The following is a 144,179-nucleotide window of genomic DNA, read 5'->3' on the forward strand; positions in this document are numbered from 1 at the left end:
GTAACTTTATTCATGAAAGCAAAGAGGGGAATGTATGAGAGTATAGTTATACCAATGCTCTTATATGGGTGTGAAGCATGGGTGGTGAATGTTGCAACAAGGAGAAGGCTGGAGGCAGTGGAGATGTCATGTCTGAGGGCAGTGTGTGGTGTGAATATAATGCAGAGAATCCATAGTTTGGAAATTAGGAGGAGGTGCCGTCTGGCTGACGAACCATCAGACCAGTTGAATATTGGAATTTTGAAAAACCAGAGGATGTAATAAGTGACAAGATTATTTATAAGCTGATTGATCTAACCAGGTACTCCATTTATGATGAAATGTCCACAAAATACTGCCATGAAGTGAGCAGTGCACCATCACAAAGTAGCAAAAAAAAAACTACAGTAAGTAGGATAAGCAAATCTGCACAGATTACTAATAGTCATGGATGTGTTAGACATAGAGGTAAATTGAAAGCTTCTTCCATCAGTGCCCTTTCAAAAAGTCAGAGCACAATCCCAAAGAAAACCACCCATAAAGCAGGTTCAAATTTGAACGAAAAAGATATTCATCACCCAGTGGTACAGGAGCACGTATCCTCAAAAAGTGAAAAAGAAAAAAAACAGGTTCATGAGTTACAAGAGGAAGCAAATAACAAGAATTTTTCATCTGAGATTTCCACACTTGAGTCAGGTGAGCTCCCCTGGTTAATAATTAAAAAGTATACAGTATACTATATGACAGATACTGCATTTAAGCTTTGTGTAATTGTACCTAGCAACACTAGAGAGGACAATACAATCATAAAAGTTATTGTCATGATGTACCAGATTCTCATGAGTACAAGCAGGTACTGCTTGTACAGCAGGTTAGGTTCTGGGCTACTGCTGTAAAGCAAAAATCACTGTAAAGTGAATCATAGACATATAAAAGCCTTATAACATGTTTACACTGTCATTTATTAAGTGAGCATTAGAGTTAGGCCTAAAAAATGCACATACAGTACATACATTACTTTCAAATATTTTTCTCCTTAGCTTACAGTGAGTGATGAATATATTTTTTTGTAGTAAGTCTGAATAAATGAAGAATGGGTATAATTAAAAAATGCTGTATTAGTGATACTCCATAAAGCAAAGCACTGTAAAGCAGTGCTTGCCTGTAATGCCGAGGTCACAGCCAGGTGTCATCATGGTAGCGACCAGAATGTTAAGATTTGGGTGGACTCCAATTGCTCAGATAAGACTAATGGTATGTTAGGAAAACAGTATGCAGTTTATAGCATTTTATTGAGATGTTTTGTCTACCAGGGATGAAATGGGATATACCCATAGGTATTGACATGTTTCTATGTAATACAAGCACTGGACAGGCACCTAAAATCAGTAGCTGACCAGTTGGGCTGTTGTTTGTATGTTGGATTATGTGTGGCCAGCAGTAACAGCTTGGTTGATCAAGCCCTGATCCACCATGAGGCCCAGTCACAGACCGGGCCGCTGGGACGTTAACCCCCGGAACTCTCTCCAGGTATACAAACCTAATGAGAGTAAAATAATGGAAGTAGACTCCATACTGTAAATGGTTTCAGCATTAGGTATGATAAAAATGCAAGAATAAATAAAGGTTAAGAATAAGTAAGTAAGCATGTAAGTAAGTTTATTCAGATATACACAAATACAGTTATATAGAATTATCATACATAGCAGCATATGTGTAGAGAACCTAGGATAACCCAAAAAAGTCAGACAGAGTGACTTATTTCCATTGGGGTTGCAGCTGAGTACCTGGAACTCAGAACCTGCAAATGCATTTTTTTTTATTTATTAACACATCGGCCATTTCCCACCAAGGCAGGGTGGCCCGAGAAAGAAAAACTTTCATCAAATACAAATGCAAATAGGAAACAATGTAGTGAATGAGGGAGATCAATGTTTCTCAAGATGTTTTGTATGTGGGTAGGTAGATGGACACATGCAACTAATGTGTTAGTTTGTGGCAATGTTTCGCTCTCCATGAGCTTTGTTAAGCCGTTAAAAACATCACAAGGATTCACAAGGTGTGTAACAGCTTGACAAAGCTCCTGGAGAGAAAAACGTTGCCACAATAAAATGTCACATTACTTGCATTTGTGGCCATTTACCCAACAATTTGTCTTTAATTCTACCATTATTACTAATATTTGTGTATAATACTTTGCAGATTGGTTACCCTACAACCCAAGAGGACAGAGGGATATACCCAGGTTGGATTTACTTACTCTGAAAAACAGCAGTATTAATGGAACTCAGGATCAGACAACATTTGAACAACCCAGCTTCCAAAACATCATCTCCAGTACATTCATCAATACTCACTCCATATCACATCAAGGGAAACACGCAGCAGTGACAGTGCCTGTGCAGCACATGAGTGAAAATATAAACAGTGGCATTTTTAAAGTACCAAGGCTTCTGTCTAACACACTTGCTGTGAAAAATAGCACAATCAACCTGCTAAGCATGACTTCAATTCCAGAGGAATCTTCTTTACTGGAAGCAACTGAAAGTGAAGTTCCATCACAAGTTTGCCCATCTAAAGAGAACCCACTGACAAATACACCTACCATCCGACTTACGACCGAGTTCGGTTCCGAGAAACCGGTCGTAAGTCGAAATGGTCGTAAGTCGAACTTTACTACTGAATATCAACAAAACATTTTTGTAATGACTTTATTTTATTGTTTTATTTTGGTATTTCATGTTTTACTTTACTTTTTATGTTGTTAGTACTGCATTTTATACTGTAAGGTTTAGGCTAAACACTGTGTACAACACAAATAGTTGTTTATTTCCCAGAAATTTGGCATAAAAAATAGTCGTAAGTCGAGTGGTCGTAAGTCGAGCAGGTTGTAAGTCGGATGGTAGGTGTACATTGAACCAAACTATTTTAAACCCTCCAAGATCATCATCTGTTCATAGTCAAACACATTGTAATGCACAGATTGAAAAGGCCATTCAAGCTGCTCATAGTGGTCCTTCAAATACCAGAAAAGAAATAGACAATCAAGTTCATTGCAAGAGAGACATCAAGGAAACTCTAGAAGATAATCACAGTACTATTGCAGTGACTGCCACACAGGATCCATCTATTAATAAGACTACAAACAATAATGGTTAGTATAATGTTTCATAAATAATTTTGTGTACCTTTATGATTATTATTATTATTATAATCAAGGGGGAAGCGCTAAACCCGGAGGATTATACAGCATGTACCTTTATGAGTAATTCAATTTTACTTATACATCCCCACATTTTCTTTGTACTATTGGAGTAATGCAATAGTTATTTACTGTATAAGATAGATATGGTCAAATGTGCAAACATAGGTACAACACTGATCTTGGCTTCCTAAGCCCCCTCCCTTTTTTTTTTTCTTTTTAAAGTCGGTGCCGGATCAGTCGGGGTGTGCTTCGTACATTGGACTACGTGTGGCCAGCAGTAACAGCCTGGTTGATTAGGCCCTGATCCACCCGGAGGCCTGGTCGTGGATCAGGGCGGGGGGGCGTTGATTCCCGGAATGCTCTCCGGGTAGACTCCAGGTAGGGTATACAATGTGAAATGGTTTTGAAAACTGACAAGTTGAAGATTGAGACACTTATGCAACATATGGGACTCTTTATTAAGGTAACGTTTTGCCACATAGTGGCTTTTTCAGTCCAATACAAAGCAGAAAGGGGTAAGGAGAGGAGTTTGAAGTAATCAGTCCCTCAACCTGAGGGACTGATTACTTCATCTTTGTACAAGGATGGTATACAATACCGACAAAATGAAAACTGAGACACATGTGCAACATCTGGGTATCTTTCTTGTGGACTTTTCGCCATCCAGTGAATTTCAATAAGATTCTAGGACATAATTTGAAGACAGAACTACATTATATACAAAAGATGAGGTAATCAGTCCCTCAGCCTTGGAGTTGGTGTGAAGAGCACCCTAGTCATGAAGATTCCAGAATCTTCATGACTACGGTGCTCTTCACACCAACTCCAAGGCTGAGGGACTGATTACCTGGAGTTTACCTGGAGAGAGTTCCGGGGGTCAACTCCCTCGTGGCCTGGTCTGTGACCAGGCCTCCTGGTGGATCAGCCTGATCAACCAGGCTGTTACTGTTGGTATATAGTTCTACTACCTTCCAATTATGTCCTTGAATTTGTATTGATAAAGCCCCTGGATGGCAAAACATCTACAATAAAGATACCCAGATCCTGCACGTGTCTAATTCTTCATCTTGCCGGTATTGTATACCATACAGAGCCTCATTCACATACTTGTCAGTATTACCGATGTGTTGTGAACTGCTTTATTGATCAGGTAGTTAACCAGGATGTCAGGTCAGAAAGCAAGCCATATGGGGGATGATAATCTCCCAAGGTACTCAAGACAATTTTAAGTTCCACATTGAGTTGTTAATTAGGTTAACATCTTTCCGCCTTAATACTATGGCTACACAGACAAGTAGGTCCCACTGGTGAGCCAACGATCACTGAGGCATGCCACTGGCTACCTTAGTTTTAGCTATGTTAGTAGACCTTATTATCTAAGGCAGTGCATGCAAGCGGATGCTACATTATGTGCTTACCATAGGGGTAATGACATCACTGAGTGGGTCGCCATATGACAGTCCAGTGTCGGGTAGTTTCATATATCATGAGATGCAATATTAATGAAGGCTAACTTCAAACAACTTGAAATGATACAAAGGATTCACCAGCTGGTGCCATCACTAGGTAGCTGTGGGATTGGGGAGGACAGCATCACTTGGCACCCCACCTATTGTAACTTTAACTCTTCAGCACTTCTACCCCCTCCCCCATTTCCTAAACCCCATCCCTCCCATCTTCAGTCCTTCACTCCCCCCCTATAGTTACCCCTCTGGTCAGCCTCTCTTCTATGTATAGGGTGTACTTTTTTTTTTTTAAGCAGCCTCTTGACTTATAAAGTATAGATCAATTTAACAGAATGTAAGTTTTGTTGTTGCAACAACTCCAAAAATCAGCCAGAACAACAAGGATAACCCTTGACTAGGTTTAAGGGTTATGTGCTACTAGGTCTGATTCTGTGCTCCTTCCTTAAGTGGAAGTGACCTGACTAAGTGGGTCATTGGGCTAATCCGGGGGGGGGACACATGGACCTGCTTTACGTGGGTCAGTAGGCCTGCTGCGGTGTTCCTTCTTTCTTGCGTTCTTATGTTCTTATGAGTGGGTGTGAAATGGACCTGACTAGCTACTAGGTCGGACGCAGTAATGTGTCTGACCTCGCTAGGTCAAGGCATTGGCTTAAGCCAGTGGGGAGAATTGGAGCTGCCTCGCATGGACCAGTGGACCTGTTGCACTGTTCCTTAGTTCTTATGAGGGCAAATATTCTATTAGTGGGATGGATCTGTGAAGGACCTGCGTAGTATGGGCCAACAGGCCTCCTGCAGTGTTCCTCCTTTCTTATGTTATCCTTGACCAGGTTCAAGGGTTATCCTTCCAGCCTGCCTTAAGGACAGATTTCCTCGTTGAGTGCCTTGTAAATCAGGCTGTTGCTACCAGTGGTCCGAGGTCTGCATAGCCATCTCGGTACAATTACAGTACTGTACTATAATTTTCTTCATGATTTAGGTTGAGATAGGTACTGTACACTCAATTTAACTCCTACCTATTCTGTTGATTATAGGGTAATATACTTCATAGTAACTAGTTATATTTTAGATTTAATAATTCTGGTACAACAATCATTTGACCTAAAACCAAAAAATAAAAGTGTAGATTACATTCAAAGGTTAGAATTTAAACTTCTTTTTATCATTTCAGGTTGAAAAAAACCAACAGCGCGCTGTTATGATCCTTGAAAGTAAGAACATCCCATTCATCGCCATAGATATCACCGACCCTGGTCAAGAAGATGCAAAAGATTACATGAACGAGAATGCAAAGCCAAAAGGAAACAACAGGGTTCCCATGACACCGCAGATTTTCAATGAGGCTGAGTACTGTGGAGTAAGTTTGTGACGTGTATAATTAATGTGAAATCTATACATGTGTGTATAAAAAAATTGATTCAGTTATTTTGATAATGTATATTTGCTGTTTCTTTACTATATAAATATAATTAATATCATAAATGCTGATATTTACCAATACTATTCAGTTTTCTGCAGTTGGTCTCAGGATAACATTTCTTCAATGTAATTTTATATAAGAGTATTGTGCTGTGATCCTTACCATTTGTTTAAATCAACCCTATTAATAGGAAAATTGTATTTACCATCAATTTTATTACTGTATAAAACTGTATACTATATTAATGTAAAAGAACTAATGTATTTACTATAAAACTGAAGCTAGCATGTTGACTATAGATATCAGTTCTTACAGAAAAAATATTCCCTTTATCAAAACAGTTATGCAAACTGGGGAAAATGAACCATACCACGGGCGGGATTTGAACCCGCGGTCAGAGAGTCTCAAAACTCCAGACCGTCGCATTAGCCACTGGACCAGCTAGCCACAATAAGATTCGTCCAACTAGGTATATTTCTACACCATAGGAAGGTTAGCACAGGCACCACTGTGACCACAATTGCAAGTTTTTACAGACGAATCTCCAGCTAGCATGGCCATGATGAACTCTAGCTCAAGTCCCCTCACTGCCGTCAAAATGACTCACGAAATCGTAATGACACGATTGCAATCGTGTCATTACGATTTTGTGAGTCATGTTGGGGAAAATGATTGGCAAACACTTACTACATAGTGTAATATTTAGCTTAGCTTTTTGTTTATTTTTTTTTACAAGAGTTGAGCATTATCCTACATTATTCTGTCATTTTTACCCTGGGACTAATGATGAATCCTTAGCAACTCTGAGATGCATTTTATTCATTAACCTTGAAGCAGTTGTACAGTAAGTATTCATATTTAATGGATGGAATGTGTAACATTACAGTATTACTTTATTTCTCAAATTTTTTTTCAGGACTTTGATGATTTGGATATGGCTAATGAAACGGATTCACTTGGAGAGTTCTTAAAATTGACCGAGGAAGAAAAGAAGGGCATAAAGATTGGCATTACTGGTATCCTTCCTGAAGACAGAGCGAAGGCAGTGTGACAGAGTGAGACATCACAGTTGACCAATGGTGTTTCAGCCAGGTAGGGGTGCACTAACCTAGCTTGCAGTAAGCCTCAGATGTGCAACATTCAGCCTTCCATTCATCCTATTGGGGCTGTAGTAGTGCTACTGCACATGATTGTCTGTGTAGTTTTGCTTGGTGAACAGTAATTGTTACCAGTCTTATGAATGTGGGATTTTGAAACTGCATGTACGGTAAGAATAAATGAAACTATAAACTACAATACTGTCTTGAAAAATACCCAAATAGTATAGTTGCTTGTAATGTTACGTGTATTTGTTTGCTTAACACCATAAGGTTGATCTTCTTAAACAATTTTAGGACTAGTGTGTAAAATCTTGTCATCTCTTATAGTTTTAAGTACTGTATCTGAACTATACTATATATGTATTTGGCTTTTCATAGTTACAGGAAAATATGCTAAAAATAATTTGCTGTTTGAGTAGAATATTTTAACTGTATTACAGGAGAGTATTTTCTTAAGGCATCAATGTATCTTTAGTACAATACAGTATGTAACTCTCCCACTGAGTTTAAACCAAGACCATACAAGATTATGTTGAATGGAATGGTTCAGGTTGTAATGTGAACAATATTGATTTATTATAACTATCAATGGTGTTCATTTTGTATCCTGAGAGCTGATTCATACTATATCAAACAGTAACTAGTGATTGAAATTGATGTCCTGGCATGATAATTTTATCAGTAGATTTAACATTTTAAGATTACTATAGTATCAAATATGAAGCTACAGTAACTCATTTTATGACTGTGCATCATAGTATAGATTTACAATGAAGCATATACAGTCCATGAACATAGGTGACAAACTTCTACAAAATATGTTAATCCATATTGTATTATCCTCTAGTCTCAGAAAATTTTCACTCGCTTATAAATAAAAATAAGTTATGTGCATTCTATTTCAATTGTAGCTACTTCTGGTTACTGCTTATAAATGACATCTTTGGAGATACTGTAAAATGAAGGACTTGTCAACTAAATTTAGAAGCTTTCATACCTGAAACTTTGAATAGCTCAATTTAAAGCATCTTTTGGGTGGGGGACCTACTAATGTGAAAAAGATAAGAGGACTGCAAGTTACTCTTGTATTCACTACTAAGTTCTAATTTACAGATTAATATTAGGAAACAACCATAATACAAAAGTCATGTGCTTAACGGAATCCTTCTTCTGTAAACCACGTGTGTTGTAAGAGGCAACTAAAATGCCGGGAACAAGGGGCTAGCAACCTTCTCCTATATAATTTGTTGTACAATTCCTACAGGTTTAGAGCTCCCCCATAATAATCTTATATAAATTACTAAATGTAAAAAGAAAAACTTGTGAATGTTTCTTTTATGGGCCATCTTGCCTTGGTGAGGGATGGCCAGTGTGTTTAAAAAAAAAAAATACTTTTGTTAACACTTGAGTTATTTCCCACCAAGGTAATGTTACTTAAAGGAGGAGACTCCTTCACCATCACTAATTCAATAGCCATTTTTGCATAAGTGTGCAGGCATCACAATTCAAATGACCCTTTGAACTCCAAGATCCCCACTTATTGGTGGGGAAAATTATTACCATGGGATTAAATACTTGAAGTTTGTAGATTTTTCAGATTTCTTTATCTTAATTAGCCATATTATATTGAAACTTGTTTAAACATTTCCAGATTATTTTTTTCTTTTTCGACACACCAATTGTATCCCATGAAGGTAGGGTGACCCCCCCCCCCCAAAAAAAAAAATACAGGTTTTTCTTTTTTGGGTCACCCAAATTTTTCTTTTTAAAGTTAGTAAATTATACAGGAGAAGGGGGTTACTAGCCCCTTGCTCCCGGCATTTCAGTCGCCTCTTATGGCACGCACGGCTTCCTGATTATTACTGCTGATATAATCCAAGTTCTATTACTGTAATGTATTACTACAGTTATGTTACGTTTAGTGACTTTTGTATTGTCAAAATTGCTGAAAGTATTCTGCTTCTACAATGATTTACACTAATTATATCTAAAGTTATCACTTTTAAGAATAATAAAAATTTAATACACATTGAAATATTCTCAGTTTAATCAAGAGCATTTCAATGTTAATTTTCCAGTATGTATTGCACATTTACATGTGTGACAACACTGATTAGTTGCATTTTTTCACTGCAACCAGCAGTTTCTCATCAAAGTGGGGTGATCCAAAGAAGAAACACTCACTCACTTGATCACTGTCTTGGTAGAGACTTACCAGCATTACAGTTCAGATACCCCTCCAAACTGCAATATTCCCACCCCTCAGAGTGCAAGCACTGTACTTCCCATCTCCAGGACTCGGTCCAGCTAACCAGTTTTCCTGAAATCCTTCATAAATATTACCTTGCTCACACTCAAACAAACAGCACTTAGTCATAAAAATCAATTGCCTCCACTTCCTTCTATCTAACATGCTCACACATGCCTGTTGGATGTCCAAGCTTTTTGGACAGCCTCTTTTCCTCCACTTCAGATTTATAAACCCTTTGTCATTGTATTTTGTTCTGTCCTCTCTAAGTGTCCAAATGCCAGAATTAAACTGCAGAAACTGAAGTTAATCAAACAAAAAAATAATGTTTTCTAATGAACATCTGCTTTAAGTTTTTATTTGCCTAAGTGAAATCTCATTTCCATTTTTGCAAACAGATGTGACTGAGCCTTGTATCACACTAACTAGTGCAACCTGACTGCAATGGGTTCGAGCCCCACCTGTTCTGTGATTTGTTTACAGTTGTGTTATGATTTCACGAGTCATTGCACACACATCCTTCACAATCAGTCTGTTTAAAAAATTACAAATTATATGATCCAACACTTTTGTTAACACACACTCCTTCATTATGTGAAAGCAGCACAAATTCCAGTACTTTGGGTCTTTCAGTGGATTACAGTCAAGCACTGTCAATATAGACAAGCTGAAACTTAACATATTAAACTGTAGATGGGGAAAAGAATTTGCTGTAACGTTCATCAGTTACTCTTAATTGCTCTTTAATCCAATTAGTCAGCAGGTGGAGTAGTAGTAATTATAAACCAGTAGCAAAAGCTTGCAGTTGTAGGGAGCCTGGTTGTTCTGCAATGTTCCTCAATAACACAATATTTTATAAACCATTGAAGGTTGGCTCTTGAAAAATCCAAGTTGCCTTGTATGCTTAGTAATGCCCTGGCAACATTTTTACACTTGAGTGTTTGTGGAGATTATTACTTTTGCCATTTCCAAGAATGTGTTGTATTGTAGCTGCATTAGTACACATTCAAACTGTTAATATTTCCATAGATTCTTTCACCCCCAGCCACTGATTCTTATTGCTACAAGCAAGAGAATATCTCTCTCTTTAGACTATAGTACAGTAGTACATATTTATTCAAGAGATAATTTACTCTTTCAGTAAAAGTCTAAATTTATTTATCTACAAAAAAAATATTTATTAGCAGCAATATAATTTTCAGATGCCTTTTTACCAGTAGATTTCACTTGATGACTACAGTGGCATTTTCTATTTCTGTTAAAGCTTTATTTCAAGTTAGAGGAGTTTGTGAAAACACTTGGCTTGGTCCATTTATATAACTGGCAAAACCATTTATATAAAAAATTGTGAACATCATAGTTTGCAGGCCTACATAAATTCCTAAAGGCATCAAAAGCTTCAGTATAATTTATTTTTCCTTTAAATTATATACAGTTTTTCCAATATCATACACGAGTATAATGGGAGTTATACTAACTCATTTCTTACAACAGCTTACTGCTCTTATTTCATGGCTTATATATGTACAGTGCTATACGTACTTCATATTGTTAATAGTATGAGCTACACTTGTTGATTTTCTCTTCTCGGAAAACGTAGTCACAAGTGACCTCCTCACATGTAAACAAAACCTAGGTCAGCAAAATGTATGAGGAAGAGGTAAGAGCAGGAACTCCAGCTGAAGCATCTTCTAGTTATTTTTACTGTATTCAGTAAATCAAAATTAGTATCAACACTGATTGAAAAGTGATAGAAATGAATATGGTAAATGGAGGCCAATGCTCATACATAGATTGCAAGAACAATTTTATTGATTGTAGAGCATAAATTGTTAAAATTTCTCAACCTTTTACCAGTCTGGCTGAGAAAATTAGATGCTGATACCCAGTTATTAGGAAAACTGCTGTCACTTAAATGAATGATTGAAAGATGTTTGTATAATAACTTTTCTCTCCCTTAAAGTTAAATCTTTGCTTGTGCATTAAATATTTTCAGGCCCAACTCATACCCTACATTAATTACATATACTTTCTTGGTTTTCCTGCTTCCTTCGTGATAGTGTGGAGATGTTGATAATCCAAACTAGAGTGAGTGATGGTAAAAGTGTTTCTTCTTTTTTGGGGCAGCCTACATCAGTGGGAGACAGTTGGTATGTGGGGAGAAAAAAATTCAAACTTAAGAACCATCACTCCTTTCCTATGAATTGCTTTGTCTTGCTTACACAGGAAGTGAAATGGATGAGTTTGGCAAGATTATAATATTTTGGTAGTGTATAAATGAGGGGGTTTAAGACCATACTGCACTTGCTTGTATCATTTTTGATGGCCATTCCCACTGTGTAGCACAAAGACAAACAGGACAACACTGTATAGAAAGACTTATTTATTCATGGGTTTGTGGTAATAAAAATAAAGGTTGATTCATTGTATTAGGTAAACTAGTTGCTACATTAAAGAAAATGTCATACTGCAAGCAGGTTTGTTCGCATCGCTATTCAGTGTTCGCATCGCTATTGGGCCGTGCGGACGTGCTGCGCAGTAGCTCCTGATTGAGTTGGCTTTTGCGCAGTGTTGACGTGTACTTGGCTCTGTGAAGACCTGTTTGCGCGCTCTCTAGAATTGAAGCAAGATGCCCTCCATCGAGCAACTTTACCAACAGCTTAAGGAAGAATTGAGGTTGGCGAATATGGAAATTCGGCGACTGACTGAGGAAAACAAAAAGATTTGGAGTAGTCCTCCTGTTTTGAGTCCTCAGGTCAAGAAGGGAAACTGGTCAGTGGCTGGACAGCAGGGAAAGAAGTTGACGATCAAGAAAACGAATGGAAAGGTAGAAACGATGAAGAAGAAAGAGACTGCCGTGGAAACTGTTATGGAAACATCCAATACATTCTCAGTGCTACCCGACGAATGTGAGTCGACTACTGGGAACGTCACGACAAAAGACATTAAGGAAGGTACGAATATTGTTGCTGTTGGGGATAACCAAGTTAGGTATATGGATAGGGCGTTCTGCTTGAAGGACAGGAGTAGGAGACAGAGAGTTTGCTTTCCTGGGGCTGGGATGGAGGATATTGTTAGCCGTCTGGATGACATCATGAGAGGTAATGGGAGCAATCCTATTATCTGTCTCAGTGCTGGAGGCAACGATGTTGGCAGACGTAGGAGTGAGGACCTGATTAGCAGGTATAGGTCATCAATAGAAATAATTAGAAGTAAGGGTGGGAACCCTCTCATATGTGGTATTTTGCCAAGGAGGGGAGTTGGAAATGAATGGTTGTCCAGGGCAATTGGTGTCAATTGCTGGCTGGACAAATGCTGTAAGGAAAATGCGGTAACATTCATTGACAACTGGGACCTCTTCTATGGCAGAAATGACATGTATGCTAGGGATGGGGTTCACTTATCTAGGTGTGGGGTGGGAGCACTGGCAACTGCAGTGGAGGGAGCAGTTAGGACTTTAAACTAGGAATAGTTAGTGGTATGGGTTTTGGCAGGAAAACAGTGAAGTCCCAGTGTAGTAATATTACGAGTTCTGGGGGAACTAGTAATAATAAGAACGAGATAGATATTGAAAAGCCAGGGACCTTGGGTGATAAGGACAGTAATAGGTTTAGTAGAAAAATAGAAATGAGCAGGAAGGGTAAAGAGAAAGGAGAGTCTTTCAATGTTTATTATGCTAATTGCCGTAGTGCTAGGAATAAGATGGACGAGTTGAGATTAGTTGCTAGTGTAGGTAACATTGATGTATTTGCCTTAACTGAGACGTGGTTTAATTCAAAAAGTCGGGACATGCCTGCGGAATGTCATATTCAGGGTTTTAAATTGTTCCAAGAAGATAGAAGTATTGGGAGGGGGGGTGGGGTGGCATTGTATGTCCGAGATCGCTTGAACTGTTGCATAAAAACGGGTATTAAGTCTGAAGTAACACATACAGAGTCTGTTTGGATAGAATTTTCAGAGGGGCATGAAAAACTGATTTTAGGAGTGATATACCGTCCCCCAAACTTAGATAGGAACCAAGGGAAACTACTATGGGAGGAAATTGTTAAGGCCACAAGGCACGATAATGTAGTAATTCTAGGAGACTTTAACTTTAGTCATGTTGATTGGAATTTCTTGACTGGGAATTTAGAATCATACGACTTCTTAGAAGTATTTCAGGATTGTTTTTTGAAGCAGTTTCTGACAGAACCTACAAGGGGAAATAACCTGCTTGACTTAGTTATGGCAAACAATGAATCCCTTGTTAATAATTTAGAAATTTCAGAGGAACTGGGTGCTAGCGACCACAAATCAATTACATTTAGCATTGAATGAAAGTACGATAGTAGCGATAACTCAGTAACTGTCCCAGATTTTCGCTTAGCAGATTACGATGGGCTTAGAGAACACTTATCATCTGTTGACTGGGGTAACGAAGAGAGCTATCAATATGACAGTTTTCTGAACACTATACATGCTGCTCAAAGAGCGTTTATCCCATATAAAGAAATTAGATCAAATAGAAATGACCCAAAATGGATGAATAATAGGCTCAAATATCTACTAGGGCATAAGAAAGGAATTTATAGGCATATCAAAAGAGGTGAGGGTCATCTTATGAATCAGTATATTGACATTAAGAGGGACATTAAAAAGGGGATAAGAAAAGCTAAAAGGGACTATGAAATTAAAGTTGCTAGGGATTCTAAAACTAACCCAAAAAGTTTTTTCCAGGTCTATAGAACAAAAGTTAGAGATAAGATAGGTCCCCTTAAAAATAACTATGGGCACCTTACTGACAAAGAGAATGAAATGTGCTTGATTTTAAATAATTATTTTCTCTCAGTTTTTACACAGGAAGCACTAACAATATTCCAGTAATTAATTTTTACAGTGCGCTAGAAGAAGATAAATTATGTAACATCACAGTCACTAGTGAGATGGTTGTGAAGCAGACAGACAGACTGAAGCAAAATAAGTTGCCAGGTCCTGATGAGGTTTTTTCAAGGGTTCTTAAGGAATGCAAAATGGAACTCTGTGAACCATCAACTAATATTTTTAATTCATCTCTTCAAACAGGTGTAGTGTCTGATATGTGGAAGATGGCTAATGTAACTCCTATTTTTAAAACAGGGGACAAGTCGTTACCGTCAAATTACCACCCAATAAGCCTGACCTCAATTGTAGGCAAATTACTGAGATTATAAGAAGCCATCTCGATAAGCATAGCTTGATTAATGATACTCAGCATGGATTCACAAGAGGCCGGTCTTGTCTAACTAATTTATTAACTTTCTTCAGTAAAGCTTTTGAGGCTGTTGACCACAATAAAGAATTTGATATTACAGTGGACCCCCGCATAGCGAACTTAATCCGTGCAAGAGGGCTGGTCGTTATGCGAAATGTTCGCTATGCGAATTAATTTTCCCCATAAGAAATAATGGAAATAAAATTAATCCGTGCAAGACACCCAAAAGTATGAAAAAAAAATTTTTTTACCACAAAAAAATGTTAATTTTAGTACACACAAACTGAAAAAGGCATGCACAATTACATGACACTTACTTTTATTGAAGATCTGGTGATGATTGATGGGATGGGAGGAGGGGAGAGCATTATCTTCTTACTGTTTAGAAGGGGAATCCCCTTCCATTAGGACTTGAGGTAGCAAGTCCTTTTCTGGGGTTACTTCCCTTCTTCTTTTAATGCCACTAGGACCAGCTTGAGAGTCACTGGACCTCTGTCGCACAACAAATCTGTCCATAGAGCTCTGTACCTCCCGTTCCTTCAAGACTTTCCTAAAATGGGCCATAACATTGTCATTGAAATAGTCACCAGCACGGCTTGCAACAGCTGTGTCAGGGTGATTTTCATCCATAAAGGTTTGCAGTTCAACCCACTGTGCACACATTTCCTTAATTTTTGAAGTAGGCACAATGGATTCCACAACTGGCATAGGCTTCTCAGGGTTAGCCCCAAACCCTTCAAAATCTTTCTTAATTTCCATACTAATTCTCACCCTTTTTACCACAGGGTTGGCACTAGAAGCTTTCTTGGGGCCCATGGTCACTTATTTTCCAGAAACAGCACCGAAAACACTGTAATAATACGAAATATTCCGAGTGTATGCTTGAATGTTACCGCGGAGGCTAGCTGGTAAACAATGGGACGGCCGGCACATGTGAGGCTGGCTGAGGGCCCACATTGGACGCGTCTCGGACGAAGTTCGCTGAGCGGGTTTTTGTCTACTATGCGGGGCAAAATTTCAGCGAACAAAGCGTTCGCTATGCGGATTGTTCGCTATGCAAGGTGTTCGCTATGCGGGGGTCCACTGTATTTACTTAGATTTTAGTAAGGCTTTTGATAGAGTTCCGCACCATAGACTGTTAAAGAAAGTGGCAGCTCATGGCATTGGGGGAAAAGTGCTCTCGTGGATCGAGTCATGGCTCACTGACAGGAAGCAGAGAGTGTCCATAAATGGGGTTAAATCCGAGTGGGGATCTGTAACAAGTGGCGTTCCACAGGGATCAGTCTTGGGCCCGTTGTTGTTTATAATATACAGTGGACCCCCGCATAACGATCACCTCCCAATGCGACCAATTATGTAAGTGCATTTGTATGTGTATGTTTGGGGGTCTGAAATGGACTAATCTACTTCTCAATATTCCTTATGGGAACAAATTCGGTCAGTACTGGCACCTGAACATACTTCTGGAATGAAAAAATATCGTTAACTGGGGGTCCACTGTATATCAATGATCTTGATGAGGGAATTACTAGTGATATAAGCAAATTCGCCGATGACACAAAGATAGGTAGGATAATTGATTCAAACGTAGATGTTAGGGAACTTCAGGAGGATTTAAACAAACTCTATTCTTGGTCAGAAAAGTGGCAGATGCAGTTCAATGTAGATAAATGCAAGGTTCTGAAGCTTGGGAGTGCCCATAACCCTAGTACTTATAAGTTAAATGATTTAGAACTTAGCCATACAGATTGCAAAAAGGACTTGGGGGTTATGGTGAGCAGCAACCTTAAACCAAGACAGCAATGCCTAAGCGTACGTAATAAGGCAAATAGATTACTGGGATTTATATCAAGAAGTGTAAGCAACAGAAGTCCAGAGGTCATACTGCAGCTTTATACATCATTAGTAAGGCCTCACCTAGATTATGCAGCTCAGTTCTGGTCTCCGTATTACAAAATGGACATAAATTCGTTAGAAAACATTCAGCGTAGGATGACTAAATTAATACATAGCATTAGAAATCTTCCTTATGAAGAAAGATTGAAGACTCTTAAGTTACATTCACTTGTTAGATGAAGAATGAGGGGAGACCTGATCGAAGTGTATAAGTGGAAGATAGGTATTAATAAAGGGGATATTAATAAGGTCTTGAGGATGTCTGTCCAAGAGAGAACCCGCAGTAATGGATTTAAATTAGATAAGTTTAGATTTAGAAAGGACATAGGAAAGTATTGGTTTGGAAATAGGGTAGTTGATGAGTGGAACAGTCTACCTAGTTGGGTTATTGAGGCTGGGACTTTGGGTAGTTTCAAATCTAGGTTGGATAAGTACATGAGTGGGAGGGGTTGGATTTGAGTGGGACTTTCACATCAGAGCTTATTTCTTGGGTGGCATTGAAAATTGGGTTGGGCAAATGTTTTGTTAGTGGGATGAATTGTAAAGGACCTGCCTAGTATGGGCCAGCAGGCCTCCTGCAGTGTTCCTCCTTTCTTATGTTCTCATGAATTTATAGTGTATTAGAAGTATGTTGTGCATCATTACAAGGGAGTTTCAAGAAGCATGTAGCAAATCCTTATTTATTTAATGTGGATCTTGTCTTATCTTGTTTGATCATGGCAGCATTTGGCTGTAGCCTTTTTAAATAGTGTTCAACTAATATGGCCTTATGTCTTAACAATTGGTAGATTAAGAAATAACCTGTATCCATAATTTTTGTGTTTCTAAAAATATATTATGCATGTACTGCATTGTTTTTTATTGTACTTCCATTAATATGATAGAATCTATACATTTGATTAACACCTCTTACGAAGTACTGTAATGCATTATCACTACAGTTTATCACTGCTGCCATCAGCTTTCATAAAAGTACAGTAACATTATTTACAGTACTCGATTAACATTTTAACATATAGATTACAGTTCTGTTCTGGGTATAAACTTTAATTTTGAGCCAAATGGAGCAGTATTTTGTTATGAAGTGTGTAATAGGATATGTCACAATGCTTTATTGCTTCTGTTGTTGATAAAACATTGCTTACCAATATTTGGCTTTCTCTTGCTTGCTTGGTTGCTTCAGTATCTAATGAAGGATGACTAACATATGCCTAAGAAAAGTTCTATAAAACATTTAATTTCCAGGGATATGATTGCTCTGAGTGGTATCAGCATTTTATTGTGGGTAACATAAAATTACTGTCAGATCTTTCAACAAACTGGCCATATCCCACCAAGGCAAGGTGGCCCAAAAGGAAAAATGAAAGTTTCTCCTTTTAAATTTAGTAATTTGTACAGGAGAAGGGGTTACTAGGCCCTTGCTCCCGGCATTTTAGTCGCTTATCACCATGGAGATAAGTGGAAATGAACAAGAACTAGTAAGGAAATAGAAGAAAACCTAGAGGGGTGTGTATATATATGCTTGTACATTCATGTGTAGTGTGACCTAAGTGTAAGTAGAAGTAGCAAGACGTACCTGAAATCTTGCAATTTTTTTTTTCAACAAACTGGCCGTATCCCACCAAGGCAGGGTGGCCCAAAAAGAAAAATGAAAGTTTCTCTTTTTAAATTTAGTAATTTGTACAGGAGAAGGGGTTACTAGGCCCTTGTTCCCAGCATTTTAGTTGCCTCTTACAACACGCATGGCTTACGGAGGAAGAATTCTGTTCCACTTCCCCGTGGAGATAAGAGGAAATAAACAAGAACAAGAACTAGAAAGAAAATAGTAGAAAACCCAGAGGAGTGTATATATATATGCTTATACATTCATTTGTAGTGTGACCTAAGTGTAAGTAGAAGTAACAAGACGTACCTGAAATCTTGCATGTTTATGGGAGAAAAAAAAAAAAAAGACACCAGCAATCCTACCATCATGTAAAACAATTACAGGCTTCTGTTTTATGCTCACTTGGCAGGACAGTAGTACCTCCCTGGGCAGTTGCTGTATACCCACTTACTACCTAGAACCTATCAGATACTTAGTGAAAAAGAATAGTGTTATGATATTTAATTTTTGCTCTTAATTCAATTGAGGGAAGAAACTGTGACAGCTACCATTTTGCAATACAGCACCAAGAATTGTCATTTTTAAGATTCTTTAAAGAACTCAAACAACATTAACTGCTAATGATCTGTAAGAAACTTGGAGAATCTGTTATGAAAATTTCCTTCAGGTCAGTGATGCTGAATTTAGGATAACTAACTTATCCAATTGTTTAATTATGTGACATAGACTACCATATACAGGTATTCTAACTTTCTGAACATTTGCTTTTCCAACCCCAATCTCCCAGATTGCCTATTATGAGCTTCAGGATTAATCTGGTTCATTTTATTTAAAGAAAATGATGAAGTTATTAATGTGTGCTACTCAACTTTTTATTTCTTGCTTCCTCAGCCTTGTGGCAGTCATTGCTTGTTCCTCTCTGACTTAATCATCTTTGCTTATCAATGCCCAGATTATTATTATTATTGTTGTGATCAAGGAGGAAGCGCTAAACCCGTAGGATTATACAATTCCCTAGATCAAGAGCCCCTCACCAGCATCAAGGAACCTTCCTTGAGGGAACCAGTACCCAGAGGTGTACATAAAGGAGGAGACCACACAGACTTGAATAACTACAGGCCAATATCCAACTTACACCCTCTCTCTAAAATCTTTCAAAAATTAATCCATAAGCATATCTATTCCTACCTCATCTCCCACAACATACTCAACCCCTGTCAATTTGGGTTCAGGCCTAATAAAAATACTAATGATGCTATTATCCACATTATTTTTTATTTTTTCAACAAGTCGGCCGTCTCCCACCGAGGCAGGGTGACCCAAAAAAAGAAAGAAAATCCCCAAAAAGAAAATACTTTCATCATTCAACACTTTCACCTCACTCACACATTATCACTGTTTTTGCAGAGATGCTAAGAATACAACAGTTTAGAAGCATATATGTATAAAGATACACAACATATCCCTCCAAACTGCCAATATCCCAAACCCCTCCTTTAAAGTGCAGGCACTGTACTTCCCATTTCCAGGACTCAAGTCCGACTATATGAAAATAACCGGTTTCCCTGAATCCCTTCACTAAATATTACCCTGCTCACACTCCAACAGATCATTAGGTCCCAAGTATCATTCGTCTCCATTCACTCCTATCTAACACGCTCATGCACGCTTGCTGGAAGTCCAAGCCCCTTGCCCACAAAACCTCCTTTACCCCCTCTTTCCAACCCTTTCGAGGATGACCCCTACCCCTCCTTCCTTTCCCTATAGATTTATATGCTTTCCATGTCATTCTACTTTGATCCATTCTCTCGAAATGACCAAACCACCTCAACAACCCCTCTTCTGCCCTCTGATTAATGCTTTTATTAACTCCACACCTTCTCCTAATTTCCACACTCCGAATTTTCTGCATAATATTTACACCCCACACTGCCCTTAGACAGGACATCTCCACTGCCTCCAACCGTCTCCTCGCTGCTGCACTTACCACCCAAGCTTCACATCCATATAAGAGTGTTGGTACTACTATACTTTCATACATTCCCTTCTTTGCCTCCATAGATAACGTTTTTTGACTCCACATATACGTCAACGCACCACTCACCTTTTTTCCCTCATCAATTCAGAGAAAAAAGAAGTCCCACTGAGGATCTTCATTGATTTACGTAAAGCTTTCGATACAGCTGACCACGACTTGCTCCACATGAAATTGTCGCACTATGGTATAAGAGGGCACTCCCTCAACTACCTAAAGTCATACCTCAGCAATAGAAGCCAATATGTGTACACAAATGGGGCAAACTCTTCCGCACAGCCAATTACAGTTGGTGCCCCACAGGGAAGTGTCCTAGGCCCTCTTCTCTTTCTCATATACATAAATGACCTAGCAAATGCATCGCAACTACTCAAACCCACACTATTTGCAGATGACACTACATACGTCTACTCCCACCCGAGCCCAGTCATGCTAGCCAATACTGTAAATACCGAATTACAGAAAATATCAACCTGGATGAGGACCAACAAACTTACTCTAAACATTGACAAAACCTACTACATTCAGTTTGGTAACAGAGCCACAGATGTGTCTCTAAACATAATGATAAATGGATCACCTATCACAAAACTCACAGGGAAAATTCTTAGGAATCCACCTCGATAATAGACTCAAATTTCAAACACATATACAACAAATTTCCAAAAAAATTTCCAAGACCGTAGGCATACTATCGAAGATACAGTACTATGTTCCACAGTCAGCCCTCCTGGCCCTATATCACTCACTTATTTACCCCTATCTCACCTATGGAATTTGTGCATGGGGCTCAACAACAATAAACCATCTCAGACCACTAATCACCCAACAAAAGGCTGCAGTCAGAATGATAACAAATTCCCACAACAGACAACACACTCCACCAATATTCAAAACTCTAAACCTACTCACAATTCAAAACATCCATACTTATTACTGCACCTACTACATACATAGAACACTTAACTCTGACATAACCCCTCCCCTCAAACATCTCCTTACCAACCTTAACAGAACACATGACCATAACACAAGGCACAGATCACTCTTTGATGTTCCTTGTGACCATCTCACACTATGCAAAAACTCAATGCACATAAAAGGCCCTAAAATCTGGAATTCATTACCTGTGAATATAAAAGAAACTGTCTGTTTATAAATTCAAGTCTCTTCTCAAAAATCACTTACTCACTCACAACTAAATAAATACTGAATAATTGTATCTCATAAATTGTATCTCATACAGGAATCTCATTATTGTATCTCATAAATGTCAACCTGTGACCCAGTCAAACTTTGCTACTATTTAACTTCATTACCTAACAGAATACTCCATTCTGCTGATTACACAGCAACACAGTAAATGACCATATGACCTGTCTTTGTAATACTCATTTGTACTAAATTGTTATCTGTTTTACAATAATTTTTGTACCACTGAATATATCATTGCTTAGTTAATCTTAAGTTAATTTTAAGCCTGCCCGTAAATAAATAAATAAATACTGACTGTACAGCAATGCAAGCAACCACATGACCTGTTTTTGTAATACTCATTTGTGCTTAATTGTTATCTGTCTAAAATAATGTTTTACCACTGAATACTTCATTGCTTAGTTAATCTTAAGTTAATTTTAAATGCATGCTGAATTTAACTGTATTCTTTTGTACTTCTCTGTATCATGTTCAAATTAATAAATAAATAAATAAATAAAAAATACTTTGCATCCCATAAATTTCAACTTGGTATCATGTGATATGTTTAATGAGGACATGCTTATTCTGCATACTAGTGACTGATTGTAGATATGTACAAAAGTGCATTTATTCCAGGGAGTAGCACTGTATCTGGTCTTCCTATGCATCAGTGAATAGGAAGAATAATTTGCTAATATTGTTAGATATTTGGGAGTGGACGTGTCAGCGGATGGGTCTATGAAAGATGAGGTGAATCATAGAATTGATGAGGGGAAAAGGGTGAGTGGTGCACTTAGGAGTCTGTGGAGACAAAGAACTTTGTCCTTGGAGGCAAAGAGGGGAATGTATGAGAGTATAGTTTTACCAACGCTCTTATATGGGTGTGAAGCATGGGTGATGAATGTTGCAGTGAGGAGAAGGCTGGAGGCAGTGGAGATGTCATGTCTGAGGGCAATGTGTGGTGTGAATATAATGCAGAGAATTCGTAGTTTGGAAGTTAGGAGGAGGTGCGGGATTACCAAAACTGTTGTCCAGAGGGCTGAGGAGGGGTTGTTGAGGTGGTTCGGACATGTGGAGAGAATGGAGCGAAACAGAATAACTTCAAGAGTGTATCAGTCTGTAGTGGAAGGAAGGCGGGGTAGGGGTCGGCCTAGGAAAGGTTGGAGGGAGGGGGTAAAGGAGGTTTTGTGTGCGAGGGGCTTGGACTTCCAGCAGGCATGCGTGAGCGTGTTTGATAGGAGTGAATGGAGACAAATGGTTTTTAATACTTGCCGTGCTGTTGGAGTGTGAGCAAAGTAACATTTATGAAGGGGTTCAGGGAAACTGGCAGGCTGGACTTGAGTCCTGGAGATGGGAAGTACAGTGCCTGCACTCTGAAGGAGGGGTGTTAATGTTGCAGTTTAAAAACTGTAGTGTAAAGCACCCTTCTGGCAAGACAGTGATGGAGTGAATGATGGTGAAAGTTTTTCTTTTTCGGGCCACCCTGCCTTGGTGGGAATCGGCCAGTGTGATAATAATAAAAAAAAAAATAATTGTTAGATAACAAGATTCCTACAGAAATTGGAACAAGTTCTAAGCTCATGGTACAGTAAAATGTTATATAAAAAAAGTGATTTGTAGATTCTAAAAGACCAGTATATCAGATATGAAAATTGTGTTATCAGTCAGTATAACATACTTAGTGTGGTAATATTTGCAAGGGTGTTTTATGAACAGTTTTCCAGTGTTGTAGAGGAAGTGTGCCTCTTCTTGGTAAGGGTAAAGTCAGGCAGTTGCACAAGGACTGCAATACTGAATGATAGTCGGCTATTCATTTGGCTGGCAGCATCATTGTATTAGTCTTGCTAATAAAAATGAAATTTGTACGTGTTCATGCTAGTTTAGCGTAAGACCAAGACTACCACTTGAGTGTAATGCAAGTGAGACACGACTATTTTAGAGAGGCATTGTATGAAATTCTCTGACTTTTAGAAATGAAAAATTGGGCGCCCCCAGCAAGATGAAGTTGCTTTTACAAATACGTAAAATATTATAATTATCAGGTATGGAATACAATATCTTCTAACTTAATTTTTTTTTTTTCAAAATGCTTTTTTTATTTTTAGAATGAAAAAGAGGCAAGTATTGAAGCCACAACTGATGAAACAATAGCACCAGCAGAGCCAGCAGCAGAAGGTAAAAAGTTATTTTGATTATACTGTAGTAGTTTACTGGCAAGGGCTAAATGTTTTTTTTTATTTTATCTCTTAAAAAAAGCAATCATAAAGAAAAAGAATTAGTAGAAGTGAATTTTTAATAAGTAACTGTAATTTTATTTATAACTGGCGGTTCCATGTATTCCTGGACAATTATTCTTTACACATTTGATTCTAAAATGCCCTTCAGTCACAGACGAAGGACTGACAGATGCTGTAGAAGATACAGTAGAGACAGAAGCATATGGCGAAATGGAAACAGTGGTAGCAGAGGGTAAGGATGCAGTAGATGAAGAGATAGGAGCAAGAGAAACAGCAACTGAAAATGAAGATGGAGTGCCAGTAAACAGGGATGAGAAGGAGACAGAAGTTGAGGTTGATGATACAGTAGCATATAATGAAGTCAACTCGGAAGGTGGCAAAGAAAATTTGACTAAAGCACAAACCGAAGATGAAGAGGCAGAAGGTAGTTAAGAATAGTGTGTAACAATGTGTGGAAGGATACTGCATCTTCAGCTTCTGTAGTCTTGCATATTTCATCATTAACTGACTAGTTTGCATGTATTTTTCAGATGTATAGACACAATAAGTGTATTTCTTATTGCTTTAAACTTTTGCCAGTACAGTGGACCCCCACTTAACGATCACCTCCCAATGCAACCAATTATGTAAGTGTATTTATGTAAGTGCATTTGTACGTGTATGTTTGGGGGTCTGAAATGGACTAATCTACTTCACAATATTCCTTATGGGAACAAATTCGGTCAGTACTGGCACCTGAACATACTTCTGGAATGAAAAAATATCGTTAACCGGGGGTCCACTGTACTTGTAATATCTTAACAGTGTAGTAATATTGTACTGTATTTGTATACAGGGATCCCTGATTTACAGACGCCCCAATTATATTGGTCCCACTTGTGACCAAGGTCCGAAAGACAGGATCGAGAAAATAGTTTTATGAAGGCTAATCTGCAGTTACAAACTTCAGTGATGCATAGTTACATTTTTACTTCCATTTTATATAGGATATTACATTCTGTGTTACAAATGACTTGGTTAAGTTGGAACGCCAGAATGCAAATCGTTCATAAATTGGGAAGCCACTGTACAGTAATTTCTTCCAGGTATTAGTGGAAGCTTGAAACTATGACTAATCTCATGCATTATAACATTGATCATCACTATTATAAAATATTGTAAAAGTATATGAAAATATAAAATTTTGTTAGATATCTTCTATAGGTGTCCAGTAACTAATATTTGCTACTTTTGCAGCAGATTTTCCAGCTCACTGATATTATTCTAATATGCTGTATATTAGACTGGCTTAACTTTTTTTTTAAGGGTATAAGAGTGGTTATCATGCTTGTTTTGTTCCTATCAACCAACAATGATACTTATATTTTTTCAGGCTTTGTGAATATGGTAAAAAAAAAAAAAATTTTTTTTTAACCTTGGACCTATTTTGTAGCTTCTCTCAACTTTTCTCTTGTCCATTTTTTTAGGTGCAGATGCCACATCTTTGCTATATATACCAATCCTGGTCAAACCTACATTGTGAAAAATGTTCATAGCATTTACCTCTTTTTCCTTATCTAGATACTGTTCACCTATGTTTCACTGTAAACACTTGGTCTACACACCTACTTTCCTAAAGCCTCCTTGTTCATCTGCTATCCCAATCTCAGTCATACTCTTAATTCTTTCAATAATAACTATACCATACACTTTACCAGGTATACTCAACAGACTTTTTTTTTTTTTTAAAAAGTCGGCCATCTCCCACTGAGGCAGGGTGACCCAAAAAGAAAGAAAATCCCCAAAAAGAAAATACTTTCATCATCATTCAACACTTTCACCTTGCTCACACATAATCACTGTTTTTGCAGAGGTGCTCAGAATACAACAGTTTAGAAGCATATACGTATAAAGATACACAACATATCTCTCCAAACTGCCAATATCCCAAACCCCTCCTTTAAAGTGCAGGCATTGGTACTTCCCATTTCCAGGACTCAAGTCCGGCTATATAAAAATAACCGGTTTCCCTGAATCCCTTCACTAAATATTACCCTGCTCACACTCCAACAGCTCGTCAGGTCCCAAATACCATTTGTCTCCATTCATTCCTATCTAACATGCTCATGCACGCTTTCTGGAAATCCAAGCCCCTTGCCCACAAAACCTCCTTTACCCCCTCCCTCCAACCTATAATTTTTGTAATTTTTTTTTTTGTCCCCTTTGTTTTTATACAAAGGAACTGTGCATGCTCTCTGCCAATCCCTAGGTGCCTTACCCTCTTCCATACATTTATTAATAAAAGCACCAACCACTCCAAAACTAATCCCCACCTGCTTTTAACATTTCTATCTTTATCCCATCACTCCCAGCTGCTTTACCCCCTTTCATTCTACCCACTGCCTCATGAACTTTCCCCACACTCACAACTGGTTCTTCCTCACTCCTACAAGATGTTATTCCTCCTTGTCCTATACACAAAATCACAGCTTCCCTGTCTTCATCAACATTTAACAATTCCTCAAAATATTCCCTCCATCTTCCTGATACCTCTTAACTCTCCATTTAATAACTCTCCTCTCCTACTTTTAACTATCAAATCCATTCGTTCCCTAGGCTTCTCAACTTATTTTCAACAAAATTTGTTGATAACATCTCACCCACTCTCTCATTTGCTCTCTTTTTACATTGCTTCACCACTCTCTTAACCTCTTTTTCACTCCATGTACTCCTCCCTCACATCACTTCTACTTTATAAAAACCTCTCATATGCTAACTTTTTCTCTCACTACTCTCTCAACATCATCATTCCACCAATCACTCTTTTTTCCTCCCACACCCACTTTCCTGTAACCACAAACTTCTGCTGAGCACTCTTAACACTACATTCTTAAACCTACCCCATACATCTTCAACCCCATTGCCTATATTCACTAGCCCATCTATCTTCCAATATTTGTTTGTATCTTACTGTTGTGCAGACTTCAAGATGTACATGTTTATAGGGAGGCCACAGATATATCAGATAACTTTTTAGTTGTAGCTACAGTGAGAGTAAAAGACTGATGAAATATAAGGAAAATGGAAGCAGCAAGTAAGAAAGGTGAAAGTTCATGAACTAGAGGAGGAGGAGGCAGTTAGGGTCTTCTCATATACTATTAGCTAGAAAGAAAAAAAAAATCTCGAGTCACCAGTGCCCTGGCTAAACTTTCATTAGCCAGACTCACAAAATTGTAATGACACGATTGCAAACAAACCATACCACGGGCGGGGATAGAACCTGCGATCAGAATCTCAAAACTCCAGACCATTGCGTTAGCCACTGGACCAGTGGCTAACGCGAAAGTCTGGAGTTTTGAGACTCTCTGATCGCGGGTTCTATCCCCGCCCATGATATGGTTTCATTAGCCAGAACTTGTTTAAGTTAATCTTGATATTATGAAATTATGTACTAGCAATTTTTTTTTTATTTTTTTTTTTTTACTTGGCTTAATAGTGACCAGACACCCTTTCCTGTGCATTCTGAACCTGTTACAGGTACCTCATCTCAAGGTAATCTTTTTAACCCTTTCAGGGTTTCAGCCGTACTAGTACGGCTTACGCACCAGGGTTTTTGACATACGTACATGTACTAGTACGCCTAAATTCTAGCGCCCTCAAATCTAGTGAGAGAAAGCTGGTAGGCCTACATATGAAAGAATGGGTCTATGTGGTCAGTGTGTGCAGTATAAAAAAAAATCCTGCAGCACACAGTGTGTAATGAGAAAAAAACTTTCACCGTGTTTTTGGATTAAAACAGCGACTTTGCACTGTATTTTCGTATGGTATTTATTGTTGTATTCTAGTTTTCTTGATCTCATTCTATATAATGGAAGACATGTTACAGAAATTGAGATGATTTTGACTGATTTTACAATGAAAAGTACCCTGAAATTGAGCTCAAAGTAGCAGAAATGTTCGATTTTTACCAAAGTTCAAAAGTAAACAAATCATGCTAAGCGTGCAATACACGTCAACTGGTGAGTCTAATATTCTTTCACAAGTGCGCCAATATTATTTATACCATTTTTTACACTAATACAGTAGTCTGCATAACAGTAAGTCTTCTATTTTTTGTGAGAATAAAAATTCAAAGTGGAAAGCAAAAGAATGTAAGAGCGGCATTGGGACATGACTAATGAACAGAGGAAATGTCATTTTAGTGCCAGGAATGCCTTTCTTGTTTATTCTGGACCCTATTTGGAAATTGGCATCTTTTGAAATTTGTGTGAAATTGGCAAAATTGCTAAATTCTGACCACTGTATTGGATAGTTGAAATCAGTAAATGGGTGGTTTCTTGCACTCATTCAATAGAACAAATGGAGTTCTAGCGAAATATTCATGATTTTTGTCGACTATTACAGTGGAATTGGCCGAAAATAGCGCTCAAAGTGGGCAAAATCGCCGATGCGTAAACATCGTTGAGACCGCTAACTTCGCGAGAGCATAATTCCGTAAGTTTTCCATCAAATTTCATACTTTTGGTGTCATTATGATCGGAAAAAGATTCTCTATCTTTTCATAAGAAAAAATATATACAGTGGGGGTGACCCCCGCTTAACGATCACCTCCCAATGCGACCAATTATGTAAGTGCGTTTGTACGTGTATGTTTGGGGGTCTGAAATGGACTAATCTACTTCACAATATTCCTTATGGGAACAAATTCGGTCAGTACTGGCACCTGAACATACTTCTGGAATGAAAAAATATCGTTAGCTGGGGGTCCACTGTATATATATTTTTTTTTAAATTTGGGCGACCCTGAGAACAAGTCTCTGAGAGGGCCTGTTGACCCTGAAAGGGTTAACAATGCTTTAGTACTAGGAACCCCTTGGTTCACAGAAATAACCTATAGGGCATGTACAGGGTGCTTTTCTACACATGGAGCTTAGTGGCCCACAGATATCTTTCTCCTCCCAGATGTTTTCTTAGTTTGTAGCTAATCTTCACCAAGACGAGTTGTAAGAGGCCTGCTAGCTTGCACAGCAGAGGCATTGGCATCTATTACACTAGTCAAAATAAGAAGAGGGGGTTTATAAGGGTACTTTGTGCAGGTGTACAGACTATTTTCCAGGTGGGCTATGGCACAGAAAAATCTTTAACGTCTTAAACATGATTTATATTACATGTCTTTATTACTAAATAACACTAAATTTTATTAGAAATATTGGTCATCTTAAATGCTGCAAACTCATAGCACTACCAATTCCAATTGGATAAAAAATTATGGTAATTATTTCTATTTCAGCATAAGGACTGATTGGATATGGGATCCTTCAAGAAGCCTAACATTAAGGAGAACCAACAGCCATGTGAACATACAGAGATTCTTTGCAGTTCAGTGGTATTTAGATGCTTGGAAGTTCAGCTAATGATACAACCTCAGATTCAACATTTCAATGCCTGAATTTCCCTATATAAAAGTCTGTGGTGCCTAGATAAACCACTAAAATTAATTTACTCTACTGATTAGTTGGTGGCTTGACTTAGGTTTAACTTCTTGCTCTATTCTTGAATTATATTTTAGCCTTGCTCAAGGGGCTTATCAAGATAGTACCACTGCCTGTTATTGCTCACAACCTATTAATTCAATGAGGCAAATTCCACAGCCTCAGTGTTAAGGAAAAACCTATTTACATTTTTTCATTCACTTTGTCTTTAAGTACCTTGCATAACATGAGATTCATTGTTATTTTGCCCCAAGGCTACATACAGCACATTAGTCTGTGAAGCAAGTGCACAAGATAATCAACTACTCCTGTTTTGAGTGTCAATGAAAGTATAGTGTAAGTTGTATATTTCACAGGTAATTTAAAGGATCTTTTACTACTGGATGTATTTTATGAGATTCACTCTGTATCATTGTGTATTAAGCATTACAATTGATATAATCTTCTCATTAACTGGATCTCAGTAGTTACATTAAAAACACTGTCTTGATTTAACTGTTTTACTATTTTACAATGTTGTACTGTGTGAAAAGCCACCATTAGTACAAGTAAAATCTGGCAAAGAACTATTTATTCAATTAACACACTTAAGGGATTACTAATTTGGATCAAATACTTGTACACAATGTTTTATCAATCATTTAAATATAACTATTTTATGAAGCTACACAAATAACCCGCACATAAGAGAGAGAAGCTTACGACAACGTTTCGGTTGTGATGGTTTTGTTTTGTTAACCCTTTGACTGTCGCGGCCGTATATATACGTCTTACGAGGTACCGTGTTTGATGTATATTTTATTACTATTATTATTATCACACTGGCCGATTCCCACCAAGGCAGGGTGACCCGAAAAAGAAAAACTTTCACCATCATTCACTCCATCACTGTCTTGCCAGAAGGGTGCTTTACACTACAGTTTTTAAACTGCAACATTAACACCCCTCCTTAAGAGTGCAGGCACTGTACTTCCCATCTCCAGGACTCAAGTCTGGCCTGCCGGTTTCCCTGAACCCCTTCATAAATGTTACTTTGCTCACACTCCAATAGCACGTCAAGTATTAAAAACCATTTGTCTCCATTCACTCCTATCAAACACGCTCACGCATGCCTGCTGGAAGTCCAAGCCCCTCGCACACAAAACCTCCTTTACCCCCTCCCTCCAACCTTTCCTAGGCCGAACCCTACCCCGCCTTCCTTCCACTACAGGCTGATACACTCTTGAAGTCACTCTGTTTCGCTCCATTCTCTCTACATGTCCGAACCACCTCAACAACCCTTCCTCAGCCCTCTGGACAACAGTTTTGGTAATCCCGCACCTCCTCCTAACTTCCAAACTACGAATTCTCTGCATTATATTCACACCACACATTGCCCTCAGACATGACATCTCCACTGCCTCCAGCCTTCTCCTCGCTGCAACATTCATCACCCATGCTTCACACCCATATAAGAGCGTTGGTAAAACTATACTCTCATACATTCCCCTCATTGCCTCCAAGGACAAAGTTCTTTGTCTCCACAGACTCCTAAGTGCACCACTCACCCTTTTCCCCTCATCAATTCTATGATTCACCTCATCTTTCATAGACCCATCCGCTGACACGTCCACTCCCAAATATCTGAATACATTCACCTTCTCCATACTCTCTCCCTCCAATCTGATATCCAATCTTTCATCACCTAATCTTTTTGTTATCCTCATAACCTTACTCTTTCCTGTATTCACTTTTAATTTTCTTCTTTTGCACACCCTACCAAATTCATCCACCAATCTCTGCAACTTCTCTTCAGAATCTCCCAAGAGCACGGTGTCATCAGCAAAGAGCAAATGTGACAACTCCCACTTTATGTGTGATTCTTTATCTTTTAACTCCACGCCTCTTGCCAAGACCCTCGCATTTACTTCTCTTACAACCCCATCTATAAATATATTAAACAACCACGGTGACATCACACATCCTTGTCTAAGGCCTATTTTTACTGGGAAATAATTTCCCTCTTTCCTACATACTCTAACTTGAGCCTCACTATCCTCGTAAAAACTCTTCACTGCTTTCAGTAACCTACCTTCTACACCATACACCTGCAACATCCGCCACGTATATATACTCATAAATTCTAGCGGCTTCAAATCAAGCAGGAGAAAGCTGGTAGGCCCACATGTGAGAGAATGGGTCTGTGTGGTCAGTGTGCACCATATAAAAAAAAATCCTGGAGCACGTAGTGCATGAGAAAAAAAAAACTTTGACCGTTTTTTTAATGAAAATGCCGACTTTGTGGTCTATTTTCGTATAGTATTTATGGTTGTATTCTCGTTTTCTTGGTCTCATTTGATAGAATGGAAAACATATTATAGAAATAGAGGTGATTTTGATTGATTTTACTATAAAAAGAACCTGGAAATGGAGCTCAAAGTAGGGGAAATGTTTGATTTTTGCCAATGTTCAAAAGTAAACAAATGATGTCATTGTCCAATAAATGTCCAACTAGCCATTTTACTATGCAGTCATGAATTGGTTGATGTTATTTATACAATTATTACAGTATTACAGTAGTCTGCATAATAGTAAGTCTTCTATTTTTTGTTTGAATAAAAATTCAAAATAGAAAGCAAGAGTAATATCAGAGGGGCCTGAAGACATGACTGATGAACAAAGAAAATGTTATTTTAGAGTCAGGAATGTCTGCATTGTTCATTCTGGACCTTATTTTGAAATTGTCATATTTTTTAATTTTCCTGAAATTGGCCAAATTGCAAATTTCTGACCATATTATTGGGTAGTTGAAATCGGTAAATGAGCAGTTTCTTGTACTCAATCGATAGACAAAATAGAGTTCTAAAGAAATAGCTATGAGTTTGGTCGACTGGAACAACGGAATTAGCTGAAAATAGGGCTCAAAGTGGGCGAAATCGCCGATTTGTAAATATCACCGAGGTCGCTAACTTCGCGAAAGCATAATTCCGTCAGTTTTCCATCAAATTTTGTTTTTTTTTTGGTGTCATTACAATCGGGAAAAGATTCTCTATCATTTCATGAGAAAAAATATATTTTTTTTTTTTTAAATTTTGCGACACCAGGAGACCCCTCAGGATTGGGGGTTGCGACAGTCAAGGGGTTAAAAACCAACCTGTTATCTTCAACTGCTTTATATTTGTTTTTCATGGTCATCTACTCAAGCAAAAAATCATACAAATCATGAAAGCAAATTTAATTCAGGTATAGAATTACTGTATGTAACAAATTATTTAATTATTTTGTAAGCTGGAGAAAGTTTCTCATTTTAGTGCACAGGAAACTTTAGTTCATTCTTGGACAATGTTAAGTTTTTTCTGTTCTCTACTCCTATGTGATAATACATAGCAGGTAAATGCTCGTTATTGGACATAATTTTTTTTTTTACTACTAGCTTATGGGAAAGAAGATAAACCGTATTGTATGCAAGTGACTGCAGATGATTTGTCCATAGTTAAGTGCTTCCTAAGCTTTTATAATTAAAGCTGGGAATCTTGCCAATTGTAGGTGAAAATGTGAATGTACCTGTTTTACTTTATAATAAAACTGAAAATTTAATTTAGCTGCTAATTTTACTTTTAGTTGTATTTATACTCTGTGACGACTAGTTGAATGTTGGGAAAAATGTTGCTTTTTTTTATCATTTCAAATTATAAAAATAACAAAAAGAACCTTCTCATTTACAGTACTTAAGTACTTCAATTATTATAAATGTTTTTAAATATTACAGTTTAATTGAAGAGGAAATGCTAAACCTGCATCATACAACTAAGGAATAGGAAGAAATCAGGTGCAATCCAAGGATACTGAGGCCAGGTCAGTTTTCTTAGATCACAAACCTCTCACCAACATAAAGGGACCTCTATTGTTAATCATGGTATCATCTGATTATGTAAAATTCTTATTACTGTTGATCTTCAAGGAGGTTATATTCGATGATGAATGCTACTTCAGGGTGGGGTACTGTTATCACCATCAATTTAAGTGGAACCTAAACCATACCCCCGGCCGGGATTGAACCCGCGGTCATAGAGTCTCAAAACTCCAGCCCGTCGCGTTAGCCACTAGACCAGCTAGCCACATAAGATTCATCCAACTAGGTATATTTCTACACCATAGGAAGGTTAGCACAGGCACCTCTGTGACCACAAATGCAAGTTTTTACAGACGAATCTCCAGCTAGCGTGGCCGTGACGAACTCTAGCTCAAGTCCCTTCACTGCTGTCAACATGACTTAAGAAATCGTAATGACACGATTGCAAATAAACCATACCCCCGGCCGGGATTGAACCCGCGGTCATAGAGTCTCAAAACTCCAGCCCGTCGCGTTAGCCACTAGACCAGCTAGCCGCATTTGTGGTCACAGAGGTGCCTGTGCTAACCTTCCTATGGTGTAGAAATATACCTAGTTGGATGAATCTTATGTGGCTAGCTGGTCTAGTGGCTAACGCGACAGGCTGGAGTTTTGAGACTCTATGACCGTGGGTTCAATCCCGGCCGGGGGTATGGTTTATTTGCAATCGTGTCATTACGATTTCTTAAGTCAAGTTAAGTGGAACCTAAAAGGGCTGTACAGCACTGCTTGAGGTGGGGTAGTGGTAATAGTGACACTTTTGGATCATTCTGGCAAATTAAGTCATTCAGTGCTTGCAGGTATAAAAAATATAAAAAAGTAAATCAACAAAGAATGAAACACTTGACATAAATAATATAATACCAAGTTAAATCACCATTAAATTCAAGATGAGGTGCTTTAGTGCTAGTGAAGTGTCTTTGGCAGTACCCTACCTACCCTTCAGATCAAACCTGACTGCATCCTATATCCCAGATACTGTGTGACACTATGTTTAGTGGTTACCCATAAAAATATTACTGGTGAACTTGTGTTGATAAAATATCTTTGACATTAAATTGTGGATTTTTTATTTTTATTATTAACACACTGGCCGATTCCCACCAAGGCAGGGTGGCCCGAAAAAGAAAAACTTTCACCATCATTCACTCCATCATTGTCTTGCCAGAAGGGTGCTTTACACTACACTTTTTAAACTGCAACATTAACACCCCTCCTTCAGAGTGCAGGCACTGTACTTCCCATCTCCAGGACTCAAGTCCGGCCTGCCGGTTTCCCTGAACCCCTTCATAAATGTTACTTTGCTCACACTCCAACAGCACGTCAAGTATTAAAAACCATTTGTCTCCATTCACTCCTATCAAACACGCTCACTCATGCCTGCTGGAAGTCCAAGCCCCTCGCACACAAAACCTCCTTTACCCCCTCCCTCCAACCTTTCCTAGGCCGACCCCTACCCCGCCTTCCTTCCACTACAGACTGATACACACCTTGAAGTCATTCTGTTTCGCTCCATTCACTCTACATTGTGGATGCCTACTTTAAATTAGGTTTGCATAAGTGTAAACCACATCTGCCACATGTAACTATTATATTCACATTATTAAAGTGCACAACCTGTATAGGAGATATAGCACTGTGGTGTAATGTAATGGTTGTGGTTAGTTGCAGATGAAGAATTAATATCAAAGTTGGTTTCTTGACACTGGTGAAGGCTTTTGATCAATGGAATTGGAGCTACCCTCAACTTCTAATCAAATCTGATTGCTTCCTATTCTGAATTCATAAGGTGTTTTAGGACCCCCAGGGGTTAAGTATTTCCCTATTAATATGCATAATAATACATGGGAAAGACATAGCAGATGACTTGAAAGTTCATACACAGGCTTTATGCTGAGATCTACCTACTCTTATCTGTGTGTATCAGACAAGGACAATTAGAAAGAACAGAAAGGCACAATACCATGACTAGAAAAATACACAGTTAACCAGCACAGAGAGAAAAAGCTTACAACTATGTTTTGGTCCGACTTGGACCATTTGAGGAGGAAATAGTAGTGGAATAATGGGAAAAGTTGGTAGATGGATCTACAACTTCCTGACAAATAGAACACAAAGAGTAATAGTAAACACAGTAAAGCCCCAGGCAGCCATGGTAAAAATCTCTGTTCCACAAGACACAGTACTTGCTCCAATTCTATTCCTCATCCTCATTTCTGACATACAGAGATGTAAGCCATAGCTACGTGTCTTCCTTTGCGGATGACACCCGAATTACCATGGCAGTGACCTCCATCGATTCACTGCGAGACTCCAAGCAAACATCAACCAAATCTTCGAATGGGCCACTCAAAACAACATGAAGTTCAACGAGGAGAAATTTCAACTACTCAGATATGGGAAACTTGAAGAAATTAAAAATGTGTCAGGGTATACAACAAATTCTAACCATACAATAGAGTGGAAAAGTAATGTGAAGGACCTGGGAGTGATAATGTCAGAGGATCTTGCCTTCAAAGACCACAACAATGTATCTACCTCATCTGCTAGGAAAATGATAGGATGGATAATGAGAACCTTCAAAACTGGGGACGCCAAGCCTATGATTCTCTTCAAATCGCTTGTGCTCTCTAGGCTGGAATACTGCTGTACACTAACGCCCCCCTTCAAGGCTGGCAACATTGCAGACCTGGGGAGTGTACAAAGAACTTTCACGGCACACAGAAGTACGATAAGGCACCTAAACTACTGGGAACGGTTGAAGGTCCTTGATCCATATTCCCGCGAATGCAGGTGAGAGAGATACATGATAATATACACTTGGAAGGTCCTGGAGGGATTGGTACCAAACCTGCACACGAAAATCACTCCCTATGAAAGCAAAAGACTCAGCAAGGTGCAACATTCCCCCGATGAAAAGCAGGGGTGCCATGAGTACACAGAGACAACACATTAAGTGTCCGGGGCCCAAGACTGTTCAATTGCCTTCCAGCATACATAAGGGGGATTACCAATAGACCCTTGGCTGTCTTCAAGAAGGCACTAGACAGGCACCTAAAGTCAGTACCTGATCAACCGGGCTGTGGTTCGTATGTCAGCTTGTGTGCGGCCAGCCTGGTTGATCAGACCCTGATCCACCATGAGGCCTGGTCTCAGACTGGGCCGCGGGGGCGTTGACCCCCAAAACCCTATCCAGGTAAACTCCAGTAGTGGTAAGGCTGGTAGTAGAAGTAATAGTGATAGCAGAAAGTAGGGATAGTATTTTAGCAGCACAAGAGAAAGGAGGGTGAAGGGTGAAGGGAGGAAATAGTAATGGTAGTAGCAATAGTATTAGAAATGGAATGGTAGTCACAGAAGTGGGGTTAGTCTAAGGACAAGAAAAAGGAGCACTGTAGGAGAGCTAAGGGCCCACAAGGAGTAGGACCAAAAACATGGAGGAAAAAAACTGAAGGACAGAACATACTTTTAGGCAGAAGAAAGGAAAAGACAGAAAAAGGAAAAAAAAATAGGAAAGGTGAAGAGGTAGGGAAAGTAGAAAGGATCATGTCAGGTTACAAGTGCTCTGAAGTTTGGAGCAATTAACAATGTAATGAGAAAGGAAGGCAAAAGAGGCAAAGACAGGACTAAGATTCATACAAGAAAAGTTGTGTATAAGGGATGCTTCAACAAGAGACAACTGTGAAGGCTAGAGGTAGGGTAGACAGTTTTAGCAGAGGACCAATCAATAGGATGATTGTGATCTCTAGCATGACAAAAGAGCATTACGTACTGGTGTTGGCAAGCCTAATACTTTTTTTTGTGTTCTTCAAATCTGTCAGAAAGAGAGCGGCCACTCTCACCAAAGTATTGGAAAGGAGAAGAGGAGATTTGAATAGACTGATGCAATGGTCGGAGAAGTGGCAGATGCAGTTTAATATTGACAAATGCAAATTATTATTATTATAATAAAAAAGAAGCGCTAAGCCACAAGAGCTATACAGTGCTGCAGGGTAGGGAAGGAAGCGAGGGTATCGGGCAGCAGAAGGTGGGAGGGATGATTAGTAGGTTACAGAAAACAGCGGGGCAGGGGATAGTACGGGGGTAGGGGGTAGCAAGAGATTGAGGTAGAAAGGGCTGAAGGTATCATCATAGTTTGTGGAGTAAGTCAGCTGTTGTCAAAAAGTCAATGAGAGAGTCCGGATGAAAGGTGGGTCCATCAGCGAGAAGGGAAGGTAAAGAGAGAGTAGTAGAGCGGAGATGACGTTGGAAGTAAATTCTGCGTGCTCGTTGATAAATTGGGCAGTCTAACAGAATGTGGCTGACCGATAATGGAACCTGACAATTCTCACAGAAAGGAGCAGGGCGCCTCTCCATGAGATGTCCATGATTAAGACGAGTATGGCTAATGCGAAGGCGGGAGAGAGTAGTCTCCCAACCTCAACACTGGTGACAAGAAGACGGCCAGTAACCTATACAGTGGAACCTCAAAAATCGAACTTAATCCATTCCAGGAGCTAGTTCTAAATTCGAAAAGTCTGAAATTCGAAGCAATATTTCCCATAAGAAATAATGGAAATACAATTAATCCGTTTCAGAAACCCAAAAATATTCACAAAAAAAAAAAAACATTTTATAGAGATCAATTACAGTTTTACATACACACAACAAATGATATAGTCTTTAATTATGTATAGTAATATAAAATAACATTTTTACTTACCTTTATTGAAGATTGGTGATGACATCTGGAAGATAGGGAGGAGGAGAGAGGGAGTTGGGGTTAGTGTTTGGAAGGAGAATCCCCCTCCATGAGGACTTCCGGTATCAAAGCCCTCTCTGGGGTTGCTTCCCTTCTCTGTATTGTAATGCCACTAGGACCAGCTTGAGAGTCACTGGACCCCAGTCTCACAAAATAACTGTCCACAGTCATCTGTTTCTGTCTCACAAAATAACCGTCCACAATCGTCTGTTTGTCTCACAAAATAACTGTCCACAGTCGTCTGTTTCTGTCTCACAAAATAACTGTCCACAGTCGTCTGTTTCTGTCTCACAAAATAACTCTCCACAATCGTCTGTTTGTCTCACAAAATAACTCCACAGTCATCTGTTTCTGTCTCACAAAATAACTGTCCACAATCGTCTGTTTATCTCACAAAATAACTCCACAGTCATCTGTTTCTGTCTCACAAAATAACTCCACAGTCATCTGTTTCTGTCTCACAAAATAACCGTCCACAATCGTCTGTTCGTCTCACAAAATAACCGTCCACAATCGTCTGTTCGTCTCACAAAATAACTCCACAGTCGTCTGTTTCTGTCTCACAAAATAACCGTCCACAATCGTCTGTTCGTCTCACAAAATAACTCCACAGTCGTCTGTTTCTGTCTCACAAAATAACTCCACAGTCGTCTGTTTCTCTCTTACAAAATAACTGTCCACAATCGTCTGTTTGTCTCACAAAATAACTCCACAGTCGTCTGTTTCTGTCTCACAAAATAACTCCACAGTCGTCTGTTTCTCTCTCACAAAATAACTGTCCACAGTCGTCTGTTTCTGTCTCACAAAATAACTGTCCACAGTCCTCTGTACATCCTGGCAAGCTCAACAAGTCTCACTTCAATCTCATACTTCTGTATTATTTCCTTCTTCACATCTATGGTGTTTCTCACTTTCTTTACCACAGGGGTACCTCTAGCAAGTTTCTTTGGGCCCATGGCAGCTTATTTCACAGTCCCACAAGCACTAAACACAACGAAATAATCGTAAAATGTGTGAATGAGAGCGCAGGTTAGTGTTCACTCAAGCATAAACAAAGCTAGACTGCTCACAGCGCCTGCACGGGGACACGGACAGAGCGGGCCAGCGGACAGGTCCCGTACCTGGCGGTCCGAAATTAGAGGCGCGTTCGATAATTGGGACACAGTTTGTCCGAAAAAATGGTCTTATTTTCGAAACGTTCGATATTTGATATGTTCGATTTTTGAGGTTCCACTGTACTCGGTTTAATAGAACAAAGTTTGTTATTGAGCAGAGCAGACCAACGTTGTTGCCAACGGGTGCAAAGGTGGGTAGCTATTACAGCAAAATAGTCCAGAAATGGAACACCTCTATATGAAATTGGTAGGTCAAGTACTGCTGACCGCACAGCAGTGTCTGCCTGTTCATTGCCCTGTACGTCAACATGACCAGGGACCCGACAAAAAACAATATCTTCATGCTTGGTAGAGATACGGCATAGCCAAAGTTGGATACGGAGAACTAGGGGGTGAGGTGTATCAAATTTCCATATAACCTGTAGAGCACTGAGGGAGTCTGAGACAACCACAAATGATGACACAGGCATAATAGATGCGATACGAATAAGTGCTGCAAGAATGGCATACAATTCAGCAGTAAAAATGCTAGCCGAAGATAGGAAATGTCCTCGCACAATGCTGTCCGGAAATGCTGCTGCGAATCCAACGCCATGAGAAGATTTAAAGCCATCTGTGTACACTGTGATGGCATGAAAATGAGAGTGGAAGTGGTCAAGAAAAAGAGAGCGGGAAGCCACCGTAGGCAGTTGGGCTTTCGAACAAGGGAGTGAGAAAGAACAGACCTGAACAGCTGGAACTTCCCAGGGGGTAGGGAAAAGTGAGATGCTACATGAACATATAAAGGCGGTAACTGAAGGGAAGACAAGAGCGAATGTAGGCGAAGAGAGAAGGGACGGAGCAAACAGGGGCGGCGAACAAATAAAGAATGTCTACTTATATCAGTGACCATTCTATAAATGGAAGGATTGCGGAGATCGTGAGAGCGCACATAGTAGCGAAGGCAATGGGCATCACGGCGATCAGACAAGGATGGAACATTTGCTTCTGCATAGAGGCTCTCAACAGGGGAAGAGCGAAAAGCACCAAGGCACAAACGTAATCCTTGGTGATGGATGGGGTTAAGGCTAGAGACAGTAGCAGGAGAGTCCGCTGAATAGATCTGGTCACCATAATCGAGTTTCGATAAAATGAGGGCTGAATGTAGGTGAAGGAGAGTTCGACGATCAGCTCCCCATGAGAGATGAGCAAGGGTCTTAAGAAGGTTTAGCCGGCTGTGACAAGTTGCCTTTAGAGAGGCAATGTGGGGTTTCCAGGATAACCTACGGTCAAAGAGAAGGCCTAGAAACCTGACTGTATCACGTTCAGGGATACGGGAGCCATAGAGGTACAAAGGATGATCGGAGATGACAGAGCGTCTAGTGAAAGTAATTTGGCGAGTTTTGGTACTGGAAAATTTAAACCCATGCGTGGTGGCCCAATTAGAAACATGGTCGACCGCATGTTGGAGAGAAACTGTAATGAGGTGACAGTCAGAGCTTGCACAAGCAATAGCGAAGTCATCTACATAGAGTGATGACCAAATATTGGATGGAAGAACAGAGGCCAAATCACTTATAGCAAGGAGAAAAAGTGTTGTGCTCAGAACACATCCCTGAGGGACACCTTCAGCTTGGATAAAGTCCGGGGAGAGCACATTACTGACTCGAACACGGAAATGTCTGTCAGTTAAAAAGTTCTTAAGGAAAGATGGTAGATTGCCTCGGAGGCCTAAGGAGTGGGCTTGGGCCAAAATATTATACCTCCTTCTCAAGGTCAAAAAATATGGCAATAACCAAGTGGTTATTCGCAAAGGCATTACGAACATACGTATCCAAACGTAGTAAGGGGTTTATGGTAGAACGGCCCTTACGAAAGCCATATTGACGAGTGGAGAGACTGTTGTGTGTCTCTAAATACCACATTAAACGTTTATTTACCAGACGTTCCATCACTTTGCAAACTGCACTGGTAAGAGCGATGGGACGATAGTGGGAGGCTTCATGTCCCGTAGTACCCGGTTTGCGGAAAGGGAGAACAATGGCAGATTTTCACAGCTGTGGAAGAACTCCTTGTGACCAAATAAGATTGAAAAGGCATAAGAGGACTGCAAGGGCTGACTGATGTAAATGTTGTAACATACAAATATGAATGTCGTCAGGCCCAGCTGCCGATGATCGGCAAGCTAAGTGTGTTGCCTCGGGTTCCTGAAGTGTAAAAGGCACATTACACTGTTCTTCTCTGAGAGAAGAAACGTCCAAGGTGCTAACTCTCTGGCAGACTTTGAGGAAATAAATGAGGGGCAGAGATGGAGCCCCGGAGAAATACGGACCAGATAATTGCCAATTTCAATGGCAATGACAAATGCAAAGTTCTAAATGTTGGACAGGTAAATAACCATGCCATATATAAACTAAATAATGTAGATCTTAATACTACTGATTGCAAAAAGGATTTAGGAGTTCTGGTTAGTAGTAATCTAAAACCAAGTGTTTGCAATAAAGCTAACAGAATTCCTGGCTTCATATCTAGAAGTATAAATAATAGAACTCCTCAGGTTGTTCTTCAACTCTATATATCCTTGGTTAGGCCTCATTTAGACTATGCTGCTCAGTTCTGGTCACCGTATTACAGAATGGATATAAATGCTCTGGAAAACGTATCGAGGAGGATGACAAAGATGATCCCATGTATCAGAAATCTTCCCTATGAGGATAGACTGAGGGCCCTGAATCTGCACTCTCTCAAAAGGCGTAGAATTAGGGGGGATATGATCGAGGTGTATAAATGGAAAACAGGAATAAATACAGGGGATGTAAATAGCGTGCTGAAAATTTCCAGCCAAGACAGGACTCGCAGCAATGGTTTCAAATTGGAAAAATTCAGATTCAGGAAGGATATAGAAAAGCACTGGTTTGGTAATAGAGTTGTGGATGAGTGAAACAAACTCTCGAATACAGCTATTCACGCTAAAATGTTGTGTAGTTTTAAAAATAGGTTAGATAAAGAGTGGGTGTGGATGGGTGTGAGTTGGACCTGACTAGCTTGTGTTGCTGGGTCTGGTGCCGTGCTCCTTCCTTGAGTGGAGGTGACCAGACTGGGTGGGTCATTGGGCTAATCTGGGGGGGGGGGTGTCATGGACCTGCTCTGCATGGATCAGTAGGCCTGTTGCAGTGTTCCTTCTTTCTTATGTTCTTAAATACAGTAGATGCCAGGGGCATCTATAGCAGGGGGAGAAGTATGAACTTGATTTCTGCAATGGGTGTTAGTTTGGCAAAAAGAAAGTTTGATGTCTAAAAAACAGAATTAAGATTAGAAAGATTGGAAATATAAGGGTCTGGGAGAAGAAAGTCTGTTCAGCACATGAGAACGCAGTTTATGAAATCAGAAGGGTAGCCAAGACAATAGAACGAATTACGAAGAGTGGAAATATCTGATTCAAGGACCTGAGGGTCACAAATGCAAAAGGCACGGGGACAGAGAGAAATAAGAACACTTTTCTTGACAGAGGGAATATGGTAAGAAAACTAGTGAATGTACATGCCACTGTGCACAGGCTTGCGATAAGCGGAAAAAGAAAAACCTGAAGCCGAGCGGTGGACATGTACATCTAGGAAAGGAAGAATCTTTTTCTGAAGGTAATGAAACAAAAAGTACGAAATTTGATGAAAAACTTGTGGGATTACGCTCTTGCAAAGTTAGCAGTCTCAGCAATATTTACGCATCGGCAATTTTGCCCACTTAAGAGCCCTACTTTCGGCCAATTCCATTGTTCCAGTTGACCAAACTCATAGCTACTTCAATAGTATTCCTTCTATTCTATTGACCGAGTACAAGAAACTGCCTACTTACCTATTTCAACTACCCAATAAAGTGATCAGAAACTGGTAATTTGGTAAATTTCACACAAAATTAAAAAAATGCCAATTTAAAAATAGGGTTCAGAATAAACAATGTCAACATTCCTGGCACTAAAAAAATATTTCATTAGTTATGTCCTCAGGCCTTATATTACGCTTTCCATTTTGAATTTTTATTTGCACAAAATAGATTTACTGTTATGCAGACTACTGCATTATTGTAACAATTGTGTAAATAATGTCGGTGCATTCCTAAATGCATATTAGACTGGTCAGTTGGAAGAGTGACATTTGTGTTCAATTTTTGCCAATAATCCATTATTGGCAAAAATTGAACATTTCTCCTACTTTGAGCTCAATTGCAAACTACTTTCAGTCCTGAAAGTAATGAAAATCATTCTATTTCTGTAATATATCTTCCATTCTATTAAGTAAGACCAATTGAGAGTATAACCATAAAAACCATACAAAAATACACCGCAAAGTTGCCGTTTTAAATGACTCATATCAAGGAAGTGCTAAACCTGTAGGGATCATAAGTGCCTGGGGGAATGGGAGGTATTCAGGTTTGATCCAAGGGAGGGAAGCACAGGTCCCATTCCTTGGATCAAATGCCCCTCCCTGCCTTCAAGGATGCTCCATGGAGGGGACTTAGGAGAGGAACCTTGACATTTCCATCAGTCCTGGACCAACATCAAGTCTGCACTGTCGAGTCACAACTGTGACTTAACAATGCAGGTTTCTGTTGACATACACTGCTTTCAGCAGAGAATGTCAACACTGTAGTCCAATAGTAGAATAATTTTCTTTAATTGTGTAAAAGCTAAATGAACGAAGTAAATAAATCACAAAAAAAAATGAATACAAAAAGGTTTGCCATTTTTTATTATGAAAACTTTCATAAAACTTACTTGATAATTTAATTATACCTCATATAAGGTTTTATAACACTAAGAAAATTAGATAAGATGGTTACTGCCAATGGCTATGTCTTCCGTTGCTTAGGCCACTGGTATATAGGTGCTGACGTATTAGTGCCAGGTTTTACTAGTTTTGGCTTCTCTCCATTTTTAGCTTTATTCTCCTGAAATAATGAAAAAAATCAAAGAGAAATAAATAGAGATTTTTCTAAAATATTAAAACGTGATAGTGTGATAATTGAGTGAATTAAATAGTAGTAATGAATGGAAAAAACTATAATTACAGAGGAACAGGAAGGCAATGGGAAGTGTAGACCACTGTTTACTTTAAAGTATGTATGTATGCATACAAGCAAAAAATACTTAGAAAAAGGTAAGTAATGTTTTGTTACATGAATTTAGAAAATGTACATGATAGTGCTATAACTTATATTGCCAGGCACACCATCTAAAGGGGACAAAAAGATACAAAACATTCCGACCATCGGAAAACCTGGGAAGCCACAGCCACTCAAGAGAGAGTTTTTAGTGCCAGGAAGGAAAAAAAAAGAAGGCAGGAAATGGCAGAAATCATACACCAAATCCCATCCTTCCTGGAGTGGAACCACAGTCGCTGGCTTCCACTCCAAACCAACAGATACAGATATTAGTGCCGGGAAAAAAAATACCCCCCCAGTACCACCAATCTGATGACATTCTTCTTTGCAAATATACAGGGTCTAAAGCCAGCAACAAACAACAAAATACCTTTTATCCGTGGACTGCTTGAAGAGGCAAATGCAATGTTCATGGCTTTCACAGAGACCTACATAAAGGATCACTTGGACAACGAAATATGGATCCAAGGTTACAACCTATACAGATGCGAGAGAGTGAACAGGCAAAAAGATGGGGGGGGTTGGCCTGTATATCGCAGTCACTTATTTGCTCAGAACTGTTAAATGCCTCAAATGATGTAGTTGAAGTTTTAGCAGTAAAGAGCGAGAAGCAAAATCTGGTCATTGTAGTAGTTTACAAGCCTCCGGATGCAATGTCCCAACAATTCCAGGAACAGCTGTTGAAAATTGACCACTGTCTGGAAAATCTTCCAGCTCCTGCCCCCAACATCTTGCTCCTGGGGGATTTCAACTTAAGGCACCTAAAATGGAGGAATATAGCAAATAATGTTGTTGCAGTGATAACACCAAGAGGCAGCTCAGATGAGAACTCACACACACACGAGCTTTTAAATCTCTGCATAAAATTCACCTTAAACCAACAAATAATAGAGCTTACTAGATTGGAGAATACACTGGACCTCATCTTCACTAACACTGATGATCTGATATGAAATGTCACCATATCAAAAAACAATATACTCAGATCACAACATATTCGAGGTTCAGACATGTATGCGCGGAGCCCCAGACCGACGAAATGGGATCAGTTAAGAGGGAGCCTTCACCAAATTCAACTTCAATAACAAGAACATAAAGTGGGACCAAGTAAACCAAGTCCTAAATGATATAAGCTGGGAAGATAGCCTAAGCAACACAGACCCCAACTTATGCCTAGAACAGATTAACTCTGTGGCACTCGATGTATGCTCAAGGCATATTCCTTTAAGAAAAAGGAATAGTAGATATAAAACAGAAAGAGACAGGCACTCCCTTTACAGGCGAAGGAAAAGAATAAGAGCGGCTAAAAGAGGCCAATATATCTGCAATGCGTAGGGAGATACTGGTCAGAGAAATAGCAAACATCGAACTAAAGCTAAAGGAATCTTATAGGAGTCAGGAATCGCGGGAGAACTAAAAGCCATAAATGAAATCAAAAGAAACCCAAAGTATTTCTTTTCTTATGCTAAATCAAAGTCGAGAACAACATCCAGCATTGGGCCCCTACTCAAACAAGATGGGTCCTACACAGATGACAGCAAGGAAATGAGTGAGCTACTCAAGTCCCAATATGACTCAGTTTTTAGCAAGCCGCTAACCAGACTGAGAGTCGAAGATCTAAATGAATTTTTTATGAGAGAGTCACAGAATTAGGTAAACACAAGCCTAGCTGATGTTATCCTGATGCCAAATGACTTTGAACAGGTGATAAATGACATGCCCATGCACACTGCCCCAGGGTCAGACTCATAGAACTCCATGTTCATCAAGAACTGCAAGAAGCCCCTATCACGTACTTTTAACATCCTATGAAGAGGGAACATGGACACTGGGGGTTGTCCTACAGTTACTAAAAACAACAGACATAGCTCCTCTCCACAAAGGGGGCAGTAAAGCAATAGCAAAGAACTACAGACCAATAGCACTAACATTTTTTTTTTATTAACACATTGGCCGATTCCCACCAAGGCAGGGTGCCCCAAAAAAGAAAAACTTTCATCACTATTCACTCCATCACTGTCTTGCTAGAGGGGTGCTTTACACTACAGTTATAAAACAGCAACATTAACACCCCTCCTTCAGAGTGTAGAAACTGTACTTCCCATCTCCAGGACTCACGTCCAGCCTGCCGGTTTCCCTGAATCCCTTCATTAATGTTACTTTGCTCAACTCCAACAGCACGTCAAGTATTAAAAACCATGTCTCCATTCACTCCTATCAAATACGCTCATACATGCTTGCTGGAAGCCCAAGCCCCTCGCACACCAAACTTCCTTCACCCCCTCCCTCCAACCCTTCCTAGGATGACCTCTACCCTGCCTTCCCTCCACTACAGATTTATACACTCAGTCATTTTGTTTTGTTCCATTCTCTCTACATGTCCGAACCACCTCAACAACCCCTCCTCAGCCCTCTAGATAATAGTTTTGGTAATCCCACACCTTCTCCTAATTTCCGAATTACGAATTCTCTGCATTATATTCACACCACACATTGCCCTCAGACATGACATCTCCAATGCCTCTACCCTTCTCCTCATTACATCATTCATCACCCATGCTTCACATCCATACAAGAGTGTTGGTACAACTATACTCTCATACATTCCCCTGTTTGCTTGCACAGCCAAAGTTCTTTGTCTCCACAGACTCCTAAGTGCACCACTCATCCTTTTCCCCTCATCAATTCTGTGATTCACCTCATCCTTCATAGACCCATCTGCTGACACATCCACTCCTAAATATCAGAATACATTCACCTTTTCCATACTCTCTCTCTCTCCAATCTGATATCCAATCTTTCATCACCTAATCTTTTTATCCTCAAAACCTTACTCTTTCCTATATTTACTTTTAATTTTCTTCTTATACATTTTTTTTTTTCAACAAGTCGGCCGCCTCCCACCGAGGCAGGGTGACCCAAAAAAAAAAAAAAGAAAATTCCCAAAAAGAAAATACTTTCATCATCATTCAACACTTTCACCACACTCACACATTATCACTGTTTTTGCAGAGGTGCTCAGAATACAACAGTTTAGAAGCATATATGTATAAAGATACACAACATATCCCTCCAAACTGCCAATATCCCAAACCCCTCCTTTAAAGTGCAGGCATTGTACTTCCCATTTCCAGGACTCAAGTCTGACTATATGAAAATAACCGGTTTCCCTGAATCCCTTCACTAAATATTACCCTGCTCACACTCCAACAGATCGTCAGGTCCCAAGTACCATTCGTCTCCATTCACTCCTAACACGCTCACGCATGCTTGCTCGAAGTCCAAACCCCTCGCCCACAAAACCTCCTTTACCCCCTCTCTCCAACCCTTTCGAGGATGACCCCTACCCCGCCTTCCTTCCCCTATAGATTTATATGCTTTCCATGTCATTCTACTTTGATCCATTCTCTCTAAATGACCAAACCACCTCAACAACCCCTCTTCTGCCCTCTGACTAATGCTTTTATTAACTCCACACCTTTTCTTAATTTCCACACTCCAAATTTTCTGCATAATATTTACACCACACATTGCCCTTAGACAGGACATCTCCACTGCCTCCAACCATCTCCTCGCTGCTGCATTTACCACCCAAGCTTCACATCCATATAAGAGTGTTGGTACTACTATACTTTCATACATTCCCTTCTTTGCCTCCATAGATAGCGTTTTTTGACTCCACATATACCTCAATGCACCACTCACCTTTTTTTCCCTCATCAATTCTGATTAACCTCATCCTTCATCCTTCATAAATCCATCCGCCGACACGTCAACTCCCAAGTACAGTGGACCCCCGCATAGCGAACGCCTTGCATAGCGAACAATCCGCATAGCGAACGCTTTGTTCGCTAAAATTTTGCCCCGCATAGTGGACAAAAACCCGCTCAGCGAACTTCGTCCGAGACGCGTCCAATCTGCGCCCTCAGCCAGCCTCACATGTGCCGCCCGTCCCATTGTTTACCAGCCAGCCTCCGCGGTAACATTCAAGCATACACTCGGAATATTTCGTATTATTACAGTGTTTTCGGTGCTGTTTGTGGAAAATAAGTGACCATGGGCCCCAAGAAAGCTTCTAGTGCCAACCCTACACCTCAAAGGGTAAGAATACCCATTGAAATGAAGAAAGAGATCATTGATAAGTATGAAAGTGGAGTACGTATCACCGACCTGGTCAGGTTGTACAAGAAACCCAAATCAACCATCGCTTCTATTGTGGACAAGAAAACGGCAATCAAGGAAGCTGTTGTTGCCAAAGGTTTAACTGTGTTTTCGAAACAAAGATCGCAAGTGATGGAAGATGTTGAGAGACTCTTTATTGGTGTGGATAAATGAAAAACAGCTAGCAGGAGATAGCGTCTCTCAAGCGATCATATGTGAAAAGGCTAGGAAGTTGCATGACGATTTAATTAAAAAAATGCCTGCAACTAGTGATGATGTGAGTGAATTTAAGGCCAGCAAAGGTTGGTTTGAGAGATTTAAGAAGCGTAGTGGCATCCATAGTGTGATACGGCATGGTGAGGCTGCCAGTTCGGACCACAAAGCGGCTGAAAAATATGTGCAGGAATTCAAGGAGTACATAGAAACTGAAGGACTGGAACCTGAACAAGTGTTTAATTGTGATGAAACAGGCCTGTTCTGGAAGAAAATGCCAAGCAGGACCTACATTACTCAGGAGGAAAAGGCACTCCCAGGACATAAGCCTATGAAAGACAGGCTTACTTTGTTGATGTGTGCCAATGCTAGTGGTGATCGCAAAGCTAAGCCTTTATTAGTGTATCACTCTGAAACTCCCAGAGCGTTCAGGCAAAAGAATGTCCTCAAGGATAATTTGTGTGTGCTGTGGAGGGCAAACAGTAAGGCATGGGTCACTAGGGAATTTTTCTATAACTGGTTACACCATGCATTTGCCCCCAATGTGAAAGATTACCTAACTGAAAAGAAATTAGACCTTAAGTGCCTCCTGGTGTTAGACAATGCCCCTGGTCATCCTACAGACGTGGCAGAGCGACTTTATGGGGACATGAGCTTCATTAAGGTGAAGTTTTTGCCTCCTAATACCACTCCTCTCCTGCAGCCCATGGACCAGCAGGTCATTTCCAACTTCAAGAAACTGTACACAAAAGCTCTGTTTCAAAAGTGCTTTGAAGTGACCACAGACACTCGATTGACTCTAAAAGAGTTTTGGAAGGATCACTTTAATATCCTCAATTGTGTAAACCTTATAGGTAAGGCTTGGGAGGGAGTGACTAAGAGAACCTTGAACTCTGCTTGGAAGAAACTGTGGCCAGAATGTGTAGACAAAAGGGATTTTGAAGGGTTTGAGGCTAACCCTGAGAGGAGTAGTATACCAGTTGAGGAATCAATTGTGGAATTGGGGAAGTCCTTGGGGTTGGAGGTTAGTGGGGAGGATGTGGAAGAGTTGGTGGAGGAGGACAATGAAGAACTAACCACTGATGAGCTGATAGATCAACTTCAAGAGCAAGAGGCCAGACCTGGGGAAACTGGTTCAAAGGAGGGGAGAGAGAAATTGAAGGAATTGCCTACTTCAAAGATTAAGGAAATGTGTACAAAATGGCTTGAAGTGCAAACCTTTTTTGATGAAAATCACCCTCACACAGCTATTGCAAGCCGTGCTGGTGACTTGTTACAATGACACTGTTGTGAACCACTTTAGACAAATCATAAAGGAACGAGAGGTACAGGCCACTATGGACAGATATGTTGTGCGAAAGAAGTCCAGTGACTCTGAAGCTGGTCCTAGTGGCATTAAAAGAAGAAGGGAAGTAACCCCAGAAAAGGACTTGCTACCTCAAGTCCTAATGGAAGGGGATTCCCCTTCTAAACACTAACACTCTCTCTCCCCTCCTCCCATCCCATCAATCATCACCAGATCTTCAATAAAAGTAAGTGTCATGTAATTGTGCATGCCTTTTTCAGTTTGTGTGTACTAAAATTAACATTTTTTTGTGGTAAAAAAATTTTTTTTTCATACTTTTGGGTGTCTTGCACGGATTAATTTTATTTCCATTATTTCTTATGGGGAAAATTAATTCGCATAGCGAACATTTCGCATAACGACCAGCCCTCTTGCACGGATTAAGTTCGCTATGCGGGGGTCCACTGTATCTGAAAACATTCACTTCTTCCATACTCCTCCTCCCCAATTTGATATCCAATTTTTCTTTATCTAAATCATTTGATACCCTCATCACCTTACTCTTTTCTATGTTCACTTTCAACTTTCTACTTTTACACACATTCCCAAACTCATCCACTAACCTTCGCAATTTTTCTTTAGAATCTCCCATAAGCACAGTATCATCAGCAAAAAGTAACTGTGTCAATTCCCATTTTGAATTTGATTCCCCATAATTTAATCCCACCCCTCTCCCAAACACCCTAGCATTTGCTTCTTTTACAACCCCATCTATAAATATATTAAACAACCATGGTGACATTACACATCCCTGTCTAAGACCTACTTTTACGGGGAAGTAGTCTCCCTCTCTTCTACACACCCTAACCTGAGCCTCACTATCCTCATAAAAACTCTTTACAGCATTTAGTAACTTACCACCTATTCCATATACTTGCAACATCTTCCACATTGCTCCTCTATCCACTCTATCATATGCCTTTTCTAAATCCATAAATGCAATAAAAACTTCCCTACCTTTATCTAAATACTGTTCACATATATGCTTCAATGTAAACACTTGATCTACACATCCCCTACCCACTCTGAAACCTCCTTGCTCATCCGCAATCCTACATTCTGTCTTACCTCTAATTCTTTCAATTATAACCCTACCGTACACTTCTCCTGGTATACTCAGTAAACTTATTCCTCTATAATTTTTACAATCTCTTTTGTCCCCTTTCCCTTTATATAAAGGGACTATACATGCTCTATGCCAATCCCTAGGTACCTTCCCCTCTTTCATGCATTTATTAAACAAAAGTACCAACCACTCCAACACTATATCCCCCCCTGCTTTTAACATTTCTGTCATGATCCCATCAGTTCCAGCTGCTTTACCCCCTTTCATTCTACGTAATGCCTCACGTACCTCCCCCACACTTACATTCTGCTCTTCTTCACTCCTAAAAGATGGTATACCTCCCTGGCCAGTGCATGAAATTACCGCCTCCCTTTCTTCTTCAACATTTAACCCTTTGACTGTTTTGGATGTATATATACGTCTTACGAGCCAGTGTTTCGGACGTATATATACTCAATAATTCTAGCGGCTTCAAATCAAGCGGAAGAAAGCTGGTAGGCCCACATGTTAGAGAATGGGTCTGTGTGGTCAGTGTGCACCACATAAAAAAAATCCTGCAGCACACAGTGTGTAATGAGAAAAAAAAAACTTATCGTTTTTTTGGATTAAAACGCCGAATTTGAGGTGTATTTTCGTATAGTATTTATCGATGTATTTGCGTTTTCATGGTCTTAGGTGATAAAATGGAAAACATATTACAGAAATAGAGATGATGTTCATTACTCTGACGATGAAAACACCCTTGAAACTGAGCTCAAAGTAGCGAAAATGTTCGATTTTTACCAATGTTCAGGAGTAAACAAATCACACCACACGTCCAATACACGTCAACTGGGGAGTCTAATATTCTTTCACTAGTGCACTGATATTATTTATACCATTTTTACAATAATGCAGTAGTCTGCATAACAGTAAATTTTGTATTTTTTTGTATGAATAAAAAATCAAAATAGAAAGCAATAATAATATAAGATGGGCCTAGAGATGTGACTAATGAACAGAGGATATGTTATTTTAGTGCCAAGAATGTCTACATTGTTTATTCTGGACCCTATTTTGAAATTGGCATCTTTTTTAGTTTGCGTGAAATTGGCCAAATTGCCAATTTCTGACCACCATATTGGGTAGTCCAAATTAGTAAATAGGAGGTTTCTTGTACTCATCTGATAGATAAAATGGAGTTCTAAAGAAATAGCTATGAGTTTGGTCAACTGGAACAACGGAATTGGCTGAAAATAGGGCTCAAAGTCGGCGAAATCGCCGATACGCATATGTCACCGAGACCGCTAACTTCGCGGGAGCGTAAATCCACGAGTTTTCGACCAAATTTCGAACTTTTGGTGTCATTACCATCGGGAAAAGATTCTCTAACATTTCATAAGAAAATTTTTTTTTTTTCAAATATTTAGCGACATAGAATGACAGTTTCAGAAAGGGGCCTGAAACAGTCAAAGGGTTAAAAGTTCCTCAAAATATTCTCGCCATCTACCTAATACCTCCATCTCCCCATCTACTAACTCCCCTACTCTGTTTTTAACTGACAAATCCATACTTTCCCTAGGCTTTCTTAACTTGTTTAACTCACTCCAAAATTTTTTCTTATTTTCATTAAAATTTCTTGACAGTGCCTCTCCCACTCTATCATCTGCTCTCCTTTTGCACTCTCTCACTACTCTCTTCACCTTTCTTTTACTCTCCATATACTCTGCTCTTCTTATAACACTTCTGCTTTGTAAAAACCTCCCATAAGCTAACTTTTTCTCTTTTATCACACCCTTTACTTCATCATTCTACCAATCACTCCTTTTTCCTCCTGCCCCCACCCTCCTATAACCACAAACTTCTGCCCCACATTCTAATACTGCATTTTTAAAACTACTCCAACCTTCTTCAACCCCCCCACTACTCATCTTTGCACTAGCCCACCTTTCTGCCAATAGTCGCTTATATCTCACCCGAACTTCCTCCTCCCTTAGTTTATACACTTTCACCTCTTACTTGTTGTTGCCACCTTCCTCTTTTCCCATCTACCTCTTACTCTAACTGTAGCTACAACTAAATAATGATCCAATATATCAGTTGCCCCTCTATAAACATGTACATCCTGGAGCCTACCTATCAACCTTTTATCCACCAATACATAATCTAACAAACTACTTCCATTACGTGCTGCATCATAACTTGTATATTTATTTATTATCTTTTTCATAAAATATGTATTACTTATTACCAAATCTCTTTCTACACATAGCTCAATTAAAGGCTCCCCATTTACATTTACCCCTGGCACCCCAAATTTACCTACTACTCCCTCCATAACATTTTTACCCACTTTAGCATTGAAATCCCCAACCACCATTACTCTCACACTTGATTCAAAACTCCCCACGCATTCACTCAACATTTCCCAAAATCTCTTTCTTTCCTCTACACTTCTCTCTTCTCCAGGTGCATACACACTTACTATAACCCACTTTTCACATTCAATCTTTATTTTACTCCACATAATCCTTGAATTAATACATTTATAGTCCCTCTTTTCCTGCCATAGCTTATCCTTCAATATTATTGCTACTCCTTCTTTAGCTCTAACTCTATTTGAAACCCCTGACCCAATTCCATTTATTCCTCTCCATTGAAACTCTCCCACCCACTTCAGCTTTGTTTCACTTAAAGCCAGGACATCCAGCTTCTTCTCATTCATAACATCCACAATCATCTCTTTCTTATCATTTGCACAACATCCACACACATTCAGACTTCCCACTTTTTACATACCCTACCAAATTCATCCACCAAACTCTGCAACTTCTCTTCAGAATCTCCCAAAAGCACCGTGTCATCAGCAAAGAGCAACTGTGACAACTCCCACTTTGTGTGTGATTCTTTATCTTTTAACTCCACACCTCTTGCCAAGACCCTAGCATTCACTTCTCTTACAACCCCATCTATAAATATAATGAACAATCTCGGTGACATCACGCATCCTTGTCTAAGACCTACTTATACTGGGAAATAATCTCCCTCTCTCCTACATACTCTAACCTGAGCCTCACTATCCTTGTAAAAACTCTTCACTGCTTTCAGTAACCTACCTCCTATACCATACACCTGCAACATCTGGCACATTGCCTCCCTATCCACCCTGTCATATGCCTTTTCTAAATCCATAAATGCCACAAAAACCTCTTTACCCTTATCTAAATACTGTTCACCTATGTTTCACTGTAAACACTTGGTCTACACACCCCCTACCTTTCCTAAAGCCTCCTTGTTCATCTGCTATCCCACTCTCTGTCTTGCTCTTAATTCTTTCAATAATAACTCTACCATACACTTCACCAGGTATGCACTCTCTTCCCATATCATAAAAATCTTTGAAAGGGTTCTAAGAAGCAAGACTGCCACCCATCTAGATATCCATCAATTACACAACCTAGGGCAACATGGGTTCAGAACAGGTTGGTCCTGTCTGTCCCAACTACTGGATCACTACAACAAGGTCCTGGATGCACTAGAAGAAAAAAAGAATGCAGATGTAATATACACAGACTTTGCAAAAGCCTTCGACAAGTGTGACCATGTTGTAATAGTGCACAAAATGCATTCTAAAGGACTAATAGGAAAAGTTGGTAGATGGATCTATAATTTCTTGACAAACAGAACACAAAGAGTAGTAGTCAACGGAGTAAAGTCTGAGGTGGCTACAGTGAAAAGCTCTGTTCCGCAAGGCACAGTACTTGCTCCCATCTTGTTCCTCATCCTCATATCAGACATATACAGGGATATAAGCCACAGTGCCGTGTCTTCCTTTGCAGATGACACCCATATTTGCATGAGTGTCTTCCAATGAAGACACTGCAAGGCTCCAGGTGGACATCAACCAAATCTTTCACTGGGCTGCAGAAAACAACATGAAGTTCAACGATGAGAAATTTCAATTACTCCAATATGGTAAACGTGAGGAAATTAAAACTTCATCAGAGAATAAAACAAATTCCAACCACACAATAGAGCAAAAAACTAACATCAAAGACCTGGGAGTGATCATGTTGGAGGATCTCACCTTCAAGGACCATAGCATTGTATCAATCGCATCTGCTAGAAAAATGACAGGATGGATAATGAGAACCTTCACAACTAGGGATGCCAAGCCTATGATGACACTCTTAGGTTGCTTGTTCTATCTAGGCTGGAATATTGCTGCACACTAACAGCACCTTTCAAGGCAGGTGAAATTGCTGACCTAGAAAATGTACAGAGAACCTTCATGGCACGCATAACTGAGATAAAACACCTCAATTACTGGGAATGCTTGAAGTTTCTGAACTTGTACTCCCTGGAATGCAGGCGGGAGATTTTTTTTTTTTTTTATTATCACACTGGCCGATTCCCACCAAGGCAGGGTGGCCCGAAAAAGAAAAACTTTCACCATCATTCACTCCATCACTGTCTTGCCAGAAGGGTGCTTTACACTACAGTTTTTAAACTGCAACATTAACACCCCTCCTTCAGAGTGCAGGCACTGTACTTCCCATCTCCAGGACTCAAGTCCGGCCTGCCGGTTTCCCTGAATCCCTTCATAAATGTTACTTTGCTCACACTCCAACAGCACGTCAAGTATTAAAAACCATTTGTCTCCATTCACTCCTATCAAACACGCTCACGCATGCCTGCTGGAAGTCCAAGCCCCTCGCACACAAAACCTCCTTTACCCCCTCCCTCCAACCTTTCCTAGGCCGACCCCTACCCCGCCTTCCTTCCACTACAGACTGATACACTCTTGAAGTCATTCTGTTTCGCTCCATTCTCTCTACATGTCCGAACCACCTCAACAACCCTTCCTCAGCCCTCTGGACAACAGTTTTGGTAATCCCGCACCTCCTCCTAACTTCCAAACTACGAATTCTCTGCATTATATTCACACCACACATTGCCCTCAGACATGACATCTCCACTGCCTCCAGCCTTCTCCTCGCTGCAACATTCATCACCCACGCTTCACACCCATATAAGAGCGTTGGTAAAACTATACTCTCATACATTCCCCTCTTTGCCTCCAAGGACAAAGTTCTTTGTCTCCACAGACTCCTAAGTGCACCACTCACTCTTTTTCCCTCATCAATTCTATGATTCACCTCATCTTTCATAGACCCATCCGCTGACACGTCCACTCCCAAATATCTGAATACGTTCACCTCCTCCATACTCTCTCCCTCCAATCTGATATTCAATCTTTCATCACCTAATCTTTTTGTTATCCTCATAACCTTACTCTTTCCTGTATTCACCTTTAATTTTCTTCTTTTGCACACCCTACCAAATTCATCCACCAATCTCTGCAACTTCTCTTCAGAATCTCCCAAGAGCACAGTGTCATCAGCAAAGAGCAGCTGTGACAACTCCCATTTTGTGTGTGATTCTTTATCTTTTAACTCCACGCCTCTTGCCAAGACCCTCGCATTTACTTCTCTTACAACCCCATCTATAAATATATTAAACAACCACGGTGACATCACACATCCTTGTCTAAGGCCTACCTTTACTGGGAAAAAATTTCCCTCTTTCCTACATACTCTAACTTGAGCCTCACTATCCTCGTAAAAACTCTTCACTGCTTTCAGTAACCTACCTCCTACACCATACACTTGCAACATCTGCCACATTGCCCCCCTATCCACCCTGTCATACGCCTTTTCCAAATCCATAAATGCCACAAAGACCTCTTTAGCCTTATCTAAATACTGTTCACTTATATGTTTCACTGTAAACACCTGGTCCACACACCCCCTACCTTTCCTAAAGCCTCCTTGTTCATCTGCTATCCTATTCTCCGTCTTACTCTTAATTCTTTCAATTATAACTCTACCATACACCTTACCAGGTACACTCAACAGACTTATCCCCCTATAATTTTTGCACTCTCTTTTATCCCCTTTGCCTTTATACAAAGGAACTATGCATGCTCTCTGCCAATCCCTAGGTACCTTACCCTCTTCCATACATTTATTAAATAATTGCACCAACCACTCCAAAACTATATCCCCACCTGCTTTTAACATTTCTATCTATTATATACACCTGGAAAATCCTAGAGGGACTAGTACCAAACTTGCACACGAAAATCACTCCTTATGAAAGTAAAACACTCGGCAGATGATGCAACATCCCCCCAATGAAAAGCAGGGGTGCCACTAGCATGTTAAGAGACAACACAATAAGTGTTAGGGGCCCAAGACTGTTCAACTGCCTCCCAGCATACATAAGGGGGATTACCAACAGACCTCTGGCTGTCTTCAAGCAGGCACTGGACAAGCTCCTAAAGTCAATACCTGACCAGCCGGGCTCTGGTTTGTACAGTAGATTGCGTGCAGCCAGCAGTAACAGCCTGGTTGATCAGGCCCTGATCCACCATTAGGACTGGTCACAGACCAGGCCACAGGAGCATTGACCCTCAGAACTCTCTCCAGGTAAACTCAGGTAGGATGAATAGAAAAGCAATATGGCAGATGTTACTAATATATGGAATAGATACCAGGTTGCTAAAAGAAGTAGAGTTTTTATGAGAATTGGCTCAATTTAGGGTATGTAGGGGAAAGGGGGATTATTTTCCAGTAAAAGTAGATCTTAGAGATGTGTTATACCACCATAGTTGGTTAACATGGACCCATCCTGGATATATCTGTCATTTCAGCAGAGCCTTCAACACAGGAGGGATATGGGTGGCCTTACTGTTATGTACAAGGCCAACATTGTCAAAGTACCACACTTGGATCCACTTCGAGGACAGCAAGAAGCAAGGTTCTATACCACAAGACGGGCAGAAAGCAGCAACTTCACTCTGGCTGTACCCTTCTCCAGAACATCACCTCATCTGAGATCATTTATCCCCAGGATGACTCAAGTCTGGAACACATTCGTACAGCATTATGATGTCAACGAGATAAAGTCAGTTGATCAAATGAAAATCCTGGCCCACAGATGGCTCCAACTTCATCCTGTTCCCTACTTGTATGTTTCATAACAATAAAAATGCTTTCATATGAGCTGATGTAGGTAACAGCTCATAGCATGTCAATAAAGTTAGGAATCCTTAACTTGTAAACAGCTTGTCAATAAAGCTAGGGATTGTTAAGCTAACCTTGTCAAACCCTGTGAAAAAAAAGTGGGGTTGTAAAAGAAGTGAACCCTAGGGTGCTGTTGAGAGGTGTGGAATAATTAACCCTTAAATGGTCCAAACGTATATATACGTTTTTTCAACATCTGAAAGTATGTAAAAAAAATGTAGATCTTCTTTTTTGTTTTACATTTGAAAACGTGTAAAAAACTTTTATCTGCATTTTTTGTTGTTACATTTGAAAATATGTAAAAAAAAGTAGATCTACTTTTGTAGCACTACGAATTTGAACGTTGATCTGTTTGGACCGTTTAAGGGTTACTCCTTGCACTATCGTGACCCCTGAAATTAAAAATGTTAAGTGTTGTGATTTTACAGAAAAAAAAAAAATCTGAAATGATTGAGAATCTTCTTTCTAAAGGTAATGACACCAAAAATTACAAACTGATGTAAAACTTTGGGAATTACTCAGGGGCAAAGTTGGCAGTCTGAGTGCGATTTATGCATTGGTGATTTTACCCAATGAGTCCTATTTTAAGCCAATTTCAACATCAATTCAAGTCAGTTCCTAGCAATTTTGCTTTTATGTCACCATTCTATCAACTGAGCACAGGAAACTATCAGAACTACTTTCTAGTGTGCACAGAAGCTGGTAATTTGGCTACTTTTGCAGAAAATTAAAATATTTCCCATTTTAAAAGAACAAAATAAACACTAAGTATTGCAGCCACTAAAGCAACCTTTCCTTTGTTCATTAATCATGTCCTCAGCCTCTCCTATATTACACTTGCTCTCTGTTTTTAATCCATCATCACACAAAAACATCAGTTTTACCCTATTTCTCTGATATTAAATTATAACAAAGAATGATTAGTCGTAGCTTAGACAGTCCCAATAATTGAAGCAGACCTAGTAAAAACCCACAAAAACAGACTGGGGATAGGGCAAAAGTCTAGGGAAAAAGCAATTCTTCCTCAGGAAAATCCCCAAAACTTAAATATTTCTGCCACTTTGAGCTCTCTTTCAAGCTACTGCTTATTGGAAACCAACCAAAATCATCTTTAATTTGCTAGTAGGTCTTCTATTCTATCAAATGATACCAAAAAAACAGCCAATAAAACCATAACTACTAAAAAACACCTCAAATTTGCTACTTTAGACCATACATAATGTGTTTAAGTGTAGATCTACATGAATGACAATGGCATCAATGGCAGATCTATGTATGAGACAGTGAAAGAGTTAATGGATAATGATCTTAATACAAAGTGGGAATTGTCACAGATGCTTTTTTTTTTGCCATTTACATGGGGGGGGGGGAGATTTTGAAGAAAAGTTGTTTGTTGATGACTATGGATGGGTATGTTAAGGGGGCTACAGGGCAAATTTCGTAACTCGTTTATTTACCGTCCGATTTTCTCCAGTTTTGGTGCACAAGACAAAGTGTTCTCACTCTTTCTTGAAAATATTTATAAAAAATATACCTCAAACAACAACTGAGAAAAGACTGATTTACTGAAAATGCCCTTGATGTTGATGTAACTCTTATATGCGGCTACGTAAGGTGGTTTGGACACTTGGTGCCGAGAGAACAATGCTAATACTAATTCGGACCGTAAGATTTCCCTCTAAATACCTTATCGTTATTTCACAAAAAAATAAAGTTTGTTAGTATCTGGAATATGGCAAAAAAATCTGCCCTTTACTCCCACATAACTCCCGAAGTATTTGGAATATTTCCAAAAATTCTACGGTCAAAATAAGAGAAATCATTATTCTACAATATCTGTGAATATTATTCCATTTAATTAAGTAATAAAGGACCCACATCAAATTATAGGTGAATAAGTTACTTCCGAGATATCGGCCGGGAACGCCGGCCGGCCCCCGTCTCAAAAAAAAAAAAAAATTTTTTTCGCGAAAATCGCGTTTGTTTGGGTGTATTTCTTAGTAAACTGATGTTCTAGTGCAGTTAGCCTCTAAACACCGTTTTCTCTTACTCAGAGACGACAGGGTGACCAGTTACACTTTTATATCGAAATATTCCCGATAATCTCTGGGCCATATTATGGCCTATTTTATTCAGTCTAGAGTATATAACATGTTTGTATGTTATTTAGAGTGTTTATTATATCATATTAGATCAATTCTGATAGACAAATAAGCCGTAGAGTTGATATATAAGCTGATATAAGCGAAATAATGGGTGATTCCTGGCTGGCACCTCGGGAGCAGGAACACTGCTGAGCGTTCCCGTCTGGTTCCCGGTAGTCACTAAGTCTGCCGATAAGCTCCACCTACTGTTTTATGATGCCAAATAGTCAGTTATTATATTAGAAAGAATAATGCAAGAAAAGGCGATAAAAAACAAGAAAATAACTCCAAAAAATATATAGGCCGTGAGCAGACTCGGTACCAACATCGCCGTCACCATACCTGATATAAATGACTATAATTTCTTGTAGAAACGTCGTAGAACATTCATTCTGGTACCATTGTGTTGCCAAAGAGTTGAGCTATTTTTCAGTATATATAACTCAATTTCCATATTTTTTCGATTTTTCGGTGAGCGCGCGCGGAAAATTGCCCGCCTGCCCCCTTAAAAAAGGAAATTAAAAGTAAATATAGGAAAGAGCAAGATAATGCATAACAAAAAAAACCTAGGCAATGAAAAATTGGATATTAGACTGGAGAGGGTATGGAGGAAATACTAGAAATGTATTCAGGTATTTGGGAGTGAACTTGTCAAAAGATGGGTCAATGAAAGGTGAAGAGAATCACAGAGCAGATGAAGGGAAAAAAGACGAGTGTGCACTGATACACATGTGGAGACAACTTTTATCCATGGAGGAAAAATAGGGCATGTGCCAATACTGGTACAGTATATGAGTGTGAAGGCTGAGCTTGAAACATTGAATATTATCTGAATATTATGCCAACAATTTGGCATAACCAATGGGCAATTACCAGGCGTATAATTCAGAAAACTGAGGAGGGGTTGTTGAGGTGGTTTGGGCATTTGGAAAGGATGGAGCAGAATAAGATGACTGAAATGGTATATAAATCTGGGAAGAAAGAATGGAGAGGTAGGGGTCCAAATGTCCCAAGAAACTTGAAGAGAAGGGGTAAAGGAGGTTTGAGTACTAGAGGCTTAAACATAAAACATAACTCTGCTTTGGTGGGAGATGGCTGACATGTGAATAAAAAAAAAGAATAATAACAGAAATTACAACGTGATGTGGGGGTCACCAACGAAATAAGTGGATATGTAGTGAGGATGAAGAAGGATAAGATGATGAGGAGGAAGAAATCTGGTGTTTTAGGGGCTTGAGCATCCAGTAGATGTGTTAGAGTGAGAGCAAAGTAACTTGAATGAAGGAATTCAGGGAAAACTGATTAGCCAGACTTGAGCCCTGGAAGTGGGAAGGGCAATACCTACACTCTGAAGGAGGGTGGGCATGTTCAGTTGGCGGGTACTCTGAATTGTAATGTCACCACACCCCTGGCAAAACTGTGATTGAATGAAAGATGATGAACATGTTTTCTTCTTTGGGTCACCTTGTCTTGGTTGATGGCTACTGAGATAAAAAAAAAAAAAAAAAAACACCACCTGGCCTGGGACTGGGTCACATGGGCAGTGACCCCTGAAGCCGTCTTCAGGGAACCCCATTGAAGATTCCTGTATGAGCATGAATATGGAATGAAGAACGATAGACAACTTCAGCTACATTGACAAGGACTGCTATATTTGTGCAAGCACTGCTAAACATAGGAAGTCAGGTCAGGTGAAAACTTCCCCAGAGGCTTCCACTCTCTCTTAACATGCTCATAGGAGTAACAGTCCAGGTAATTCAAAATCAGCACTGTGTCTTGAAAGCCACAAAGCAAGACAAATTTTCATATGCCAGTACTGTATTGGTAATGACCTGTAACAGCAAATTTAAGGCAGACTATCCAAGCACCACTAGGGATTTTTAGAAGCAACAGCCATTCAAAGGTGTAAGGCCAAACAGCATAACAAAAGATTTCTCCAGGTTGCACTACCTCTAACCTTGCTTGTGTATTAAGAAAATTTAACAATGCCTGTACATGGGAGTTAACCACACATGGACCTATCACTCACAAGATACTACAATCCTCCTCCCTGCTTTTGTTACCCAGTACATACAGAGATAAGAAACCACTTGGACCCAAAAAATAAAACATGGGAAAAAAAAAAATCTGTATATTTTGTCCTGTTAGAGTCTCTTTAGCAAATATTCTATGCTGAAGAAGGTCCCTGACTAAAGACAAAATATACAGATCTCTCTCTTATCTGCATTTTATTTTTCAACCCAAGTGGTTTCTTGCTCTTCACTGATCAGTGTTCATGTAGCTTTTATCCAAGTATTTGTTTTTGTCTACAGACATGATAAAGACTATGGTATAGTGAAATGCCCTATGTGTTATTTATATACTAGCTGGTACTTGTTGATACAGAAGGGTACAATACTTGCCATCAGTTTCTTCCGCACTTCCAGTTTCTCTTTCATAATCCGTAACTTGTTTCCTCTCTCAATCCTCTGAGCCAACTCCTTGTATGCCTTTCTCTTGCAATTTGAAACTGTCTACAAATAAAGAAAAAAATCATAATGTATACACAGTACCCCACTGTAATAATTTGTTTAAAAAGTAAGTTCAATTAAGAACACTGTTTCTTATATATTTTTTTCAACATGTCGGCCATCTCCCACCAAGGTAGGGTGACAAAAAAAAAAAAAAAAAAAAAAAAAAAAAAGAACATCATTTAACATTTTCACAATCACTCATACATAATCATTGTCTTTGCAGAGGCATTCAGATACTACAGCTTAGATGTCCTTCCAAACTGCCAATATCCAAAACCCCTCCTTTAAAGTGCAGCATTGTACTTACCACTTCCAGGACTCAAGTCCGGCTAACCAGTTTCCCTGAATTCCTTCACAAAATATTACCCTACTCACACTCCAACAGCTCGCCAGGTCCCAAAAACCATTTGCCTCCATGCATTCCTATCTAACCCGCTCATGAACGCTTGCTGAAAGTCCGAGCCCCTCGCCCACAAAACCTCCTTTACCCACTCCCTCCAACCTTCTTGAGGACGACTCCTACCCTGCCTACCTTCTCCTACAAATTTATATGTTTTCTAAGTCATTCTAGTTTGTTCCATTCTCTCTAAATGACCAAACCACTTCAACAACCCCTCTTCAGCCCTCTGACTAATACTTTTAGTAACTCCACACCTCCTACTAATTTCCACACCACGAATTCTCTGCATAATATTTACACCACACATTGCCCTTAGACACGACATCTCCACTGCCTTCAGCCTCCTCCTCGCTGCAGCATTTACAACCCATGCTTCGCACTCATATAAATGTTGTACCACTATACTCTCGTACATTCCCTTCTTTGCCTGCATAGATAACGCTTTTTGTCTACACAGATACCTCAACACACCACTCACCTTTCTTCCTTCATAAACCCATCTGCTGACAAGTCAACTTCCAAATATCTGAAAACATTCACATCTTCCATACTCCCTCCTTCCATTGTGATATCCAATTTTTCTTGATCTAAATTGTTTAATACCCTCATCACCTTACTCTTATCTATGTTCTCTTTCAACTTTCTATTTTTACACCACCTCCCAAACTTGTCCACTAACCTTTGCAACTTTTCTTTAGAATCTCCTCAAAGCATAATAACATCAGCAAAAAGTAACTGTGTGAACTCCCATTTTGTATTTGATGCCCCATAATTTAATCCTGCACCTCTCCCCAACACCCTAGCACTTATTTCTTTTACAACCCCATCTATAAATATGTTAAACAACCATGGTGACATTACACATCCCTGTCTAAGACCTACTTTTAACGGGAAGTAATCTCCCTCTCTCTCTCCTACACACCCTAACCTGAGCCTCACTATCCTCATAAAAACTCTTTACAGCATTTAGTAACTTACTTCCTATTCCATACATTTGCAACATCTGCCACACTGCTCCCCTATCCATTCTATCATATGCCTTTTCTAAATCCATAAATGCAATATAAACTTCCTTACCTTTATCTAAATACTATTCACATATATGCTTCAATGTAAACACTTGATCTATGCATCCCCTACCCATTCTAAAGCCTCCTTGTTCATCTACACTCCTGCTCTGTTTTACTTCTAATTCTTTCAATAATAACCCTACCATACATCTTACGTGGTATACTCAGTAAACTTTTTTTTTTAACAAGTCGGCCGTCTCCCACCGAAGTAGGGTGACCCAAAAAGAAAGAAAATCCCCAACACTTTCACCTCACTCACACAATCACTGTTTTTGCAGAGGTGCTCAGAATACAACAGTTTAGAAGCATATACCTATAAAGATACATAACATATCCCTCCAAACTACCAATATCCCAAACCCCTCCTTTAAAGTGCAGGCATTGTACTTCCCATTTCCAGGACTCAAGTCCAGCTATATAAAAATAACCAGTTTCCCTGAATGTCTTCACTAAATATTACCCTGCTCACATTCCAACAGCTCATCAGGTTCCAAATACCATTAGTCTCCATTCACTCCTATCTAACACACTCATGCACACTTGCCAAAGCCCAAGCCCCTCACCCACAAAATCTCCTTTACCCCCTCCTTCCAACCTTTTCGAGGATGACCCCTACCCCGCATTCCTTTGCCTACAGATTTATACACTCTTCATGTCATTCTTTGATCCATTCTCTCTAAATGACCAAACCACCTCAACAACCCCTCTTCAGCCCTCTACTAATACTTTTATTAACTCAACACCTTCTCCTAATTTCCACACTCCGAATTTTCTGCATAATATTTACACCACACATTGCCCAAAGACAGAACATCTCCACTGCCTCCAACCATCTCCTCGCTACAGCATTTACAACCCAAGCTTCACATCCATATAAGAGTGTTGATACCACTATACTTTCATACATTCCCTTCTTTGCCTCCATAGATAACGTTTTTTTGTCTCCACATATACCTCATATACCACATATACCATATAGGTAGTAGGTTGGTAGACAGCAACCACCCAGGGAAGTACTACCGTCCTGCCAGATGACTGTGAAACAGAAACCTGTAACTGTTTTGCATGATGGTAGGATTGCTGGTTTCTTTTTCTGTCTCATAAACACGCTAGATAACAGGGATATCTTGCTACTCCTACTAACACTTTGGTCACACTTCACAGACGCGCACATGCATATATATATACATACATCTAGGTTTTTCTCCTTTTTCTAAATAGTTCTTGTTCTTCTTTATTTCTTCTATTGTCCATGGGGAAGTGGAAAAGAATCTTTCCTCCGTAAGCCATGCGTGTCGTAGGAGGCGACTAAAATGCCGGGAGCAATGGGCTAGTAACCCCTTCTCCTGTAGACACTTACTAAAAAAGAGAAGAAGAAAAACTTTATAAAACTGGGATGCTTAAATGTGCGTGGATGTAGTGCGGATGACAAGAAACAGATGATTGCTGATGTTATGAATGAAAAGAAGTTGGATGTCCTGGCCCTAAGCGAAACAAAGCTGAAGGGGGTAGGAGAGTTTCAGTGGGGGGAAATAAATGGGATTAAATCTGGAGTATCTGAGAGAGTTAGAGCAAAGGAAGGGGTAGCAGTAATGTTAAATGATCAGTTATGGAAGGAGAAAAGAGAATATGAATGTGTAAATTCAAGAATTATGTGGATTAAAGTAAAGGTTGGATGTGAGAAGTGGGTCATAATAAGCGTGTATGCACCTGGAGAAGAGAGGAATGCAGAAGAGAGAGAGAGATTTTGGGAGATGTTAAGTGAATGTATAGGAGCCTTTGAACCAAGTGAGAGAGTAATTGTGGTAGGGGACCTGAATGCTAAAGTAGGAGAAACTTTTAGAGAGGGTGTGGTAGGTAAGTTTGGGGTGCCAGGTGTAAATGATAATGGGAGCCCTTTGATTGAACTTTGTATAGAAAGGGGTTTAGTTATAGGTAATACATATTTTAAGAAAAAGAGGATAAATAAGTATACAAGATATCATGTAGGGCGAAATGAGAGTAGTTTGTTGGATTATGTATTGGTAGATAAAAGACTGTTGAGTAGACTTCAGGATGTACATGTTTATAGAGGGGCCACAGATATATCAGATCACTTTCTAGTTGTAGCTACACTGAGAGTAAAAGGTAGATGGGATACAAGGAGAATAGAAGCATCAGGGAAGAGAGAGGTGAAGGTTTATAAACTAAAAGAGGAGGCAGTTAGGGTAAGATATAAACAGCTATTGGAGGATAGATGGGCTAATGAGAGCATAGGCAATGGGGTCGAAGAGGTATGGGGTAGGTTTAAAAATGTAGTGTTGGAGTGTTCAGCAGAAGTTTGTGGTTACAGGAAAGTGGGTGCGGGAGGGAAGAGGAGCGATTGGTGGAATGATGATGTAAAGAGAGTAGTAAGGGAGAAAAAGTTAGCATATGAGAAGTTTTTACAAAGTAGAAGTGATGCAAGGAGGGAAGAGTATATGGAGAAAAAGAGAGAGGTTAAGAGAGTGGTGAAGCAATGTAAAAAGAGAGCAAATGAGAGAGTGGGTGAGATGTTATCAACAAATTTTGTTGAAAATAAGAAAAAGTTTTGGAGTGAGATTAACAAGTTAAGAAAGCCTAGACAACAAATGGATTTGTCAGTTAAAAATAGGAGAGGAGAGTTATTAAATGGAGAGTTAGAGGTATTGGGAAGATGGAGGGAATATTTTGAGGAATTGTTAAATGTTGATGAAGATAGGGAAGCTGTGATTTCGTGTATAGGGCAAGGAGGAATAACATCTTGTAGGAGTGAGGAAGAGCCAGTTGTGAGTGTGGGGGAAGTTCGTGAGGCAGTAGGTAAAATGAAAGGGGTTAAGGCAGCCGGGATTGATGGGATAAAGATAGAAATGTTAAAAGCAGGTGGGGATATAGTTTTGGAGTGGTTGGTGCAATTATTTAATAAATGTATGGAAGAGGGTAAGGTACCTAGGGATTGGCAGAGAGCATGCATAGTTCCTTTGTATAAAGGCAAAGGGGATAAAAGAGAGTGCAAAAATTATAGGGGGATAAGTCTGCTGAGTATACCTGGTAAAGTGTACGGTAGAGTTATTATTGAAAGAATTAAGAGTAAGACGGAGAATAGGATAGCAGATGAACAAGGAGGCTTTAGGAAAGGTAGGGGATGTGTGGACCAGGTGTTTACAGTGAAACATATAAGTGAACAGTATTTAGATAAGGCTAAAGAGGTCTTTGTGGCATTTATGGATTTGGAAAAGGCGTATGACAGGGTGGATAGGGGGGCAATGTGGCAGATGTTGCAAGTGTATGGTGTAGGAGGTAGGTTACTGAAAGCAGTGAAGAGTTTTTACGAGGATAGTGAGGCTCAAGTTAGAGTATGTAGGAAAGAGGGAAATTATTTCCCAGTAAAAGTAGGCCTTAGACAAGGATGTGTGATGTCACCGTGGTTGTTTAATATATTTATAGATGGGGTTGTAAGAGAAGTAAATGCGAGGGTCTTGACAAGAGGTGTGGAGTTAAAAGATAAAGAATCACACACAAAGTGGGAGTTGTCACAGCTGCTCTTTGCTGATGACACTGTGCTCTTGGGAGATTCTGAAGAGAAGTTGCAGAGATTGGTGGATGAATTTGGTAGGGTGTGCAAAAGAAGAAAATTAAAGGTGAATACAGGAAAGAGTAAGGTTATGAGGATAACAAAAAGATTAGGTGATGAAAGATTGAATATCAGATTGGAGGGAGAGAGTATGGAGGAGGTGAATGTATTCAGATATTTGGGAGTGGACGTGTCAGCGGATGGGTCTATGAAAGATGAGGTGAATCATAGAATTGATGAGGGAAAAAGAGTGAGTGGTGCACTTAGGAGTCTGTGGAGACAAAGAACTTTGTCCTTGGAGGCAAAGAGGGGAATGTATGAGAGTATAGTTTTACCAACGCTCTTATATGGGTGTGAAGCATGGGTGATGAATGTTGCAGCGAGGAGAAGGCTGGAGGCAGTGGAGATGTCATGTCTGAGGGCAATGTGTGGTGTGAATATAATGCAGAGAATTCGTAGTTTGGAAGTTAGGAGGAGGTGCGGGATTACCAAAACTGTTGTCCAGAGGGCTGAGGAAGGGTTGTTGAGGTGGTTCGGACATGTAGAGAGAATGGAGCGAAACAGAATGACTTCAAGAGTGTATCAGTCTGTAGTGGAAGGAAGGCGGGGTAGGGGTCGGCCTAGGAAAGGTTGGAGAGAGGGGGTAAAGGAGGTTTTGTGTGCGAGGGGCTTGGACTTCCAGCAGGTATGCATGAGCGTGTTTGATAGGAGTGAATGGAGACAAATGGTTTTTAATACTTGACGTGCTGTTGGAGTGTGAGCAAAGTAACATTTATGAAGGGGTTCAGGGAAACCGGCAGGCCGGACTTGAGTCCTGGAGATGGGAAGTACAGTGCCTGCACTCTGAAGGACGGGTGTTAATGTTGCAGTTTAAAAACTGTAGTGTAAAGCACCCTTCTGGCAAGACAGTGATGGAGTGAATGATGGTGAAAGTTTTTCTTTTTCGGGCCACCCTGCCTTGGTGGGAATCGGCCAGTGTGATAATAATAAAAAATAATATACCTCAACGCACCACTCACCTTTTTTCCTTCATCAATTCTATGATTAACTTCATCCTTCATAAATCCATCCGCTGACACATCAACTCCCAAATATCCGAAAACATTCACTTCTTCCATGCTCTCCAATTTGATATCTAATTTTTCCTTATAATTTTTACAATCTTTTTGTCCCCCTTCCCTTTATATAAAGAAACTATACACGCTCTTGTCAATCCCTAGGTACCTTCCCCTCTTTCATGCATTTTTTTTTTTTTTCAACAAGTCGGCCGTCTCCCACCGAGGCAGGGTGACCCAAAAAAGAAAGAAAATCCCCAAAAAGAAAATACTTTCATCATCATTCAACACTTTCACCACACTCGCACATTATCACTGTTTTTGCAGAGGTGCTCAGAATACAACAGTTTAGAAGCATATACGTATAAAGATACACAACATATCCCTCCAAACTGCCAATATCCCAAACCCCTCCTTTAACCCTTTGACTGTTTCCGACGTATAAATACGTCTCACGAGCCAATGTTTCTGATGTATTTATACGCACAAATTCTAGTGGCTTCAAATCGAGCGCCAAAGGCCTGGTAGGCCTACACGGGAGAGAATGGGTCTCAGTGGTCGGTGTGCACCCTGTGAAAAAAATCTGAGACCCAGCGGTGCATTGTGGGAACGCCATGTTGTCAGTCCATTTTCACCATGCCTCTCGGTAAGAAGTTCCTCACTCCTCGGCGGATTGGAGGTCTTTTGTTCCCAAGTGATAGCTCTAACAGCGATGAAAATGTCAGTGACAGTGAATTCAAGGGTTTTCAAGTGAGTGTTACCGAAAAAAGTGCCCAGGATAACGTAAATAGTGACGAAAACCCAGATGACCCACAACCTTCGACCTCTGGTGCTGTGCCGGCTTGTTCACGTTCACGTTCGCCTGTACCAGGACGAAAGAGGAAACTATTTGGTCGTGTACAACACCCTGATGATAGCAGTGATAGTGATAGCGATAGTGATTTCAAGGTCATTGAAAGCAGTTCTAGTGACAGTGAGAGTGAATATTCCCCAGTGAAGCGCCAGTATGTATGACGTAGCATGCGGTCTGGTAGTGTTTCATATGTTGTTCCAAGGGGAAGGAGAAACTCTGGGAGCACATCCCGTGGCCCTACACCACGACCTGATAGTGAAGATGACGATATTGTAACGATGGGTATGAATGGTGACAGTGAGGGAGGAGGCAGTGGTGGTGATAGTGAGGGTGGCACGGCCCATGTGGCACCATCACCGGGCCATGCTACTACCCACGCGGCTGACTCAGCAGAACAACCAGCCTCACCCTACCCCACACTGCCACAACCTGCACCACCACAACCTGCACAACCACAACCACAGTACAATATCCAGACCCCACCAGCAGACCGCATCTGGGATTGGCAGGACGGTGACGAGTTTGTTCCCAGTCCCCATGACTTTGATGAAACACAAAGTGGAATAAAGCCATCTTGTCCACTTGGGAACAATGCCAGTGAACTGGACTGCTTTGAGTTATTTTTCGATGAACCCCTGATGGACATCATTGTCAGGGAAACAAATACATACTGTGATTACACCATGGCAAATACAATTCTCTCACCAAAATCACGGCTACACAAGTGGAAGGAGACAACTGTGGCAGAGATGTACCTGTTTTTTGCCACAATAATGCTTATGCCACATGTGTATAAGCACACTGTCACCACATACTGGACAACAGATCGCCTGATTTCAACTCCAGGTTTTAGTGACATTATAGGTGTCAATCGTTTCCTGATACTGTTACGTATGTTACACTTTTCAGACAAAACCAGGCCTGACAGAAGCGACAGGTTATATAAGATAAGAAATGTGTTTATGTACCTGAAACAAAAGTGCTGCATGTATTTTTATCCCTTCAGGAAGCTTGTTATTGATGAGTCCTTGATTTTATTCAAAGGAAGACTCTCATTCAAGCAATATATACCAAGCAAGAGGAAACGCTTTGGTATAAAGCTATTTGTACTGTGTGATTGCAGAAGTGGTCTTGTTTTAGATATTATTGTGTACACTGGCAGTAATACTTTGAGAGATACCATGAAGTTATTGGGTATCTCTGGTGATGTGGTTCGAACAATGATGGAACCATATCTTGGTAAGGGGCATATGTTATTTACTGATAACTGGTACACAAGCCCCTTACTCAGTGATTTCTTGCGAGTGAACTTGACAGACGTGTGTGGCACAGTGCGTGGTAATCGCAAACATATGCCAAGATTCGACGCTGGCACTCGCAGAGATGAGGTGCAAGCCTTTGCTGCCAATGACATCATGGCATTTCGGTGGCATGACAAACGTGATGTCACATTGTTGACATCAGTTCACACAAACGAAATGGTACCCAGTGGCAGGGACAACAGAGAGACCAATGAACCCATTCTAAAGCCTGCATCTGTCATGGACTACAACCTCAATATGCGCTTAGTGGACAAATGTGACATGCAGATTGGGTTTGCAGACTGTGTACGCAAGAGTTATAAGTGGTATATCAAACTTTTTTTCCATCTTGTTGATATCTCTATGCTAAATGCTTATAACATATACAAGTTGAAGACCAACAAAACACCAAAATATGGTGAATTTTCCCTGTCAGTAATCAGACAAATAACTGCAAAGTACCAAGGAGCAACTCCTGCAATAGACCAGCGCCCACAGACGTCATCTCGTATGAGGCCTGGTGATCACTACCCCATACAACTGCCTCCTACTACTGCCAAGAAAAATGCTCAAAAGAGGTGTTATGTATGTATGCATACCACAAAACGCCCACAAACACGCAGAGACACTCGTTTTATGTGTGAGGAGTGTGAAGTGCCCCTCTGCATATACCCATGTTTCAAAGAGTTCCACAAGCTGCAGCAGTTCTAGGAACGTGTTTAGTGACTGTACATATGTATATATATTATGGAATAATAGTAATAAACATTGTTTTGTATTGTTTGTTTGTGTAAACAAAGTGTATACACAAACTAATAGTGATAAAGTTTGTTCTGTTATTGTGTTGTAAATAATGAGTGTATATTTGAACAATGCACCTTACATTGGTCTCACAGGCCACATAAGTTACCTGGAAAAGAAAAATATTGAAAAATGCAAGAAACCTTTGAATTAGAGTAAATAAAAGAATACCGGGTGGGCGGCAGTCGCCGCTCTTGCCATACGCACGTCAATTTCTGCAAACTTTGCGGCTCTATATCTCGGTAAGTACTGATGGCAAAAATTTTTTTTAGGCTTAAAACACTAGTAAAAATATTCCTAACATTTTCATAAGAAAAAATAATTTTTTTTTTTCGAATATTTGGCGACATTGAATGACAGTTTCAGAGAGGGGCCTGAAACAGTCAAAGGGTTAAAGTGCAGGCATTGTACTTCCCATTTCCAGGACTCAAGTCCGACTATATGAAAATAACCGGTTTCCCTGAATCCCTTCACTAAATATTACCCTGCTCACACTCCAACAGATTGTCAGGTCCCAAGTATCATTCGTCTCCATTCACTCCTATCTAACACGCTCATGCACGCTTGCTGGAAGTCCAAGCCCCTTGCCCACAAAACCTCCTTTACCCCCTTCTTTCCAACCCTTTCGAGGACGACCCCTACCCCTCCTTCCTTCCCCTATAGATTTATATGCTTTCCATGTCATTCTACTTTGATCCATTCTCTCTAAATGACCAAACCACCTCAACAACCCCTCTTCTGTCCTCTGACTAATACTTTTATTAACTCCACACCTTCTTCTAATATCCACACTCCGAATTTTCTGCATAATATTTACACCACACATTGCCCTTAGACAGGACATCTCCACTGCCTCCAACCGTCTCCTCGCTGCATGCATTTATTAAACAAAAATACTAACCACTCCAACACTATATATCCCCCTGCTTTTAACATTTCTGTCACGATCCCATCAGTTCCAGCTGCTTTCATTCTACGTAATGCCTCATGCACCTCTCCCACATTTACATCCTGCTCTTCACTCCTAAAAGATGTTATACCTCCTTGGCCAGTACATGAAATTACTGCTTCCCTTTCTTTATAAACATTTAAAAGTTCCTCAAAATAATCCTGCCATCTACCCAATACCTCCAGCTCCCCCATCTAATAACTCCCCTATTATATTAGCCAAACAAAATAGATTTTCATGAAGAACCAATCTGTCTTTATAGTATGTAGTACATCATGAAAGCATCATAACCTCCCAGTACATTAGGAAATGTACTGGGAGGCACACACATGCCCACACACACACATGAATGCATAGGTGCACCCACACAAAAAAATGCACACACACTCTTAAAACATAAAAGCCATACATAGAATTTTAATTAAAAGTGCTGAAGAGAGTAAACAAATCTGGAAACAAACATACTTCGGGCAATACATCAACAAGTTAAATGAAGATGAGGACAGATATCATGAAGACATAAATCAAACAGCAACAAATGTATGAGAACCTACCGTTAACAGTGCTTGATCATGCAGATTATTATCAAGTGATGATAACTGAGATGAGTGCAGCCGATTGAAACTTCTGTTGAGCAGAGATGGATGTGTGTCCAATAACTTAGCTGGGTCTGCTTTTTTGGCTGTAATAGTAGATTATGTTGAATATGCAGAACTTATCACAAGAGAAACTTACAATACACAAACAAATATTTTGCTTGGGATGAACTCTTGCTTTCTATTTTGAATTTTTATTCAAACAAAAAATAGAAGACTTACTATTATGCAGACTACTGCAATACTGTAATAATTGTATAAATAACATCAACCCATTCATGACTGCATATTAGAATGGCTAGTTGGACATTTGTTTACTTTTGAACATTGGCAAAAATCAAACATTTCCCCTACTTTGAGCTCCATTTCTAGGTTATTTTTATAGTAAAATCAATCAACATCACCTCTATTTCTATAATATGTTTTCCATTCTATCAAATGAGACCAAGAAAACGAGAATACAACCATAAATACTATACGAAAATAGACCACAAAGTCGGCACTTTAATTAAAAAAATGGTCAGAGTTTTTTTTTTCTCATTATGCAGTGCGTGCTCCAGGATTTTTTTTATATGGTGCACACTGACCACACAGACCCATTCTCTCACATGTGGGCCTACCAGCTTTCTCCTGCTTGATTTGAAGCCGCTAGAATTTATGAGTATATATACGTCAAACACGGTACCTCGTAAGACGTATATATACGGCCGCGACAGTCAAAGGGTTAAGATCCCTAGAGCGATAAAATGCATATACGTACATGTATAGTACACTCATTAATTACCTTAAAATATTTGTAGTCTTAATGTAGGGTGAGAGGTGAGTTTTATTTTTATTAAGTCAGTTTGGAAAGTATGGGTAGCCAGGAAGGGCAGCCTTCACCACCCCACCCACACATAACGTAAACAAACCAGATGAACACATCTGGTTTTCGTCACATTACATTGTGTACAAGTTGTCTCCATGTTGATACAGTAGAATAAATAAAGAGAAACACTCTCATTCTTATGTAACACCATTTTTAGAAGAAATGACACCCTGAGTGAAGGCATACGAAAGGAATAATTTTCTAGTTACCCCCAGTAATATTATAGTGACACATTTTCTCTGATGTTGGACTACAAGTTGCCTGGCTACCACAAGTTGCCTGGCTACCACAAGTTGCCTGGCTACCACAAGTTGCCTGGCTACCACAAGTCCTACAAGTTGCCTGGCTACCACAAGTCCTACAAGTTGCCTGGCTACCACAAGTCCTACAAGTTGCCTGGCTACCACAAGTCCTACAAGTTGCCTGGCTACCACAAGTCCTACAAGTCACCTGGCTACCATAAGTCCTACAAGTCACCTGGCTACCACATCTCATTTTTTTTTTTTTTTTTTTCAACAAGTCGGTCGTCTCCCACCGAGGCAGGGTGACCCAAAAAAGAAAGAAAATCCCCAAAAAGAAAATACTTTCATCATCATTCAACACTTTCACCACACTCACACATTATCACTGCTTTTGCAGAGGTGCTCAGAATATAACAGTTTAGAAGCATTTACGTATAGAGATACACAACATATCCCTCCAAACTGCCAATATCTCATATTTATCTCATATTTATGTTAATTTATAATTTTTGGAAAAAAAGAATTATTTTTTCTGATGAAATGATAGAGAATCTTTTCCCAATGGTAATGACACCAAAAGTATGAAATTTGGATGAAAACTCACAGAATTACGCTCCCGCGAAGTTAGCAGTCTCGGTGACATATATGCATTAGCGATTTCGCCAACTTTGAGCCCTGTTTTTGGCCAATTCCATTGTTCCAGTTGACCAAACGTGTAGCTATTTCTTTAGAACTCTATTTTTTCTATCAGTTGAGTACAAGAAACCGCCCATTTACCGATTTGAACTACCCAATAAAGTGGTCAGAAATTGGCAATTTGGCCAATTTCATGCAAATTAAAAAAGATGCCAATTTCAAAATAGAGTCCAGAATAAACAATGTAGACATTCTTGGCACTAAAATAACATATTCTCTGTTCATTAGTCACATCTCTAGACCCCTCTTATATTACTATTGCTTTCTATTTTGATTTTTTATTCATACAAAAAATACAAAATTTGCTGTATGCAGACTACTGCATTATTGTAAAAATGGTATAAATAATATCAGTGCACTAGTGAAAGAATATTAGACTCCGCAGTTGACGTGTATTGGACGTGTGGTGTGATTTGCTTACTCCTGAACATAGGTAAAAATCGAACATTTCTGCTACTTTGAGCTCAATTTCAAGGTCATTTTCTTCGTGAAACTAATCAAAATCATCTCTATTTCTGTAACATGTTTTCCATTTTATCGCATGAGACCATGAAAACGAGAATACAATGATAAATACTATACGAAAATACACCTCAAAGTCAGCATTTTAATCCCAAAAAACGGACATTTTTTTTCTCATTGTGCACTGCGTGCTGCAGGATTTTTTTATGTGGTGCACAGTGACCACACAGACCCATTCTCTCATATGTGGGCCTACCAGCTTTCTCCTGCTTGATTTGAAGCCTCTAGAATTTCTGCGTATTAATACCTCCGAAACACTGGCTCGTAAGACATACATGTATATATACGACCAAAACAGTCAAAGGGTTAATATGGCATCTTCAAGACTATTAAGACACTCTTAGTGATTTTAATGTGTACCTGCATGCCAGCACAGTGTGTAAGTTTACTTAGGTACAGGTACACATAAGTATAATTATCAGTTATAATAATAATGTAGGTATGTAGTCCACCTGGGCTACATACCTATACCTACCTACATAGCTACACGATATTTAATGTGGCCCAGACCTATATTATTACCATCAACATACCATGGTCACTGAGTTTAATTGTTTCTAACAACTACCTTTAGATGCCATCATAAACAAATGGAGAAGTAATGAAAAATTCAAGCCAAGAATTGTAAACAAAAGCATTATGTATTAAGGGGAGTGACATAATGTTTTCCCTCCGCCCGGATACCACACCTTCGTAGTTATTATATTATTTTTATTATCACACTGGCCGATTCCCACCAAGGCAGGGTGGCCCGAAAAAGAAAAACTTTCACCATCATTCACTCCATCACTGTCTTGCCAGAAGGGTGCTTTACACTACAGTTTTTAAACTGCAACATTAACACCCCTCCTTCAGAGTGCAGGCACTGTACTTCCCATCTCCAGGACTCAAGTCCGGCCTGCCGGTTTCCCTGAATCCCTTCATAAATGTTACTTTGCTCACACTCCAACAGCACGTCAAGTATTAAAAACCATTTGTCTCCATTCACTCCTATCAAACACGCTCACGCATGCCTGCTGGAAGTCCAAGCCCCTCGCACACAAAACCTCCTTTACCCCCTCCCTCCAACCCTTCCTAGGCCGACCCCTACCCCGCCTTCCTTCCACTACAGACTGATACACTCTTGAAGTTATTCTGTTTCGCTCCATTCTCTCTACATGTCCGAACCACCTCAACAACCCTTCCTCAGCCCTCTGGACAACCTTCGTAGTATATAAACATAAAATGTTTATATGTTATGTAACGTGTTTCTTATATAATTTTGAAGAAAATATCATAGATGGATTAATGAAAATGTCTATAATGACATAAAATTAGACATTTAATGTGCCCAAGAGTGATTATTATTACATAATAGAGAGATGTGCTCATGGAGAATGTAAACAGAGTGGCTCGCGCCGTATTTGAAAGACAACTTCATGTACAGAAAGTTTTGGTCATAATTTGAGATCACCGTATTAGTGGAACGCCATAAGGCGAAATGCCGAAAAGCGGTGCCCTACTGTATATGTTAGTGTAAACTTGTTATCTGGCATTTGTATGCATTTATAAGTGGGAAAAAATGGCGTTCTGCTTTCTGGCGGTAGCCTTGAACCTAACCTGCCATATAAATGGGGCCCTAATGAATACATAAAACATGCAATAACTTTAAAATACACAATAACTTTAACCCTTTGAGGGTCGACAGGCCCTCTCCAAAACTCGTTCTCAGGGTCGGCCAAATTTAAAAAAAAAAAAAAATTATTTTCTCTTATGAAAAGATAGAGAATCTTTTCCCGATCATAAAGACACCAAAAGTTTGAAATTTGATAGAAAACTTACGGAATTATGCTCTCGCAAAGTTAGCGGTCTCGGCGATGTTTACGCATCGGCGTTTTTGCCCACTTTGAGCCCCATTTTCGGCCAATTTCACTGTACTAGTCGACAAAAAACATGAATATTTCGCTAGAACTCCATTTTTTCTATCGAATGGGTGCAAGAAACCACCCATTCATGAAATTCAACTATCCAGTACAGTGGTCAGAATTTAGCAATTTTGCCAATTTCACACAAATTTCAAAAGATGCCAATTTCCGAATAGGGTCCAGAATAAACAAGAAAGACATTCCTGGCACTAAAATGACATTTCCTCTAGTCATTAGTCACGTCTCAAGGCCCCTCTTATATTCTTTTGCTTTCCACTTTGAATTTTTATTTTCACAAAAAATATAAGATTTACTGTTATGCAGACTACTGCATTAGTGTAAAAAATGGTATAAATATTATTGGTGCACTTGTGAAAGAATATTAGACTCACCAGTTGACGTGTATTGCACGCTTGGCACGATTTGTTTACTTTTGAAGTTTGGTAAAAATCGAACATTTCTGCTACTTTGAGCTCAATTTCAAGGCACCTTTCATTGTAAAACCAGTCAAAATCATCTCAATTTCTGTAATATGTCTTCCATTCTATAAAATGAGACCAAGAAAACTAGAATACAACAATAAATACCATACGAAAATACACTGCAAAGTCGCTGATTTATTAAAAAAAAAAGATCAAAGTTTTTTTTTTCTCATTATGCACTTTGTGCTGCAGGATTTTTTTTAGACTGTGCACACTGACCACATAGACCCATTCTTTCATATGAAGGCCTACCAGCTTTCTCCCACTAGATTTGAGGCCGCTAGAATTTATGAGTACTAGTACGTCAAAAACCCCTACGTGTAAGAAGTACTAGTACGACCAAAACCCTCAAAGGGTTAAAATGCAATTATCAATTATGTCTGGAAATTTTACAAAAGAGAATGCAAAAATTATAGGGGGATAAGTCTGTTGAGTATACCTGGTAAAGTGTATGGTAGAGTTATTATTGAAAGAATTAAGAGTAAGACGGAGAATAGGATAGCAGATGAACAAGGAGGCTTTAGGAAAGGTAGGGGGTGTGTGGACCAGGTGTTTACAGTGAAACATATAAGTGAAAAGTATTTAGATAAGGCTAAAGAGGTCTTTGTGGCATTTATGGATTTGGAAAAGGCGTATGACAGGGTGGATAGGGGGGCAATGTGGCAGATGTTGCAGGTGTATGGTGTAGGAGGTAGGTTACTGAAAGCAGTAAAGAGTTTTTACGAGGATAGTGAGGCTCAAGTTAGAGTATGTAGGAAAGAGGGAAATTATTTCCCAGTAAAAGTAGGCCTTAGACAAGGATGTGTGATGTCACCGTGGTTGTTTAATATATTTATAGATGGGGTTGTAAGAGAAGTAAATGCGAGGGTCTTGACAAGAGGCGTGGAGTTAAAAGATAAAGAATCAAACAAAGTGGGAGTTGTCACAGTTGCTCTTTGCTGATGACACTGTGCTCTTGGGAGATTCTGAAGAGAAGTTGCAGAGATTGGTGGATGAATTTGGTAGGGTGTGCAAAAGAAGAAAATTAAAAGTGAGTACAGGAAAGAGTAAGGTTATGAGGATAACAAAAATATTAGGTGATAAAAGATTGGATATCAGATTGGAGGGAGAGAGTATGGAGGAGGTGAATGTATTCAGATATTTGGGAGTGGACGTGTCAGTGGATGGGTCTATGAAGGATGAGGTGAATCATAGAATTGATGAGGGGAAAAGGGTGAGTGGTGCACTTAGGAGTCTGTGGAGACAAAGAACTTTGTCCTTGGAGGCAAAGAGGGGAATGTATGAGAGTATAGTTTTACCAACGCTCTTATATGGGTGTGAAGCATGGGTGATGAATGTTGCAGCGAGGAGAAGGCTGGAGGCAGTGGAGATGTCATGTCTGAGGGCAATGTGTGGTGTGAATATAATGCAGAGAATTCGTAGTTTGGAAGTTAGGAGGAGGTGTGGGATTACCAAAACTGTTGTCCAGAGGGCTGAGGAAGGGTTGTTGAGGTGGTTCGGACATGTAGAGAGAATGGAGTGAAACAGAATGACTTCAAGAGTGTATCAGTCTGTAGTGGAAGGAAGGCGGGGTAGGGGTCGGCCTAGGAAAGGTTGGAGGGAGGGGGCAAATTAGGTTGTGTGTGCGAGGGGCTTGGACTTCCAGCAGGTGTGCGTGAGCGTGTTTGATAGGAGTGAATGGAGACGAATGGTTTTCAATACTTGACGTGCTGTTGGAGTGTGAGCAAAGTAACATTTATGAAGGGGTTCAGGGAAACCGGCAGGCCAGACTTGAGTCCTGGAGATGGGAAGTACAGTGCCTGCACTCTGAAGGAGGGGTGTTAATGTTGCAGTTTAAAAACTGTAGTGTAAAGCACCCTTCTGGCAAGACAGTGATGGAGTGAATGATGGTGAAAGTTTTTCTTTTTCGGGCCACCCTGCCTTGGTGGGAATCGGCCAGTGTGATAATAATAATAATAAAAAATAATTGATAGACATGGAGCTCACGGAGGGTGTACAGTGGAACCTCGGTACTCGAACAGCTCCCTACTCGAACAAAGCTCAGTACTTGGCCAAAGAAACATGACCTGACAGACCTTTGCTGTAAACTATTTCATGTTTCTTTGCATTTTCTGGGGCCTACGAAGATTAGTGATGACAGCCAACCAAAAAGAAAACTGGCTGGGAAGAATCTGCTTGATACTCGAATGGATCGGCACTCGAACAGCCTTCTGGAATGAATTAAGTTCAAGTACCGAGGTTCCACTGTACATAGAGTAGTGTGCAGACGCTGTAATAGCGAATCAGGGAGCTGTATAAACGAATTTTTGGTTGTAATTTGAAGTGTCCATATTAGCAAAGTGCCGTAAAGTAGGGCCCCCTCTGCACTTTCCCTGGTAAAACTACTTATAATCTTCTTACAAAACATAAAAAGAAATTTTAAATTATTGTATAACATACCTTCTTTTTCGTCATCTACAAAAATTATGTGTGTATTTTTTGGTTCATCATCTTCCATATCAAGTACATGTAACTGTGCTTTTAACTTTTCAATCTTCTTCTTCTCAATAGTCAGACGATGAGTGATATATACTAAGTCCTGCATAACGTCACCCACAGCAAGCTCCTCATTTTCAACCTTTTCAAAATGTATGCCATCCTATGAAAGATGAAAAAGAATTAATATATATGTAATCCCATATTTACAATAACAGTTACTTGGTTGGAAAGAAATAAAGTGTAAATAGGAGTAATATAATATTTTGTCTCCCACTTTTTAAATCATATAAAGAAATCAATTACAATGAATGGAGTAAAAGTGGGTAACCCATTCTCTCTTATTTAGTAACTAAAAATCACACACAAAAAATTCTGACTTATACATGTGTGGATTTAATACAGATAAAAAGTAATGATCTAGGTAGTAGGTTGGTAGACAGCAACCGCCCAGGGAGGTACTACCGTCCTGCCAAGTGAGTGTAAAACGGAAGCCTGTAATTGTTTTACAGGCTTTGACAGAATTCTTCCTCCGTAAGCCATGCGTGTTGTAAGAGGCGACTAAAATGTCGGGAGCAAGGGGTTAGTAACTTCTTCTCCTGTATATATTACTAAATGTAAAAGGAGAAACTCGTTTTTCCTTTTGGGCCACCCCGCCTCGGTGTGATACGGCCGGTGTGTTGAAAGAAAGAAAAAAGTAATGATCTAGGTAATTATCCAAGAGTAATAGCAATACTTTCCTATTGAATGAACAACAGTGCAAAAAAATAAATTTTGGAATACATGGAAAAGATAGATAACAGAGGACTTTTAAAGTACACCAAGACTATTTACTGAGGGCTACTACTATCTAGAATCTAGATTAAGGACTACCATATATTTATTATCTAGAAGTTGAGGCTATGTAAATGCTCAGAGACTTCTGAGGCAAGATATAACAGCTTTTAAAAGATACAAAAGGAAAATTGGGAGATATTTGTCATAGATGGAATAATAAAAAAGCTTGCATTGCCTCGTGACAAAATGTGAAGATATTAAGTTTTGTTCAGATTGTTTTAAGATTTTTTTTTTGTTATAAAAAAGTACTACTGTACATACCAGTGCAGACTGCTGAACTACCATAGATGTTAGTGAATAAAACAAGAAGAGGATAGATTTTTTGCAGCGACTGATATGTTTGAGTGCAGACACATGGGAAGACTACAACAACACAAGTATGCCTACAGAATGGACAACAATGCATGTGCATAACACTGCAACACCCACTCCCACATTATGGTATGGGACAGAGCCAGGCAACTCTTCAAAACAAAAAGAGTCATCTTTATCAAACTAACACCATAACACAAAATTCTGGTATATTCACAATGATGACTCCTAACACACACATCTTGGAACAAGAAACTTAGAGTGGGACTACAGCAGACCTCTTAATAGTGTCCATAACTACTCTGCTTATTTACATCTGACTGTCCTCCCCAAATGACCTATGTAAACAATTTTTTTTTTCAATGGCCTAGGAACTTAATAAAACCTACCTCTAGGTAAAATACTGTACCAATAAAGACTTCACTGCATTAAGTGTATACACCATTTGTCAGTATTATACCTTTATTTAGCAAATTTGATTATGTAAGTGTTGCAATTCCTGTTTACAAGAGACAATGTTACTGAGAGTTGCAAAGAAACAACAAAAGTTAGAAGAGGAATTTGACATGTAGAAAAAAAAAGTATGATGATAAGAATGAAGTAGATGCAAAGAATAAGTAATAATACAGTGGCTGGAATAATTCACAACTACCCCACAATCTGGACAGGAAACTTTAAACAATATTTTGGATTGTCTTGGACCATTCACTTGTGACCTGATAAATGATACAGGATGAACCTAATCATCTAAAGTTTCCTCTAAAAATTAGGAGAGGTAGAAGAATGGAGAATGATACTGTATTAGTCAGAATGAAGGAGTATGGAGAAAGTGAATGCTTCTAAATACATGAGGGTATATGTCCAGAGAGATGGTTTTATAAAATGAGGAATATCAATGAATATATACATGATGGAAGGTATATATACATGATGGAAGCACTTATGAATGCTCTTTGAGTGTTGCACCAAGAAAGAGATTAGAGGGTTTGGAAACAATTTGCACATAATAAATATGTGATATGCATGTTATGTAGAGAATACTGTATGAAAAGCATAATTCAAGGAATGAAAGAAATGGTGCTGAGAAAAAGTGAAACTAGGCAGTTTAGTTAAGAGGATATATTTATTTTTTCATTGGAGTTGCGACAGTCAAGGGGTTAAAGTATATATTCCTTAAATCTACAGTGAAGATAAGGGAGATTTTGAACATCTGAGGAATAGTCTAATTGGAAGGAAAGAGTTGAAATGTAAGGGAGTGGAAATTCAGCAGACATATGTGAAGGCATAAACCACGGGTGGGCAAACTTTTCAGTGCCATCAACTGGGAACTGTATTTGTCTGATAATGCTTGTGTAACAGCTCATGTTTTCAACAGAGGAAAATGAACAAAGTTTTGGTCATTCAGCTACATATATGTGAGTACATGATCTTGGTGGGCCGCATGAAAACCTTTGGCGGGCCACAGTTTGCCCACCCCTGGTATAAACACTGGTAAGTGATACTAACAAGCAGTTTAATAAGACATGTGAACAAATATCAGGATATATTTAGAGTTAAACTAGAGTGAGATTAGAGTGAAGGTACAGTGGAACCTCAGTTTTCGTGATTAATCCATTCAAAAAAGTCTGACAAAAACCGAATCATACGAAAACTGAAGCAATATTTCCCATAAATAATGTAAATCCAATTAATTCGTTTCAAACACCCAAAAATATTAACAAAAAAATACATTTTATTGAGAATAACTATAGTTTTACATACAGAAAATAATGAGAATTAAATATAAATGACTAATGAAATGGATAAATGAACATCTAACATCACTTTTACCTTTATTGAAGACTCTTGTTGGCATATGGAAGACGGTGAGAGGTTATTGTTTGGAAGGGGAATCCCCGTCTGTAAGAAATTCGGGTATCAAGGCCCTATCCGGGGTTACTTCCCTTCTTTGTCTTTTACTGGCACTAGGACCAGCTTGCGAGTCACTGGACCCCTGTCACACAACAAATCTGTTTAGAGAGGTCTGTTTCTGGCATCTCTTTAAGATTTGTCATTGAACATGTTGCAGACAGCTTGCAACAGCTTTGTTAGGGTGATATTTCTCCACAAAACTTTGCAACTCATTCCACTTTGCACAGATATCCTTAATCACCGAAGAAGGCACATTCTCCCCTCTCTCTTCCTCCTCCTCTGAAGCAATTTCCTCAGCTGCAGTCTGTTGCTGTTCCAGTTGAGGTCTTGCAGCTCTTCAGTGGTTAGCTCTTCCCTGTGATCATCCACCAACTCTTCCACATCTTGGCCACTCACATCCAACCCCATGGACTTCCCCAAAGACACAACAGATTCCACAACAGGCATAGGGTCATCAGGGTCAGCCTCAAACCCTTCAAAATCCTTCTTGAGGACACATTCTGGCCACAATTTTCTCCAAGCAGAGTTCATCGTTTTGGAAGTCACTCCCTGCCAAGCCTTATCTATAAGGCTTATGCAATTGAAGATACTGAAGCAATTCCTCCAGAACTCTCTTGGGGTCAATTCAGTGTCCGAAGTCACTTCAAAGCACCTTTGAAACAGTGCTTTGGTGTAGAGTTTTTTGAAGTTTGAAATGACCTGCTGGTCCATGGGCGGGAAATCAGTGGGCAAGTTACGTGGGCAGGTGGACAAGTTTGGTACAGACCATTTTCAACTGTACAAAAACTGGGACAAAATTTTGATGAAAAAAGTCGTTGAAAACTGAATCTTACAAAAACTAGGGCATACGAAAATCAAGGTTTGACTGCATATACTCAATGAAATCTGATATGCTGATGGATTATGAACACAGTGATATCTAAAGACTGTGAAAATCCAGCTACCTAAGACTCAAATTTTACAAGCTGGGAAATTTAGTGCTTTCCACACTGCAAGTGGGTAGACAGGTTCAGATGTGAAGGGTCAGAAAATGTGAAATATATTGACTTGCACACTGCAAGTGAAGTAGGCAGGCTGTGGTTTGGTGGGTCAACATTTCACTGTGTTAATGCCCTAATTAAAGGGCTGCTAAAAAGTGATAGTGAATGTGTTTTTCTTTTTGCTCTCCACTGTTAGGAAATAATTTATATATAAAAAAAAAACCTTACCTTCAGTCCACTATTAATCATGTGATAATGGAATTCATCAGGATTCTTGTTGAGAGCTCGCTTACGTAGTGTTTTTAATGCTTTCCGTTTTGCATTCTGGTCTCTGAAATACAACAGTGCTAAAAGAACAACTGAGACATGTGGGCAGCTTTATTAGAATGCACATATTCTAAGAGGGATTATAAGGTAATTACGTCCTTCAGAGATCTGTAAGTTAAAGTGCTCATTTTTGCATGTATCATGCTGAGTCTTACAGATAAATCCTAATTTATTTAACTGAAACTCAGAAGATATCAAAGTTAAGATATACAAAAACAATAAATATACACCTTACAAACATAAGGAGCCATGGTAATTTATGACAAATCTGAGATATTCCTTAAGTGCTGCAGGAAATATATAGTGGAACCTCAAAAATCGAACTTAATCCGTTCCAGGAGCTAGTTCTAAATTCGAAAAGTCTGAAATTCGAAGCAATATTTCCCATAAGAAATAATGGAAATACAATTAATCCATATCAGAAACCCAAAAAAATTCACACAAAAAATACATTTTATAGAGATTAATTACATTTTACATACAACAAATACTATAGTTTTTTAATTATGTATAGTAATACATATAAAATAACATTTTTACTTACCTTTATTGAAGATTGGTGATGGCATCTGGAAGATAGGGAGGAGGAGAGAGGGAGTTGGGGTTAGTGTTTGGAAGGAGAATTCCCCTCCATGAGGACTTCAGGTAAAGCCCTCTCTGGGGTTACTTCCCTTCTCTGTCTTTTAATGCCACTAGGACTAGCTTGAGAGTCACTGGACCCCTGTCTCACAAAATAACTGTCCACAGTCCTCTGTTTCTGGCACCTCTTTAACATTTCCCTAAAATGGGACATGGTTCTGTCACTGAACTTGTTGCAAAGATGGCTTGTTTCAGCTTGCTCAGGGTGGTACTTCTGCACAAACATTTGGACATCATTCCACTTGGCACAAATCTCCTTAATCTTTGAAGAAGGCACCTCATCCACTCCCTATATTAACACCTTTCACAACATCAGCTTCCTTGATTTGTTCTTTCTTTGACAGGACAGAACCGATGGTCGACTTGTTTTTTCCCATACATCCTGGCAAGCTCAACAAGTCTCACACCTCTCTCATACTTCTGTATTATTTCCTTCTTCACATCTATGGTGTTTCTCACTTTCTTTACCACAGGGGTACCACTAGCAAGTTTCTTTGGGCCCATGGCAGCTTATTTCACAGTCCAACAAGCACTAAACACAACGAAACAATCGTAAAATGCGTGAATGAGAGCGCAGGTTTGTGTTCACTCAAGCATAAACAAAGCTAGACTGCTCACGGTGCCTACGCGGGGACACGGACAGAGCGGGCGGCAGACAGGTCACGTACCCGGCGGTCCGAAAATAGGGGCGCGTTCGATAATAGGGACACAGTTTGTCCAAAAAAATGGTCCTATTTTCGAAACGTTCGATGTGTGATACGTTCGATTTTTGAGGTTTCACTGTACTTTAACAAAAATTAATCATTCAAAATTAAAAAAAAAATCTATAATTCAAATTGCAATTTTAGAATGAGCAACTGAAATGTGGAACTTTTAAATAATAAATCTGAATTTCCATTATAGTTTTGATAAGGCAGCACAAGGCTATCTATTTGTTAGAGATGCTCTTCCTTAATTATCAACAGATTTACAGAAAAATATGATACTGTACCCTGAAATGTTTAGACACCACAAAAATATTGTACAGTAGGAAACTCCCAAAGAAAAAATTAGGAGGGCAAACAGAATAAATGGAAAAAAAATTAGGAACACAAAATATCAGGAAGATGAATGTGACCAGTATCCAAAAATATACAGCACAGGCTAAAACTTATTTACACACTGAAATATACAGAAATATAATTACTAAATGGTTCATGATAGAAAGCTTTTAGAAATATACAGGGACAAATTAATGCACAAGTATTAATGATAAAGAATACAAATCACAATACCACGACTGCAACAATTGACAAACATCCTCCGCTTCATTCAGATCCAATAACAATTAGAATTATCTTATTATACAACTATAAAAAAGCAAATCACAGATGACTTAGTTTACCAAAATATTCAGGCATGGCAAATGTAACATTAATATTAAAATAGAGAATTTTTTGATAAAAGCACATATGATTAATCTCATCAAATATGGCCAGCCTGGTGACTGATGTAATCAATATTGAAAATTGGAGATTTCTAAATCTATGTAGATACCTAAACATAACATAACATAACACAGAAAAATGACAGTACAGTACTAACTTAGCTCTTATCTTGTAATCTTTTTTTTTCTCTAAGGCACCTAGATGCTGACGGGCGATAGGTTAGTGTCGCTCCTAGTGCACATGCTGGGTTTTCATGGCATTCCTAAGTGAAGCCATTTTGACTCGATTATTACTTGAATATTACTTCTCTTCAGATCTGAAAATATGAAATAATTCAATAATATTCAAGTCAGAGTCTGTGGGCACAAAGAAATATAAGTCTCAAAGGAAAGAAGAAAAAAATAAAGAAAAAGGAGTCACTCTATGTATTGCATATCAATGATAGGATATATCAAGTATGTGAACAACCCACAATATACTAATTATGGCATTTTATTAAGAACTTGTTTCATCCACCAAGGATTTCATCAGGACCCCAATGGAAATAAATCAGTCACTCTGACTTTTTTTTGGGTTATCCTAGGTAATTGACACTAGTTATAATAATTATACTTATGTGTACTTGTACCTAAATAAACTTATTAATCAGTTCAAATACAGATAAGTAAACAGAACATTACCACTGAAGAAATAACAAGAGGGCTTTTCTGAGTGTCATAATCTGCAGAGATAAAGTTAAGATAGATTTTAAGGTATAATACAAACCCACTAAAAAAAAATGATCTACCTGAACAAATCCTGATCTACAGGATTTGTTCCTCGCCCACATTCCTCGAAGAATAATGAGACATCAATAAAGCCTTACTTGAACATCACTATCTAAAACAGTTCATTACTGAATGCAGGACAAAGGTAGAGAAAATATTACTCAATGCAAGATAAGTCTCCAATGCTAGCTGATAAGCAGTTATACCTGTCTGCAATAACTTCTCCATATCTGCCAAAGCCAACATTAGGATTACCAGTATATCTTTGACACAATAATAATTTAGCTATAAAAGAAAACAGTAACCATGGGCATACTGTCAGTATCCACATTATACCATGCAAAAGTTGCAATAAGTTTTATCAATGTGAAGTGAACGCAAAAATACCTGCCAAAGAGACAACACTCACGATGCTATATAATATTCACCATAACATGAAAAATCATCTGATGAACTTCGTGGATACCAAACTAGTTATCAAGGAAACAGACAGGTGCAGTACTCTATGCTTGGAATTTGCTCTGATTGCCATAACTAACACCATCATAGAAATCAAATTCATTTTTAATTTCAGAAACATTGGCCAAACTTAGTCTCACCAGGTACAGTACTAGTACATAAAACTATATAGAAGAGCAGGGCAATTGACATATTTACCCACTCAATTTTAGCACACAGATGATTCCACTTGGCTAAGTTATAATGGAACAAGTGACATTACCTGCCCAGCTCCATGTCTCCCCTCACACCTCAGTATACTATATGAAATAAGATATTGTTTGGATTATTAACCCAGAGGGATAGTAACCCAGAGGGTTAGTAACCCAGAGTGTTAGTAAACCAGAGGGTTAGTAACCCAGAGGGTTAGTAACCCAGAAGGTTAGTAACCCAGAGGGTTAGTAACCCAGAGTGTTAGTAACCCAGAGGGTTAGTAATCCAGAGGGTTAGTAACCCAGAGGGTTATTAACCCAGAGGGTTAGTAACCCAGAGTGTTAGTAACCCAGAGTGTTAGTAACCCAGAGTGTTAGTAACCCAGAGTGTTAGTAACCCAGTGTTAGTAACCCAGAGTGTTAGTAACCCAGAGTGTTAGTAACCCAGAGGGTTAGTAACCCAGTGTTAGTAACCCAGAGTGTTAGTAACCCAGAGTGTTAGTAACCCAGAGTGTTAGTAACCCAGAGTGTTAGTAACCCATCATAACCTGACAGTCATGAGGTGTTCAAACTGTCTTATTTTCATTGGGTTCTTTAATACTCTTCCCAGTAAATATATATTTCATTTTCAGTTTTTTTTTTTAATATAACTTAATGTTATGCAAGCTAACATAGGCAAGAATTTTACAACTGGTTTAGGTTAGGTTACTTACTTAACTTATCAAAATGAAGCTTTTTTCCTATTTCTTTAAACAATAATTGACTCCACTGACTATTATCACCTAAATATACAATTTATATAACAAATAACTTTTAACCATGCAAAAGATAACATAATTATTTATAGTATAAAATGTTAACAGGTTTCTGTCTGGTGAAAAATGTACATAATGACCTCTCCCTCAGTCACCTAACACCCAGATACCTACTTGCTGCTGTAATACTACTATTACTATTACTAATATAACAATAATCTTTATTTTTACATGTACAACATATACAGACATAGGTGACAGGCAACAGGTGCCAGGAGAAAATGCTATATGGTAAGTATAGAATTTCCTTTCTGTAGGTACATAATTATTATATTCATGGGAAATGCTAAACTCATAGGGGTCATACAGTACCTTGGCAATGGGAGGGAATTTGGTTTGATCCAAGAAAAAAGAGAACAGCTCCAATCCTTGAAGTACCTCCTTAAAATACAGCTGAGATTTTACAAAGGACAGCTGTCCCAAAATGGGGCTGGGGGGGGGGGGGAGAATTATATTATTATAATAAACACAGGGACGCACTAAACCCGTAGGGTTATACAGTGCATGTGGGGGGGATGGAAGGTATTCAGGTTCAATTCAGGGAACTGGAGCACAGATCCAATTCCCTAGATCAAGAGCCCCTCACAAGCATCAAGGAACCTCTCTTGAGGGGGGGAGGGGGAGGATTATAAAAGCACTTAAATAATAGTAATTAAAATATGCTTCTTCCCCATATATACAATTTCGTCAAGTTTCTTCTCTTGATGGCTACATTTTTGAGTCCTCAACGAAAATAAGTCACACTTTTTATTTTCCTGGGTTCATTTCTAAATAATTTACTATATAAAACCATTGTAAAGTTTTTAAGCTATACACGAGGTCTCAATATTTTAGTTATGTATGAGGCCTGAATAAAGACAATAATATTTTAGTTATGTATGAGGCCTGGATAAAGACAAAAATACCTTGTGGTTGTTGAAGAGGTTATTCAGAGCCACCACAGTTGACACTTTACTGAGCCCAACATCTGGGAGTCAGAGCACAAGAGATGGCACAAATATGAGTGGGAATGAGAGAGGCAACAAAATTTCCTCAGGAAAGAAAGACAGGAATATTAAATTCCCAAGTCAATTCAGTGGAGCCCAGAACTAAATACGGGAAGAGGCAGGTGTCTTACTGCTCGAGTAAGTATGTGTATACTAACACTGTTTTCTTCTTCTTGTTGGCATGTTAAGAGCCACTGAACTGATGATAGCTTACAATAATAACATTAATATAATATCTTTTATTTCTAAAAGTACATGTACAAGGTATGTGAAAATTTGTCTGGACTGCCTCCATGTGAGTTGTCTACCCTGGCAAACTCTGTTGACACCGAGCCCTGAGGTGGGTACCTCAGCCTCACAAGTGGCTTAAAGGACAGATTTTCATAAATGACTGATGTTGCAAGAAATCTTGCCTGCACGCACGTATGAAGGACTAACTTACTTGGTGTTGGAGAATCTATTCTGGTCTTCAACCTCCCTAAGCTTTAGCCCCTCTGGACTTCCCCTCAGAACCACGTGCAACCAGGAGCCTTAATTCCTGCAATATTCAGTCAATATTAGTGACCTGCCTGCACCTCAGAAATTCCTATTTCCAAGGGGGTGAATCCCCTAGACTACTATGCAGAAAGTGACACTAGCTTCTAGGCTGACAAGAGACACTGGTACGTACTGGTCATGAACTGCCGGCTGACACAAAGCTCACACCACGACTCACCCACAATTTTCCCCAGACACTGGCCAGGATCCTAAGAAAAAGTGGAGGTTTTGTCTTACTGTATGTGCCAGACGGAGGAGGACATCTACGGTACGTCGAGGTGTCTCCACCAGATTACCCCAGGTCTAGTATGTGAAGACACGTGGGGGCGCCGCCTGCTGGTCACGGCACTTGCTGCTCAGACGGTGCCTGGTCTTAGAAGAAAGGGCACTGTGGTCTCAGACCCGCGTACCCCAGTATTCAAACTTGGTCTGCCAGTTCTCCCTGGTTAACATAACCTAGTGTTTGCCTACATTATCGGCCTACTACTACCTACGTTAAGGTCTTAGGTCTACATTATTATTATCTACAGTTGCCTCAATAATCCTAATATTAGTGTATTAACAGTATAAACTACCTACTTCTTCCCTGAAGGGTAAATCTATCAATTAAGAAGTACCTTCCGACCACCTTCTTCTTTGTTGGGTTTATCAGGACCACTGACAACATAAGCCGTATTCCAACCACCTTCACCAACCCGGGTGAGTGTGTGTGTGTGTGTGTTTTTTTTGGTTGGGTGTAAGGTCCACCCTATCCAGCCGTTCCTTACACGGCCATGCTGGGATCTTTGTACGCCGTATCTGTCCTGTGGAACTTTAGGGACCGAATAAATTTCTACATGGTATACAGTCCTAGCTGACAACAATGACATACTACGATATAGAAAGCCGCTTGTTGTGCATAGCATTTCCCGGAAATTAGGTCAGTTTTGTCTCCAGGATTCGACCCACACCAGTCAACTAATACCCAGGTACCTATTTTACTCATAAATGAACATGGACAGCAGGTGTCTTACGGAAACACGTCCTAATATTTCCACCCTTACTGAGGATCGAACTACGTGTGAGCTGAGTGTGCTAACAACAGAGCTACGGGACACAATATTTATTTATTTATTTATTTATTTGAACATACATACAGAGGTACAAAAAAAATACAGGTAATAGCAGCATGCCAAAGCCACTTGTATGCATAGCATTACGGGCTGGCTTAAAATTAACTAAGCAATGATGTAATCAGTGATAAAACATTATTGTAAACAGATAACAATAAAGCACAAATGTGTATTACAAAGACAGGTCATATGGTTGCATGCATTGCTGTACATTCAGTAGAATGGAGTATTCTGTTAGGTAGTGTATTTAAAAGATAACAAAGTTAGATTGGGTCTTAGGTTTAACATTTATGTGATATAATTGTGAGAAACATTTAAGATATACAATTTATAAGGTTCAGTTATTCAGTATTTATTTGGTTTTGGGTGAGTAAGTGATCTTTGAGAAGAGACTTGAATTTATAAACAGGTAGTGTTTCTTTTATATTTACAGGTAATGAATTCCAGATTTTAGGGCCTTTTATGTGCATTGAGTTTTTGCATAGTGTGAGATGGACACGAGGAACATCAAAGAGTGATCTGTGCCTTGTGTTATGGTCATGTGTTCTGTTGAGGTTGGCAAGGAGATGTTTGAGGGGAGGGTTTATGTCAGAGTTAAGTGTTCTATGTATGTAATAGGTGCAGTAATAAGTATGGATGTTTTGTATGGTGTGTAGGTTTAGTGTTTTGAATATTAGTGGAGTGTGCTGCCTGTAGTGGGAATTTGTTATCATTCTGACTGCAGCCTTTTGTTGGGTAATTAGTGGTCTGAGATGGTTAATTGTTGTTGAGCCCCATGCACAAATTCCATAGGTGAGATAGGGGTAAATAAGTGAATGACACTGGGTGACACTTGGGTACATGTTTAAAGCCCATGGTTATGTAGAGCATTTCGGGCAAGCTTAAGCTGTATCCAGCCAAACTTCCTGATGTATAGGGAGAAATATATTTGCAAATATAAACTGGAACAAAAAAGTTCTGAACTAGGTCAGATGGATCCCTTGTCTCAGTCTCAGCAGAGCGGGACTTCTACACCAGTCAATATCTGCACAACAGGAAAATGGTGCCCCTACTTTGCAGTACCCAGTGGGCAAAATAAGATGAGGACAGGTGTCCCAGTGAGGTTCTAGTTAGTTTAAGATCTTTATTATGCACCACATACCCATCATGTGGGTGGTAGTCAAAAGATTACAGAGGTACATAATGGGTCCAGGAACTGGACTCCAAAGTTTTGATAGATGAACAAGTTACAAAGGTAATGAACTAGATCTGGTCACAATCATGACTAAGTCACAAAGGTAATGAGCACTAAGTGCAGCTGGTCACAATCATGACAAGTTACAAAGGTAATGCGGGGACAATATGTCACTGGTGCTCAGGAGAACAAGACCACCGCACATTACCAGGCCTGAAATAGAAGTTTAGTTAAATCGTAGAACTGGTGGGGGTTTGAACCCGTGGCAAGTGAATCCTAGAATCACTGACCTGTAAGTTTTAGGACTCATTTGCCATGGGTTCAAACCCCATCCGTAGGATTTGATATATCAACTTGCTTAGTGCCAATTTAACTTTTGTAATCCTGAAACAATGCAGCAGAGATTTTCTTAGTGAGATAACCAAGAATCCACTATAAAAACTGACTACTAATGTCCAGTTAAGCTAGGCGAACTAATTCGCCAAAATAACTTCCCTGACAAGGTATACAGACCCTAGCTGACATCAATGACATATTACTATATAAAAAGGCCGCTTGTTATACAGAGCATTTCCCGCAAATTAGGTCAGTTTTGTCCCAGGATGTGACCCACACCAGTCCACTAATACCCAGGTACCTATTTTACTGATGGGTGAACATATACAACCGGTGTAAAATAACGCCCCAATGTCCCGTAGCTGGATCGTTAGCGCACTCAGCTCACAGTCTGAGGTCCGGAGTTCGAATCTCCTCCGGTACGAACGGAAAACATTATAATAATAACATCTTTATTTACTACAAGTACATGTACATAGCATACAGGCCTAGTTGACACCAATGACATACTACTATATAGAAAGCCGCTTGTTATGCTGAGCATATCGGTCAAATTAGGGACGTGTTTCCATAAGACACCTGCTGTCCCTGTCCCTGTTCACCCATCAGTTTAAAATGGGTACCTGGGTGTTAGTGGACTAGTGTGGGTCGCATCCTGGGGTGACAAGATTTGAGATCCTCAATGGAAATAAGACAGACAGTCCTTGATGACGCACTGACATTCTTGAATTATCCTGGGTGGTTAAACTAGGATAACGAAATGTTCTCTTAATTTAACCCGGGAGGCAGGGTTCAATACGGTGTAAGCTGTAAGCGGCCCTACAACCCAACAACAACAAGACGCTGTCAACACTCTTGTGTGTCTCGTACTATTTAAGGGACTTAATTCAAAGTTTATTCTCTATAAGGATTACAATGCTGAGTTTACAGAAATTTGGTTATTGTGTGGTTTACATGTAGTAAAATAATGATTACAGAGTGTACCACTATTATTATTATTATAATCAAGGGGGAAGTGCTAAACCCGGAGGATTATACAGCGCCTGGGGGGGGATGTGGAAGGCATTCAGGCTTAATTCGGGGAACTGGAGCACAGATCCAATTCCCTAAATCAAGAGCCCCTCACCAACATCAAGGAACCTTCCTTGAGGGGAGTGTACCACTAGAACACCTAGCATGGCTAGGCATTACAGTGTACCACTAGAACACCTAGCATGGCTAGGCATTACAGAGTGTACCACTAGAACACCTAGCATGGCTAGGCATTACAGTGTACCACTAGAACACCTAGCATGGCTAGGCATTACAGAGTGTACCACTAGAACACCTAGCATGGCTAGGCATTACAGTGTACCACTAGAACACCTAGCATGGCTAGGCATTACAGAGTGTACCACTAGAACACCTAGCATGGCTAGGCATTTCGGGCAGACTTAGTTTTATTCTTAATTGTAAAATATTACAAATTATGAGGTAAGTTGGTATTATGGCTAAGTGACTAAATACTAGTTTGTGAGTTTAGCAATGTGAATGCTTTTGTTTTGGCACAGTACATAGTTTCAGTATTGGAGTATCATAGGATTCATTATTTTAAGATTGAGGTTAATATTTCTGTTTATGGTCAAATGGGTGAGTGAGTGCGCCAGCCTTCGTCGGGTGTATGTCATCCATGTTGTCTCCTCCACCCCTACAGCTGGTGCAAACAAGCATAGGAGAGCAATCGAGAAAATGAATGAAGAACTAAACAGAACTGCCAGGTGGGAGAAGAAATGGAGAATCACAACCAACCCTGACAAAGTCCTCATCAGCACTATCGGGTGCTTACCATCAACCATAGAAGAAAAAGGGGGCATTTCCATCAGAGGTACCCGTATTGCTATAAGGAATCCAAACAAGATCCTAGGATACGAGATCGGCAGATTACTCAACTCTACAACCCACATAACCAAAAAAGTAAACCTAGCGAAAGCCCGCCTTGGCCAACTTTATCGATTCAAAGCAGCTCCTCCCCACATCAAACTACACCTGTACAAGATGATGATCAGACCTCTGCTGGAATACCCCTGTGTACCCATGTCGCTCACAACCAAAACCAACATGCTAAAACTCCAAAGAGTCCAAAACAAAGCCCTCCGCTTCATCACGAACACCAGACTCGGAGACAGAATCAGATTAGAGGACCTACACATACAACAGAGAATCCCTGCAATCAATGTCCGATTAGACAAACTTACTAAGAGACAACTATATGACATGCAGGAACTCTACGTGCCTGACAGAGAGAATCCCCCCCAACCAGTGAACACAACCGACTGTACCATCACCACCCCTCCCCACAGATCCCAAAGAATGACCCTCCAACAAAGAGTTCAACGCTTTATCCACAAGGAGAACTTCCCTCGACCCAAAATCTTAAGCGACCTCCCCGCAGACGAAGAATGGATACTACTGGAACCATTTTATGTCCAGTAACATGGACTAGTGCTCCCCATCTCCGGGTGACCCACTTCTAACAACCAACACCTCACCTACTACTACAATACACCTACTACTACAATACATGCACCTACTACTACAATACATGCACCAACTACTACAATACATGCACCTACTACTACAATACATGCACCTACTACTACAATACATGCACCTACTACTACAATACATGCACCTACTACTACAATACATGCACCTACTACTACAATACATGCACCTACTACTACAATACATGCACCTACTACTACAATACATGCACCTACTACTACATGCACCTACTACTACAATACATGCACCTACTACTACAATACATGCACCTACTACTACATGCACCTACTACTACAATACATGCACCTACTACAATACACCAACTACTACAATACATGCACCTACTACTACAATACATGCACCTACTACTACAATACACCAACTACTACAATACATGCACCTACTACTACAATACATGCACCTACTACTACATGCACCTACTACTACAATACATGCACCTACTACTACAATACATGCACCTACTACTACAATACATGCACCTACTACTACAATACATGCACCTACTACAACAATACATGCACCTACTACTACAATACATGCACCAACTACTACAATACATGCACCTACTACTACAATACATGCACCTACTACTACCTACTACTACAATACATGCACCTACTACTACAATACATGCACCTACTACTACAATACATGCACCTACTACTAAAATACATGCTACTACATGCACCTACTACAACAATACATGCACCTACTACTACATGCACCTACTACTACAATACATGCACCTACTACAACAATACATGCACCTACTACTACAATACATGCACCTACTACTACAATACATGCACCAACTACTACAATACATACAATACTACTAACAATACATGCACCTACTACACAATACATGCACCTACACAATACTGCACCAACTACTACAATACATGCACCTACTACAATACATGCACCTACTACTACAATACATGCACCTACTACTACAATACATGCACCTACTACTACAATACATGCACCTACTACAATACATGCACCTACTACTACATGCACCTACTACTACAATACATGCACCTACTACTACATGCACCTACTACTACAATACATGCACCTACTACTACAATACATGCACCTACTACTACAATACATGCACCTACTACTACAATACATGCACCTACTACTACAATACATGCACCTACTACTACAATACATGCACCAACTACTACAATACATGCACCTACTACTACAATACATGCACCTACTACTACAATACATGCACCTACTACTACAATACATGCACCTACTACTACAATACATGCACCTACTACTACAATACATGCACCTACTACTACAATACATGCACCTACTACTACAATAAAACCAATCATGCACCTACTACTACAATACATGCACCTACTACTACAATACATGCACCTACTACTACAATACATGCACCTACTACTACAATACATGCACCTACTACTACAATACATGCACCTACTACTACAATACATGCACCTACTACTACAATACATGCACCTACTACTACAATACATGCACCTACTACTACAATACATGCACCTACTACTACAATACATGCACCTACTACTACAATACATGCACCTACTACTACAATACATGCACCTACTACTACAATACATGCACCAACTACAACAATACATGCACCAACTACTACAATACAACAATACATGCACCTACTACTACAATACATGCACCTACTACTACAATACATGCACCTACTACTACAATACATGCACCTACTACTACAATACATGCACCTACTACTACAATACATGCACCTACTACTACAATACATGCACCTACTACTACAATACATGCACCTACTACTACAATACATGCACCTACTACTACAATACATGCACCTACTACTACAATACATGCACCTACTACTACAATACATGCACCTACTACTACAATACATGCACCTACTACTACAATACATGCACCTACTACTACAATACATGCACCTACTACTACATGCACCTACTACTACATGCACCTACTACTACAATACATGCACCTACTACTACATGAAAAAACTAATACAATACATGCACCTACTACTACAATACATGCACCTACTACTACAATACATGCACCTACTACTACAATACATGCACCTACTACTACAATACATGCACCTACTACTACAATACATGCACCTACTACAACAATACATGCACCTACTACTACAATACATGCACCTACTACTACAATACATGCACCTACTACTACAATACATGCACCTACTACTACAATACATGCACCTACTACTACAATACATGCACCTACTACTACAATACATGCACCTACTACTACAATACATGCACCTACTACTACAATACATGCACCTACTACTACATGCACCTACTACTACAATACATGCACCTACTACTACAATACATGCACCTACTACTACAATACATGCACCTACTACTACAATACATGCACCTACTACTACAATACATGCACCTACTACTACAATACATGCACCTACTACTACAATACATGCACCTACTACTACAATACAGCAGGACACCACCACAGTCACTGCCTTGCCGGCCGACTCCAGGTGAGCTACCAACCTCCATCGAATGCCCGGCAACCGTCGCCTGCATCTGCGCCCTTCTGACCAACCACTTGCGAAAAAAAAGCAAACAATTGTACGCAGTATGCATCCTTCCAATTCAATGACGCACTGGTATAATAACAATATAGCATTGTGAAATTGATGGGCAGGAGGTATAACCTACTCCTAAAACCAACCTCTTTATAAATTACTCAATATGCACACACATTCAAATTACACCAAAGTGGATAGGCCACTACCCTATTATAACCCCACCTACCCCTCCTCCCTCCCCAACCCTTCCCAAATTCCATCCTTACCCATCATTCTTCCCCCCTCCCCTCTTACCAAAGCTCTGGTCAGAACCTCAAACCTCTTCGTCGGGTGTGGACGTCTCTCTTGCCTGAGTATCAGTGACAAATTTCCCCCGTTCTTACTGGGACGCTTGTCCTCATCTCTTTTGCCCGCCTGGCACTCTACAGGAGGGGCACCTGGCACTCTACAGGAGGGGCACCTGGCACTCTACAGGAGGGGCACCTGGCACTCTACAGGAGGGGCACCTAGCACTCTACAGGAGGGGCACCTGGCACTCTACAGGAGGGGCACCTGGCACTCTACAGGAGGGGCACCTGGCACTCTACAGGAGGGGCACCTGGCACTCTACAGGATGGGCACCTGGCACTCTACAGGAGGGGCACCTGGCACTCTACAGGAGGGGCACCTGGCACTCTACAAGAGGGGCACCTGGCACTACAGGAGGGGCACCTGGCACTCTACAGGAGGGGCACCTGGCACCCTACACGAGGGGCACCTGGCACTCTACAGGAGGGGCACCTGGCACTCTACAGGAGGGGCACCTGGCACTCTACAGGAGGGGCACCTGGCACTCTACAGGAGGGGCACCTGGCACCCTACAGGAGGGGCACCTGGCACTCTACAGGAGGGGCACCTGGCACTACAGGAGGGGCACCTGGCACTACAGGAGGGGCACCTGGCACTATAGGAGGGGCACCTGGCACTCTACAGGAGGGGCACCTGGCACTCTACAGGAGGGGCACCTGTACATCGGCTTACTTTTAGCCAGCTCCATTTTTTTCCGCTCTGTGGATAATACTTTAACGGTCTTTGGTGGGAAGCTGGTTACTGAACTCAGGTGGGAGTGTAGGCGTCCCTCTGTTGGGGCTTGGCAAGGGCGTCCCTCTGTTGGGGCTTGGCAAGGGCGTCCCTCTGTTGGGGCTTGGCAAGGGCGTCCCTCTCTGTTGGGGCTTGGCAAGGGCGTCCCTCTGCTGGGGCTTGGCAAGGGCGTCCCTCTGTTGGGGCTTGGCAAGGGCGTCCCTCTATTGGGGGTTGGCAAGGGCATCCCTCTCTGTTGGGGCTTGGCAAGGGCGTCCACCGGATGTAATTGGAAACTTCAAGTTTCTATCTCAAAGGAACTTTTGTTCCTTTTCTTTCATGGTGGCCCGGTGGCCTGGTGGCTAAAGCTCCCACTTAAGATAAGATAAGATAAGATTTCGTTCGGATTTTTAACCCTGGAGGGTTAGCCACCCAGGATAACCCAAGAAAGTCAGTGCGTCATCGAGGACTGTCTAACTTATTTCCATTGGGGTCCTTAATCTTGTCCCCCAGGATGCGACCCACACCAGTCGACTAACACCCAGGTCTCTATTTGCTGCTAGGTGAACAGGACAACAGGTGTAAAGAAACGTGTCAAAATGTTTCCACCCACCGGGAATCAAACCCGGGCTTCACACACGGAGGGCCCGGGTTCGATTCCCGGCGGGTGGAAACATTTTGACACGTTTCCTTACACCTGTTGTCCTGTTCACCTAGCAGCAAATAGGTACCTGGGTGTTAGTCGACTGGTGTGGGTCTCATCCTGGGGGACAAGATTAAGGACCCCAATGGAAATAAGTTAGACAGTCCTCGATGACGCACTGACTTTCTTGGGTTATCCTGGGTGGCTAACCCTCAGGGGTTAAAAATCCGAACGAAATCTTATCTTCTCTCTTATCACCCAGCCTTGGGCAACAAATCTTCCTGGTACTTGGTCATGATTATGACCAGATCTAGTTCATTACCTTTGTAACTTGCTCAGCTATCAAAACTTTGGAGTCCAGTCCCTGGACCAATTATGTACCTCTGTAATCTTTTGACTACCGCCCACAGGATGGGTATGGGGTGTATAATAAACATATTAAACTAAAACTACCATCGAGAAGTCAGGCTCGGTACGGCGTATGCTGTCAGTGGCCCTGATAACCTCAACCCCAACAAGAAAATAACATTCATCACTGAACCAACACAGCAAGATATCTCTTGCACTCATCAGGAGAATAAACTGCCTGTATCATGCAAGTATCCAGAAGTACCAAAAATAGTGTCAGGGGATACTCTCTGTATTAGGGTTGTGGTAGGTAAAGCTCTCGCTTCACACGGTGAGTGTATGGGTTCGATTCCCAGCCAGGGTAGAAACATTGAGCGGTTTCTTTACACCTGTTGTCTTTGTTCACCCATAAGTACAGTGGGTACCTAGGAGTTAGTCGATTGGTGTGGGTCGCATTCAGGGACACTGACCTAATTTGCGGGAAATGCTGTGCATAACAAGCGGCTTTCTATATACTAGTAGCATGTCACTGATGTCAGCTAGGCCTGTATACCTTGTACATGTACTTGTAGTAAATAAAGATATTATTATTACCTAAAATCTTAGCAATAGAAACCAGTATGTATACACAAATGGAGCTAACTCCACTACATAACCTGTTCTTGTTGGAGTCCCACAGAGGAGTGTGCTGGGCCCATTTCTCTTTCTCATTTACATCAGTGACCTACCAAACGAATCTAAACTCCTTAAACCCATTTTATGTCTTTTCTCACCCAAATCCAATCATACTAACAGACACTGTAAATGCCATCCTACTAAAAATATCTACTTGGATGGCAGCCAACAAACTTACTCTCAGTAAAGACAAAACCTACTTCATACTATTTGGAAACAGAGCTTCAAATGTACAGCTGAACATATTGATAAATGGTTCACCCATTTCTAGACTCACAGAGGGCAAATTTCTACAACTTCACCTTGACTGCAGTGTCAAATTTCAGACACACATACAGCAAATATCCAAAGAAGTCTCAAAAACAGTAGGCATCCTTTCAAAGATAAGGTTCTATGTACCCTAATCAGCTCTTCTTGTTCTGTACCTCTCTCTCATTTACCCTTACCTCACCTATGGTATTTGTGCATGGGGCTCAACCGCAGGAAGTCACCTCAGATGTTTAATAACTCAAGAAAAAACTGCAGTATGATTGATTACTAACTCCTGGAGTTTACCTGGAGAGAGTTCCGGGGGTCAACGCCCCAGCGGCCCGGTCTGTGACCAGGCCTCCTGGTGGATCAGAGCCTGATCAACCAGGCTGTTACTGTTGGCTGCACGCAAACCAACGTACGAGCCACAGCCCGGCTGATCAGGAACCGACTTTAGGTGCTTGTCCAGTGCCAGCTTGAAGACTGCCAGGGGTCTGTTGGTAATCCCCCTTATGTATGCTGGGAGGCAGTTGAACAGTCTCGGGCCCCTGACACTTATTGTATGGTCTCTTAACGTGCTAGTGACACCCCTGCTTTTCATTGGGGGGATGTTGCATCGTCTGCCAAGTCTTTTGCTTTCGTAGTGAGTGATTTTCGTGTGCAAGTTCGGTACTAGTCCCTCTAGGATTTTCCAGGTGTATATAAGTAAGTAAGTAAGTAAGTTTATTCAGGTATACACAAATACAGTTACATAGAATTATCATACATAGTAGCATATGTATAGAGAACCTAGGATAACCCAAAAAAGTCAGACAGAATGACTTATTTCCCGCCTGCATTCCAGGGAATACAGGTTCAGGAACCTCAAGCGCTCCCAGTAATTGAGGTGTTTTATCTCCGTTATGCACGCCGTGAAGGTTCTCTGTACATTTTCTAGGTCAGCAATTTCACCTGCCTTGAAAGGTGCTGTTAGTGTGCAGCAATATTCCAGCCTAGATAGAACAAGTGACCTGAAGAGTGTCATCATGGGCTTGGCATCCCTCGTTTTGAAGGTTCTCATTATCCATCCTGTCATTTTTCTAGCAGATGCGATTGATACAATGTTATGGTCCTTGAAGGTGAGATCCTCCGACATGATCACTCCCAGGTCTTTGACGTTGGTGTTTCGCTCTATTTTGTGGCCAGAATTTGTTTTGTACTCTGATGAAGATTTAATTTCCTCGTGTTTACCATATCTGAGTAATTGAAATTTCTCATCGTTGAACTTCATATTGTTTTCTGCAGCCCACTGAAAGATTTGGTTGATGTCCGCCTGGAGTCTTGCAGTGTCTGCAATGGAAGACACTGTCATGCAGATTCGGGTGTCATCTGCAAAGGAAGACACGGTGCTGTGGCTGACATCCTTGTCTATGTCAGATATGAGGATGAGGAACAAGATGGGAGCGAGTACTGTGCCTTGTGGAACAGAGCTTTTCACAGTGCCTGCCTCGGACTTTACTCTGTTGACTACTACTCTCTGTGTTCTGTTAGTGAGGAAATTATAGATCCATCGACCGACTTTTCCTGTTATTCCTTTAGCACGCATTTTGTGCGCTATTACGCCATGGTCACACTTGTCGAAGGCTTTTGCAAAGTCTGTATATATTACATCTGCATTCTTTTTGTCTTCTAGTGCATCTAGGACCTTGTCGTAGTGATCCAATAGTTGAGACAGACAGGAGCGACCTGTTCTAAACCCATGTTGCCCTGGGTTGTGTAACTGATGGGTTTCTAGATGGGTGGTGATCTTGCTTCTTAGGACCCTTTCAAAGATTTTTATGATATGGGATGTTAGTGCTATCGGTCTGTAGTTCTTTGCTGTTGCTTTACTGCCCCCTTTGTGGAGTGGGGCTATGTTTGTTGTTTTTAGTAACTGTGGGACGACCCCCGTGTCCATGCTCCCTCTCCATAGGATGGTAAAGTCTCGTGATAGGGGCTTCTTGCAGTTCTTGATGAACACAGAGTTCCATGAGTCTGGCCCTGGGGCAGAGTGCATGGGCATGTCATTTATCGCCTGTTCGAAGTCATTTGGCATCAGGATAACATCAGATAGGCTTGTGTTAACCAAATTCTGTGGCTCTCATAAAAAATTCATTTTGATCTTCGACTCTCAGTCTGGTTAGTGGCTTGCTAAAAACTGAGTCATATTGGGACTTGAGTAGCTCACTCATTTCCTTGCTGTCATCTGTGTAGGACCCATCTTGTTTAAGTAAGGACCCAATACTGGACATTGTTCTTGACTTTGATTTGGCATAGGAGAAGAAATACTTTGGGTTTCTTTCGATTTCATTTATGGCTTTTAGTTCTTCCCGCGATTCCTGACTCCTATAAGATTCCTTTAGCTTAAGTTCGATGTTTGCTATTTCTCTGACCAGTGTCTCCCTATGCATTTCAGATAGATTGACCTCTTTTAGCCGCTCTGTTATTCTTTTCCGTCGCCTGTAAAGGGAGCGCCTGTCTCTTTCTATTTTACATCTACTCCTCCTTTTTCTTAGACGAATAAGTCTTGTGCATACATCGAGTGCCACCAAGTTAATCTGTTCTAGGCATAAGTTGGGGTCTGTGTTGCTTAGTATATCTTCCCAGCTTATATTGGTTAGGACTTGGTTTACTTGGTCCCACTTTATGTTTTTGTTATTGAAGTTGAATTTGGTGAATGCTCCCACGTGACTAATCTCATTTTGTCGGTCTGGGGCTCCGGGCATACATGTCTGAACCTCAATTATGTTGTGATCTGAGTATATTGTTTTTGATGTGGTGACATTTCTTATCAGATCATCATTGTTAGTGAAGATGAGGTCTAGTGTATTCTCCATTCTAGTAGGCTCTATTATTTGCTGGTTTAAATTGAATTTTGTGCAGAGATTTAAAAGCTCGTGTGAGTGTGAGTGCTTTACCCAAATTGGGCCTGATCTTCCCTTCCTTTGATTGAACTTGATTGCCTCCCATTTCCCTAAGTACTGTATAATTCCAACGGGCTTACCGCTCTTCCCATGACTATAGTAATGTACATGGCTGTCTTTCCTAATAACATGATTTAGAGTCATCTCTTGGATTTAGTTAGTATCTTCACAGCATAGTTGTATGCTAATCTTGCTGTTGGTATCCAGACTATTACTATGCCTCCCACGGTGTTTGTCACAGACTTGCTCTCAAAATTCAGATCTTTGATTCATCCTCATGGCATTCATAATCAATGTTGACTATTTTGTATCTTAGTTTAGCACTTTCCCTAATGATAATTTATGACTGTTATAGAGAATTGTATTATTGTGTATTGTTATTGTGTGTGTAAAAACACAAAACTCAGACAATTTTTTATTACAGTATTAAATTATAAAATATTTAAAAATGTTACACAGGACTAGATCATTTTACTACATACAACTAATAAACAATAGAACTTTGGTATTGTGAGCCACCAGAAGTAAAAAAAAAAAAATTATTATTCAGCTTTGAAAGGTACATATACAGTACAATATGGCAAAATATTGCTTCTATTAGTAATAAATATACAATTGTATTTTTTTTTAAACGCATGGCCATCTCTCACTATTCACTTATTCAAAACCTGTCTTGCCAGAAGTGTGCTGACATCACAATTCAAATGAGCCTATAAACTGCAATGTCCTGACCTCTCCAGAGTGTAGGTGCCTGGATAACCTGGTTCCCTGAATCCCTTCATATTACCTTGCTCACACAACTGAATAATGGATTTCTAAAATGTTTTCTATAGGTACAAAATGGACATAGTAAGGAAGGTCCTTACATTGAGCAAAATGATAAATGTTCTATTTTTAAACTAGTTCATGGCACTCCTTTGTGTACATTATGAAGAGACTTTAAGTAATTCTTAAATATTATATTTTCTGCCAAAACTATCATTTTTCATGAACCAAACATCAGCCATCATCAGGTTACGATTGAAGATTATCAAATTTTTGCGGAGTCTGCAAATGGAAAACTCAATAGCCCTGCAGGTAGCAATAACCTGGCTAATCACAGTTACTAGGGAAGAAAATCTCTCAAAGCCCATCGCAAGACACTTATTTTTTTTCCCCCATATTTAAAACCCAGCTTAATTGAAATCTTCTAAAACACAGCCTATATATGCATACTACACTCTAAAAAACACTCATATATTTTGGTCTTCAATTTTCACTAATAGCAAGTATTTTATATCAATACAGGTACAATTGTAGAGTCAATACTGTACCTAATAGTCACTGTTGACTTCCATGAAAATACACTATCTTCAGACAATGGCAAACTTCCTCTCATGCACAAAATTTGTAAGCTAAATATTGTGTTATACATCCTAAGCCGAAACATTTTTACATGTATTACACTAATAAATTTTGTTTCAATCCAGTTTAGAACATTCACTGTATACCTAATATTTTTTTTTCAACAAACCGGCCATATCCCACCAAAGCAGGGTGGCCCAAAAAGAAAAACAAAAATTTTTCTTTTTACATTTAGTATTTTATACAGGTGAATGGGTTACTAGCCCCTTGCTATGCCTAATATATCAGGTGTAAATCAATCCATTTGGATTTATATGAAATTTTTACTTGATTTTAAAATTTCCGTGCACACAAATATTAAATATTTATAACTTAATAAATTAATGCACATTGTGTGTATGTTATAACCCCATTGCTAAAAAATTATTATTATTATTATTATAATCAAAAAGAAGCGCTAAGCCACAAGGGCTATGCAGTGCTGCAGGGTAGGGAAGGAAGCGAGAGTATTGGGCGGTAGAAGGGGGGAGGGATGATCAGTAAGTTACAGAAAACAGAGGGGCAGGGGATAGTGCAGGGGTAGAGGGCAGCAAGAGATTGAGGTAGAAAGGGCTGAAGGTATCAGAATTTGTGAAGTCAGTCAGTTGTTGTCAAAAAGTCAATGAGAGAGTTCGGATGAAAGGTGGGTCCATCAGCGAGAAGGGAAGGTAAAGAGAGAGCAGCGGAGCGAAGATGACGTTGGAGGTATATTCTATGTGCTCGTTGATAAAGTGGGCAGTCTAATAGAATGTGGCTAACCGTTAATGGAACCTGACAATTCTCACAGAGAGAAGCAGGGCGCCTCTCCATGAGATAACCATGAGTAAGACGAGTATGGCCAATGCGAAGACGGGAGAGAGTAGTCTCCCAACCTCAACACTGGTGACAAGAAGACGGCCAGTAACCTACACTCGGTTTAATAGATTGAAGTTTGTTACCAAGCAGGGTAGACCAACGTTGTTGCCAACGGGTGTGAAGGTGGGTAGCTATTGCAGCAAAATAGTCCGTAAATGGAACACCTGTATATGAAACTGGTAGGTCATGTACTGCTGACCGCACAGCAGTGTCTGCCTGTTCATTGCCCTGTATGTCAACATGACCAGGGACCCAACAAAAAACAATATCTTTATGCTTGGAAGAGATGCGGCGTAGCCAAAGTTGGATACGGAAGACTAAGGGGTGAGGTGTATCAAATTTCTGTATAGCCTGTAAAGCACTAAGGGAGTCTGAGACAACCACAAATGATGACACAGGCATAGATGCAATACGGATAAGTGCTGCAAGAATGGCATACAATTCAGCAGTAAAGATACTAGCCCTCGTACGACGCTGTCCGGAAACACTGCTGCGAATCCTACGCCGTCAGAAGACTTAGAGCCATCTGTGTACACTGCAATGGCATGAAAATGAGAGTGGAAGTGGTCAAGATAAATAGAGCGGGAAGCTACCGTAGACAGTTGGGCTTTTGAGCAAGGGAGTGAGAAAGAACAGACTCGAACAGCTGGAACTTCCCAGGGGGGTAGGGAAAAGGGAGATGCTACATGAACATAGAGAGGTGGTAATTGAAGAGAAGACAAGAGCGAATGTAGGCGAAAAGAGAAGGGACGGAGCAAACAGGGGCGGTGAACAAATAAAGAATGTCTACTAATATTGGTGACCATTCTATAAATGGAAGGATTGCAGAGATCACGAGAGCGTACATAGTAGCGAAGGCAATGGGCATCACGGCGATCGGATAAGGATGGAATGCTCGCTTCTGCATAGAGGCTCTCAACAGGGGAAGAGCGAAAAGCACCAAGGCATAAACGTAAACCTTGGTGATGAATGGGGTTAAGGCTAGAGAGAGTAGTAGGAGAGGCCGCTGAATAGATCTGGTCACCATAATCAAGTTTCGATAAAATGAGGGCAGAATGTAGGCGAAGGAGAGTTCGATGATCAGCTCCCCATGAAAGATGAGCATGGGTTTTAAGAAGGTTCAGCCGGCTGTGACAAGTTGCCTTCAGAGAGGTAATGTGTGGTTTCCAGGATAACCTACGGTCAAAGAGGAGGCCTAGAAACCTGACTGTATCACATTCAGGGATACGGGAGCCATAGAGGTACAAAGGATGATCGGAGATGACAGAGCATCTAGTGAAAGTAATTTGGTAAGTTTTGGTACTGGAAAATTTAAACCTATGTGTGGTGGCCCAATTGGAAACACGGTCTACCGCATGTTGGAAAGAAACTGTAATGAGGTGACAGTCAGCGCCTGCACATGCAATAGCAAAGACATCAACACAGAGTGATGACCAAATATTGGATGGAAGACTAGAGGCCAAATCATTTATAGCAAGGAGAAAAAGTGTTGTGCTGAGAACACACCCCTGGGGGACACTTTCAGCTTGGATAAAGTCCAGGGAGAGCACATTATTAACCCGAACACGGAAATGTCTGTCAGTTAAAAAGTTCTTAAGGAAGGATGGTAGATTGCCTCAAAGGCCTAAGGAGTGGGCTTGGGCCAAAATATTATACCTCCAAGTTGTGTCATATGCCTTCTCAAGGTCAAAAAATATGGCAATAACTGAGTGGTTATTCGCAAAGGCAATACGAACATATGCATCCAAGCGTAGTAAGGGGTCTATAGTAGAACGGCCTTTACGAAAGCCATATTGACAAGTGGAGAGACTGTTGTGTGTCTCTAAATACCACACTAAACGTCTATTTACCCGGCGTTCCATCACTTTGCAAACTGCACTGGTAAGAGCAATGGGACGATAGTGGGAGGCTTCATGTCCCGTAGTACCCGGTTTGCGGAAAGAGAGAACAATGGCAGATTTCCACAGCTGTGGAAGAACTCCCTGTGACCAAATAAGATTGAAAAGGCATAATAGGACTGCAAGGGCTGACTGATGTAAATGTTGTAGCATACGAATATGAATGTCGTCGGGCCCAGCTGCCGATGATCGGCAAGCTGAGAGTGTTGCCTCCAGTTCCTGAAGTGTAAAAGGCACATTATACTGTTCTTCTCTGAGAGAAGAAAAGTCCAAGGGTGCTAACTCTCTGGCAGACTTTGAGGAAAGAAACGAGGGGCATAGATGGAGCCCCTGAGAAATACGGACCAGATGATTGCCAATTTCATTGGCAACATCTAGTGGGTTTGCTATATCAACACCGGCAACCCGCAGAACAGGAGCCGGGTCAGGAAAATATTTACCACTCAGTTTTCGTACTTTTTTTCAGACTGCACTCATAGAGGAAGCAGAGGTGATGGTGGAGACATAATCTCGCCAGCAAGTGTGTTTATCATCACGGATGACACGGCGAGCGATCGCATGCTTCTGTTTAAAATCAAGAAGTCTCTCCGTGGTTCTATTGTACCGGTACCTGCCCCACGCAGCGCGTTTCAAACATACTGCACAAGCACAAGACCACCAAGGCATGCATTTCTGAGAATGCCTGCCCGAAGTTTGAGGTATAGAATGAGAAGCTGCGGTTAAAATGGAGGACGAGAAAAGGTGTAAAAGCTCATCAATGGAGGACGAAGAAGGAACATCACTAAAAACAGTTAGCTGTCAGTAAAGGTTCCAATTTGCCTGATCAAATTGCCAGCGTGGGTTACGAAGAGGTGGTGAATATGAAGGGGAAGTAAGAATGATTGGGAAATGATCGCTTTCATGTAAATCCGGGAGAACAGACCAGGTGAAGTCTAATGCAGTGGAAGAAGAGCAGACTGAGATCGATGCAAGAGAGAGTATGAGTCCAAAGATCAAAATGGGTGTGAGTACCTGTATTTAAAACATGGACGGGGTGGGTAGCAAGAAAAGCCTGTAACTGAATGCCACGGGAATCACAGTGAGACCCCCCCCCAGAGGAAATGATGGGCATTAAAATCGCCAAGTAACAGAAGTGGTGGCGGTAATGATGAAACAAGAAAGGCAATATCTGGGATAGATAATGCCCGAGAAGGAGAGAGATACAAAGAACAGAGTGTATACCACCTATGCAAGTGGATACGGGCTGCTGTGTAATGCAGCGAAGTACGAACAAATAGCTGATGGTATGGAATATCAGTGCGTAGAAGAAGGGCACTTTCATTAACCCCTTGACTGTTTCCGACGTATAAATACGTCTTACGAGCCAATGTTTCTGACGTATTTATACGCATAAATTCTAGCAGCTTCAAATCAAGCAGGAGAAAGCTGGTAGGCCCACATGTGAGAGAATGGGTCTCCATGGTCAGTGTGCACCATATAAAAAAAATCGGGGAGCCAGTGGTGCATTGTGGGAATGCCATTTCAGTTGTCCTTTTTCAGCATGTCTAGCGGTAAGAAATATGTGATTCCCCAGCAAATCTGGGATTCTTCTCTTCCCAAGTGATGCTCTAACACAGATGGAAGTGTCAGTGAAGATCAATTTCATGATTTGGAGGAGTTTGAGACCAAAAGCAATGGAGGAGGAGGAGGAGGGGGAGGAAGGGAGGAAGAGGAGGAGGAGGAGAAGGAGGAGGAGGAGGGGAGGAAGAGGAGGAGGAGGAGGAGAAGAGGAGGAGGAGGAGGAGGAGGAAGAAGAAGATGTAATAATATTGTTCCCTTGAAGCAAGAAAAAAAAAAGTCCACCCCATGACAGTGACAAGATAAGGGGAGATAAGATCTGATAAGAGCTGACTTTGATGAGCGTAAACGAGGGTAGAGCTGATAAGGAAATATTATATGACCATCGCCCTCCCTTTGTTTTTGCTGGTACACAAACATTTCTGTCTGTCTATTTGTGTGTCTGTCAAGCTCCCTGTCTGTCCATCTAGCTCTCTGTCTCAGAGAGAGCCACAAGACTGTGTCATCACGTTTACTCACATCTTCAAGCAGAGTATAGCACTTTGTCTGGATTTCTTGGGTTATCCTAGGTAATTTACACTATGTATACTTGTATTTATGTGTACCTGTGAGACAGAGATAGGCAGACAGATAGAAAGAGAGACAGATTGAAAGATATAGAATGAGGGAGAAAGATAATTAGATAGAATGGAGGAGGGGAAGCAGCATCCGACCCCATTGTTTTGACAGGCGGGAGGGGGAGTGAGTAATGAGACAATATGTCACTTTGACAGCTGCCGACTTCTGACTCAAAACAATTATAAGCAACACACTCGCACACAAGACAAGGAGGAGGAGGAGGAGAAGGAGGAGGAGGAGAAGGAGGAGGAGAAGGAGGAGGAGGAGGAGGAGGAGAAGGAGGAGGAGAAGGAGAAGGAGGAGGAGAAGGAGGAGGAGGAGGAGGAGGAGGAGGAGGAGGAGGAGGAGGAGGAGGAGGAGGAGGAGGAGGAGGAGGAGGAGGAGGAGAAGGAGAAGGAGGAGAAGGAGGAGGAGAAGGAGGAGGAGGAGAAGGAGGAGGAGGAGAAGGAGGAGGAGGATGATTGTTTGTTTGTTTTTGTAAACAAGTTTTGTAAACAATATATAGATAATTATGTTTGTGTGCTTATTGTGTTGTATACAACGAGTGTATATATATGTACATTGCACCTTACTTTGGTCTCACAGGCCACATAAGTTATGTGAAAAAATAAAATAGTGAAAAAAACAAAAAACCTTCAATTACAAGTAAACTTAAGTTTACCGGGTGAGCGGCAGTCGCTGCTGTTGCCATACGCGGCTCATTTTCTGCAAACTTCACGGCTCTATATCTCGGTAAGTACCGATGGCAAAATTTTTTTTTTTTGGACTAAAACACTCAGAAAAATAATCTTAACATTTTCATAAGAAAAAATAATTTTTTTTTTTTGAATATTTGGCGACATAGAATGACAGTTTCAGAGAGGGGCCTGAAACAGTCAAAGGGTTAAAGGTCCCATCAGGAAAAGGGTCTGAAGAATACAATAAATTATAGCCTGAGATAGGATAGATAACGGCAGAGTGTAATTTTGGTTCCTGTAAGCAAACACCAACAGGGAAAAACTGGGAGAGCAACATCTGAAGCTCACCCCGATTACCCCTGAGGCCGTGAATATTCCACTGTAAATAGGCCATGATTGGCAACGATAAAGATACCTGAAATCCGCAGGTAAGGGTACCTACGGACTAGATGGGTTAGAAAAGTCCACATACGGTGGCAAGGGAAAACGTTCAAGTAGCGAAGGAACGGTGCGCTGTGAAGAAAGGAGTTGAGCAGATGGAGAAGAGGAAAGAGAAGGAACAGAGGGTGGATCAGTGTCCATTGATGGTTTGGTCTCTGCAATATATTCAGAGATTGCTTCAAGTGTTTCGGAGTTCAGAGACTTTGTATGGGAGACAATATTGGAGATGGAAGGAGGAGGAGTTTGAGTAAAGATCGGAGCTGTAATGAACTGTACCAAGGTGGGGGGAGGCAAAAGGGTGGAGGGAACTGGAGAAGTGTGGGAGGGAACAGAAGAGGCAGAAACCTGGGACGTGGCAGAAGAGGAAGAAACGTGGCTGGGGACAGGGGAGGAAGGCACAGTACGAGGAGGAGGATGAACCTCCACACGTGTAAAAGAGCCAGTGAAAGGGAAAGACTCAGGTACAGAGACCGGGAAGGTAAAATGTGGAGGTGGATGAAGAGAAGGAGGGGTTAAAGGAGATTTTTTGGGCCTCTTGAGAAGTAGAGGGATGATTGGGAGGAGGTGTCGTACGAGGTCTTGTCGATACCGGGGTTTGTGAGGGAGGACACGAAGAAGTGAGGACAGATTGAGGAGTTGAAGTAGGGACGTCTGAGCCCAGGACAGCAAAAGAATTAGATACAGGAGTGACTATGGGACTGGCAACCACAGAGGAGGCTACAGAAGATGTGACCCCAGAAGTGGGGGGACGCTTTGAAACACGAGAATAAGAAACACGGGGCAGTCTCCCTTGGAGGCGGAGATGAGAAACCGCCATAGCATAAGGGAGACCTTCTGCCTCTTTGAGGCAACGAATTTCCCGCTCATTTAAGTAGACTTGGCAACGGCGAGAGTTCGAAGGGTGAGCCTCATGACAATTGAGGCAAGAGGGAGTTCGACTGCAAGACGTATTAGAATGGTCATCGGCACCACAGACTGGGCATTCGGCTATAGATCTGCAATATTTTACTGGGTGGCCAAATCGCCAGCAATTCCTACACTGTTGCAGTGTAGGAATCACCTTCCAAACTTGTAACCAATGTCCTGCTACATAAACAGAGGATGGGAGTTCACGGCTGTCAAAAGTTAAACGAGCCACATTGCAAGGGTATCGTCTTCGCCCGCGGGCAGGAAGAACATAAGTGTCTACCTTGAGAATTGGGAGATCTTGGAGTTCCAGCTGTTCGAGAATGTCAGTGCCACATGTCTGGAAATTCTGTTGGGCTATGGTATGGGGCAGAATAACAGTACCACTACAAGAATTGAGGGAATGATGTTTTTCAATAGTGATAGGAATAGTATCGATATGTAAAGGAAGAGAAAGATCATGAGCTTGAGTAGAATTCTGGACTGTGATGATGCACGTACCACTCTTAAAAGCATGAAAGGAAATATCTCTACCAACGTGGCGTAGGAGCACTTTGCCAATACTATGGTCGGAAAGATAGGCAGTAGAAGAAGTCAGTCTTAATGTAAAGAATTTAGTCCATTGTGTGGTCTGAAACTGAGTGTGGAGAGGGAGTGCATGACGTGTCGGTCTTTTCCGAGTAGAAAGGGAAGGTAACGAAGTAACATCATTAGGAGATTGTTGTTGACGTTTAGAAGTGGGACCAGAGTCGGTCCGACGTGGGACGGGCTGGCGATTCGAAAATCGCCGCACTGTAGAGGGAGAAGCCAGAAGCATAGTCAAAGGAGAGCGGAGGTCAGACAAATCGAAGGAGTCAGTGGAAGCCCCAGTACCTGAAGCGGGTGAGGAAACAGCACCAGCAAGAGGTACAGGGACCTTAGGAATGTCCGAAGAGTGGCCAAAAGATGAGGCGACGTCAGAACGGGGTGCAGTAACAATAAGGGGCCCAGGGGTAGCGGGGTCATGGATTGGGTACTCCATGGTTAGGTTACTTTTTTCTTTTTGTTTTTAAGAAAAAAAAAGAAAAGAAAAGAAAAGAAAAATAAAAAAAAAGAATAAAAACGGGGGGGACCGGGGAGAGATAGTTCCTAAGAGGAATGAAAGGGCCAGAAATCTCCCTCCGCGCCCAAGAAGACCTCAGCACCGCAAGTAGCGCAGATGCAGCATGGAAGCCGTGCCATACCCTATCCATCATGCTAGTAAACCAGCAATCCGGGATAGCAACCTCACATCTGCCGAGCTACCTCGGTGGACAAAAGAGAGGGCAGCCGGATATCCGCCAGAAAGCATACCTCCTTCGGCCACCACCCCTGGAATCCGAAAGGTGGCTTCCAGAGATACACCAGTCGCCTGAAAGACACCCAAAGCCACCCTCCGGGATACCGGAGAGGGATTGGGACATCCCCAGGCGATCCAGATTCCACGGCAAACTACGCCACCACCAAGAACCTCAACGGAATGGGATGGACCCTGGTACCCTTTTCCCTACCCAGGAACTAGCACGCCTGTGGGAAAAATCCCAAAGGCCAAAAGGGAGGGGTGGAGAGGAGGAGGAGGAGGAAAGGAAAAAGGGGAAGATGGGTTAGGGAAGGGGGGATTGGGGGGTAATTAGGTTCGGTCTAAGGAAGGAGACCGACAGGTCTAATTCCTCAGACCAAGAGCCTCTTCACCACGCCAAGGAGCCCCCCTTGAAGAGGCATTGCTAAAAAAGACTAGACAAAAAATCATGTACAATAAAAAAAAAATTACGTATTTCCACACCGACTAATGTTATAAAATATTACATCATCAGTTAGCAACGAGTAATGCAATGTTACTTAAATATGTCTAAACCCTACAATTATAACAAAAAGATTAGGTGATGAAAGATTGGATATCAGATTGGAGGGAGAGAGTATGGAGGAGGTGAATGTATTCAGATATTTGGGAGTGGACGTGTCAGTGGATGGGTCTATGAAAGATGAGGTGAATCATAGAATTGATGAGGGCAAAAGGGTGAGTGGTGCACTTAGGAGTCTGTGGAGACAAAGAACTTTGTCCTTGGAGGCAAAGAGGGGAATGTATGAGAGTATAGTTTTACCAACGCTCTTATATGGGTGTGAAGCATGGGTGATGAATGTTGCAGCGAGGAGAAGGCTGGAGGCAGTGGAGATGTCATGTCTGAGGGCAATGTGTGGTGTGAATATAATGCAGAGAATTCGTAGTTTGGAAGTTAGGAGGAGGTGCGGGATTAGCAAAACTGTTGCCCAGAGGGCTGAGGAAGGGTTGTTGAGGTGGTTCGGACATGTAGAGAGAATGGAGCGAAACAGAGTGATTTCAAGAGTGTATCAGTCTGTAGTGGAAGGAAGGCGGGGTAGGGGTCGGCCTAGGAAAGGTTGGAGAGAGGGGGTAAAGGAGGTTTTGTGTGTGAGGGGCTTGGACTTCCAGCAGGCATGTGTGAGCGTGTTTGATAGGAGTGAATGGAGACAAATGGTTTTTAATACTTGACGTGCTGTTGGAGTGTGAGCAAAGTAACATTTATGAAGGGATTCAGGGAAACTGGCAGGCCGGACTTGAGTCCTGGAGATGGGAAGTACAGTGCCTGCACTCTGAAGGAGGGGTGTTAATGTTGCAGTTTAAAAACTGTAATGTAAAGCACCCTTCTGGCAAGACAGTGGGAATCGGCCAGTGTGATGATAAAAAAAAAATAATATTAAGTACATTTTCTTGTAAGAGGCCACACTCAAATTTCATTTCATTTGTATACGTACATTCTTTCTTATGAATAATATTTGAGACATGAGTGCAATAATTAAAGAGCTATGACCTCTGAAACACAAAAATGAGACTAAATATGAAGCAACATTTATTATATGGATACAAAAAAATACTATACCAGCACACTAAATTAAAACACCCACATCAAATGGTGTGGCTTGAAAAGGATACGGCAGTGATGATCCATCTTGAGAATGCAGCGGTTACACACCGAGCAATGATGTGTGCGAGGTGACTTCGGTGATATATATTTTTTACAAACACTTACTGCTTCACTGATTAAAATTCCCTGTAAATATACCTCCTTAGTTAAAAGAAAGATGCATGAGCAACTATAATTACTGCCCTTGAATTAGTTACATCCTCTATGTAAAAAAAAGTTATATTTATGGTTTTATATGCAGTAGTTACTGTATTTAATGACCGTTCATGCTGAGATACTTTATATGGGTTTCGTTACAAATGTAAACAGCTATAAAATGTAATATATTAAGTCTTTGGAATAAAATATTTGAATAAATCACTTGGTAAAAGATTAAAAAATTAACAGTTTTAAATAATCTAGATAATACACACAGGGAGTACTAATTATAATATACATAATAATATTTTTAGAAAGGTATAATTTTGGTGAAAGTATGAAAAATTTCCTATATGCATAAAATTTATAAAACTGTATTTTATAAATATGTGCTTCTGTCTCAGTGAGAGCCCTTTAGTATATTTATACCCATCACTGTTCTACTCTTGAGTGAGGTGCACAGGCACCTTCTTATATACCCATCACTGTTCTACTCTTGAGTGAGGTGCACAGGCACCTTCTTATATACCCATCACTGTTCTACTCTTGAGTGAGGTGCACAGGCACCTTCTTATATAGGAAACGGATAGAAAAATTATCCTGAGGGAGAGAAAAGTAAGACATGTACACTAGGGGGTGGCAGTCGAGCTGGGCACATGCTCCAGCTGGCACTTGTGTATCACAATAATAGGGCAACAATGTGTGACTATAGGTGAAGGAGGTTGAACTGGGCACAATGTTTAATTAAAGAGTATACCAGGGATAGGAGAGATAGGCATTAGGACAAGAACAGGTGTGGCACATTCCAGGTGGGCTCCTCAAGGTATCACACAGAAATACAATAAACATTACTATATCTTTTAAATATGAACCAAAGTCAAAACTTAACTTAGAAATATCCAACATAATATTAACCTCTCAACGGTCCAAACGTATACATGTATATACGTTCTTACCACTAGCACCCCAAACGTATTACCTGGAGTTTACCTGGAGAGAGTTCCGGGGGTCAATGCTCCCATAGCCCAGTCTGTGACCAGGCCTCATGGTGGATCAGAGCCTGATCAACCAGGCTGTTACTGCTGGCTGCACGCAATCCAACATATGAGCCACAGCCCGGCTGGTCAGGTACAGACTTTAGGTGCTTGTCCAGTGCCTGCTTGAAGACAGCCAGGTATCTATTGGTAACCCCCCTTATGTATGCTGGGAGGCAGTTGAACAGTCTCGAGCCCCTGACACTTATTGTATTGTCTCTTAACGTGCTAGTGACACCCTTGCTTTTCATTGGGGGATGTTGCAGCATCTGCCTAGTCTTTTGCTTTTGTTGTGAGTGATTTTCGTGTGCAAGTTCGGTACTAGTCCCTCTAAGATTTTCCAGATGTATATAATCATGTATCTCTCCCGCCTTAATTCCAGGGAGTACAGGTTCAGGAACTTCAAGCGCTCCCAGTAATTGAGATGTTTTATCTCCGTTATGCGCACCGTGAAGGTTCTCTGTACATTTTCTAGGTCAGCAATTTCACCTGCCTTGAAAGGTGCTGTTAGTGTGCAGCAATATTCCAGCCTAGATAGAACAAGCGACCTGAAGAGTGTCATCATGGGCTTGGCATTCCTAGTTTTGAAGGTTCTCATTATCCATCCTGTCATTTTTCTAGTAGATGCGATTTATACAATGTTATGGTCCTTGAAGGTGAGATCCTCCGACATGATCACTCCCAGGTCTCCCAGGTATATATATGTTTTATTTTTCCTGCCTCCAAATTTGGCATGATTGGCCTGAGATGCCTGGTCAGCATAGAATGGGTCTTAACACTCGGTATACACCATATTAAAAAAATCTGGGACCACTAGTACCTTGTGGGAGCACCAGTTAAACTGAGCGCCAGCTAGAGCAAACAATGCAGCAAACACCAAGGATTCACTGATGTAATGTCATATTAACACTCCCTTTTTAAGAGGAAAGTGATGTTAACCGCAAGTTTAAGGTCTGTCTATCTCTGTCTGTATCTGTCTATCTGTCTCTATCTGTCTGTCTCTCTTTATCCATCTCACAGGTACATACAAATACAATTATACATAGTGTAAATTACCTATGATAACCTAAAAAATCTGAAGTGCTATAATGTGCTTGTAGATATATTGCATAAGAATACCTGTTGGTTCACAGTGGCTCTCTCTGAGATAAAGAGAGAGACAAGCAGAGAGATGGAGAGAGACAAGCAGATAGAGAGACAAGACAGAGAGACAGATAATCAGTGACAGAGAAACCAGCTCTGCACCCTCGCTGGTGCCAATCAAATGTCATCCTTTATCTCATCTTATCTCTGCACCCTCGCTGGCACCCATCAAATGTCATGCTTATCTCATCTTATCACTGCCCTCCGATGCTTGTCACTGACACTTGTCTTATGGATTGCTTCAGGGTAACTTCTTCCTTTTTCCTTCTTCTATACTCCCGTGTATCCAAAACATTGCTGGGACCTATAAATACTTTGTATATACAGTGGAACGTCAAATTTTGAACATATCGCTTATTGAACTCCTCAAAAATCGACCGCTTTTTTCTAACTAACTTTGTCCCTATTATTGAACTCGCCCCTATTTTCGAACCACCAGGTACCGGACCTGTCCGCCAGCCCACTCTGTCCGCATCCTTGTGTAGGCGCCGTGAACCAGTCTGGCTTTGTTGATGCTGGAGTGAACACTAACCTGCGCTCTCATTCAAACATTTTTACAATTAATTCATTGTGTTTAGTGCTTGTAGGACTGTGAAATAAGCTACCATGGGCCCAAAAAAACTTGCTAGTGGTACCCCTGTGGTAAAGAAAGTGAGAAACACCATAGATGTGAAGAAGGAAATAATACAGAATTAGTATGAGAGTGGTGTGAAACAAGTTGACCAACATTTCTATCCTGGCAAAGAAAGAACAAATCAAGGAAGCTGATGTTGCGAAAGGTGTTAACATGCTAACCAAAAAAAGACCACAGACAATCGATCAGGTTGAGAAGTTGTTGCTGGAGTGGATCAAGGATAAAGAGATGGCAGGTGATAGTGTTTCAGAGACGATTATTTGTGAAAAGGCAAGGAAGTCGCATGCCGATCTGGTACAGAAAACTCCTGGAACCAGTACTGATAGTGAATTTAAGGCCAGCAGAGGCTGGTTTGACAGATTTAAGAAGCATAGAGGCATACACAATGTTGTAAGGCATGGTGAGGCAGCCAGTTCAAATGGGTGGTTGAGAAGTTTGTACAGGTGTTTAAGGTTCTTGACAGGCTAACTCTTTTGTTCTGTGCTAACGCTAGTGGTGATTTTTAAGTGAAGCTTTTACTTGTGTATCATTCAGAAAATCCCAGTGTGTTTAAGAAAAACAATGTCATAAAGAACAAGTTATGTGTCTTGTGGAAAGCAAATAAGGCATGGGTCACAAGGCAAATTTTCAGAGTGTGTCCATGAAGTGTTTGGCCCGTGTGAGAAAATACCTCCTAGACAATAATTTGCCACTCAAGTGCCTCCTGTTAATGAACAATGCTCCTGCTCATCCTCCAAACTTAGTAGATCTCTTGTCTAGGGACTTCAGTTTTATAACAGTGAAGTTCTTACCTCCTAACACCATTCCTCTCCTCTCCTCCAGCCCATGGACCAGCAGGTCATTTCTAACTTCAAAAAACTCTACACAAAAGCAGTGTTTGAAAAGTGCTTTTAAGTGACCACAGACACTAAGTTGACCTTAAGAGAGTTCTGGGGGAATCACTTCAAAATCTACAGCTCCATAAGCCTTTTAGGTAAGGCTTGGGAGGGAGTGACTTCCAGGACTTTGAACTCTGCTTGGAGACAATTGCGGCCAGATTGTGTCCAAAAGAGGGATTTTGAAGGGTTTGAGGCTGACCCTGACCCAGCTGACCCTCTGCCTGTTGTTGACTCTACTGTGGCATTGGGGAACACCCTGGGGCTGGAGGTGAGTGGCGAGGATGTGGAAGAGTTGGTGGAGGACTGTTACAAAACTCGTCTTCTTAACCTTCTCCAATGTTATGGTAGAGTGTTAAGGTAGCATTCTTATTGAACATATGGCCTGTTTACGGTTTTGCAACAATAACTTAAGAATTCACGATTACGAAACAAATAACTAAAACTTAAAATCTTTACTAGTAGAGTTTTAGCTTAATGTATGATATGTTATGATTAACATAAAATAAGGAGTTTAACTCTTACATTTCTCTTGGCATGTACCAGTACATTGACATGAATAAATGAACCTCTTGAGGTTGAGCTTTGTATTAAAATCACCAATAATATGCACCTATAAGGCTTATTAAGACCTAGCCACAAAGTAACTTACAATGCTTATAAAGACTTATCTGAACTATCAATTCAGAGTATACAAGAACTCGTAAGTGACAGACTTAGTCTCATTTCCATCCAACATGACTAGGTAGTAGGTTGGTAGACAGCAACCACCCAGGGAAGTACTACCGTCCTGCCAGATGACTGTGAAACAAAACCTGTAATTGTTTTGCATGATGGTAGGATTGCTGGTTTCTTTTTCTGTCTCATAAACACGCTAAGATAACAGGGATATCTTGCTACTCCTACTTACACTTTGGTCACACTTCACAGACACGCACATGCATATATATATATACATACATCTAGGTTTTTCTCCTTTTTCTAAATAGCTCTTGTTCTTTTTTATTTCTTCTATTGTCCATGGGGAAGTGGAAAAGAATCTTTCCTCCGTAAGCCATGCGTGTCGTATGAGGCGACTAAAATGCCGGGAGCAATGGGCTAGTAACCCCTTCTCCTGTATACAATTACTAAAAAAGAGAAGAAGAAAAACTTTATAAAACTGGGTTGCTTAAATGTGCGTGGATGTAGTGCGGATGACAAGAAACAGATGATTGCTGATGTTATGAATGAAAAGAAGTTGGATGTCCTGGCCCTAAGCGAAACAAAGCTGAAGGGGGTAGGAGAGTTTCAGTGGGGGGAAATAAATGGGATTAAATCTGGAGTATCTGAGAGAGTTAGAGCAAAGGAAGGGGTAGCAGTAATGTTAAATGATCAGTTATGGAAGGAGAAAAGAGAATATGAATGTGTAAATTCAAGAATTATGTGGATTAAAGTAAAGGTTGGATGCGAGAAGTGGGTCATAATAAGCGTGTATGCACCTGGAGAAGAGAGGAATGCAGAGGAGAGAGAGAGATTTTGGGAGATGTTAAGTGAATGTATAGGAGCCTTTGAACCAAGTGAGAGAGTAATTGTGGTAGGGGACTTGAATGCTAAAGTAGGAGAAACTTTTAGAGAGGGTGTGGTAGGTAAGTTTGGGGTGCCAGGTGTAAATGATAATGGGAGCCCTTTGATTGAACTTTGTATAGAAAGGGGTTTAGTTATAGGTAATACATATTTTAAGAAAAAGAGGATAAATAAGTATACACGATATGATGTAGGGCGAAATGACAGTAGTTTGTTGGATTATGTATTGGTAGATAAAAGACTGTTGAGTAGACTTCAGGATGTACATGTTTATAGAGGGGCCACAGATATATCAGATCACTTTCTAGTTGTAGCTACACTGAGAGTAAAAGGTAGATGGGATACAAGGAGAATAGAAGCATCAGGGAAGAGAGAGGTGAAGGTTTATAAACTAAAAGAGGAGGCAGTTAGGGTAAGATATAAACAGCTATTGGAGGATAGATGGGCTAATGAGAGCATAGGCAATGGGGTCGAAGAGGTATGGGGTAGGTTTAAAAATGTAGTGTTAGAGTGTTCAGCAGAAGTTTGTGGTTACAGGAAAGTGGGTGCAGGAGGGAAGAGGAGCGATTGGTGGAATGATGATGTAAAGAGAGTAGTAAGGGAGAAAAAGTTAGCATATGAGAAGTTTTTACAAAGTAGAAGTGATGCAAGGAGGGAAGAGTATATGGAGAAAAAGAGAGAAGTTAAGAGAGTGGTGAAGCAATGTAAAAAGAGAGCAAATGAGAGAGTGGGTGAGATGTTATCAACAAATTTTGTTGAAAATAAGAAAAAGTTTTGGAGTGAGATTAACAAGTTAAGAAAGCCTAGAGAACAAATGGATTTGTCAGTTAAAAATAGGAGAGGAGAGTTATTAAATGGAGAGTTAGAGGTATTGGGAAGATGGAAGGAATATTTTGAGGAATTGTTAAATGTTGATGAAGATAGGGAAGCTGTGATTTCGTGTATAGGGCAAGGAGGAATAACATCTTGTAGGAGTGAGGAAGAGCCAGTTATGAGTGTGGGGGGAAGTTCGTGAGGCAGTAGGTAAAATGAAAGGGGGTAAGGCAGCCGGGATTGATGGGATAAAGATAGAAATGTTAAAAGCAGGTGGGGATATAGTTTTGGAGTGGTTGGTGCAATTATTTAATAAATGTATGGAAGAGGGTAAGGTACCTAGGGATTGGCAGAGAGCATGCATAGTTCCTTTGTATAAAGGCAAAGGGGATAAAAGAGAGTGCAAAAATTATAGGGGGATAAGTCTGTTGAGTGTACCTGGTAAAGTGTATGGTAGAGTTATAATTGAAAGAATTAAGAGTAAGACGGAGAATAGGATAGCAGATGAACAAGGAGGCTTTAGGAAAGGTAGGGGGTGTGTGGACCAGGTGTTTACAGTGAAACATATAAGTGAACAGTATTTAGATAAGGCTAAAGAGGTCTTTGTGGCATTTATGGATTTGGAAAAGGCGTATGACAGGGTGGATAGGGGGGCAATGTGGCAGATGTTGCAAGTGTATGGTGTAGGAGGTAGGTTACTGAAAGCAGTGAAGAGTTTTTACGAGGATAGTGAGGCTCAAGTTAGAGTATGTAGGAAAGAGGGAAATTTTTTCCCAGTAAAAGTAGGCCTTAGACAAGGATGTGTGATGTTACCGTGGTTGTTTAATATATTTATAGATGGGGTTGTAAGAGAAGTAAATGCGAGGGTCTTGGCAAGAGGCGTGGAGTTAAAAGATAAAGAATCACACACAAAGTGGGAGTTGTCACAGCTGCTCTTTGCTGATGACACTGTGCTCTTGGGAGATTCTGAAGAGAAGTTGCAGAGATTGGTGGATGAATTTGGTAGGGTGTGCAAAAGAAGAAAATTAAAGGTGAATACAGGAAAGAGTAAGATTATGAGGATAACAAAAAGATTAGGTGATGAAAGATTGAATATCAGATTGGAGGGAGAGAGTATGGAGGAGGTGAACGTATTCAGATATTTGGGAGTGGACGTGTCAGCGGATGGGTCTATGAAAGATGAGGTGAATCATAGAATTGATGAGGGAAAAAGAGTGAGTGGTGCACTTAGGAGTCTGTGGAGACAAAGAACTTTGTCCTTGGAGGCAAAGAGGGGAATGTATGAGAGTATAGTTTTACCAACGCTCTTATATGGGTGTGAAGCGTGGGTGATGAATGTTGCAGCGAGGAGAAGGCTGGAGGCAGTGGAGATGTCATGTCTGAGGGCAATGTGTGGTGTGAATATAATGCAGAGAATTCGTAGTTTGGAAGTTAGGAGGAGGTGCGGGATTACCAAAACTGTTGTCCAGAGGGCTGAGGAAGGGTTGTTGAGGTGGGTCGGACATGTAGAGAGAATGGAGCGAAACAGAATGACTTCAAGAGTGTATCAGTCTGTAGTGGAAGGAAGGCGGGGTAGGGGTCGGCCTAGGAAGGGTTGGAGGGAGGGGGTAAAGGAGGTTTTGTGTGCGAGGGGCTTGGACTTCCAGCAGGCATGCGTGAGCGTATTTGATAGGAGTGAATGGAGACAAATGGTTTTTAATACTTGACGTGCTGTTGGAGTGTGAGCAAAGTAACATTTATGAAGGGATTCAGGGAAACCGGCAGGCCGGACTTGAGTCCTGGAGATGGGAAGTACAGTGCCTGCACTCTGAAGGAGGGGTGTTAATGTTGCAGTTTAAAAACTGTAGTGTAAAGCACCCTTCTGGCAAGACAGTGATGGAGTGAATGATGGTGAAAGTTTTTCTTTTTCGGGCCACCCTGCCTTGGTGGGAATCGGCCGGTGTGATAATAATAAAAAAAAAAAAAAATATGACTAATAATAGCTTAGACCGCAAATTAACATCAAGACCGACAAGGCTTATTCAGTCACCTGAAAGATTAATTTACCCGAGTATAAATAACTCGAAAGTGACAAGCTTAAGAAAGGAAGTCAGTCATGAAAGAAAAACGACCACCACAGAAAACTTGACATGTCTCTTATGAGAGGTCTATGATTAACCAAGCGAGATATGCTCCCTTGGCTATGCAAGCCCGGACTAGAAGTGAGAGTGCTAGTCAGAGTGAGTGTGAAGGACCTGCTCTCAGCAAGTGCTGTAAAGCTACTCAGAGCAAGGGTGGTGAAGCTACTCAGAGCTGGTGCTGTGAACCTAATGACGGTACCACTGAGTGGCAAGCCAATGTCAGGTTGGTCACGTGACTGAGGGAGTTTACCTGGAGAGAGTTCCGGGGGTTAACGCCCCCGCGGCCCGGTCTGTAACCAGGCCTCCTGGTGGATCAGAGCCTGATCAACCAGGCCGTTGCTGCTGGCTGCACGCAAACCAACGTACGAGCCACAGCCCGGCTGGTCAGGAACCGACTTTAGGTGCTTGTCCAGTGCCAGCTTGAAGACTGCCAGGGGTCTGTTGGTAATCCCCCTTATGTATGCTGGGAGGCAGTTGAACAGTCTTGGGCCCCTGACACTTATTGTATGGTCTCTTAACATGCTAGTGACACCCCTGCTTTTCACTGGGGGGATGGTGCATTGTCTGCCAAGTCTTTTGCTTTCGTAGTGAGTGATTTTCATGTGCAAGTTCGGTACTAGTCCCTCTAGGATTTTCCAGGTGTATATAATCATGTATCTCTCCCTCCTGCGTTCCAGGGAATACAGGTTTAGGAACCTCAAGCGCTCCCACTAATTGAGGTGTTTTATCTCCGTTATGCGCGCTGTGAAGGTTCTCTGTACATTTTCTAGGTCAGCAATTTCACTTGCCTTGAAAGGTGCTGTTAGTGTGCAGCAATATTCCAGCCTAGATAGAACAAGTGACCTGAAGAGTGTCATCATGGGCTTGGCCTCCCTAGTTTTGAAGGTTCTCATTATCCATCCTGTCATTTTTCTAGCAGATGCGATTGATACAATGTTATGGTCCTTGAAGGTGAGATCCTCCGACATGATCACTCCCAGGTCTTTGATGTTGGTGTTTCGCTCTATTTGTGGCCAGAATTTGTTTTGTACTCTGATGAAGATTTAATTTCCTCGTGTTTACCATATCTGAGTAATTGAAATTTCTCATCGTTGAACTTCATATTGTTTTCTGCAGCCCACTGAAAGATTTGGTTGATGTCCGCCTGGAGCCTTGCAGTGTCTGCAATGGAAGACACTGTCATGCAGATTCGGGTGTCATCTGCAAAGGAAGACACGGTGCTGTGGCTGACATCCTTGTCTATGTCGGATATGAGGATGAGGAACAAGATGGGAGCGAGTACTGTGCCTTGTGGAACAGAGCATTTCACTGTAGCTGCCTCGGACTTTACTCTGTTGACGACTACTCTCTGCGTTCTGTTAGTGAGGAAATTATAGATCCATCGACCGACTTTTCCTGTTATTCCTTTAGCACGCATTTTGTGCGCTATTACGCCATGGTCACACTTGTCGAAGGCTTTTGCAAAGTCTGTATATATTACATCTGCATTCTTTTTGTCTTCTAGTGCATTTAGGACCTTGTCGTATTGATCCAATAGTTGAGACAGACAGGAGCGACCTGTTCTAAACCCATGTTGCCCTGGGTTGTGTAACTGATGGGTTTCTAGATGGGTGGTGATCTTGCTTCTTAGGACCCTTTCAAAGATTTTTATGATATGGGATGTTAGTGCTATTGGTCTGTAGTTCTTTGCTGTTGCTTTACTGCCCCCTTTGTGGAGTGGGGCTATGTCTGTTGTTTTTAGTAACTGTGGGACGACCCCCGTGTCCATGCTCCCTCTCCATAGGATGGAAAAGGCTCGTGATAGGGGCTTCTTGCAGTTCTTGATGAACACGGAGTTCCATGAGTCTGGCCCTGGGGCAGAGTGCATGGGCATGTCATTTATCACCTGTTCGAAGTCATTTGGCGTCAGGATAACATCGGATAGGCTTGTGTTAATCAAATTTTGTGGATTAAGTTCGAAATTTGAGGTTCCACTGTATTCCTAGACAATAGTATATGACCAAGGCACGTGTAAATGTTCACCTTTCAATGTGTTTGTGGCAATTTGAGAACAATTTCAGTACCTAATATTAGTGTCAGAACAAAGATTGGTTATGAAATGACAAGAACTACAATAAATTGTAATTATCAGAACATAAAAATTATATGAAATATAAAAATGAGAAAAAATGCAGCAGCGAGGAGGCAGTTTGAGGCAGTGGAGATGTCCTGTCTAAGGGAAATGTGTGGTGTAAATATTATGCAGAAAATTCGGAGTGTGGAAATTAGGAGAAGGTGTGGAGTTAATGAATGTATTAGTAAGAGGGCTGAAGAGGGGCTGTTGAGATGGTTTGGTCATTTAGAGAGAATGGATCAAAGTAGAATGACATGGAGAGCGTATAAATCTGTAGGGAAAGGAAGGTGGGGTAGGGTTCGTCCTCGAAAAGGTTGGAGGGAGGGGGTAAAGGAGGTGTTGTGGGCGAGGGGTTTGGACTTCCAGCAAGCGTGCGTGAGCATGTTAGATATGAGTGAATGGAGACAAATGGTATTCGGGACCTGACGAGCTGTTGGAGTGTGAACAGGGTAATATTTATTGAAGGGATTCAGGGAAACTGGTTATTTTTATAGACGGACTTGAGTCCTGGAAATGGGAAGTACAATGCCTGCACTCTAAAGGAGGGGTTCGGGATATTGGCAGTCTGGAGGGATATGTTGTGTATCTTTATACATATATAAACCATACCACGGGCAGGGATAGAACCCGCGATCAGAGAGTCTCAAAACTCCAGACCATCGCGTTAGCCACTGGACCAGCTAGCCACAATAAGATTTGTCCATCTAGGTATATTTCTAGGTAAATTTAATTTTCCTGGATGCAACTCATCAGATACATACCAGTAAATGGTAACAAAGATAATTGTTTTTTATCAAAGTTACAGAGACAAGTAGGAATTTTAGGATACCTAGGTCACAAAAAATGTCCCCCTTCGATACCTACTACTGTCATATCCACAAGTCACTCTTGACCTATATTAATTTCAAATGAAATATACATTACCAGGAATTATGGTAAACATTAATATATAGTTTTATAAAGTTTTTCTTCTTCTCTTTTTTAGTAAATGTCTATAGGAGAAGGGGTTACTAGCCCATTGCTCCCGGCATTTTAGTCGCCTCATACGACACGCATGGCTTATGGAGGAAAGATTCTTTTCCACTTCCCCATGGACAATAGACGAAATAAAGAAGAACAAGAGCTATGTAGAAAAAGGAGAAAAACCTAGATGTATGTATATATATATATGCATGTACGTGTCTGTGAAGTGTGACCAAAGTGTAAGTAGAAGTAGCAAGATATCCCTGTTATCTAGCGTGTTTATGAGACAGAAAAATAAACCAGCAATCCTACCATCATGCAAAACAGTTACAGGTTTCTGTTTCACAGTCATCTGGCAGGACAGTAGTACTTCCCTGGGTGGTTGCTGTCTACCAACCTACTACTGCATGGATGTAGTGCAGATGACAAGAAACAGATGATTCCTGATGTTATGAATGAAAAGAAGTTGGATGTCCTGGCCCTAAGCGAAACAAAGCTGAAGGGGGTAGGGGAGTTTCGGTGGGGGGAAATAAATGGGATTAAATCGAGTATCTGAGAGAGTTAGAGCAAAGGAAGGGGTAGCAGTAATGTTAAATGATCAGTTATGGAAGGAGAAAAGAGAATATGAATGTGTAAATGCAAGAATTATGTGGATTAAAGTAAAGGTTGGATGCGAGAAGTGGGTCATAATAAGCGTGTATGCACCTGGAGAAGAGAGGAATGCAGAGGAGAGAGAGAGATTTTGGGAGATGTTAAGTGAATGTATAGGAGCCTTTGAACCAAGTGAGAGAGTAATTGTGGTAGGGGACCTGAATGCTAAAGTAGGAGAAACTTTTAGAGAGGGTGTGGTAGGTAAGTTTGGGGTGCCAGGTGTAAATGATAATGGGAGCCCTTTGATTGAACTTTGTATAGAAAGGGGTTTAGTTATAGGTAATACATATTTTAAGAAAAAGAGGATAAATAAGTATACAAGATATGATGTAGGGTGAAATGACAGTAGTTTGTTGGATTATATATTTGTAGATAAAAGACTGTTGAGTAGACTTCAGGATGTACATGATTATAGAGGGGCCACAGATATATCAGATCACTTTCTAGTTGTAGCTACACTGAGAGTAAAAGGTAGATGGGATACAAGGAGAATAGAAGCATCGGGGAAGAGAGAGGTGAAGGTTTATAAACTAAAAGAGGAGGCAGTTAGGGTAAGATATAAACAGCTATTGGAGGATAGATGGGCTAATGAGAGCATATGCAATGGGGTCAAGGAGGTATGGGGTAGGTTTAAAAATGTAGTGTTAGAGTGTTCAGCAGAAGTTTGTGGTTACAGGAAAGTGGGTGCGGGAGGGAAGAGGAGCGATTGGTGGAATGATGATGTAAAGAGAGTAGTAAGGGAGAAAAAGTTAGCATATGAGAAGTTTTTACAAAGTAGAAGTGATGCAAGGAGGGAAGAGTATATGGAGAAAAAGAGAGAGGTTAAGAGAGTGGTGAAGCAATGTAAAAAGAGAGCAAATGAGAGAGTGGGTGAGATGTTATCAACAAATTTTGTTGAAAATAAGAAAAAGTTTTGGAGTGAGATTAACAAGTTAAGGAAACCTCGAGAACAAATGGATTTGTCAGTTAAAAATAGGAGAGGAGAGTTATTAAATGGAGAGTTAGAGGTATTGGGAAGATGGAGGGAATATTTTGAGGATTTGTTAAATGTTGATGAAGATAGGGAAGCTGTGATTTCGTGTATAGGGCAAGGAGGAGTAACATCTTGTAGGAGTGAGGAAGAGCCAGTTGTGAGTGTGGGGGAAGTTCGTGAGGCAGTGGGTAAAATGAAAGGCGGTAAGGCAGCCGGGATTGATGGGATAAAGATAGAAATGTTAAAAGCAGGTGGGGATATAGTTTTGGAGTGGTTGGTGCAATTATTTAATAAATGTATGGAAGAGGGTAAGGTACCTAGGGATTGGCAGAGAGCATGCATAGTTCCTTTGTATAAAGGCAAAGGGGACAAAAGAGAGTGCAAAAAATTATAGGGGGATAAGTCTGTTGAGTATACCTGGTAAAGTGTATGGTAGAGTTATTATTGAAAGAATTAACCCTTTCAGGGTCCAAGGCCCAAATCTGGAGTCACGCACCAGTGTCCAAGAATTTTCAAAAAAAAAATTTGTTATTTTTTCTTATGAAATCGTAGAGAATCTTTTTGTGAAGGTAATAAAACAAAAAGTACGAAATTTGGTGGAAAATTGACAAAATTATGCTCTCGCGAATTTTGATGTGTGAGCGATATTTACGAATCGGCGATTTTGCCGACTTTGACTCCCATTTTAGGCCAATTACATTATTCCAATCAACCAAATTCTTAGCTATTTCACTAGTATTACTTCTATTCTATCGATTGAGCACAAGAAATCGCCAAGTCAACTGTTTCAACTACAAAATAAAGTGATCGGAAATTGTTAATTTGGCCAATTTAACACAAAGTTCAAAATATTCCAATTTCAAAATAGGGTCCAGAATAAACAATGTAGGCATTCCTGGCACTAAACTAACATTTCCTCTGTTCATTAGTCATGTTTTGAGGCTTTACAAATAAATTCCATTTTGATTTTTTATTCACATAATGAATTTTTATTCACACCAAAAAATAGAAGATTTACTGCTATGCAATACTGTAATAATTGTATAAATATCATCACCATATTTGTGAATGTATATTAGACCCACCAGCTGACGTGTATTAGACGTGTGAGGTCGTTTGTTTACTCTTGAATATCGGCAAAAATTTAACATTTCCGCTACTTTGAGCTCAGTTTCAAGCCATTTCCAGTGCTAAAACCAATCAAAATCATCTCTATTTCTGTAATATGTCTTTCATTCTATCAAATGAGACCAAGAAATCGCAAATACAACTATAAAAAACATACGAAAAAACACTGCAAAGTTGCTGTTTTAATCAAAAAATCATGATTTCAGTTTTTTTCTCTCATTATACACAGTGTGCTGCAGGATCTGTTTTATGTGGTGCACACATACCACATAGATGTATTCTCTCATATCTAGGCCCAAATGTACCACTCACAGTTTATCAGAGTGAGCTGAGCTCATGGCGTAGATCTACGGTTTGGACACTCACCATAAAGCCGTAGATCTACGGGACGGACCCTGAAAGGGTTAAGAGTAAGACGGAGAATAGGATAGCAGATGAACAAGGAGGCTTTAGGAAAGGTAGGGGGTGTGTGGACCAGGTGTTTACAGTGAAACATATAAGTGAACAGTATTTAGATAAGGCTAAAGAGGTCTTTGTGGCATTTATGGATTTGGAAAAGGCATATGACAGGGTGGATAGGGGGGCAATGTGGCAGATGTTGCAGGTGTATGGTGTAGGAGGTAGGTTACTGAAAGCAGTGAAGAGTTTTTACGAGGATAGTGAGGCTCAAGTTAGAGTATGTAGGAAAGAGGGAAATTATTTCCCAGTAAAAGTAGGCCTTAGACAAGGATGTGTGATGTCACCGTGGTTGTTTAATATATTTATAGATGGGGTTGTAAGAGAAGTAAATGCGAGGGTCTTGACAAGAGGCGTGGAGTTAAAAGATAAAGAATCACACATAAATTGGGAGTTGTCACAGTTGCTCTTTGCTGATGACACTGTGCTCTTGGGAGATTCTGAAGAGAAGTTGCAGAGATTGGTGGATGAATTTGGTAGGGTGTGCAAAAGAAGAAAATTAAAAGTGAATACAGGAAAGAGTAAGGTTATGAGGATAACAAAAAGATTAGGTGATGAAAGATTGGATATAAGATTGGAGGGAGAGAGTATGGAGGAGGTGAATGTATTCAGATATTTGGGAGTGGACGTGTCAGCGGATGGGTCTATGAAGGATGAGGTGAATCATAGAACTGATGAGGGGAAAAGAGTGAGTGGTGCACTTAGGAGTCTGTGGAGACAAAGAACTTTGTCCTTGGAGGCAAAGAGGGGAATGTATTAGAGTATAGTTTTACCAACGCTCTTATATGGGTGTGAAGCATGGGTGATGAATGTTGCAGCGAGGAGAAGGCTGGAGGCAGTGGAGATGTCATGTCTGAGGGCAATGTGTTGTGTGAATATAATGCAGAGAATTCGTAGTTTGGAAGTTAGGAGGAGGTGCGGGATTACCAAAACTGTTGTCCAGAGGGCTGAGGAAGGGTTGTTGAGGTGGTTCGGACATGTAGAGAGAATGGAGCGAAACAGAATGACTTCAAGAGTGTATCAGTCTGTAGAGGAAGGAAGGCGGGGTAGGGGTCGGCCTAGGAAAGGTTGGAGGGAGGGGGTAAAGGAGGTTTTGTGTGCGAGGGGCTTGGACTTCCAGCAGGCGTGCGTGAGCGTGTTTGATAGGAGTGAATGGAGACGAATGGTTTTTAATACTTGACGTGCTGTTGGAGTGTGAGCAAAGTAACATTTATGAAGGGGTTCAGGGAAACCGGCAGGCCGGACTTGAGTCCTGGAGATGGGAAGGACAGTGCCTGCACTCTGAAGGAGGGGTGTTAATGTTGCAGTTTAAAAACTGTAGTGTAAAGCACCCTTCTGGAAAGACAGTGATGGAGTGAATGATGGTGAAAGTTTTTCTTTTTCAGGCCACCCTGCCTTGGTGGGAATTGGCCAGTGTGATAATAAATAAATAAAATTAATATATATATGTGGACTGTATGTTAAAATTAATAAATGATTACATATACACATTTATGTAACAGAAGGAGAATTTATCTTAATACCACTCACCAATTTGTCTGGAGATTACTGTGTATCTTACCAACTCCCTTGCCTAAATTTATGAAGAAAATACTGGCCAGAATTCCAACATAAATAGACAACTTAGCTGGGGTTCTGACTCTGTCCTGCCCATCTGTTTAATGCTCACATTATGCAGGACTGCAAATCCAACAATTTCGGCTCCTATTTGAGAGGTTTTAAGCCCAATATAACCCCTAGAGCGACGAAAATTTGTGCACATTACATTAGCGTGCCTGTACCACATTAAAAAACAATTGCGTCTCTCCCCTGCTCGTCAGCGTAGGCGCAGAGCTTCCTTGTCGATTCTCTTCTTTAAAATACACTTTAGAGCAATAGTAATGTATTAATCAGGTATATTTACATTATAAAAATATACAGCATAATTTTGGGAAAATTATTTTCCACACTATAGAAACGACTGAGCTAGTTAACGTTATTACTCCCCCAACAAGGATCTGAAAACCAACAGATGTACAAACTCATTTTACCAATACTATCATGTTTGTCCGTCGATTTGACGAGGACCATCTAGTCATCCTGGGGTTTAAGTTGGTGGGTACGCAGATGACTTGTCAGGCCAATCCGCGCACGAAACGTTCTCTGGCAGTGTGGACAGGGAAGGGTGGCGGCATCGAGGGGTCTGATGGCTCTGGTCTTCCTCGCCTGCCTGCGCTGCTCAGCTAGTGAGATTCTGCTTGCCTCACAGGATGTTGCCCCTTTCTGGACAACTGCTTGCCAGTCATTCCTGTCCTGAGTTATCAGCTCCCACATGGTGTGGTTGATGTTGAAAGCTTTCAGAGCAGTCTTAAGGGTGTCCTTATAGCGCTTCTTTTGGCCTCCTTGAGAGCGCTTTCCATGCTGCAGTTCGCCAAATAAGAGTTTCTTTGGCAGCCGGTGGCCTGGCATGCGAGCAACGTGACCTGCCCAGCGAAGCTGTGTCTGCATTAGGATGGTGTAGATGCTAGGCAGGCCAGCTGTAGTCAGCACTTCTGTGTCTGGGATCTTATCTTGCCATTTGATGCCAAGAATTTTTCTGAGCCGTGTGGTGTGAAAGTGGTTCAACTTTCTGGCGTGATGTTTGTAGACAGTCCACGTTTCACAGCCATAGAGAAGTGTGGTGAGGACTATGGCTCTGTTCACCTTGATCTTGGTGCTTGTGGTGATGCCTCTTCGGTTCCATACATTCTTGTGGAGCCTGCCGAAGGTGGCACTGGCTTTGGCAAGTCTGGCATTCACCTCATCATCGATGACAACGTTTCTGGAAAGGGTACTGCCGAGGTAGGTGAATTTGTCTACGGCATTCAGTCGCTGCCCATTGATGGTGATGTTTGGCTCAACATACGTCTTTCCCGGAGCAGGCTGGTGCATCACTTCAGTCTTCGTTGTACTGATTGTCAGCCCGAAGTTGTTGCAGGCATCAGAGAACTTGTCAACACTGTGCTGCATGGCGGCTTCTGAAGCAGCGTTGAGGGCGCAGTCATCAGCAAATAGTAGGTCATTGATGGTGTCAGTTGCAGCCTTGGTTTTTGCTTGAAGCCTCCTGAGGTTGAAGACAGACCCATCTGTACGGTACCTGATACCGATTCCTGCGTCTGTGTCCCTGAATGCATCTGTAAGCATGGCCGAGAACATCAGGCTGAACAGGGTGGGAGCAAGCACGCAGCCTTGTTTCACTCCATTTGAGACTGGGAATGGTTTAGACGTCTCTCCGTTGTCTTGGACTCTGGCCAGCATTCCATCGTGAAGTTGGCGTACGATGGCGATAAGTGTCTTTGGGCAGCCGTACTTTGCCATGATTCTCCAAAGGCCCTCTCTACTAACGGTGTCGAACGCCTTGGTCAAATCGATGTAGGTGGAGTACAAGTCGGCGTTCTGTTCCTGACATTTCTCCTGTAGCTGTCTAGCAGCGAACACCATGTCGATAGTCCCGCGATCTTTCCGGAAGCCGCACTGGCTTTCAGGTAGGAGTCCTTGCTCTAGATGTTCATTGAGCCGATTGAGTAGAACTCTAGCCAAGGTTTTGCCTGCGATGGAGAGCAGGGAGATACCACGGTGGTTATCGCATGCCTGGCGGTTTCCTTTTCGTTTGTAGAGATGCATGATGGAAGCATCTTTAAAGTCCTGAGGAACTGTCTCGTACTGCCATACAAGCTGGAAGAGTTGGTGAAGTTTCTCTACCAGTGCCATTCCACCTTCTTTGTAGACTTCAGCTGGGATGGCGTCAGACCCAGGAGCTTTGCCACTGGACAGTTGACGTATTGCTTGCTGAGTCTCCTCCAAAGTGGGGATGGCATTCAGCGTCTCGTTGGTCGGAATCTGAGGTAGACGTTCGATGGCTTCATCATTGATGGTGGATGGACGGTTCAGCACGCTGTCAAAATGTTCTGCCCATCTCTCTAGAATTTTCTACTTGTCTGTGAGCAGTGTTGACCCATCTGCGCTGAGGAGTGGTGATGTGCCAGAGGTGGTAGGGCCGTAGATTTCTTTCAGGCCGTCATAGAAGTTCTTCATATCGTTTCTGTCTGCAAAGCCCTGAATCTCATCGGCTTTGTTGCTTAGCCAAGAGTCTTGCATTTCACGCATTTTTCACTGGGTATTGCTGTGTATATTTCTCAGTGCATCTTGCTTCGCTGTGGACTTTGGGTCATTGATGTGGGCCATGTAGGCCTTTCGTTTCTCTTCCAGCAGCTGCTGGATTCCTGTGCAATGTTCGTCGAACCAGTCCTTGTGCTTCCTGGTGACGGGTCCTAGACACTCCATGGCTGTGCTGTACACTGTATCACGGAGTGCGATCCATGCTGCTTTGACGTTTTGAGCATCCAGCACAACGGACTCCAAGCGGGTTTCCAGGATTTCTGCAAAGGACTGCTTGACATTGTGGGCCTTCAGCTTGCCGATGTTCAGGTGTTTTGGTGGTTTCGCGCCCTGAGGGCGTCTCCTGGGCTGGACACGGAGCTTGAGTTTCGAGACGATGAGGCGATGGTCTGTCCAGCATTCCGCGCCACACATGGCCTTCGTGACTCGTACATCCTGCCTGTCCCTCTTCCTGACGATGACATAATCAATGAGATGCCAGTGTTTGGAACGCGAGTGCATCCATGATGTCCTGTTGCAGGTAGGGAGGCTGAAGACGGTGTTGGTAATCAGAAGGTCGTGTTCGGCGCAGGTCTGAAGGAGCAACAGGCTGTTGCTATTGCAGCTGCCCACCCCATGCTTTCCGATCACGCCTTCCCAGGCAACACAACACACAAAATTACATGCTACAGTAAGTCCATACTCTTTTTCATATTTATATTCTTACTGAAATGCTGAAATGACAAGAACATGGGGGTCAAACATGGGCATATGATGATTGCTGATGTTATGTATAAAGGAGGAGGAAAGGCAAAACACGGTAAAATTTATATAAAAAGTGCAAAGAAAAAATGTACAGTACAGTTTCAAAATCACTACTGCATGTCAAGATGATTATACTTTTAGACATATACGTATACTAAGTTCCTTTCATGAGCAGCCATGTTTACTTGTTGGGGGAGTGAAGCCTTCATAGCCACCAAGGGCTGCACTGGCTTAGATTCCCATGCCAGTGTAGCTGCAGCTGTTGACACTAAGCACAGCCACAATGTGCATAATGATCATGCATAATGATCTTCAAGACAGGAGATTCACCCTTGATTCACTTTAATCATTTGCTAATTTTTATTGTCTTTGGAAACTTTATTGACAAGGATCAAACAGGTTTTAGAGAAAATAAACCCACTTGGTTTCTTGTCTATTATAAGCCCATCTGAGAGCTAAATATGTACCACTTTCCTCTTCCTTGAAGATGAAAGATAACTGATGGCATAACACCTTATTTTGCAACTTCCACTTCTCAATCCTTTGTGAGTACCTAATATCCTTCCAAGAAATGATGACAATATTATTTCAACATCTTCATTAGCATTTGTTCAGTATTCAACTTGTGTTTCTGGCCTTCACTTCTCCAATAATGCTTCACAATTCTGTGAACTAGATTTAATGTTCAAACTACACTACACTACACTGTAGATTACATTCCATAATTACTTATGCCTTTCTCCGTCATGCCCATCATATTTCAACATGCTGTGGATTTAGGTTTCATTTTTATCCACACCGGTTAAGTTGTTTGGTGATTTTAATTACCATCATATTCTTTGAGGAGAAGTCTCATTGCAATTCTTTTAATGACCTGTCAGTCTTTTCTTACCTCTTTTATCTTCTCATGTCTTAAATACTGGGGCTTCAACCCTTTGCTCTAATATTAAATATAACATGAAGATGAATTCAATTTAGCAGAGTTACTTCATTTCATACTAAAAGATAAATATGGGAAAGAAGGCAGCTTAGCAATTTATGTTACCTAGCATTAATGGAGAGCCTGTGCTCGGTTCCTACATACATTTTTCCTGTGTTGCTCAAATATGGGGCATTCTATTTTGCTGAATTATACAAGAAAAGATAGATGCACCACTGTTATAATTTAGAGATGAAACAAAGTTTCACCATTGCTTGTCTTTAACCAAACTTCCATCACATTTCCCCACAAAGTCACATCTTTCATCATGATAATCTAATACAAGGTGAGAGTTTTACATGTATGGACACCCATTTTGCAAATGGAAATAAGTCACTTTGACTTGTCTGGGTTATCCTCGGTAATTTACACTATGTATGATAATTGTACTTGTGTGTACCTGTGCCTAAATAAATTTACTTACTTAAACAGTTTTTGTAATAACTTTATAAATATATTTAGAGTTAAGATAAGAAAAGATTTCATTTGGGTTTTTAACCCCGGAGGGTTAGCCACCCAGGATAAACCGATAAGAAAAGATTTCATTTGGGTTTTTAACCCCGGAGGGTTAGCCACCCAGGATAACCCAAGAAAGCCAGTGCGTCATCGAGGACTGCCTAACTTATTTCCATTGGGGTACTCAATCTTGTCCCCCAGGATGTGACCCACACCAGTTGGCTAACACCCAGGTACCTAATTGCTGCTAGGTGAACACGACAACAGGAAATGCATCGAAATGTTTCTACCCCACCAGGAATCAAACCCGGGCCCTGTGCGTGTGACGCGAGAGTTTTGCTAGCCAGGCTATGGGGTAATATTTACTTTTTTGAAAATTTGATTTTTTCCAAATACACACCCAGTAACACACATTGCAAACAACTATATATTTACTTATCTCCATGGGGAAATGGAACAGAATTCTTCCTCCGTAAGCCATGCATGTCATAAGAGAACTAAAATGCCAGGAGCAAGGGGCTAATAACCTCTTCTCCTGTATACATTACTAAGGTTAAAAAGAGAAACTTTTTTTAATTATGTGCCACCCTGCTGTGGTGGGATACAGCAGTTTGTTGAAAGAAGAAAAAGATATTCACTTTTCTTTCTTTCTTACTTTCTTCTACACTCTCTTCCTTTCAGTTAACACTAAATATGGTCATAAGAAAAAGAAAACTTGCCCATGTTCAGTAAAAGTTCAATTTTAATACAAGTAAAACTACTTATTTCATGTTCAGTCTAAATTTCACTGAGAAATATGCAGTGAAAAGTGTATTTTGAAAGAATACAGTGTATATCCTTGAGATAAACAGTGTACAGCACTACATAAAAGGAATTTAAATAATAATAATAATAATAATAATAATAATAATAATAATAATAATAATAATAAAAATAATAGTGAAGTGTGGCAGTGTGGGTAAGTCCTGCCCGGCTCACACTCACCCTACACCCACCCTACACCACCACCCACATACTGCAAACTTGGTTCGTATAAATACAACTTGCATATTACTGGCACCAGCAAGAGAAAGGTAAAGTGGAAATCAGTTTTCTTCCGTGGCATACAGTGTGTAGTAGGATACAGACAGGATGTCAGCACAGCATATCTGTGGGACATGTAAAAAAAATCCTTGGAAGGAAATCCAGAATCACATGCAATCTATGCTCTTCCAAACACCATATCTCTTGTACTAGACTAAATACAGCCTCAAAAAATGACCTCGAACTAGCAAGGTGCTTCTGGTTGTGCAATAAAGATGTAGAACTTTGGGCAGGTATCAGAAAGGTACTAAGGAGAGTAATAAATGATAAAAATAATCAAGAAAACAAGGATGACCTCTTAGATAGTCAACCAAAAATATATAAAACATGGGAGCAAGAGATAGTGTATCAAAAAATGCAGAATGCCCATACCACAACAGATGACTCGAAACTATCTAGTCACCCACATAGTGCTAAGCCAGACCCATCCCCCAGTCATAGCACCAATACCCACAGTGCTGGTGCTGGACCAGGCTCCCACAGTCATAGCACTAATACCCACAGTGCTGGTGCTGGCCCAGGCCCAGCTGCTGGCCCAGGCTCAGCCCCCAGCCCCAGTGCTGACTCAGACCCAGCCCCCAGCCTTACTGCCAGCCCAGACGCTACCAGGGACCCTACCACAACCACCACTAAAACCGTAAATATACAACCATCATTGCACAAGACCGTGGCCCACAGTACAGATGTTGGAGAGGAGTCTCCTCCTCCTTCCTCTACTGGGGAAAGTAGATGGAATCCAGGATGGGGTGGCTCTGGCTTGGATACTGAGGATTATAGTGCAGTCCCAGAACCTGCAGAAATTGACAACACACCTCCCAACAATTCTCAACCAAAGGTGAATTTGTGCAAATATTATGCTTGGGGCATCTGTAAGCATGGAATATCAGGAAAAAAAAGGGGACATGCAACTTTGAGCATCCCAAAAAATGTAGCGACCTCCTGTCTAAAGGAGTGTGTTGTTCTTCTTCCTGTACTTTCTTTCACTCAAAAATGTGTCACTCCTCAGTCCTCCAGAAGCAGTGTTACAACATCGACTGCCCTGCATACTATCTAAGAGGGACCAGGAGGCACAGACCCCACAAGACAAACAATAGTAGCTACGGCAACCCAACTCCAGGTGATTTTTTAGTGGCAGGAAACGGAAAAAGAAAATGGAAGGAAATAACAAAAATAGTCCACCACCTTGGAGCCTTGTTGGACTGGAGGCACAGCCAGTGGCCACCCATGGCCCTCCAGAATTACAACTACTGATGCAAATAACAAAATCCCCCCAACAAACACAGAATACAACCTCGTTCATATCTGCTAATATACAGGGCCTTAAACCATCCACCAACAACAAAATACCTTTTATCAGTGGACTTCTAGAGGAGTCTAATGCAATGTTTGCAGCCTTCACAGAGACTCACACAAAAGATCACTTTGACAGTGAAATATGGATAAGTGGTTACAACCTTTTTAGATGCGACAGAAAGAACAGGCAACAAGGGGGGCTTGGCCTGTATGTCAAAGAGTCCCTCATCTGCACGGAGTTGCTGAACACCACAAATGAGGTAGTTGAAGTTCTATCAATAAAGATCGAGAACCAAAACCTAGTCATTGTGGTTGTATATAAACCACCAGATGCAACCTCACAACAGTTCAAGGAACAGCTACTGAAAATTGATTACTGCTTGGAAAACCTTCCAGCTCCATCCCCAAACATCTTACTGCTTGGTGATTTCAACCTAAGGCATACAAAATGGAAGAATGTAGCAAATAATGTTATAGCTGAAACAATCCCCGGAGGTAGCGCAGATGAAAGGTCACACACATGAGCTACTAAGTCTCTGCGAAAAACACACCTTAAGCCAGCAGATAGTGGAGCCAACAAGACTAGAAAACACACTTGACCTTATCTTCACAAATAATGAGGACCTGATAAGAGACATAAGAATATAAAAAACAACTAATTCCGATCACAACCTAATCGAAGTCCAGACGTACATGCATAGGGGTCCTGATCAGCAGAATGCATGTACCTGTGAAGGTGTCTTCACAAAATACAACTTCAACAACAAGAACATCAACTGGGACCAGGTAAACCATGTCTTAAACGAAACATGTTGGGAAGATGTCTTAAATGACATGGATCCAAACCAGTGCCTTGAAAGGATCAACTTCCTGGTAGCCGAAGCATGTTCTAGGCATATTCCCCTAAGAAAGAAGAAGAGCAGGAGTAAACTGGAGAGAGAAAGACGCTCCCTGTACAGAAGACGACGAAGAGTCACTGAGCTCCTCAGGAGTGCTAGAATATCTGATACACGAAAGGAGGTGCTGACCAGGGAAGTGGAAACTATCGAACTTAAGTTAAAAGACTCTTACAGGAACCAGGAGAGACAGGAAGAGCTTAAAGCTATTAGTGAAATTGAAAGAAATTCAAAATATTTCTTTTCATATGCCAAAAACAAGGCAAATACCACATCTAGTATCGGGCCCTTACTCAGACAGGATGGGACTTACACAGATGACAACAAGGAAATGAGTGAAATATTGAAATCCCAGTACGACTCTGTGTTTAGTGAACCACTAATCGGTCTGAGGATCGACGACCCAAATGATTTCTTCATGAATGAGCCTCTAAACTCCATAAATGTATGCCAGATTTCCGACATTACCCCAACTCCGATAGATTTCGAAAAAGCCATTGACAACATGCCCATGCACTTAGCCCCGGGCCCAGACTCGTGGAACTCTGTTTTCATTAAGAACTGCAAGAAACCCCTCTCGTGTGCCTTAAGTATATTATGGAGGAGCTTGGACATGGGTGAAATTCCACAGTCACTTAAAACAACGGATATAGCCCCACTACATAAAGGTGGCAGCAAAGCATTAGCTAAGAACTATAGACCAATAGCTCTGATGTCCCACATCATAAAAATCTTTGAAAGAGTGCTGAGAAGCAGGATTGCAAATCACCTGGATTCCCAAAATCTGCACAATCCAGGGCAACATGGGTTCAGGGCAGGTCACTCCTGCCTCTCACAACTACTGGATCACCATGATATGGCCTTGGATGCACTGGAAGAAAATCAGAATGCAGATGTAATATACACAGACTTTGCAAAAGCATTTGACAAATGCGATCATGGTGTAATAGCCCATAAAATACGTGCTAAAGGAATAACTGGGAAAGTGGGGCGATGGATCTTCAACTTCCTAACAAATCGAACACAAATAGTGGTCAACAGAGTTAAATCGGAGGCTGCCATAGTGAAGAGCTCTGTTCCACAAGGCACAGTACTCGCCCCCATCTTATTCCTTATCCTCATATCAGACATAGACAGAGATATACATCACTTCACTGTATCATCCTTTGCGGATGATACTAGGATCTGCATGAGGCTGTCATCTGCTGAGGACGCGGTTAACCTCCAAGAAGATATAAACAAAGTTTTCCAGTGGGCAACGGTAAACAATATGATGTTCAATGAGGAGATAATAACTAGAACAGAGTATACTACAGACTCTGGCCATACAATAGAGTGGAAAAATAATGTAAGGGACCTGGGAGTAGTAATGTCTGAGGATCTCACTTTCAAGGATCACGTGCAAAGAAAATGATAGGATGGATAATGAGAACGTTCAAAATGAGAGATGCCAAGCCAATGATGATCCTTTTCAAATCACTTGTTCTCTCTAGGCTGGAATACTGCTGTACATTAACATCTCCATTCAAAGCAGGTGAAATCGCAGATCTAGAGAGTGTACAGAGATCCTTTACTGCACGTATAAGTTCTGTCAAGCACCTTAACTACTGGGAATGCTTGGAAGCACTTGACTTGTACTCGTTGGAACGCAGGAGGGAGAGATATATCATAATCTACACTTGGAAAATCTTGGAAGGAATGGTCCCAAATCTGCACACAGAAATCACTCCCTATCAAAGTAAAAGACTGGGCAGGCGATGCAAAATGCCCCCAATAAAAAGTAGGGGCACCATTGGTACACTAAGGGAAAACACCATAAGTGTCTGGGGCCCAAGACTGTTCAACAGCCTCCCATCAAGCATTAGGGGAATTGCCAATAAACCCCTGGCTGCCTTCAAGAGAGAGCTGGACAGATACCTAAAGTCAGTGCCGGATCAGCTGGACTGTGGCTCGTACGTTGGACTGCGTGCGGCCAGCAGTAACAGCCTGGTTGATCAGCCCCTGATCCATCGGGAGGCCTGTTCATGGACTGGGCTGCAGGGGCGTTGATCCCCGGAATAACCTCCAGGAATTCAACCTTAAAATATATTAAATTACTCTTTACCAGTGAGACAAATTATAAATTTTGTACTGAATAGTTCCAAGTACAACTGTATATGTATGTGTTATTAGATTACTAAGGTACACGTGACAAATAATGTATACACTATTCTAAAACAACCAAAAGGTTTATAAACCAACAAAATTTATACAGCATTTTAAAACATGAGTGTGCTGGGGATTCATGATTAACCCTTTGACTGTTTCGGTCGAATACTATATACGTTTTACGAGCCAATGTGTTTGACGTACTAATACGCCAAAATTCAAGTGGCTTCAAATCAAGCAGGAGAAAGCTAGTAGGCCCACATGTGAGAGAAAGGGTCTTCATGGTCAGTGTGCGAAGTATAAAACAAAAATCAGGGAGCCAGTGGTGCATTGTAGGAATGCCATTTCAGTAGTCCTTGTTCAGCATGCCTAGTGGTAAGAAATATGTGACTCCCTGGCAAATCTAAGACTCTTCTCTTCCCAAGTGATTGCTCTAACACAGATGGAAGTGTCAGTGAAAATGAGTTTCATGTTTTTGAGGAGTTTGTGACTGAAAACAATGCCCAGGATACCAGAAGAAAGAAAGAAAGAGAAATAAAGAAAGAAAGAAAGAAGGAGAAAGACAGAAAGAGAAAGAAGGAGAGAAGAAAAAGAATGAGAAAGAAAAAGAAAGAGAAAGAAAGAGGAAGAAAGAATGAGAAAGAAAAAGAAAGAAAGGAATGGTAGGTAGTTACAAAAGGAGGTGAGGAGGAATTCATGGGATCCCATGGGTGTTGACAGGCAGTAATATGTCATTTTGACAGCTGCCATACACTGACTCAGCACATTTAGGAGTCCCCCCCACACACACACAAAACACAAGCTTCCAGAAGATAATAATAGCAGTTCTATATAAGTGTCCAGTGACTATATACAGTGGACCCCCGCTTAACGATCACCTCCAAATGCGACCAATTATGTAAGTGTATTTATGTAAGTGCGTTTGTACGTGTATGTTTGGGGGTCTGAAATGGACTAATCTACTTCACAATATTCCTTATGGGAAAAAATTCGGTCAGTACTGGCACCTGAACATACTACTGGAATGAAAAAAGTTCGTTAACCGGGGGTCCACTGTATGTGTATATATAGTATAGAAACCAGAAGGAAGGGAGGAATGAAAGAAGAAACAATGAAGAAAGACTGAAAGAAAGAATGAAAGAAATAAAGAATGAGGAAAGAAAGAAAGATAGGTAGGTAGGTAGGAATGATGACACATGACCATTTATCTAGGATAACTACCTAACATGATGGTAGGATTGCTGCTGTCTTTTGTCTGTCTCTTAAACATGCAAGATTTCAGGTACGTCTTGCTACTTCTACTTACACTTAGGTCACACTACACATACGTGTACAAGCATATATATATACACACCCCTCTGGGTTTTCTTCTATTTTCTTTCTAGTTCTTGTTCTTGTTTATTTCCTCTTATCTCCATGGGGAAGTGGAACAGAATTCTTCCTCCGTAAGCCATGCGTGTTGTAAGAGGTGACTAAAATGCTGGGAACAAGGGCCTAAGAACCCCTTCTCCTGTATAAATTACTAAATTTAAAAAGAGAAACTTTCTTTTTTCTTTTTGGGCCACCCCGCCTTGGTGGGATATGGCCAGTTTGTTACAAAAAAAAAAAAAAAAAAAAACCTAACACAACTGCCTGCTACTACTTTGAAGAAAACTACTCAGACGAGGTCTTTTGACCATGCACATGCAAAAAAACGCCCACAAAAATGCAGACACTCGTTTTAGGTGTGAGGAGTGTAAAACACCATTGTGCATACACCCATGTTTCAAAGAATTCCACAAGCTGCAGCAGTTTTAGGAAAGTGTCCAGTGATTGTACATTAGTATATATATATTACAGAACAATAGTAATAAAAAATTTTTTATATTGTTCGTTTGTGTAAACAAGTTTTGTAAATGATATAATGATACTAATGTTTGTGCGATTATTATGTTACATACAAGGAGTGTATATATGTACATTGCACCTTACTTTGGTCTCACAGGCCACTGAAGTTATATGAAAAATAAAAAAGTGAAAAAAAAAAAAAAAGAAACCTTCAAATGAAAGTAAACCAAGTTTACTGGGTGAGCGGCATTCACCGCTGTTGCCATGCATGGCTCATTTTCTGCCAACTTTACTCCTCTATGTCTCGGTAAGTACTGATCACAATTTTTTTTTTTTTTTTTTTGGGGGGGGGCTTAACCCTTAACTATCCAAACGTAGATCTATGTTTGTGTGCGTAGCGCTCCGACCTTAATTTTCTCCATAAGAAACAATGTAAAAAAGTAGATCTACGTTTGGAGCACTACGCATGCAAACGTAGATCTACGTTTGGACAGTTTAAGGGTTAAAACAATCAGAAAATTAATCTTAACATTTTGATAAGAATTTTTTT

The 144,179-nt window shown here is 40.6% G+C and overlaps 3 protein-coding genes and 1 long non-coding RNA gene across 5 annotated transcripts; 3 read left to right on the forward strand and 1 right to left on the reverse strand.

The window, feature by feature from the left end:
- The first annotated feature begins 202 nt into the window (after window positions 1-202).
- Window positions 203-23,772, forward strand: LOC128690177 (SH3 domain-binding glutamic acid-rich protein homolog). Of its 2 annotated transcripts, none has more exons than XR_011393618.1 (4): window positions 203-675; window positions 2,182-3,133; window positions 3,407-3,562; window positions 5,819-5,952. XR_011393618.1 is itself a non-coding variant. In XM_070097562.1 (4 exons), exons 1-3 carry the CDS (start codon window positions 3,131-3,133, stop codon window positions 7,116-7,118), a joined length of 324 nt encoding a protein of 107 aa, XP_069953663.1. In that variant the 5' UTR covers window positions 2,749-3,130; the 3' UTR covers window positions 7,119-7,159; window positions 23,485-23,772. The 2 variants fall into 2 exon arrangements, 1 of the variants encoding a protein (XP_069953663.1); XM_070097562.1 differs by lacking the exons at window positions 203-675; window positions 3,407-3,562 and adding exons at window positions 6,984-7,159; window positions 23,485-23,772 and having other exon boundaries at window positions 2,749-3,133; window positions 5,819-6,004.
- LOC138850952 (uncharacterized) lies at window positions 11,061-24,517 on the forward strand. Its single transcript, XM_070098342.1, has 3 exons — window positions 11,061-11,075; window positions 23,485-23,554; window positions 23,765-24,517. The coding sequence occupies exons 1-3, from the start codon at window positions 11,061-11,063 to the stop codon at window positions 24,046-24,048; spliced, it is 369 nt and encodes a 122-aa protein (XP_069954443.1). The 3' UTR covers window positions 24,049-24,517.
- A 19,001-nt stretch (window positions 24,518-43,518) lies between these two features.
- Window positions 43,519-91,139, reverse strand: LOC128684445 (probable U3 small nucleolar RNA-associated protein 11). The gene is given in 8 exon segments (XM_053770604.2): window positions 43,519-43,734; window positions 62,346-62,456; window positions 73,011-73,138; window positions 80,206-80,404; window positions 84,510-84,612; window positions 86,832-86,990; window positions 90,335-90,430; window positions 91,047-91,139. Coding segments are annotated over 6 exon segments (759 nt in total). The 5' UTR covers window positions 86,951-86,990; window positions 90,335-90,430; window positions 91,047-91,139; the 3' UTR covers window positions 43,519-43,635.
- Window positions 91,140-117,981: 26,842 nt separating this feature from the next.
- Window positions 117,982-120,272, forward strand: LOC138854418 (uncharacterized). The gene is made up of 2 exons (XR_011393619.1): window positions 117,982-118,023; window positions 118,217-120,272. It is a non-coding gene; the product is annotated as an uncharacterized lncRNA (long non-coding RNA).
- Window positions 120,273-144,179: the final 23,907 nt, after the last annotated feature.

The sequence above is a fragment of the Cherax quadricarinatus genome, chromosome 4 (genome assembly GCF_038502225.1).
Source record: "Cherax quadricarinatus isolate ZL_2023a chromosome 4, ASM3850222v1, whole genome shotgun sequence".
NCBI classification, from domain to species: Eukaryota; Metazoa; Arthropoda; class Malacostraca; order Decapoda; family Parastacidae; genus Cherax; species Cherax quadricarinatus.

Bases quoted from the DNA above. Each gene is read 5' to 3' on its own strand.
- LOC128690177 (XM_070097562.1), top strand. The intron at 6,005-6,983 runs GTAAGTTTGTGA...ATTTTTTTTCAG, and splicing joins ATGAGGCTGAGTACTGTGGA to GACTTTGATGATTTGGATAT.
- LOC138850952 (XM_070098342.1), top strand. The intron at 23,555-23,764 runs GTAAAAAGTTAT...AATGCCCTTCAG, and splicing joins AGCAGAGCCAGCAGCAGAAG to TCACAGACGAAGGACTGACA.